The following is a 144,179-nucleotide window of genomic DNA, read 5'->3' on the forward strand; positions in this document are numbered from 1 at the left end:
GTTGTGGCAGGATGCTAGATCATGGCTTTCAATGTCATTTTGAGCACTAAAGGCTCTTCCTAGGGCAGCTGCTACTTTCACTTCACTGTCTGCCTTTAACTGATAGTGTTTCGTTTTCTCCTCCTCCAACCTTGCTTTTGTTTCCAATTCCTTTAATTTCCACTCAATTTCCATTTGTCTGATCTTGGTTTCTTGTGCCAGTATTTCTTCTGTGGCTTTTGGCTGCAAGTTCAGCTTCTGCTTCCACCTCATGACTGCCAGTAGAATCTGCCTTTGAGTATGCAACCGAACCATCTGGGAATGATGTTTCAGTTTCGGTATTACCAAACACAGAACCATATTCCCCTTTGTTTAACATCACTTGTACTCTTTCCCTTTCAATATTTTCCTGTCGTTTAGCAATAACTTCACAAATGTTAGTTGTAAGCACTGCACAAGCATCTGTTCGTTTAACAATGTCTGGAATCATGGATTGGCTGCTAGAATGGGTTCATAATGCCGTTGTACTACAGCGTGCTTATGTCTTATGTCATGACTGCCATTATTTAGCTCTTCAGGTGAGCCAAAATTTTTAACTTTGTTCTGATTTCTTTAGCTGCCTTCTTCCAAGTGTCATAAGTCATAATAATGCCTTCTCATTTTTCTTTGCCTCATATTCCTGCATGCTTTTACCCTTTTCAGTTAAATGCATTTCACGATTGCTGGATCTCACTCCTTGTTGCTCTGAGTTGTCGGCTTCTTCAGCAGGGTTCAACATTTCGTTACTGTAATGAGTATGTTGCTCTATGCAATAACATCTGGACTTAAATTTAAGTGAGTGTTACTTTAACTTTTGGAAACAATGCTCACATCAAATTCAAATTCAAATTCAAATCAAATTCAAATTTGAATTTGAAAACAATGCTCACATCAAGTGTTTACACCATGCAAATAAACAGATTAGCACTCACATATTTGACAAAATGTAACTGTAAATACTGCTGATACCACAACGTTATTTTAAAGAAGAATAACCCATATAATTTAAGGATTCTAATGACTTAGTGCAATGCACTATACCTTTAAGGCTGTAAACCACAAAACATCTAAGGCAGGTAACTGAATTAATGTGCAGATATTTTGACCTTGATATCAGCAAAGTCCTTGCTGAGCAAAATACCTGCACCTTAGTAAAGTGACCATCAGAGTTCAAAGTAGAGGTACGACGAAATGATGATCTTGACTGGTGTAGAAATCTCTCACAGCTGACACACGGACCCAGCTCGACAGGCACGGGCTGCACTTACTTGACATTGGGGCTAGCAACTAGCCTTCACACTAAGCTACCAAGTTGTCACTGTAACAGTCCCCCGGACCAGGGACAAAATAGAGAGAGCTTCGACAGGTGCAGAGTTTTTACTTCAAGATTCATTCAGAATCTAACAGTGCTGAGGTGCGCCAATACACTTTAAAACTAGACAGAAACACAGAAATACATCTTCTTAGGTGGTTCTTATTGATATAAACTCAAATATAAATCAAATAAAGTAGCAATACAACAAAATATCAACTAAGCAGTCAAGTACAGTTTAAAACATGTACCTTAATTTTGTCTTGTATCACGCTGCTTCACGCTTCATTGAGAGCTGCATTGTGGCACATGTGAGCCACAAAATTGGGTCTGAGCTGGAAGTGCAGCTTGTGGCTAACTACGTGACAGGTCCCTCTGCTGCACACTACCCATAGCTATGCAGGCTTATATCAAGAAACAAAAACTGACCTTTACAAAAATTATGTTGCCGTTTAAATTCTCCTAAATATTACAAAAATACTTTGTTATAAATAAATAATACATAAGCTATAAATTATTAATTCAAAACATCATTTACAACTTTTTAAAATGTTTATTTATTTATTTTTTGTGTAGATGCCTCACTCTGTAAACCTGATCTTCCTCTCGCATTATAGTTTTTTTTAGCACAAGTTTTAAAGTATCCATGAACACAGACTGACAGGCATTTTCAAAAGACCGGAAAATATAAAACAGCAGTGTTATCGCATATTCACTCCTGCAGCTTAAAGCCTAACAGTTGCAAACACACTTGCGGAATGAACTGGTTTCCTGTTCCAGACCCTGCTCAGACTCACCTGCAGAGACCAGCAAGACGCAGGCAGACAGCAAACCGCAGCAGAGTGACGCAGATGTACCAGCAGACATCTCTCCTCCTTCAGCCTTGAAAAACTTTTAACTTCCTTGATGACAGACGATTTAACCTTCGAGGGGGCGTGTCCACTGATAGAATCTAGAAACAGTGCATGAGGAGGAACAGATGTTTTACATTGATCGGTTGTTTAATGTCTTTAAGATGTTCAAACTATGTGCCCTTCACTGTTTCTCTGCGTGATTAAAAACCTCTGATATCTGTCACCCTCTATGTTGCTTTCTTGAGCCATATGTCATCTCTATATATTTTGCCTCCAAGCAGCCAGACTTTATTGTGATGTTTTAAAGTGGCCTTGAGGAATAGTTCTTCAATCATTCTTCCTCACCATTTTCAGCTGTTGTTTCTTGTTAAGCTACTTAAGACTGACCCTTCACTAGCACGCTGTCGCCAAAACACATTTTTTTTCGCAGCTGCTTAAAACAGATGCCATGATGTTTGCTTAATTGTCTAAGTACTGATGATAATGCAAGATTTTCTTGATTGGTGCTTGCGTTTCAGTAAAACCATGAAAAAAAAAACCTGAAATCAGCATGAAAACACTATTTAAAAAATAGCTTTGTCATTTCTGATTATTACAAAAAATAGTTTTGTTGTCCTGTTTTATTCATTTGGGCTGTTTGCACTTTCTTAGCAAACACTGCAGCTGGTACAGAGGAACCTGCATTCAGGTTTGATGTGCAGCAGCAGAGTGAAGTGCACAGGCCTGCAGGTAACATGTAAAAACATATTTGCAGTGTAGTGTAACACTGCGGTGTCACCAGACTTCTGTAGAAATAAAAAGTGGAATGTGTACATGTTATCAGTGGACTCATTGTTCTGCTCCTTGAGATGAAGTCGTGTCTGAACTTGAGCTGCATTTTTCCACTATGGTTTTAAAGTGACTTTTCACACAAAGTCACTTTAAAAGGAAGCTGGCCCGGGCTCATAAAGGACCAGTGGAAGCACGGTTGGCTCCATCCTGTTGGCTAGTTGATCCCCAAAGCCCAGCAGTAAAGCTCAGTCTGGTGTTCTGAGGGGACCATACAAAAGTATAGGCGAGGCTGCCGGACACTGGCGCCAGCGGGCCCTCTGACCACCACCAGTAGGCAACAGGTGAAGTGTCTTGCCCAAGGACACAATGAATGAGACTGTCCAAGCCGGGGCTCGAACCGGCAACCTTCCGATTACAAGATAGTGTACAGGATAAATGCAGTAACTGTGGGGGGCAGGACAGGGTGAGTTATGGGGGGTGTAAAGTAAGGAAGAAGGCCGTGGAGGTCGAGCAAGTCAAAGTGGCTCACAACTTAAGTTATGCTGAGGCTGTCAAAAGGGTACAGAAGGCAAAGAACGAGACAGGAAAGGTTCAACCATCAACGTCAGAAGTAATACATTCACAGGGAGCTCATTCAGGACCGACAGTGGAGAAGATGATTTTGTTTATTGCCTATGTCATAAATTGCACCAATCAGGTGAAACACAAAACAGAGAAAATTAAAATAGTTGTGAAAGGAGCAGAGAGGTTTTTTGGCATTAAAGATATATCTTGGGAACATGTCAATAAAAGACTTAGAGGGGAGGGGAAAGCAGGAGGACTAGGGGATAGTATAATATGATTATTTCGCAGTGGAACGCCAGAAGTTCGATTGCAAATTGACAAGAATTTAAAGGATTCATCAAACAATGCAAAAAGACACCAGAAGTACTCTGTATTCAGGAGACCTGGCTCAAACCTACTTTAGATTTTGTTATTAAAGGTTATGGTAGTGTCCGCAGAGATAGAAAGGAGGGTAATGGAGGAGGGTGTGCAATATTTGTGAAACAAGGGATTCAGTATAGAGTTGTACCTTTAGCAACACAGTTAGAATATATTATAGTTGAAGTCTGGGGAGGGAATGGAAGTATCAGAGTTATTGATTTTTACAATCCAGCTAATAAACTGATATCAGTGGATGAACTTAACACATATTTAAGGGGGAAAGTAATTTGCTGTGGGGATTTTAATGCACACAGCACATTATGGGGTAATGATAATGATCAGAATGGTGCAGTGATTGAGGAATTGATGGAGATGAAAAATTATGTGTATTTGAATGATGGAAGCGGCACAAGAGTGGATGTTAGAACAGGTGCAGAATCAGCAATTGACCTTACATTAGTGTCAGACTCATTGGCAGGTATTTGTTCATGGCAGGTACTGAAAGAGAGAACTGTAGGCAGTGACCGTCATCCTATAATGACAGAGATTGAGTTGAGTATAGAGAAACAGGAAATAAGGGGGGTGGGGGGGGGGGGGTGAAGAAGTGGTGTTTTAGGGATGCTGATTGGGATACATTTAGAATAGTTAGTGATCAAGAAATGCAAAAGATTGACATGAATGTGGGGGTGGATGAGTTAAATTATTTTATTTGTAAGGCAGTATTAGAGGCAGCCAGCAGGGTGATGAAGAGGACAGAAGGTAGAGGGGAAAATAAGATTGTACCTTGGTGGACAAAGGAGTGTGATAAAGTGATTAAACATAGAAATAAGGCTTTCAAGACATTACAGTTTTTTACAGTCGCTAACAAGCGCCTACCCATACTTCAGATACTTTTTCTAAACTCTTAACACAGACCCACACCTACAAAACACAATTGGCCAAATGGATAATATCCTTCCCAAAAATACACTTTGTTAAATATATACTAACTCCTCATTTCAAAATTAGAACACATCTTTCTCTGCACACACTAACTGTACAAAAACACTATAAATCTGACTCAAAATGAAATTAGTCTGTCAAAGAATAACACTTGTTTTCACTTCACAAGGTACATGCAGTCAATCAAAGTACACCAGGTTTCAAAATACTGGCTATTATTGACATTACAAAAACTGCATAGACTTTTATGTTTCAGTTTCACAGGTATTTGCATGCGAAACATGCAATCCACCATATTGACACCAGAAATGTCTTGGTTGGTAACTGTATGTCCACATGTACAGTAATGTTCACATTCAAAAGCATTCCAGTAAAAAGCAAACAAGTTTTTGTTTCTTTACTGTTTACCACAGGAGGTACAGTAGAAACACGGTATGATAGGACAGAGAAAGTTTTACAGTATTGCTTACAGTGAACAAAATATCCATGAAACACACAAGAGCATTCTGAACAAAAAAACAACAGCAAAAAGCCAAGATAAAAAGGGGGGGAGGGGGGCTAAAAAAAGGCAAAAAAGTTGCATCTAATCTCTGCGATCTTCAGGGTTAGGCCACATGTTTTCATCAACATCACATCTGATGTCAGCCAAGTCGATGCACCTGGGATAAAACCGCCTGGTATGTCGGATCCACCCTTGGCAATCGTCAACTGTGATGTCCCTGGAGCCAGCATCCATGGCTTCAAGGAGGGACATCTGGTCATGTGGCTGATGGTCATAAACCTTCCACCGCCATGCAGAAAAGAACTCCTCTATGGGGTTGAGGAAAGGTGAATAGGGTGGAAGGAAGAGACTCACCAGTCTTGGGTGGACTTCAAACCATGTTGTTATTGCTTGCGAGTGATGGAAAGCCACATTGTCCCAGGTAATTACAAAGGTCCTCATGTTTTCACCCTCCTGACCCTGCTCTGGAACCAGGCGCTGGTGGAGATCATTGAGAAAGGCAAGCAAGCGCTCTGTATTATAGGGTCCAACCTGACATTTGTGAAGGAGTAATCCTGCATTTGCAATTGCTGCACACATGGTAATGTTTGCCCCTCTCTGTCCTGGCACATCAACTGTGGCCCTTTTTCCAATTACATTCCGTCCACGTCGACGCCTTTTGGCCAGATTGAATCCTGCCTCATCGATGTATATGAATTCATGAGGGGCCTGGTTGGCCTCCAATTCCATAACTCTCTGAAACAAAGTTTATGTAAGTCATGTTAGTACTGTATACCATACTGTACTGTAACCTAGTATTGTGTAGGTTACCTACCTGCAAAGTGCAAAGCTTATAGAACTGGACATTGGATTGAATATACACTGTACCTGGACATATTGTCGTCGTAGCTCCTTGACCCTCTCACTGTTCCTCTCAAAGGGAACAGTGTAGAGCTGCTTCATCCGCACTCTATGTTTGGACAATGTCCGCGAAATGGTTGTGAGGCTGATTCTATCGATATTGTCGAATATCTCATGGTCCGCCACAATTCTGGTTTGTATTTCACGCAGTTTTATTGCATTATTTGCAGTAACCATTTCCACAATGGCAAGCTCCTGATCATTACTGAGGAGCTTTCCTCTTCCCCCAGAGGGTGGAAGACGTTGCATTCTTTAGAAAGACAGACAATTCAACATATGCATTACTGTATGACCATATTGACATGTCAAGTGAGAATAGGAACAATCCATGTAAAATGCAATACTTACCTGTTGGTTTGTTGAAAGGTGCGTATAATGGAGGCAACCGTTGACCGCCTCAAATTGGGCTGCACTCTTTCACCAGCCTCTCTTAGTGAAAGACCATGGTTGATTACATGGTCAATGATAGTGGCACGGATTTCATCACTGACTACTGTTCTTGCAGCCCTTGGAATGCCACCACCACGCATTCTTACACCTATACCTTGCCCTCTCCTTGGGCCTGCTCTTCTCTCTGGGCCCCTTGCTCTTACTCCTCCTCGACCAGACATTACAGTGTTTGTCTTTTTTTTGTTTCCAAAAACATCACTCCTCAAGGTCTTGCCTTATGAACCCCACTGAGTCTAAGCCAGAATGGAAGAAGGTGTGGTTGGCCCAATTTACCCAACATAAATCAGCTGTGTGTCAATTATTCAATTGTTTGTTTGTTTACAGCTGAGATATATTTTTGATATTGATATTGTTTTTGTACTGATATCATTGCAGGGGCAGAGGTTTTTATACTGTATCTACGGTTTGGAATATTGTTTTTGCTGTTGTGGGATGTTGTGTGTTAACATTCGTAGATACTACAAGAACAGTCCATAGTTTTGTTGGGAGGTATAACTTGTCTGTTAAGAAAATGTAAGCATTGTGGAAATGTGTTCACTGACTGCATATTGGGTGAACACGACATGAAATGTGTGAATGGTATGGCCACAACAGACCGATCCTGTGCTAATTGTGTTTAGAGTTTTGCAAATGTGACAACTGTTTGGACAAACGCTTGTTAGCGACTGTAAAAAACTGTAAAGAACAATCACAGTTTTCAGAATTTCATTGAATACAAAAGATTGCAAGCTAAGGTAAAAAGAGCCCTTAAAAGTGCAAAGAGGGACTTCTGGAGGGGTTTTTGTAATTCAGTGTGTGTGTGTGTGTGGGGGGGGGAGACAAGAATACAGAACATTTGGTCAATAATTAGAAGGATGAATGGTATAAAAAGGAAGTATGGTTATCCAATCTTGAGGGATGGAGAGGTCACAGCAGTAACAGATGAGGATAAAGCAAATATGTTGGCAAAAACTTTTGGTAAAGTCCACAGATCAGGCAATGTTAGTGAGGAAGGGTAACGAGGAAGAGAAATGACAATTACAGAAAATAGAAACTTGTTGGGACTGGTAGAGAATACAGATGATTCATTAAATATCCTTTTTACAAAGACAGAACTACATCGAGTACTCCAGAAATCTAAATTATCTGCACCAGGAAAAGATCAGGTCTGCTATATCATGTTAAACCAACTCAGTGAGCTAAAGATCTTTTGTTAGAGTTGTATAACAGAGTTTGGGAGGGTGGGAAACTGCCGCAAAGCTGAAAGGAAGCTGTGGTGGTACCCATACGGAAACCAGGAAAGGATGACACAAATCCAGGAAATTTTAGACCTATAGCATTAATATCGCATGTTTGTAAAGTGATGGAGCGTATGATAAATGAAAGATTAACGAACTGTTTAGAAACTAGAGGATTTATCTCTAAATATCAAAGTAGGTTTAGAAGAGGGAGGAATACAATGGATCCAGTATTGTGTTTGGAACATAAAGTTAGAAAAGCACAAATAAACAAAGAGAGAAGGCCTACTAATTAAAATCTGTGAATTGGGTATTAGGGGGAGGATGTACTGGTGGATAATGGATTTTTTAAAGGGACAACAAATTCAAGTGAGGATTGGGAAGGTTTATTCTGAAAGGTTTTTGGTAGAAAACGGCACACCTCAAGGGAGCATAGTGAGCCCTTTGTTATTTTCTGTGATGATAAATTATGTGTTTAATGATATAGAGGCAGGGGTGGGATGTTCACTTTTTGCTGATGATGGAGTAATATGGAAGAGAGGGAAAAATATAGAGCATATTGTGAAGAAACTGCACTCTTAGAAAGGATGTGTTAAAAAATGACACAAAAAATGTGTTGTTACACTATTAACACATTTTGTGTGAATTTTAACATAACATGTGTAAGAAAATGTGTAAACATTGAAAAAATGTGTAGAACGCTTAACACACTTGATGTGTTGCACAGTTTAACACATTTTGTGTGTTATTTTCAGAATCTAACAACAGGACCTAAAATTAGCAACTCAGTAATTTGATGCTAGCCCTGTGTTTAGTGAAATAAATTGTAGATTAACTTATTATAACGTATTATAACTATATTAACTGAATAAATAAAATGTTTAGTTATTGTTTGTTTTCCTTAATCCTTTCCTCATTACTTTCAACAAATAAAACATTTTATAATGTAATGTGGACCAAGGTGTGTATGTATGGTGTACTAAAATTCTGAAAGAGGATTAATTTTTTATTTCTCAATATGTATGGCATACCAATTAATGGCCATGGCTATACTATAAGCATAAGTATCCACAAAGAACAGGCTTAATTTTGACCGTAACATGTGAATACAATTGAAGCAAAAGTAGGAAATTAAGAATACACATGCTGAAAATTGAAACAAAATCTGCCCAGCAACATGACATACCAGCGGCGGGAAGGGGGCGCTATCTTTCGCGCCACTGTGACAAAGGAGACAAGGAGACCTTACAGTAAGTATCATTTACCAGTTTATCTTAATGTAATAAAAATATGCCGGGTTTCTGGAAGAATGTGAATTTATATAAAATATTGGAGTAATGTAGGAGTTTTGAGTTTAAGTTCAGAATCAGAATCAGAATACTTTATTGATCCCTGGGGGAAATTATTTTTTGTTACAGTGCTCCATTATAAACCAACATTAAGACAAGACAGACAATACACTAACTAAGAATAGTACAATATATACATATATATACATACATACATACATAAGTCACTCATAAATAAATAGCTGAAAAAGAAACATGTGTAGTTATAGCAGCAACCAGTGTGTTAAGTGGATGCGTTGTACAGGGAGATGGCCGCAGGCAGGAAAGATTTCCTGTGTCGTTCAGTGGTGCTTTTCGGTAATCTCAGTCTCTCACTGAACGAGCTCCTGTGACTGACCAGCATGTCATGGAGTGGGTGGGAGGTGTTATCCAACATTGTCTTTATTTTGGACAGCATCCGCCTCTCCGACACCACCTTGAGGGAGTCCAGCTCCATCCCCACAACATTGCTGGCCTTACGGATCAGTTTATTGAGTCTGTTGGCATCTGCGACCCTCAGCCTGCTCCCCCAGCATGCAACAGCATAGAGGATCGCACTGGCCACAACAGACTCATAGAAAATCCTCAGCATTTTCTGGCATATGTTGAAGGACCTCAGTCGCCTCAAAAAATAGAGACGACTCTGGCCCTTCCTGTAAAGTGCTGTGGTATTTTTAGCCCAGTCCAGTTTATTGTCAATGTGTACTCCAAGGTATTTATAGTCCTCCACAATGTCAACACTGACCCCCTGGATTGAAACAGGGGTCAAGTGTTTCCTGGTCTTCCTGAAGTCCACGATCAGTTCCTTGGTCTTTGCCACGTTGAGCTGCAGATGATTCTGCTCACACCACGTGACAAAGGAGTCGACCACAGCCCGGTACTCTGTCTCATCATCCCTGCTGATGCATCCAACCACCGCAGAGTCATCAGAAAACTTCTGAAGATGGAGGTCTCTGTGCAGTGGCTGAAGTCTGTGGAGGGTGAAGAGGAAGGGGGACAGTTCTTTGTGGTGCTCCTGTGTTGCTGATTAACTTGTCAGACACACACTGTGTTAATTACTAAGTTAATTACTGCTTAACTATACCTAGCTAACCTTAATGTAACAGTCTTGCTAACATATCCTACTCTTAATTTTATTATTAGTTCTTGGCTTTCGTGCCATACTCCATTAGAGTTAATGTGTTTTGGTAGTATTTTTATGTATTACTTTATTCATGTATTTTTCTATTTACTTTATTTATGTATTAGAGTATTCAGAAATTGCTCTTAGAACCAGTTGGCTAGCGGCTCCGACAGGCATTATGTTGTCTATGAGCAACGCCAGAGTCAGCACCTAACTTTAGCAGTGTTGAGTAAAATGACAATATTGTCATTAGCTCTGAATATAGCAAATGTAGTTATCACTGCGACTACTAGCACAGAATAGGAATAAAGACTGAGTAACTTTAACATAAAATATACCTCATATTGACAGAGATAATTATTTTTTCAAGCAGTTAAAGCAGTTTTTGCATTTAGTATGATTAACTAAAGTATGTGCACATTCTTTTTTAAGGCTTATTGCTGGAAACATGCTCTGATATAGTTTCTTTTTATGCAGAACTTCTGAGGAAGTAATAGTCAGTGTTATTAAAAAACCAAACAACAGCAACTTGATCATGCAAATTATCTTACTTATTTAGCCATGTTTCATTTTTTCAGCACACATATGACAACTTAGAATCTGTCAAAGTCCTTGTCCACTTTTATAGATGAGAAAGAAATTTGTAAAAAAAAAAATTCTTATTGTCAGCAGTGCCACAGACATCATGTCAAAGCCAAGCTCAGCACATGGGTTGTGTGCTTGATAGGTTGCTAAAGTATAACACTGATTTCATGGAATATATTGATGTTGACAGTGAGGTAGATGTGAGGCTATCGTCCTGTCAGCCGGAGGGCCACCGATGGAAACCTCTCTTGGGGAGATTAGACAAAATCAGGTACACTTTGCATTTCTCCAGTTTCCTAAGTCATGAATTGTGTTTTAACAGTTATTAACTATTAGTCAGGATCAGATTTATTCACCAAGTAGCAATTAGAAGATAAAATCAATTTATTTATTATTCAGAATTTCTGTTATTCATTGCGTTATAATCACGGTAGTTAAGAAACCGCCTTCTTCTGCTGCAGCTTTTTGAGTAAACTCGTGCTTTTATGCTCTGTGGAAATTTGCTGTCATGACTTTGAAGATTATTGCAGAGAGGTAAAGTCTCTGGTGTTGCCTTTACACAGTCTACCATTACCACAGAAGAACAAAGTCAACCCCTGAAGTCACTCGGGAAAGCCCCACAGATTCTTAAGGAGTATGAAACCTGTCGGTGCCATTGAGGAAGCTCCTTGTGAAGACTTGCATTGGGGATTTGGTGGAGAGGTGTGGTTAGTAAGTATAGCACTTTACTGTACTTTTTTAAAATTTTGCAATGAATGTTTTCCTTTAAAATTATTGAAGTAAAAAAGTTTACCTTTGTTTTCCAGTTACCCTCTTAGTGCAGAAAAGCTAACTGTAGCAAAAAGCATCATCACCACTTTTCCATCCCTGAGTGGCAGGACAGGGGGAAGGATTTGTAAGTAAATTTAGCATTTTAGTAATTTAAATTCCACTACATACTGTAAATTGCACTTGTTCCCACTTACTGTGTATCGTTTAACCTTTATCTAATTATTTATTAGAGCTTTTTTTCTCAGTTAAAATTGCTCAGCTGTTACACATATACCTCTGTCCTTTATAACTAAGGAGCATTATTATGATCCAGTCTCTCATTGTGGATTCCTAGAGACTAAACTGTGCAACCTTAGACGGAAACTCGACCAGGGGCAGAGACGTTATAAGAAGTGAGAAATGACAGATGACTGTGGTGAAGACAAGAAGCTCATGCGAGAGGATGGGAATACCAGCAGCACAGATGAGTGGGTCACCCAAGTTATTGCGGCCCTCAGCTGAGAACCTTCCAATTATCATGTCAGGCATGGAGGAAACATACACCAGTCTCAGAGCCTGGAATATTCGGAGAGTACCCACGGTTTTTGGACATGCCAAGTCTGGTAAGTTGCTTGGTTCCCTGGTAATGGTTTATGTACTCCTTCTCCACTCAGTTGTGTTTTGCATACAAAGTATGTAACAGGAGTCGATACATTTGGAGGTATGTTTATGAGCTTCTAGTGAATATTTTGAAAGTTTTATAACTTCAGAGTTTGATCATTACTCACTGCGCACTGATTACAATGAGCATCACTTTTCACGTGGTCCAAAATCTTAGTCGTACCACCAAATGACTATCTAATAGTAGGGACATCAAATGACAATGCAGAAAGTGCTGCTCGTGGAAGTGAAAACCCTACAAAAAATCACCTAAATCTGTATGAAACTCTGCTTTCAGCAGCACTATTTTCAGCAAAAAAGCTCTACAGGACAAACCGCAGACAGACAAAATAAGAAACTGTCTGCTAGAAATAGAGCTGGGCAATAGAACGATAACGATATGTATCGCGATATAACTTTTTCTCGATAGAAAAATTAAACTATCGCGATAGACCTCGCCGCTCTTGTCCTCTTAAAAAAAAAAAAAAAAAAAGAGCAGCCAATCCAAATTAAGTAGCGCAGAGCCGAACCAATCACAGCTGCAGCGTCACGTCACGTGACTTGTTACGTACAGCACAAGTGCCAAGCCACACATGTGTATTTGTTTGGGAAGCAGCCAGCCACCGTACCGCCCGGGTAATGGAGGAAATGAGTGTGCCGACTAGAAAAATCAACCGAGCGTGACCGAAGGTTACCGAAGAGAAAACAGATGATGGTTCCAATGCCGGAGAGATTGTCGAACGGAAGAGCCATAGAAGTTCCGTAGTGTGAAGGTATTTCGGCTATTTCAAGTCTGAGAAAAAACAGAGTAGCGTGCACTGTAAATTGTGCCGAAAGCAAGTCTGGAAATACAATAAACTGGTGCATGCGCTACGTCCACACGTACCAGGGTATTTTTGAAAACGCAGATTTTTCTATGCGTTTGCACCTTTCGTCCACACGTAAACGGCGTTTTTGGTCACTGAAAACGAAGATTTGTAAAAACTCCGGCCAGGGTGGATATTTTCTAAAACTCCGTTTTTAAATAAAAACAAGCTGCTGATTATTTCACATTTTACTTGTGAGCAACGGCACATTTAAATCTTACAAATATAGTTATTTGGCTTATATCGTGATAGATATCGTTATCGCCTGAAATGAAAAAAACATCGTGATATGAAAAAATCTTATATCGCCCAGCTCTAGCTAGAAAGTTGAACATCAGCTAAAAAGTCCTAATTTTTTCTCAGGGTCTGATGGGACCCAAATCATAGCTAAAATTAAGGAATAATGGACTTGTATTCAAATACCACTCCAAGTAAATTGTTATGTTTCACTGTGTAGGTAAGCTTGATGTGGAAGTGGGTAACAGAAATGTAATACTGTAAAGTTTGATTTTAGCCATACAGCTACCAAATGGACAGAATGTAGCCTACTTTTGATTTAATGTATTTAATGCTTCATTTTAAACTTAAACACTTCTTTTATTTCCATAAGCTGGACTTGGAGTTTGGCAATCTTACAGGAGGAAAGGTGGACCTCTTTTTGCGAAAATGGGAAGCCAGTATCATTCCGAAGCTCAAATCAGTGGCTGCCCTGGAAACAAGAACCCCCCCGCTGTGTGTTAACACACCTACTCCCACCAGTTGGTGCCAGTCGTTGCAGCCTTTTTTGCACTGGTATGTATTCAGTAAAGTTCTCACGGTATTTACCTGAGGAAAGCATTTGTCTACACCTCACTGAATACTTCTCTAAAAATCTATCTTTATCCTCCCCATCTCCAAGTCTGGAACAAGTATTGCATCACTTTGCAGTGATCCTGAAGCATCATCCACAACACACCAACCCCAGCTGATATGCATCAGTGATCTAAAGACCAGGCAGTACATCATTGTTGCTAAGAATGACAGATTAACCATTTCTCTGAATGATGGCCTGACGTGTGCTGTGGATAAGCTTTTCAAACTGTACTGGGTATGTAACTTGTCCTATCCAGCACCACTTGGCTCCCTCTTCACCTTCTTTGAGTTTGTCTATGACCTGCCGCTGTCCACCCAAAGGAAAACCAAAGTACTGGAGCTGATTGCACAGATTAAAGGATGCAAGTAAAATGTTCACCTGTCCAAAATGTAGAGAGTCTCTGTTCACAGAGGTGAGAAACCTCATTTGGCATCTTTGTCAAATACACCAGGGGCGGAGCGTGGGGGTGGCTTACTGGGCTTAAGCCCGGGTTGTTTTGTCAGAAGCCCAGGGTCTTTTGGAGTGTAATTTTTTCATAGTTAGATGCCTGGCTGACAACTGTATAAAACAAAAAGTACACACAATATTCTAAGCACATAGTGCACACTGTGGGAATTTACGACTGTGCGTGAATCCCCCCTGATATTGGTATGATACAACAAATACAAGAATGGACATTCAAAGAAAAAACTCAGGTAAATGTTATTTTATATATTATGCTTTGTATGTTGTTCAGTATATTTCTATGCAAAACAAGAGGGATTTCAGTACACAGCAGGATATTCACATTTGTAACCAGATATTTACATACACTTTAGGAAGAAAACATAAAAATTTTTACTGTACAACATCAATTTAGAGTAAACTTTTGTTTTAGATAAATATTGAAATATATTTTGAATTAGTTAAATGTCAGAATAAAGAGAGACAGAGCTGTCTATTTACTATCACTTTCATCAAATTTAGGAGTACATATACACTAAGTTTATTGTTAATTAATAAGAAACTCCAGACGATTCCATTCTGAGCTGAAGAAGCTTCTGATAGGTTAGTAGAGTCCATGTGAGTAAACCCGTGGCACACCTGTGGATGCATATAAGGCAAAACACAGAGCCTGTTTCTGTGACATGGGAAAATCAAGAGATATCAACCAAAACACCAGAAAAAGAACTGTGGAGCTCCATAAGTGTGGCTCAAGTTTGAATACAATTTGGTGCCATTTGCTATTAAGAAATACAGACAGTTTCTATCTTTACTCTTAAAGTTAACAAATATGTTTTTATATTTATCAATCTAAAAAAAATAAACATTTTGTCTGATTTGATGTTACAATTAAAAAAGTGTTTTTATCTGAAGAGTAAATATCTGGTTTCAACTGTATATTTGATGATTGTCAGCACAAAGAGGAACAGAGAGGGAGATGGAGAACGAGGACAGAACAGAGATGAACAAGAGCAGGTGAGACACACATGTTAGTGAAATGGTTGTTTACCAAAAGTATCACCGTATCAAAGATATATATATATATATATATATATATATGTATATATATATATATATATATATATATATATATATATATATATATATATATATGTATATATATATATATATATATATATATATATATATGGTTGCCCTTTTTTCAATTTTTTTGACATTTTAATGATCTAGAGAGATAGAAAGCTAATCAGATATGAATTTTGTTTGATTTTGTCAAGTAGAAATTGTGATATAGCTTTGGCTAAAATTGAATTTAAAACATTTTAATTGATAAGTTTCTGACAGCTGTTGTTCATTCAGTTTGTAAAGATTTATAATATGCCAAATAAAAAAATGGAATTCAATAAATGTATAATATATACCCATCTTTTTTCTCCTTTTTTAAAAAAAAAATTGAAATGTACACATTTTAACACATCTTTGTGTCAAAATAACACATCCTTGTGTTTACATTTTTTAACACAGAAGATGTGTTGAAGGAACAGCCACATTAATTGTGTTAAAACTGACACATCATGTGTTGTCCCTAATCTGATGCAGCACATGTGTTAAAATGTAACACATGATCTGTCAATTTTAACACATCCCTTCTAAGAGTGTGCAGGGAACAATTGCAAGAGTTGAAGAGTGGTGTTATAAGTAGGGTCTTAAATTTTCAGTTGATAACACCAAGATAATGTTTTTTATGAGGAAAAGAGTTGGTAAGGATGTCGAGCTTAAGTTGTACGGTCAAGAATTAGAAAGGGTGAGTAAATTTATGTTTCTTGGATTGTGGTTTGATGAAAGGGTAACATGGGCTGCACATATTCAGAAAGGGGTGGACAAATGTAAAAAAAAGTATTGAATATAATGAGGTGTTTAGTTGGGAGGGACTGGGGAGCGGATAGGAAGTCTTTGAGGGCCATATACACTGGGTTGATCAATATTGGATTATGGGTGTGTAGCAGCAGACACAACTCTGGTAAAGTTAGACAATATTCAGTATCAGGCACTACGAATTTGCACAGGTGCATTTAAAACAACTCCAGCTTTACAGGTTGAGATGGGAAAGATGCCATTAGGAATGAGAAGAGATCAGCTCATACTTAATTATTGGGCTAATTCACAGTGCCACGGGCAGGATCACACAACACGTGAAGTATTTAAACCTTGCTTGGAGAAAGAAAGGAGGGAAACGAAGAGCTTTGGATGGATTGAGGGAAGACAAGCAACAGAATTTAAACTGGATCAGTTTAACATTAGTCAAAGAGTGCCGTTACCAGCAATACCTAAATGTTACAGGGTGACTTTTTCAGCAGTAGGTGGCGCTGTTGGTGGCGTAGATGTCCCATTTAGCGGGATTTAACTTCAACTCTATTTAACTATGTTACACTTCTCTTCAGCAGGGACAGGGAAGCTGGTCAGAGTTGATGGGAAGATGGATGGAGCCAAATACAGGGCAATCTTGGAAGAAAACCTCTTGGAGTCTGCAAAAGACGTGAGACTGGGGCGGAGGTTCACCTTCCAGCAGGACAACGACCCTAAACATAAAGCCAGGGCAACAATGGAATGGATTAAAACAAAACATATCCATGTGTTAGAATGGCCCAGTCAAAGTTCAGATCTAAATCCAATTGAGAATCTGTGGCAAGATCTGAAAACTGCTGCTCACAAACGCTGTCCATCTAATCTGACTGAGCTGGAGCTGTTTTGCAAAGAAGAATTGGCAAGAATTTCAGTCTCTAGATGTGCAAAGCTGGTACAGACATACCCTGAAAGACTGGCAGCTGTAATTGCAGCAAAAGGTGCAGAGAGCAGGAAAAAAAAAGTCTGTATTCAGAGGGTCTGCAGATGGAAATTAGCCCAAGGCTATAATCTAGCATATTTACATTTGTTAAAATGTTCATTAATATGTATTGCCCCTCTTTCTAAAAAAAAATAAATAAATAAATAAATAAATAAGTATTTCTCTCTACTGTGATTGAATGCATATCTTAGTGTCACATAACCACATGTATTTTTCCTTTTTGACTGAAAATAAATGACTTAAATGTTTGATAACAAGGGAAAAAAATGAGTTCATAAGTGAACACAAATGTTGTACTGCTGTTTTTTCACATCCTTTGTCTTAAGTCATAAACTCAATTCTGCTTTAAAGACCTGAAACCTGAGTTTAAAGAACTTTTTTGTCTTTATTTGTAAGCAGATTGAACTGGTTTCAAATATTTTCATATACTCTGTGGAAAGAACAATAAAGTCATGAAAGTCACTGTGTTTCACAATCATGTTCAAAATGTTTAATATGGAGATTTGTTGGCTTGTGTTTGTTTAACAAACCAGTGTAATGTCTGTAAATACAGACGAGGGCGTAATCCTCAGCTGTAGAAAAATATAATTATTATTATTGTATAAAACTAGCATAAATTTAAAACCAAATCAAACTTTTTAACCTTAAAAAATGTAAACAATTAATATAGTTGTGCTTAATATAATCATCAAACACTCAATCATTTCTAATAGAGATACTTTAAATTTACACATTGGTCTTATTATTACATATATTAGAATATACATCAACACAGTCTGCTCTAAAATTGTGCCTTTAATAAGGAAGTCCTAAAAAGTGTTTCAGAAGATACAACCTACAACCCTGACAGTAGTGGTGTAAGGTTAATTTTGTTTTTAAACAGTGCTCACTTATGCTCTTTTTATTTAAGACTGCATAGCTCGACTGGCCATCGGCCGATGGTGATTTTTCGTTTTCATGGGCCGATGGGTTTTTTTTTTTTGGTTTGTTTGTTTTTTGTAAAGGTATAAACAGTGAAAGGTGGTATATTGGCCAGATGCTGACAGATGTGTAAAAATAACTCAATTGTTTGGTGGTGGCTATGGCGGAGCTTCCACAGATTCAGTAACATTAGTAAGTGGTGGAGGCCAGCAGGTGGATGAGGGAAAGGTGAGGCAGGAGGAGGAGAGACCCGAGGCAGCTGCCAGTACGAGTATCAGGTGAACTGAACTTCAGGTGAGAAGTTATGAACTGCAGTCTATCTCGGTAAGCTATAAACCAAGTTTAGGTGGAGTTTATTTTCATTGTGCTACATTTTTACAGTCAGTTACAATAACTTGTACAGTGTACTAGCTAGAATGACGGAGTTTCTATACTGCTGGGCGGGTGCTATGATGCTATCGATAATGAACATTATTTTATTCATAAGGTTAGTTATTCAGAGAAAATATTACGCGTTTTGTATTGAGCTGAACACAGTTTGTCCCGTACTGTCAGGGGGGGGTGCGCCGGTCTGAAAACGAGGTAGACCCAGATGCAGACACGGTGGAGACGAAACGAAGCTTCAAAAATAAAGCAAGCCTTATTGTGGCTAATTGCACAAGAAAAATATCAAACTAGGGAAACACTGTGAACACTGTGTTAACAAAAGGCTGTGACACTCAGTGAAAAAAAATATGAAAAACTATGAACACTGAGTAAATATAGGAAACACAGTGAAACAATGAGGCAAACCTATGAAATCTGTGGTGAGGATAACAGACAATCTGACACTGAGCGGAAACACACAGATTAAATGCACATAAGGAATGATCAAGGGAAGTAGAATCACATATGGATAACGACTGACAACAATTAACCTAATGACAGGACAGGAGACGTGAAACTAAATACAATAAACAAATAAAACACAAAGCTCTTTCAAAATAAAATGGGAAACATAACAAGACACACACATGACTCGAAATTGACAAACAAAGAAAACTTGGACATGAAACTGTCATGTTTCGGCTGTGTGGCAGGCAGGATGAGGACCCAAAATGCAAACTCACGGACTCAGGGGATAAACTCAAAAACACAGCTTTAATGCTGGCAAAAGGTGAAACACAAAAACAGTACTAAACTAAACTGGGAGAGCTAAACATAAAGTAAACTAACACTCGCAGAGACACAGGGAAATCCACGCAGCATGAGGGAGACTACGACACTGACAAAGAGAAACACAGAGCTTAAATACACAGAGGGATAACGAGGGAATGAGACACAGAAGGGGAGCACAGCTGGGAGTAATCAGGCTGGACGAGACAGAGACGCAAAACTAGAAACACTCACATGAGGCATGGACCTACAAAGTAAAACAGGAAACACACTGACTGAATTCTAAACATGCAAACTTAACAGCAACAGGGGAGCCATAACATGGAACACAGGGAAGCCATATGACAAAGCCAAAAGAAAAAAACCTAAGATAACAATAACTGAGATCTAGGGAAACACGAAACAGTACCACAAAGGACTCAAAACATAATCCATAATATAAAAACACGAGATCTCTCCAAAATGAAACAGGAAACATGAGAGGCAGACATGACAACATAAGACAACAGACATGAAACACACGAAGGGCAAGGGAGACTTCACAGGGGTTGAAAACACAAGGGGGAACTAATAAGCAAATGAACATAACACTGACGGGAGACGGGCAGAGTCAAACAGGAAGTACACAGAGGTTCAGACAGGAGGAGAGAGCACGGGGAGAACACAGACATAACAGGCTGGGGAAAACATGGAATAAAACACGAAAGGGGACAAGGGCTCATGAATACATAGAGGGGCACACAGGGGGTGAGAGTCACAAAGGGAAAGCACACAGGGTACAACATAACAGGGCAACTCAGGAAACAGAACCTAAACAGGGAACTGAATACAAAAATACAAGAGAACTAAGAATACTGGGCCAACACGGCCCAGGACCATGACAGAAACATGACAGATGGTAAAATGGTAAATGGCCTGTATTTGTATAGCACTTTACTTGGTCCTTAAGGACCCCAAGGCTACGGTGTACATTTTAGGACATCGTCAGGTCTCAGGAAAAAAGTTGTCAGGTCTCAGTCTCACACAAAAAATGTCAGGTCTCAGACTCACATGAAAAAATGTCAGGTCTCAGTCTCACACGAAAAAATGTCAGGTCTCAGACTCACATGAAAAAATGTCAGGTCTCAGACTCACACGAAAAAATGTCAGGTCTCAGTCTCACACGAAAAAATGTCAGGTCTCAGACTCAGATGAAAAAATGTCAGGTCTCAGACTCACACGAAAAAATGTCAGGTCTCAGACTCACACGAAAAAATGTCAGGTCTCAGACTCAGATGAAAAAATGTCAGGTCTCAGTCTCACATGAAAAAATGTCAGGTCTCAGACTCACACGAAAAAATGTCAGGTCTCAGACTCAGATGAAAAAATGTCAGGTCTCAGTCTCACACGAAAAAATGTCAGGTCTCAGACTCACACGAAAAAATGTCAGGTCTCAGACTCACATGAAAAAATGTCAGGTCTCAGACTCAGATAAAAAAATGTCAGGTCTCAGTCTCACACGAAAAAATGTCAGGTCTCAGACTCACATGAAAAAATGTCAGGTCTCAGTCTCACACGAAAAAATGTCAGGTCTCAGACTCACACGAAAAAATGTCAGGTCTCAGACCAGTGTTGGGACTAACGCGTTATTAAGTAACGCGTTACAGTAACTACGTTATCATTGTGGTAACGAGCACGGTAACTAGTTATTATGCCAAAATCAGGAACGCGTTAGTCGTTACTTCATGTGGTGGCTATCGCGGAGCTTCCACAGATTCAGTAACATTAGCAAGTGGTGGAAGCCAGCAGGTGGATGAAGGAAAGGGGACGCAGAAGGAAAAGAGACCCGAGGCGGCCGCCGGTCCAAGTGTGGACTGAACTTCAGGTAAGAAGTTATGACCTGCAGTCTCTCTGGGTCAGATATAAACCAAGTTTAGGTGGAGTTTATTTTCGTTATTCTGACTTTTTCCGTACTGCGTGCTAGCTAGCATGACGGAGTTTCTATACAGCTGGGTGGTGCTATGTTACTGATGTTGAACTTTATTTTGTTCATAAGTTATTAGAGTTGCCAGCCGTCCCGTCTGGTATTCAGAGAAAATATTACGCGTTTCTTATTGAGGTCAAAAGGAACAGTTTGTCCCGTAATTCAGCTACAATGAAAAAGGCACAAAGCTGGAGTTATTCTGTGTCTTTGCTGCACAGCTGCCTCTTCTCCTCTCATCCTCTCCCCCCTCCCTCTCTTGTTTCTACTTCAATCATGAAAACTGATCAGTGATCAGCTGATCGGCCTTTCTCTCTTGTTTGTTTATCGCTCACTTTGCGCCGAAAGAGGAAACCAGCGGATGTCGCGCTAAACAACAGCAGCACGTTTAAGCTTGATCAGCTGATGTTAGAATTTATTTAATATTAATTTCTAGTATCAGCTCATGTTTGCTGGAGCCACAGCTGCAAAAAAGCTGCTGGTCATGATATGGTTTGGTTATCTGGTGAGAGGGAAACATGAAGATGAAACCAGGAGATGTCCTTACTGGATCATCAGAGCTGAACAGGTGATGGAGAAACAGGTTTACCTTTTAGGTGACATGAATGAGTTGTAGGGAAGTTATGAACTGTTTCTGAGAGACAAATAACACCAGGATCCTTTTTTAGGTAGCTGACAGCTGGTAACTGTGCAGGTGCGGATCGAGCAAAGTGTTGCCAGGGGGGCATGTAGGGCATTAAAAGGGAAAGGGGGGCACAAAGAAATACTTTTCTTTCTTATTCTCATTTAAAATGTCTAGCTTTTAAAAAAATAATTATCTGAATCTTACAACAAACGATTGATAGATTGATGCATATATACCATCAAAACAGTGTACATCACTGTCACAACAGCGTTTGTTTTCATTCAAAGGCTTTATGATTTTTCCTATAATGGTGGGCCAGTCTCTAGTCAAAATGCCCGGGCCAATTTTCTGTCCCAGTCTAGCCCTGTATGCAGCTCATCTGCAGTCTGGTGTTGACTACATCTTCCTATTCAGAAGGCAGAATTTCCGAGTTCTGAGTACAATCGAAAGCACCACGACTGCAGTTTTTGTGTTGGATGTAAAAGGCGCACATGACGCTGTGACGTAGGCTAGAATCATGGCAGTAGTCAATGACGGTCCAAGCGTGGGATTTCTCTCGTGGAAATATGCACATTATCTTTTCCTTTCTATTGCTAGGTGGCACAGTGCACTTGTGGCAAGTAAGCAAGCTAGAAGACTGGCAAAGTTATGGAAGCAACACATTAACAAGAGAATTCTGAGTAAAACCAAAGTTACTTTCCCTAGTAACTAGTTACTTTGAAAGTAACGAGTAACTTGAAGTAACTGAGTTACTTTTGAGAGAAGCAACTAGTAATGTAACTAAGTTACTATTTTAAAGTAACTTACCCAACACTGTCTCAGACTCACATGAAAAAGTGTATAAAAAAAAAAAAAATGGTGTATTGGCTGCATTTTCAGATAAATAGTTGTATATGTTTACAAAATGTGTGCATACGTTTTCAAAATGTAGAATTTATGTTTGTTTTCAACATGTCTTTTTTTTCCTTTACAGTAAAAAAATACTTCTAGGATTCTAAGATTTTTGTGTGACTTCAGATCAGTAATATTAATACAGTATGTCAATGAAAAATAACTAAATTTAGACACGTGAAGTTGAGCTGAAAAGAATGATACCAAGCAAGGCAAGGGGAAAAAACAAAATGAAACAATTTCAAGGTCAAATACAAATGTAAAATCAAAAGGAGTCAAAAATGTTATATTTTGGACCTCAGAGTCCAAAATATAACATAATCCAACAAATCATGAAAAATTAGGTTTAAAGTTTTTTTTTTTTTTCGTGATGGTGCAGATTTCTGACATTTTGTGTAAATTAAGCATGTAACAATTTTATTTTTTTCTAACAAAAAAAGTGTGATATTTAAGTTTGATTTGTTTTTGAAGATGAACCACCTCATGTTGTGTAGCTTTCTGGATTTTATACTTATTGGGCTACATATCTACAGTGTTGGGGAGTAACGGAATACATGTACCGCCATTACGTATTTAAAATACAAAATATGAGTAACTGTATTCCGTTACAGTTACCGTTTAAAAAGGTGGTATTCAGAATACAGTTACTTTGTTGAAATAAATGGATTACACTGTGGTACCTTCCTGTTTCATATTGTCGCAGGTCAGGACTGTTTGGGTTTTGTTTGACAGCTACGCTCTGTTGTTCCAGGCGGCAGCGTTACAGTTGCCATGGTTACAGGGCAACGCTCTCTCTCTCTCTCTGCGACTGTGTGTTTCCTGGGTGAGAGAGCGCCTTTTCGTTGTTGTTGTTGTTGTGCTAAGCTAACAGGCAGAATGCTACAAGCATAGCTCTAAAGAATGTAGCATCATGGGCAGTGTAGTCCGTGTTGCAGGGAGAATGGACTGCCATACCCGTTATGGGTCTGTGAGGAGGGAGAAAAAGGGGAGTGGAAAGGTACGAGTTGTCGTCGAGGAAAAATGGGAGCTGGAAGCATGTAAATATAATAATAACCACTTCAGCCAAGAAGAGTGCCTGACGAGCCCAGTTGTAAGTAAGCTATTGAGACTCGACTGTACACCGTGTTCGTGTTTTCCTCCGAAAACAATAATTTCCGTTGGAGCAGTCTTTCAACGCCTCTCTCTGTCTCTCGCAAGAAAAGTTGACCCAGACAACAAAGTAAAGCTATTTTTCGGCTACGAGCCGACAGGGACCCCGCCGTATTAGTCAGAGGTCCCTTTACTACAGTTCGGAGTCGCGGACCTTCAGTAATAGTAATAAATCACACAGCAATAGTACATTCACGTTGTTGTAAAAAGCATGATAATATATTATGTAATCCAAAGTATTCAGAATACGCTACTGTCATTGAGTAACGTAACGGAATACGTTACAGAATACATTTTGGGGCATGTATTCTGTATTCTGTAATGGAATACATTTTAAAAGTAACCTTCCCAACACTGCATATCTATTTATTATAAAGGCTACACAGTACGTGTCACGGCAAGTGAGAAGAGCCGTGTGGAGAAATAAAGGAGGACCCAAGTGCACTCACTGAGATGTGGAGGTGGTTTATTGAAAATAAAGCACACGGTGAAATATGGCAAAACCGTACAAATGCTAAACTAAACTGGGACAATACTAAAACTACAAAACAACAACCAGAACATGAAGGAGTGTAGACAAAGGTACAGGATGGTGACAGCAGGGAAAACACACGGTAGATACGCAGCCAGACCAGCGACTACAACATAAGAAGACATAACTTAAACACACACAGAGGAACACAGAGAGATTACAAGCCTTATTATTAAAAAAGGCTTTGCCACCCCATTTGATTTCTTTGCCACCCTCATGCTGGTAGCTAGAAAATACAAAGCTAAACTGGAAATATACATCAAACTAAACAAGATAACTAAGCAGGTGAAAACACACAAAGAGGGATGAAGGACAATGTGATAACGAGGAGAGGAAGACGCAGACACTAAATACACGAGTGCAACTGGAGAGAGAGGAAACAACTGGGAAACACGGCAAAACAGAAAATGACGTACACTGGCGGGAGACTATCAAAGTTAAGCAGGAAGTACATAGACTGACTAGGGGGGACAAGACAGGTGCACAAGACGAGACTAACCTATATTGGAGGAAACACTGAGGCAAGATCATGGCTAGAAATACAGAATAAACTCAAGAGTATGAGCATTCTGGTTGCATGAGCTTTGAGTAGAGACTATTAGACCTTTTCCATTATTACCTATTTGGGTCACCTCGGCATGGCTCAATATAGTTTCTAGGATTTTCCATCAGATTTAAATACCTGGTACCAGGTACTTTTTAGTACCTACTCGGGCAGGGTTCCAAGCATTCTGAGGTGATCCAGAAATTTGACATCAACAGACAGCCAAAACCACAATTTTTGAAACACATCGATGAGGGAAATGGCTACGCACACAAAATAAAATAAAAACAAAAAAGCACCAAAGCCACAGAACAACTGTGTATTTTGACTTAACATAGCTTTTTTAACTGTAGCCTTAAAGAAATATTTAGATGTAATGTCTTTTACTCTGAGGTTGAGTCTACTGCTTCATTCAGAAATGAGATGGCAAAAAGAGCCATACTATAATGAACTGTAAAAAAATCTACAGACAAAGGTTCATGAAGTTGTAAAAAGTAAACATTTAAACAAAAGCAAAATAGAAACAGTTGAGAGAAACCACACTGTGTTCATCCAGTTTGTGTTTGTTCAAGTGAAGCTTTTGGTTACATTATTGACCTCCTCATCCTGTCTTTACTCAGCCTCTGTGGGTAGGGTTAACTCCTTGAGGATGGGTAAGTCATTTCCTGGAGTAAAAGCAAGTCAGGAAGGAGAGGTAGATCATGAGATTGGTTCAAGACATCATCAGCTGTCATGATTGAGTCAAAGATGGATTAGTGAATATTACCTATAGTGGCTCACTATAAAAACACCATGAGAGAAGGGTGTAGATGAAATATGGACTACACACCACCAGGTGGCACATTAATGTTAAGTCAGGATATGAAGCTCCAGAAATCAGGCGAGATGTGGTTGTAGGTCTGGCTGTGGATGTAGGCTTTCCTGCAGAGACAATCCCACCTGTTCAGGTGACTATATTGAACAAATAAGAGGTGTAATCAGAGTGAAGTTCCTCACCTGTGACAGTGATCCAGCTGGATGGGGACACTCCATAACTGCTAATGTCACACTTGTAGAGGCCTTCATCAGACCTGGAAACATGCAGGATGGTCATATGGCCTTTAGAGTTATTCCTCCCAATGAAGACGCCATCTTTGAAAAAAGCCGCTGGGAGGTTGGAGGGAGTGGTCTTTGTTTTACAGAGCAGAGTGACGTCATCTCCCTCCATCACAGGGAGGACAGGACTCTGCAGGATCACTGATCCACCTCAACACAGAGACAAACTACAGCATTTCATCCATTTACACACAGCTTCATCAACACTAACTCCACACACTCAGCTTACCAGTGACTGTCAGGTTAACCATGTTACTGATGGTACCCTCTCTGGACTCACACCAGTAAACTCCACTGTCCAGTGGATTAATGTAGCTCATTTTACAGGAAGAACCGGCTGGTTTTCCCCACCCATCTCCACATTGAGTCCTCTGTCGTTTGCTTGTGTTTCTCCTCAGAGTCCATCCAGCAGAGCTGTCGTCCTCCTCACAGCTCAGAGACATAAAGTCGTCTTTAAAGAACTGAGAGCTGTTGGGACTCACAGTCAGACGAGCTGTGAAGGAGAGGGGATGATATGAATCCATTTTTAACAAAACAAAATAGTGGTTCTACACTCAGAAAAATTATGGTTCTTAAATGGTTCTTCAGATGTCTTCATGGTTCTTTAAAGAACCATCAAACGTCAAAGAACCTTTTTATTTTGTGGATGGTTCTTCAGCTATTACAAATGGTTCTTTTAAAGAACAAAAGGTTCTTCATCCTTAGCAATCTAAGTTTGATGGTGTAAATGGCATAAATATTTATTCACTATAACGAGGCTGTGAATTATACTGTGTGTTTTCTTTGTGTGCATGTGTGTGCGAAGGTGGAGGGCGGGTTACCTGGCAATTACCCTTTAAGAGAAGATGGTAGGAAACTGAATATTGAAATAAAAGTTAGAAATATTTGCTTAAAAATATACTGGTGGGGGGGAAAGCCTAAAGACCCTAACCCCCCCACACACACACACACCCCTAACCCCGCAAACCCATTATGAATATGGTGAGTTAACAAACAGTAGACACAATACATACATTCAAATACTGTACTTTAGTATTAAATTTTAATAAAGCATTACTATTTTCTACTCCAAGGCATTACTTTTGAGATTATTATATATTTTTGAAAATATAGCATAATGATAATACTAGTTATTGTAAACTTTACAAACCACCCAGCAGTATGTAAAGTCAAATTATAAAATACAAGTAAATAACAATTGCAGAACAGAATGTCAGTGTAAAACACACTTTGTTTTGACAAAGCGCACAGCTTAGGTAAATGATCTGAGTAGTTGTTCATCACTGAGCAATTTGTTAATGTGTTTCGAGCCAAATAAATGACAGGGAGAGTGACGTCAGAACACGTCATACTATAACCTCCCAGGAGCGGACGGATGGGGTCAGTCGTTGGGATGCGCATGCGCAGACAGAGTGCGCGAGCGGCGGGCCTTGACCTTTCGGGAAAAAAAAACACTTTCTCATGGACGGTGACAGCGAAACGGATAACAGTCTTCAGTACCTGCTGGACTTTGAAGCTGTGGATTCTGGGACTGTTGGAAAAGGTAAAACATTTTCATTAAAACCTTATTACTGTTTTGTTTTTGTTACTAGTCATTGTAGCTTGCTGTTAATGTTGTGCTAACAGTAGCGATTAGCTAGATACGTTAGCCGTTGAGGTCAGCGCAATTTAGTATCCAACTGTTTTCTTAACAAAACCACTGTTATAATTAAGTGAAGGTGCTCCCAGCTAATTTGAACCCTTGGCTTCTAAAATATGTGGTTCAATTGCGTGCTGCGTACATAACCTAATGTCAGCTAGACCGAAATTAAAATTTAATATATTGTTAAAGTCACTAAAATGGCGCCTGAAGCCTGTTGTGACGTGAGCTCTGTGTCTGCTCTAGAAACTCTGTAGATCTGAGCCGTACATTAAATACTCACATGAACCTGTACTTTGAATTCTGTATGAGCTGTATAAAATACAGCTATGCATAAGTGCTTTGAATGAATAATTAGATTAGATAACTCTTTATTGTCTAATCGAATTATATAGAAATGAATAGAAATGTGACATGAGAAGGTGTGTCTTTGACTGTTCCTGCATAACTTAGTTTCGGACCAGTTGACAAGTTATGCTCCGGTCATTTGATGTTTCCAAGATAGATGTTCTTTTGTAATATAGTTAATTTTTTTGTATATTTCATTTATCCACCATCATACATACAAGCTAAGAAGAGGTCGTTATACTAACAAGAGGTATCAGCGCTGGGCCAAAGTTCAGCACTTGGTTAAAGTTTGTAATCCAGCCAGGGTGTAAATATCACTCAGCAGCCAGAGCTGAAGCAGGCAGCATCAACACATAAATCTACTCTTCCCGGCTTAAATCACAAGAGTACCTCTGACCAAAAAGCTGTAGATTTTTCTTGTTTGCACAAATTAATCCAGAGTCACATTAATTGTGTTCACAGCTCCAACAAAATGAGGAAGAGGAGGGGGAGAAACACAATTAGGTTGAATTACAATTGGATGGAAGGCGAGGACAAGGAGAAGGAAGCTTAGGATGAGGAGGAAGAGAAGCAGCAGGAGCATCTTTAGGGATCCCTATGATGTCATTGAGGTTTGTTTCATTAATATGGTCTTCTCACAAAGAAAGATGACTTGTTTTAGTTCACCTACTTCCTGTATTAAATAGTGATGTGCAAAATGTTGTGAAAAACCATGGAGCAGGTACGTATAGTGCATCTGCAGGTAAATGAACATCAAATCTCTAAGACAGACTGAAATCTGTATATTTATCACCCTTATGATAAAACCCACGTCAGCCATTGGTTTATGGACTTTGTATTTTGAAGCCTCAACATTTGCTTTATTGCTGTTGCTATGTTGGGACCATATTAGGATGAGGGATCAGAATCTGGAGTCATGCACACTATTGTTTCATTCAGTGTGTATCCATAAGATTCGTACAGCAGATCCAAGTTGTGCCTTGAAAACAGGAAAGTCGTCTGCATAGAGGAGAACTGTAATAGTAGGCTTGTACAAAGTGAGGCTTTGTGCACTCATTTTACTTCTGTCACCCTGTTTTGATGCAGATTTCACTTGAAATCAGGAAAGAACTGGACTTGTTTTTTATAATGTGTTCTTGTGAATTGATTGTGTATCGCATATGTTTGATTTGACTTTCTGCAAGACAACAGTCGTCAGTCGTTTTCCAAATACCTCCATGTGATCTAGCCTGCATTTAGAAAAGAATAGCAAAAAAAATCTGCACCTCCTGCTTCAGATGCAATTTGTGTTTCTGTGTTCAGAGGCAGCGGCGAGAGGGAGACCTCGGCTCATCCAGCTGGAGAGCCTGACCAGGGGGAGTCGAACATTAACTCAGCTCTTCCAGGGCACCCTGCAGACTCGGCTACTGGCAACAGCAAGGGATGACGTGAACGCCAAACTGGAGTCCATCACAGGTCAACTGCAGGTATGCAAGTCAGACCTTCTGAGGAGGGTTTCACTTTTCTCTCTTCTTTATAATTGACTCTTTTCTCTCTCTCTCTCAGCTCCTTGTCTCAGAGTGGGAGGGATTTGAAGCACAAAGGGAGGAACTTGTCGTTTGGTTGGCTGATATGGATGTCCGCCTGAGTGAGGTTGACCAGCTGACAGGAAACACCAGTGAAAAACTGAAACAACTGCAGGTGTGGGCTTGTTTTGATATGACATATATTTGATATGATACATACGTCAGAGACATTATCCTAAACTGGACTAACCAAGGACCATGAGTACAACATGAAACGTACATTACATAGTGTAAGGCTGAAGTTCATTGATCATTTTAATCATAAACTTGTTGAAATATTTTTACTGAACATGCAAACATCTGCTGATGAAAATGTGTTGATTTATTGGTCTGTTATGAAGCTATTGCTATTTCTATTGTGTTTTATCACTTTCTGATGTTTTATTAATTAAACAATACATGTATTATTTGTTGTGTTATCTGTAGCTATAGTATTTATATATATATTTATTTATAGTATAGCAAATATATTTAATTATTACTGTTTAAAACACTAATATGTGACATGTATTAGTAGTGATGTTGTGCTGAGGGTTAAAATGCCTTTTTGTCTTTTGGTAACTACAAAATGACAATAAACCATTAGTATATGTCTATGCTGTGCTCGTATTTATTTTACCCTATTCAAATTCAATTTATGATGCATTTTATTTTGAAAGATTTAAAATGTTTTTTTAAAGAACCACTGAAAAAAGGTTCTTTAAAATGGTTCTTTTAAAGAACCATTTGAAGGACCTTTTTAAAAATGGTTCTTTAAAGAACCATTTTTAAAAAGGTTCTTTGAAAAACCTTTAAAGGTGCCCCAAAGAACCATTTCTTGATGGTTCTTTGGGGCACCTTTAAAGGTTCTTCAATGAACCACTGAAAGAAATGGTTCTTCAAAGAACCATTGTTTGAAAGGTTCTTTGTGGCACCAAAAAAGGTTCTTCTATGGCATCAGTCTAAAGAACCACTTTTGGTTCCAGTTGGCACCTTTATTTTTCTGAGTGTAGAATAATACCATCAGTAGTCAACATTTGAAAACTAGCCTTATTACTTTGACCACCCCTTTAACATATATCCTTTTGTGCATGTTTTAAATTATTTCACCTGTTCCACAATCTTAGTTTTGTGTAATTACATCGTAGAGGTGGGGGGATCAGTCCAAATATCATTAGTACCATGCTGGTGCTAGGTGACTTGTTGTTCCTAGGATATTTAAAAGCAATATCATAAAGTTGCTCAGAGGCACACAAAGTTGCCTTTAAAGAACTGAGAGCTGATGGGATTTACGTTCAGGCAAGCTGTGGGGGAGAGATAGGATCCATTTCAATGACATAGTTCTAATATTATTGTAAGTTTTCTACCTTACAGACTGTTGTTGTGGCACCCTAATCCCTAATAATCCCTAATATTTTGAGGACCCATACAGCTCAGTTTCTCATACTCTGAAATGAAAGCACAGAACAAATAAACAATTGAAGATAAACAAGAAATCATGAAATAAATTTATAGACCAAACTTTAGACTCATCAAAGTAGCCACCTTTGGCAGTGATAACAGCTGATGATGACTCTAACCAATCTCACAATCTACCTTTCTTTCCTGACTTGCTGTTATTCCAGGAAATAACATACCTATCCTGAACACTAAACACAGCATTCTTTCTACAATAGAAATCAAATATTCTTCAAAAAGTTCTTCCCATATCTGCTCCAGAGGTTCCCATGAATGTGGCACCTGCAGGTTGCTTTGCCTTCTCTCTTCTGTCCAGTTCATCCCAAACCATCTCAATGGGGTTTAAGTCTGGAGACTTTACTAGCCACTCCTTGTTTTCAAGCTTACCATCTTGTACCTTTTCCCTGAGGTAGTTCTGGCATAGATTGGAATTATTTTTTGGGTCATCTTCTTGATGTAGGATGAACCCCTGACAAATTATAAATTATTATAAGATTTGGGGAAACCTGCATTCAGCTGAGACTGAAGAAGTAACTTGATGAGTGATGAAACGTTTCTTCCACTGAAAACCTTATGTCGAGATGAACAGAACTTTTTGGGATTTTAGAAGTATACAAATACTGCAGACAGACCCATGTCATGTTGGTAACAACACCAATAAATCTTGACTGATTGATACCCAGCTTGATGCCATTAATTAGCCTGACTTAATATCAGGGTAAGTGAAAAAAGGAAAGATACCCTAGGTATGGTGAACTTTCTTTGTAATACAGGGCAGAGAAAATGATAGGTAAGGTTTGGTTTTTTTTGAGTTGCATGCTAGAGTGAATCCGAAAAGGCTGATTCTGTTCATCTGGACATAGCATTTTCAGTGGGAGAAATGTTTCACCACTAATCCAAGTGACTTCTTCAGTCTCAGCTGACTGTAGGTTTCCCCAACCTCATAAACAGTGCATTTGCACAATGACTGAAATTAGCACTACTGAATGAACAATGGGCTGGGAGGTCAGTTCCTTGATCATTAGTATGCAAATTCTCATCAACATTCATCAACACCTACCTACACCTACCTATTAAGGCTGTTGATCAACAACCACTGATCAATGGCCATGAGTACCATTCACAGAGAGTTGATTGAGCATGCATCAAGACATCCTAGAGTGAATGAACTCTAGTTCAATCCAAGGACAAACATGTAGATGAAAAAAAATCACTTAAACTGTGATAGAAGAAATGTACTAACCTTCTTTTGTTGTGCAGCTCTCAAGTGAGATCAGAACTGCAAAAAGAGAGAGAGAGGGGTTACTTTAAAAAAAAAAATACTCTGCTTTGATACCTCAGAGCAGGGCTCGCTAGCGATTGCAATTATTGCTCAGTCTGCAGTATCTTTCCCAGAACAAACACCAATTGCAAAAAAACATACTAAAAATAAACCAAGCACAACAAGAAGTCCTGAGAAAGCTGTACTATGTTGCAAAGAGTAAACTACCATTGGCAAAATTTAGCAGTCTTAGCAAACTTCAAAGAGCAAATGTCCTAGATCTTGGTTCCACTTGCCTCTTACCCATGATTTCAGTGGTAATTTCAAATTCAGGATCTGACATGTTCAGACTGATTCATGTTCTACACAGTTCTTACAATTTCATAGAAAATTCTGTTCAATTAGAACCAAATATTTGAGTTGATGATTATAATTTTTATACAGTTGTTGTAATATGTATTTTACCTATTTTTTGATTGTTGTTTTGTTTCCTTTACAATATTATACTTTAATGTATAATATTGTAAAGGAAACAAAACAACAATCAAAAAATTGTTCTCTTTTTTTAATTCGGGCTATTTAAATTTATTTTGGGCTACGAAAAACTGAAGAGTGCCTGCCCAAAGGGCTACCAGGGATGTTGAAATTTTGCGAGCACTGCAGAGTGTATGAAACATAGACTGGTGTTAGTTTGCACCATAGGTGCTTCAGACTGGAAGGAAGCAGCAAACCATGCTCTAATGTACTAATGGCTCTAATGGTTTTAAGCACAGGTAAAACTGTTTTAAAGACTTTACTTTCTTTTGTGTTTATAGTTATATAAAACATACACATTCCAATATATTTTTTGTTTGTTTGAGCTTCTTTTCCTTCTTCCCTGCTAATTGTCACATCATCAGTTACTCTTTCCATCAAAGAAAGTGTCACGGTCCTGGGTCTCCTGACCCAGCGTTTTTAGTTCTTTGTGATTTTCGTATTATTGTACTTGTGTGATTTATTCTATGGCTTCTAGTTTTGATCCCTTGCCCTTCATGTCTCCCTGTGTGCCCCTCTGTGTATCTGTGAGCCCTCGTCTCTCCTTATGTTTTATTCCATGCTTCCCCTGCCCATTATGTCTAAGTTCTCCCCGTGCTCTCTCTTCCCCCTGTGTGCCCTCTATGTATTTATGAGCCCTCGTCCCCTTTCGTGTTTATTCCATGTCTCCCCTGCCTGTTACGTTGGTGTTCTACTCGTGCTCTCTCTCCTCCTGTCTGAACCTCTGTGCTCCCTGTTTCACCTCTCCCGTCAGTGTTCAGTTCACCCCGCCCTGTCTCGTTATGGCTATCAGTGTCACCTGTGTTCCCCGTGTGTTCCCACTCCCCTCGTTAACCCTCTGTGTATTTCTGTCTGCGTCTCCCTCTGTTCAGCGTGACGTCGTCCCTCATGTTGTGTGGATCTCCCTGTGTCTCTCTGCGTATGTTAGTTTACTTTTCCCAGTTTAGTTTTGTATTTCCTATGTTCTGCCATTCCAGCATTAAAGCTGTGATTTTGAGTTCATCCCCGTGTCTGTGAGTTTTGCGTTTGGGTCCTCCTCCTGCCTGCCACACAGCGATCCTTGACAGTACGACGTCACCAGTTATGGACCCAGCAACTCACAACCCCTCCGCTGAGCTCCGGGAGGATTTGATCTATACGGTGGAGTACCACTGTCAGGAGTGGGAGGCGCTGCCAGGAGACGAACACCGGGAGGTCGTAGCCGCCCGTCTACAGCGGATGGTGTCCGGACTCCCGTGGCTGTTCGGCGCGCTGCACCCACACATCCGGGACTTCCTTGTTTCCACCGTAGGCGTCCGCCCGGAGCTGCCTCTCCAGTGTGAGGGGTCGGAGGACGTTCAGCCCGGTCCGCTGGAGGATTCGCGGCCCGGCTCATCTCCTCCCCCCTCTCGGCGAAAACGGCGCTCACGCCGCCGCCGCCCTAACGTTTCTGAGCAAACTCCGGTGGTGAGTGACACTAACTGTTTCTTCCATGCCACTTCCAAGTCGGACCAACTCGGACAATATTCTGCTCTCCAACCTATATATTTAGAAACCGTTTGTGTGGATGCTCCTTCGGACCCAGGAGTTAAGACTGTTTCATCTGGAACTGTTTATTCTGGAGCTATGTTTATTCAGTCAGCTGCCCGTCCGCTTTCAGCTCAGTCCCCTGCTCAGCAGCCGTCTGTAGCTCAGTCTCCAGTGTCACCTGCTCAGCAGCCACCTGTAGCTCAGTGTCCTGTGTTTCCTGCTCAGAAGCCGCCTGTAGCCCAGACACCAACTCCACCACCACCATTTTCGCCCCAAGCTCTGTTAGCCGCCCGGCCCGAAGCTCTGTTAGCCGCCCGGCCCGAAGCTCTGTTAGCCGCCCGGCCCGAAGCTCTGTTAGCCGCCCGGCCCGAAGCTCTGTTAGCCGCCCGGCCCGAAGCTCAGTCGCCACCTCCACCACATTCAGCCTCGCTTCCCATAGCACAGTCACATCCACAGCCTGACTTACTACAAACCTTATTTCAATCCTTAGCCCAGTCAATAGCTCAGTTGGTAGAGGAATCATCAGCCTTATCGACAGCTCAGTTAGCTCCCTCGCAGCCACCCTCAGTGCAGTCCCCAGTGCAGTCCCCAGTGCAGTCCCCAGTGCAGTCCCCTTTAGCACAGTCACCCACTCAACCACCAGCACCACAACCATCACTACCTCTAGTTCATTCCCCTGTGAAGTCATTAACTCCACCACCTACTCCACTCTCACCACCACCGTTACTACAGACATCAGTTCAGTCCCCTGTGCAGTCATTTACTTCTCCACCGTTAGCAGCTCAGGTCCCCGTGTGTCCAGCAGCTCAGGTCCCCGTGTGTCCAGCAGCTCAGGTCCCCGTGTGTCCAGCAGCTCAGGTCCCCGTGTGTCCAGCAGTTCAGCTCGCACCTGAACCTTTGGCCCAGTTCCCCGTAGCAGTGCGGTTTTCTAGCCAGCTTAACATTGAGCCCGGGGTCCTAATCCTCTCTGGCTCTACATCAGCTCCTGCTGGAAGCTCGGATGAGCTCATCCAGGACTCCGCGGCTCCCACGCCGCCATCTACCTCGTCCGCTGGGGGTTCCAGTGAGCCCGGCCAGCACCTCCCTGTCTCCGCTGGAGGGTCCGAGAGGCCCGTTCAGCCTCCTGTCTCCGCTGGAGGGTCCGAGAGGCCCGTTCAGCCTCCTGTCTCCGCTGGAGGGTCCGAGAGGCCCGTTCAGCCTCCTGTCTCCGCTGGAGGGTCCGAGAGGCCCGTTCAGCCTCCTGTCTCCGCTGGAGGGTCCGAGAGGCCCGTTCAGCCTCCTGTCTCCGCTGGAGGGTCCGAGGGGCCCGTTCAGCCTCCTGTCTCCGCTGGAGGGTCCGAGGGGCCCGTTCAGCCTCCTGTCTCCGCTGGAGGGTCCGAGGGGCCCGTTCAGCCTCCTGTCTCCGCTGGAGGGTCCGAGGGGCCCGTTCAGCCTCCTGTCTCCGCTGGAGGGTCCGAGGGGCCCGTTCAGCCTCACGCCGCATCAGCTGGAGGGCCCGAGGAGCCTGTCCAGCCGCCATCTGCGACCGCCTCGTCATCACCTGGCCCGGCTACATCCGCCTGTGCTTCTGCTACGCCTGGCCCGGCCTCAGCCTCTGCAACCTCGCCTGGCCCGGCCTCAGCCTCTGCAACCTCGCCTGGCCCGGCCTCAGCCTCTGCAACCTCGCCTGGCCCGGCCTCAGCCTCTGCAACCTCGCCTGGCCCGGCCTCAGCCTCTGCAACCTCGCCTGGCCCGGCCGCAGCCTCTGCAACCTCGCCTGGCCCGGCCTCCGAGTCTTCGTCTGCTGCAGCCTCTTCAGAGCCTTCGTCTGCTGCAGCCTCTTCAGAGCCTTCGTCTGCCGCAGCCTCCTCTTCAGAGCCTTCGTCTGCCGCAGCCTCCTCTTCAGAGCCTTCGTCTGCCGCAGCCTCCTCTTCAGAGCCTTCGTCTGCCGCAGCCTCCTCTTCAGAGCCTTCGTCTGCCGCAGCCTCCTCTTCAGAGCCTTCGTCTGCCGCAGCCTCCTCATCAGCTGCTTCGTCTGGTCCAGCATCCTCATCAGCTGCCTCGTCTGGTCCAGCATCCTCATCAGCTGCCTCGTCTGGTCCAGCATCCTCATCAGCTGCCTCGTCTGGTCCAGCATCCTCATCAGCTGCCTCGTCTGGTCCAGCATCCTCATCAGCTGCCTCGTCTGGTCCAGCATCCTCATCAGCTGCCTCGTCTGGCCCTGCGCCCACCGGGCCATGGCCGGCACGCCTGGGACTGGAGGGCCGCCGCTGCCTTCCGCGCGGTCGGCCTCCTGAACTGCTCCGTCGTCTCCTTCGCCGCCGCCGCTGCCTTCCGCGCGGTCGGCCTCCTGAACTGCTCCGTCGTCTCCTTCGCCGCCGCCGTTGCCTTGCGCGCGGCCGGCCTCCTGAACTGTTTCCGCGTCGCCGCCGTTGCCTTGCGCGCGGCCGGCCTCCTGAACTGTTTCCGCGTCGCCGCCGTTGCCTTGCGCGCGGCCGGCCTCCTGAACTGTTTCCGCGTCGCCGCCGTTGCCTTGCGCACGGTCGGCCTCCTGAACTGTTTCCGCGTCTCCGCCGTTGCCTTCCGCACGGTCGGCCCCCTGAACTGCTCTGTGTTTTGGGTTGTTTTCTTGGGCTCCGGTGTTTTCTGTGCTCTTTGTTTTCTGTTCCGAGCCCTCCGTCCTGGTCCCCCGCCGCCCGCCCTGGGTTGTTTTCTGTTTGGTTTTGTTTTTCTGTGTTTGGGCTGTCTGGAGCCAGCCCTTGAGGGGGGGGTACTGTCACGGTCCTGGGTCTCCTGACCCAGCGTTTTTAGTTCTTTGTGATTTTCGTATTATTGTACTTGTGTGATTTATTCTATGGCTTCTAGTTTTGATCCCTTGCCCTTCATGTCTCCCTGTGTGCCCCTCTGTGTATCTGTGAGCCCTCGTCTCTCCTTATGTTTTATTCCATGCTTCCCCTGCCCATTATGTCTAAGTTCTCCCCGTGCTCTCTCTTCCCCCTGTGTGCCCTCTATGTATTTATGAGCCCTCGTCCCCTTTCGTGTTTATTCCATGTCTCCCCTGCCTGTTACGTTGGTGTTCTACTCGTGCTCTCTCTCCTCCTGTCTGAACCTCTGTGCTCCCTGTTTCACCTCTCCCGTCAGTGTTCAGTTCACCCCGCCCTGTCTCGTTATGGCTATCAGTGTCACCTGTGTTCCCCGTGTGTTCCCACTCCCCTCGTTAACCCTCTGTGTATTTCTGTCTGCGTCTCCCTCTGTTCAGCGTGACGTCGTCCCTCATGTTGTGTGGATCTCCCTGTGTCTCTCTGCGTATGTTAGTTTACTTTTCCCAGTTTAGTTTTGTATTTCCTATGTTCTGCCATTCCAGCATTAAAGCTGTGATTTTGAGTTCATCCCCGTGTCTGTGAGTTTTGCGTTTGGGTCCTCCTCCTGCCTGCCACACAGCGATCCTTGACAGAAAGAGTGTAAGTGCCCCTGAATATGCCCATTAATCTGACTCCATCTTAATTCCCCAATGTAGTTATATAACAATCTACTGTCATTTAAACAGCTGTCTTCAAATCATAGCCCAGACATAAAGAGAGACTCAACTTACAGAGCAGCCACAGCAGAGATGTTCCATCCATCATGCTGACTAACATTATTAATGTTAAGTCTTTGCTGAGTTGACATCTGAGGACAACCCCACTCCACCCCCCTTCTTCCTGTCTAGCTGCTTCTTTTCAGTGTTTAGTGGTTTCCTGTTTACAGTACAGAGTTTCTCAGAAGTAAATATGAACAGAGATGCAACAATGTGTTACAAAAAACACAACTGCATAAAAAACTGCATGCCAAATTATATTAATTTAAGGGTAAAATTCCTCAACATATTATTGTAAATACTTCTCAGCATCTCACTGTAGCACACATTTTTATTAAAATATACCTAGGATCTGGAAAATTCCCTTTGCACAACTTTGCACAAGGCATAAAGTATATCATGCCTTTCTAGTATAAATGGAATGCAATGTAAAAATTTATAAGAAAGTCCTACCGCTATATCAAATAAATAGGCAGATATTCCCCATTTTGTCTGCAGGCAGTCTTTATCCTTCAAGCTCAGGTCTTCTACCAGAGGCCTGGGAGCTTGAGGACCCTGCGTTCCTAGGACTGTGCTCTTCTGTTCTTCCTGGGATCTGCTGCAGCCACTCACCCAGCTTAGGGATCATTGCCCCGAGTGTTCCGATTACCACTGGAACCACTGTTACCATCACCTTCCACATCTTCTTAAACTGTTCTCCCAGCCCTTGGTACTTCTCCAGCTTCTTTTGTTCCTTTTTCCTGTTGTCATTCGGTATCGCTGCATCCTATCATGTATTTGGATGCCCCACTGGATCCTAGCTCACAACCATGGTCAATGGTAAATTGACTGCTTTTCTACTCTGAGCACTCAAAGCACTTTACACAACTTGCCTCATTCCACAAGAACTTCTTTCTATGCTCTTTCTAAGCACTTTCTATTTAACATTAATCTATTGGATAGCAAATCGGGGCTAGTATCTTGCCCATGGGGCGTGTCCCATTTTGACCTTGGGACTTCCAGGCCATGCTCGGTACAGATGTTCCTGTATATTGTATTTTTCGGACCATAAGGCGCACTGTCGATGAATGGGTCTAAGGTTATAAGGCGCATTAAATGAAACAAAACAGTCAGAAAAGTCAAACTTTACTCAACTCATTCTTCTTGCTTCCTCCACTTCCGTACCATTGATTCATTAATGTTGAATTCTCTCACAGCTGCTCTATTCCCATGCTGTTGCAGTATATTAATGACTAACCTGGCATTGTTGATGGATTATCTCAGTTGGCTCTTGTACTTGGTGCTTGTTCCTTTGCTTCCAGGATTAGTGCCTCTGTGCTGTTTTTGAGTCCAACTTTGTTGAAACCTTGGCTGATTGTGACCACACTTGTTTCACACCTTAGCTTGTGTGATTAGGCAGAGGATCAATAGGGGGCCCATGACCCTCTTAGGGACACTCCCATAGGGCTTAAAATCTGGGACTCTCCACCATTTGCTCTTAGAACTGAAGAAGCTTCCCAGATGAGAGGTGAAAAGTCTTCAAGAAACTTAGAGAAGTCCAGATGCTTTTCTTTACAAGCTCTTTAGACTATGATGACCTGGATGATGGAGAACCTTCACAGAAAACCAAAAATAAACAGTCCCATTTCTCTGAAATGACATGACTGCCCCATTATGTGATCCAAGCTGTTGAAAAAGATGTGGGAATTAGCTTTTTGCATGATCTGGACCTGAGATGATTCTAAGGATCATCAATAGCTTGTTGAAGATTGAAAGCATATAAAGCCACCAAAAAAGGCAAAACATATCCAAAGATTGGGAGTATTTTGACATCTTCCAATAATAACATAAAACTTCTCAAATCTTAAGATGGCGCGGCCACATCCAGACGCTTTCCTGACCGCTCCGCTCAGACTATGCACCTTTTTAGTTGTTCACTAATTTTTCGCTCTGTTTTACATCCCAAAATCTTCTAGTTTTATGGTCTATGACAGCAGATCACTTCTAAACATCAGTGACAAGGTTGCACATGTAATCTTGGACACTTTTACACCTGACCCACCCTGGCCTCCCGAGAAAGGCACAGCCAACAACAATGGTCAGGCTGCTCACCCGAGGCAAAGAACAAAGAAGCGCCGGGGTAAACGTGCCGGCGTTCGGTACAGACTGAGACAGCGGACGCATCGGGCACCACCGCCCAGCCTCCTACTGGCCAACGTACAATCGCTGGAGTACAAGCTCGATGACCTAAGAGCAAGAGTCAACTTCTAATGTGACATGAGAGACTGCAACATTCTGTGCTTCACGGCGACATGGCTGACCCCCACCATGCCAGACCAGGCCTTAACTCCGTCGGATTCATTCTTTGTGCTCCATGCGGACAGAACGGCAGAGTAAAAAAACCCCCAAAGGTCGAGAAGTGTGTCTCATGGTTAACAGAAAGTGGTGTGACGCCAGGAGCATTTTTGCTCTCTCTAGTGGCTGCTCGCCACATCTGAAATTCCTGAGCATTAAGTGAGCCCTTTGTATCTGCCCCGTGAGTTCACCTCAGTCACCCAAAGCGGACACATGTCCGAACTACATGATGTGCTGAGTTCGTTTCAAAACAAGGACCTGGGCGCAGCTCTCATTGAGAGGAGTCTTTAATAAAGCATACCTTGGACAGGTCATGCTGAACTCCTAACAACATGTCTCATGTCCGACGAGGGGGGATGAAAGTTTTGGACCATTGCTACACGCCATACAAGCAGGGCTACAAAAGTGTTTCACACCCAGCTTTTGGGAAGTCTGACCACAACACCATCTTCCTCATTCCTCAGCATAAACAAAACATATGGAAGGAAGAAGTAACCACGAGGGAGGTGAAACGCTGGTCTGCCCAATCAGAAGCTACGCTACAGGATGCACTCAACGACGTAGAGTGGGACATGTTAAGAGCATGTGCAGTCGACAACAACGAGTTTATGGAAGCAGTAAGCTTCGTCAACATGGTAGCAGAGGAGATTATCCACACGGCGAGAGTCACCACATTCCCTGGGTGGACAGATCGATCCGCGCTGCAGTGAACGCCAGGACTGCCAGCTACAATGTGGGTTTCGCCACTGGCTACGAAGCGGCCTCATACAGCGTACAGCACACGGTAATGGGAGTGCGTGGAGTCTCGTTTCCACCAGGGCGATACATGAAGCATGTGGCACGGACTACGCACCATTACGGTTTACAAAGCCAGGGATACTGCGCCAACCAACGCCGACTCTTCATTCACCAACGCTGATCAAATTCTATACCCGTTTTGAGGTTAATGTCACAAAGCTGAGGGATCTAGGACTCAACAGCCATCTGTGTGCATGGGTGTTTGACTTCCTCACTGGCAGCACTCAGGTGGTGAGGGTGGGTAGGTGCGTTTCCGACAGCATCACCATCAACACGGGAGCACCACAGGGATGTGTCCTCTTGCCACTGCTCTACTCCCTCTATATTTCAGACTGTGTGGCCACCCATGGCTCCAACACCATTGTGAAGTTTGCTGATGACCCAGTGGTGATGGGCGCCATCTCCAACAACGATGAGGCGGCTTACATTGATGAAGTGAAGAATCTGGCATCGTGGTGCCAGGATAACCACCTCCAGCTGATCGTCGGCAAGACCAGCGAGCTAGTGGTGGACTTCAGAAGGAGTCAGCACAGGGACTACAAGCCCATTATCATCAACGGAGCTCCAGTGGAGAGGGTGCAGTCCTTCAAATATCTCGGTATCTACATCTCCTCAGACCTCACATGGTCTGCCCACATTCAGATACAGTCCAAAAAGGCTAGGCAGCGCCTGTACCACCTCCGACAATTGAGGAAGTTTAGGTTCTCTCCAATGATCCTCAGGACTTTCTATGCAGGGGCTGTGGAGAACATCCTCACACAGAACATCACATCCTGGTTTGGGAACAGCTGTGTTAAGGACCAAAAAGCTCAGCAGAAGGCTGCTGCAGGATTGCTTTCCCCCCCTCCAGGACACCTATACCAGGAGATGCTGGACTAGAGCAGCTCAGATACTGAAGGACCCAATCCATCCAGGCCATAAACCATAACAACTCCAGGAGAGTAGAAAAGCGCTATGAGTCCATTTACCATTTATGTGGATTGATGGGACGTATGTGGTTTCCCTCCTTCTTCTGGGTGCAACACACAGCAATGCACCTGCTGCTGATGGCTGGTGGGCTGCTTTATAAGGAATCAACAGAGAGAAACAGAGAGAGAGAGAGAGGCAGGGATTTCTTTTTTTTTATTTCTAAAAAAATATGTTTATTTCTCATTAGGTAATCGATATATTACCACACTCGTAATATTGAAATGTAACACAAAATCAATCAAAAAAAGCACAATATATCGAAAAATTACATCAACACCTGCCTAAGAACCTCAACATTCAGCCCTTCTCTCACCTTCCTCTTCCTGCTCATATACACTGCCATTTTTGCCTGTCCTAACAAAAGATTACGCAGCTGGCATTTGTTCTTCCTAAGACAAGTAAATGTAAAACCACAAATAAAAAGTAATCAGTGTACAACCTTCCCCACATCTACTAAAGATAGCTTTTAGAAGCACAAACAGAGCCGAGAGGCGAACACATTCAGAAAACAATGAAACAGGGTCTCCCTCTGCTCACAGAATTGACATTTATCTTCCACAGCAGCGTTAGTAACAAAAACAAAAGAGTTTACACCAACAATGCCATGAAGAATTCTCCACTGCAAGTCTGCATGTTTTTTTAAATTTAAAATTCAAATTCAAATTTTAAAATTCAAATTTTTATTTGTCACGTACACAGTCATACACAGTATGTGCAGTGAAATGCTTAGACAACTGCTCGTGACCTAAAGAAAAAAAAGGAAAAAGCTATGAATAAGATAGGAAATAAATATGAAAAATTAAAAAGTGTAAATTTAACTAGGAAGGAATAAAATATAAAAAATTAAGGTTAAAAATGAAATAACTGTACAACACAAATTAGAATGAAGGGTAAATTTAACTGGGAAAGAATAAGATAAAATATATAAATTAAAGTTGAAAATAAAATAACTGTACAACAAAATACACAATACACAGTATAGAACTATATAAGAATGTATGAAGAAATATAAATAAATAAATATATATATATATATATATATATATATATATATATATATATATATTTTATTTATATATATATATATATATATATATATATACACAATAACAGCAGCTGTACAAGTATTAACTGGAAATGAAGAATATAGTGACCAGTGTTGTGCAATCCACATTATGTCTTGTGCAGTGCAAATATGCTTAAAGTGATTTAAGTGATGAAGTGATAACAATGTCCAGAATGTCCAGTGTGTGTGTAAGAACTATATGTGTGGGTCAGTACTGTGTGGTGGTGTGATTGAGAGACCGTATCGCTTGCGGGAAGAAGCTCCTCCTCAGTCTCTCTGTGTTGGTCTTCAGGGAGCGGGATCGCTTTCCTGACCTCAACAGAGAGAACAGTCTGTTGTTGGGATGGCTGAGGTCCTTCACGATCTTCCTGGCCTTGGTCCAGCACCGCCTGCTGTAGATTGAGTGCAGGTCAGGGAGCTCGGAGCGGATGGTGCGCTCAGCTGACCGCACAACCCTCTGTAGAGCTCGTCTGTCCTGCATGGTGCTGTTCCCGAACCAGGTTAAGATGTTTCCCGTCAGGATGCTCTCTATGGTGCACGAGTAAAAGTTCCTGAGCACCTTGGAGGGCAGTTAGAAGTCTCTCAAGCGTCTGAGGTGGTAGAGACGCTGACGGGCCCTTTTCACCACAGTGTTGATGTGACAGGACCATGACAGGTCCTGCGTGATGTGAACTCCGAGGTATTTGAAGCTGTCCACTCTCTCCACTGGGCACCTTGTTGATGACAGGGGTCTGGTAGTTCCTCTCCTGCTTAGTGCTGAAGTCCACTATCAGCTCCTTTGTCTTACTGACGTTTAGAAGGAGGTTGTTCCTCTGGCACCACTTCTCCAGATTCCTAATCTCCTTCAGGTAGGCCGTCTCGTTGTTATCAGAGATCAGGCCCACCACGACGGTGTCGTCAGCAAACTTGATGATGGTGGTGGAGCTGGTAGTGGCCACACAGTCATATGTGTACAAAGAGTACAGCAGGGGCCTCAGAACACACCCCTGGGGGGCTCCAGTGCTGAGAGTGGTGGAGGCTGAGACATGTCCGCCCATCCTTACTGCCTGTGGTCTGCCAGTTAGGAAGTTGGAGATCCACTGACACATAGATGAGCTGAGTCCCAGATGCTTCAGCTTGGTGGTGAGTGTGGAGGGAATTATGGTGTTAAATGCAGAGCTGTAGTCTATGAAGAGCATTTTAACATAATTCCCCCTTCTAGTGTCCAAGTGAGTGAGTGATGTGTGGAGGAGATGAGAGATGGCATCGTCTGTGGAACGATTTGGACGGTAAGCGAACTGTAGTGGGTCCAGTGTGTCTGGTAGTCAGTGTTGGGGAGTAACGGAATACATGTACCGCCGTTACGTATTTAAAATACAAAATATGAGTAACTGTATTCCGTTACAGTTACCGTTTAAAAAGGTGGTATTCAGAATACAGTTACTTTGTTGAAATAAATGGATTACACGGCGGTACTTTCCTGTTTCATATTGTCGCGGGTCAGGACTGTTTGGGTTTTGTTTGACAGCTACGTTCTGTCGTTCCAGGCGGCAGCGTTACGGTTGCCATGGTTACAGGGCGACGCTCTCTCTCTCTCTCTCTGCGATTGTGTGTTTCCTGGGTGAGAGAGCGCCTTTTCGTTGTTGTTGTGCTAAGCTAACGGGCAGAATGCTACAAGCATAGCTCTAAAGAATGTAGCATCATGGGCAGTATAGTCCGTGCTGCAGGGAGAATGGACTGCCATACACGTTATGTGTCTGTGAGCGCGAGGAGGGAGAAAAAGGGGAGTGGAAAGGTACAAGTTGTCATCGAGGAAAAACGGGAGCTGGAAGCATGTAAATATAATAATAACCACTTCAGCCAAGAAGAGTGCCTGACGAGCCCAGTTGCAAGTAAGCTATTAAGACTCGACTGTACACTGTGTTCGTGTTTTCCTCCGAAAACAATAAGTTCCGTTGGAGCAGTCTTTCAACGCCTCTCTCTGTCTCTGGCAAGCAGAGTTGACCCACACAACAAAGTAAAGCTATTTTTCGGCTACGAGCCGACAGGGACCCCGCCGTATTAGTCAGAGGTCCCTTTACTACAGTTCGGAGTCGCGGACCTTCAGTAATAGTAATAAATCACACAGCAATAGTACATTCATGTTGTTGTAAAAAGCATGATAATATATTAAGTAATCCAAAGTATTCAGAATACGTTACTGTCATTGAGTAACGTAACGGAATACGTTACAAAATACATTTTGGGGCATGTATTCTGTATTCTGTAATGGAATACATTTTAAAAGTAACCTTCCCAACACTGCTGGTAGTGAAGAAATGATGAAGTCTCTGACCAGGCGTTCAAAGCACTTCATCAGTACTGAGGTGAGGGCTACAGGGCGATAGTCATTGAGAGAAGTAGGGTGGGGTTTCTTTGGGACAGGAACAATGATGGACTCTTTGAAGCATGTGGGGATCACCGACTGAGATAAAGAGATGTTGAATATCTCAGTAAACACAGGAGCTAGCTGGTATGTGCAGTCTCTGAGGATACGACCTGGGATGCCGTCTGGTCCTGCTGCTTTCCTGGTGTTCACTCTCTTGAAGGCTCTCCTTACTTCATGCTCGGAGATGACGAGAACGTTTCCGGTGCTGGCAGTATCTTCCTGTCTGCAGCCGTTAGCGCCGCTAGCACTAGCATTGTTGCAGTCCTTAGCTGCAGCCTCGAAGCGAGCATAGAAAGTGTTCAGCTTGTCTGCCAGAGTCACGGCTGCGTTTGTCATACCGGTTGTTGGTGCTTTATAGTCCGTTATTGTCCTTAGTCCCTGCCACAGGCTCCAAGAGTCACTCTGTTGGAGTTGTGACTCTAGTTTCCTCCCGTAGCGCTGCTTCGCCTCTTTCACCGCCCTCGGCACGTTATATGATGCGGCTTTGTACGGGTCCATGTCCCCCGTCGTGAGTCCCGTGTTGTAGGCAGCGGTGCGGGATCTCAGAGCGTCGCGGATGGTTTTATCCACCCACGGCTTCTGGTTGGGAAACGTTGTGATAGTCTTTGTCTCCACGGTATCATCCGCTAGTTTCCCGATGAATCCCACAACCGCTTCCGTAAACACGTTGACATCATCATTGGAGCTGTTTCTGAACATGCCCCAGTCTGCGTCATCGAGTGCGTCCTTTAACGCGGCCACCGATTGATCAGTCCAGCGCGCGACCTTCCTCTGAACCGGAACTTCCTGTTTCAGCCTTTATTTGTATTTTGGCATGAGGAAGATGGCGGCGTGATTGGATTTGCCAAACGGAGGGCGGGATTGTGTCTTGTAGCCGTCCGTGATCGTAGTGTAGCAGTGGTCCAGTGTCCTTTCACCTCTGGTGGGGCAGGTGATGTGTTGATAAAAGTTCGGCGCTGCGCGTTTGAGGTTGGCACTATTAAAGTCCCCCGTCACAATAAGCGCAGCGTCCCGGTGTTGTGTATGGTGCTGTGTGAGTGCCTCATGCAGCTCGCATAAGGCGGTGACCGTGTCCGCTTGTGGTGGAATATAAACGGCACTTACAATGACCGATGTAAATTCCCGAGGTAGATAAAAAGGACGACACATGATGGACAGTAGTTCCAGATTTGGTGTGCAGGAGCGTGTGAGAGTAACAACGTTCGCACTGTTGCACCAGTTGTTGTTCACCATTAAACACACGCCGCCTCCCCTTGACTTCCCCAAGTCCCATGTCCTGTCCATGCGGTGAACCGAGAAAAACTCGGTGGGCTGGATGGCGTGGTCCGGCACCGCTGGGTTCAGCCATGTCTCGGTGAAGCAGAGGAGATTGCAGTCCCGAATGTCTCTCTGGAACTTTATCCTGGCCCTGAGGTCATCAAGCTTGTTCTCCAGTGACTGGACGTTGGTGAGCAGGATGCTAGGCAGAGGTGTGCGGTGTGCACGAGCTCTCAGCCTGTTCCTGACGCCGGCTCACTTCCCTCTAGGCCGCCGCCGCTTCCCTTTGTTCTCCCTCAAGATCTCACTTGGCCAGCTCAGATCCGGAGTTAAAAACTTCGAATTGTGAGTACATTGTATACCAATAGAAACAAGAGTGTCACTGTCATACCTAATGTACCCAATGGTGATGATTTTGCCGATTTAGAAACGCTGAAAACTAACTTAAAAAAATAAAGACAAAGAAAAAGTGGTCGGAGCAGTCCTGACGGCAGCCGACCTCACCGGCGCCATTTCCCCTAATTTTCATGAGGGGAGGTTTGTAAAAGGATCTCCATGCTGTTTTGAGGTCAGGTGCTAAGGAGAGATGGGTCCTCCACACCGTCTCATTGCGGCCATTCAGCTTCCCTTGATTGAGAGTTTTTACCAGCAGCCTATACAAAGTTTTTCCAGAGGCCCCCTCCAGGGACACTCCCGCAACATCCACATTATCCAGTAAAGGACCAAAGCAGTTCTTAAAACCAGGAAACAGTCTGATGGAAGGATAAGGATCTAAATGATTTGGAAACAGAGTGCCGTCACAATAACTTGCCAAATGTGAACACTCAACTCCACCTAACTTGCGTTTCCAATGATCCAAAAGCTGACCAACAACTCGAGTAGACCTTATCCCAAGCTGTCCAGCGAGTCCATCCGGATTATCCAGCCGAGGTCCAGCCAGCTCTACCACCCTCTTCAGAGGAAAGACTTGTGCAGCGTGGAGCCGTCTGGATAAAGTAGTCGTACCCCAGACAGGGCAATCCAGCAAACTGCCAAACAGTACAGGTTCTTCCAGCAACCAGTGCAGAGATTCCACTTGCTGTTGCCTCCCTTTCCTCAGCAGAACCCATATAGAAAAAAACCCTCTTGTAAAACGGTGGAAGAAGTGAAGAGTTCAGCTTGCTTGAGTCCATCAGAAACAGAGATAAATCCAAACCCATATGACCAACCTGCTGAAGAATACAGCACGATACCCTCCTCCATACTAGATCTGGGGGTCCTGTAAGCAGCCTCTGAATAAAATGAAAGTGAAAAGCAGCCCCTCTACTGGCCAAATGGACAAGACCTTGTCCACCTTCCTCTCTAGGGAGAAAAAGGACACTTTGAGGAATCCAGTGCAACGTATCCCAAAAAAAGTCCACCAGGATCCTTTGAATGTTAGACAAGAGGGTAACTGGGGGATCAAAACAAGTCAGCCGGTGCCGCAGAGCAGAAGAAAGCAGATTATTGATAAAAAGAACCCAACCTCTGCATGACATGTTAGGTTAAAGCCACCTCCATTTTGAAAGCTGACCGTTGACTTTATCCACCACATTTTCCCAATTCTTCTGCAAAAAAAGTGTCCTTGCCTAAAAACACCCCTAAATACTTAAGCCCACCCCTTCTCCAGATTAAACCTCCAGGCAGACTGAGCTGATCCCCCAGCTGACCTATCACAGTTACAGCCTCACTCTTTTCCCAGTTTATTTTTGCAGAAGAAATACAACCAAAAAAGAGAAACTGTCACGGTTTGCCGGGGCAAGCCGTGTGGAGTTGGAGAAAGGACCCAAAAGGCGGCAGCTCTGGTGCAGGTGAGTATTTATTTACAGGAGTGGGTACAAACAGCAATGGTGGGTGAACATGAAACCGGAAACCTAAACTGGGTAAACTAACAACACAAACCAGAAATGAAGATGCAGGGAGATCCGGGGAAATACACATGGAGAGATGCAGGGAGACCGAGGGGAAACAACACAGACAAACCAGCAACTACCATGACAGAAGACACAACTTAAATACACTCAGAGAACACAGGGAGATTACACACAGGTGGGGAACACAGCTGGGAGTGATTACATGACAAGACTAGGGAGGCAAACTGAAAACACTCACATAAGACGCAGACCTTCACAATAAAACAGGAAACACATACACGCAATGACATAACCCACCAACTTAACACAGACTGGGGGACACAGAACATAGGAACATGAACCATGAAACAGAGGAGTACAAACACCCAAGGCAACCAAAACCACAGAATACTAATAAACTAAACATAAACACGGAGTCGCAGACTCCGGACCATGACAGAAACTGTGTTCTCTGAAACCTAAATATCTTTCTGTGAGTTGATCAGGACAATTAAATCATCGGCATAAGCTGACAACTTCAAAGATACATTGTATCCAGGGATATAAACACCACACAAGTCCTGTCTTAATTTGTGAAGCAAAGGTTCAATTGCCAGGGAATACAGCATCCCTGACAAAGAACAGCCCTGCCTCACCCCCCTCAGAACACTGAACGGACCACTCAAGACCCAATTTATTTTCAGTACACTCGTAATGTCACGGTACAGAACCTGAATCATTGCTTCAAAACCTGGGCTGTGTTTCCAAAAGCAGTTAAAGTGTGCCACAAATATTGGTGTTCAACCTGGTCAAAAGCTTTTCTTGGTCAAGAGAAATGAGACCAACATCTATGCCCAAAGAGCTAGAGAGGTCCAAAACATATCTAATCAAAGTGACATTATCACTTATCAGCCTGCCTGCCATGCAATACGTTTGGTCTCCATGAACGACAGAAGCCATCACGTCTCGAAGTCTGGTGGCCAGGACTTTGGAAAACTCTTATAGTCTGTACAGAGTAACGAGACTGGTCTCCAGTTCTTCAAATTGCGTAGATCTCCCTTCTTTTGCAGCAGAGTGATGACCATCCTTCTAGAGCTCAGAGGCAGCAAGCCTCTCTGCAGACTATTCGTGACAACCTCAAGAAAATCCTCACCCATCACAGAACAAAGGCTTTTGTAGAACACAACAGGAAGACCATGCCAGGAGTTCTACCAATCTGAAAACTCATCAGAGCAGTATGAAGTTCATGCGAAGTTGGCTGAACCTCCAGTTTTTGATTGGCTTCAGCCGCCACCCGAGGGAGTCCCTTGAAGAAGCTATTGCACAAACTGGTATTTTCTGAGAAATCACTCTTAAAAAGGTCATTTTAAAAGCTGACAGCAAACTTCCTGATCTCAGAAGGATCTGAGATTATTGAGCCACTGTCAGAAATTAGAGAGTGAACAATTTTTCTTTGCCCATTCTTCTTTTCCAGTCCACAGAAAAAGTGAGATGGGGCATCCATCTCTGTGACACTGAGGAAACGTGACCTGACCAAAGCCCCTTTGGCTGTCGTGTCCAACAGGTCAGCTAAAAAAGCCTTTTTGGATTTGGGGGAATCTAAAATCCCCCTGCCAAACGCTGCAGTTCTACCACCTGAGTCTATAGGTCTCTCATAGATCTGGTTATGTCCCTAGTATTGAGGACACCCTCTGGACCTACTTATTAGCAAAGATTTAAATATCTCTAACATTGCTGATGTGATATAATGATATTGCATTATCTGATCATTTCTGCATTTTATTTGAAAGTACCATCTTAGCCAAAATATCTAATCAGAATAAGGCCACTCAAATAAAATTCAGCTGAAAACTTTAAACTGATCTACACTTCTACCTCATTCAAATCACCAACATCCACCAAGACACATTCAGTAAACAAACTGACAGATGATTTTTTTTTGTCCAAAATCTCAGACATGATGTACAAGATTGTGCCATTTAAGGTTAAAACTGTCTCTAGTAAAAAGAAAACTCGTCTCCAGGTTCATTGCGAGATATACAGTGGGGCAAAAAAGTATTTAGTCAGCCACCGATTGTGCAAGTTCCCCCACCTAAAATGATGACAGAGGTCAGTAATTTGCACCAGAGGTACACTTCAACTGTGAGAGACAGAATGTGAAAAAAAAATCCATGAATTCACATGGTAGGATTTGTAAAGAATTTATTCGTAAATCAGGGTGGAAAATAAGTATTTGGTCAATAACAAGAATACAACTCAATACTTTGTAACATAACCTTTGTTGGCAATAACAGAGGTCAAACGTTTACTATAGGTCTTTACCAGGTTTGCACACACAGTAGCTGGTATTTTGGCCCATTCCTCCATGCAGATCTTCTCGAGAGCAGTGATGTTTTGGGGCTGTCGCCGAGCAACACGGACTTTCAACTCCCGCCACAGATTTTCTATGGGGTTGAGGTCTGGAGACTGGCTAGGCCACTCCAGGACTTTCAAATGCTTCTTACGGAGCCACTCCTTTGTTGCCCGGGCGGTGTGTTTTGGATCATTGTCATGTTGGAAGACCCAGCCTCGTTTCATCTTCAAAGTTCTCACTGATGGAAGGAGGTTTTGGCTCAAAATCTCACGATACATGGCCCCATTCATGCTGTCCTTAACACGGATCAGTCGTCCTGTCCCCTTGGCAGAAAAACAGCCCCATAGCATGATGTTTCCACCCCCATGCTTCACAGTAGGTATGGTGTTCTTGGGATGCAACTCAGTATTCTTCGTCCTCCAAACACGACGAGTTGAGTTTATACCAAAAAGTTCTACTTTGGTTTCATCTGACCACATGACATTCTCCCAATCCTCTGCTGTAACATCCATGTGCTCTCTGGCAAACTTCAGACGGGCCTGGACATGCACTGGCTTCAGCAGCGGAACACGTCTGGCACTGCGGGATTTGATTCCCTGCCGTTGTAGTGTGTTACTGATGGTGACCTTTGTTACTTTGGTCCCAGCTCTCTGCAGGTCATTCACCAGGTCCCCCCGTGTGGTTCTGGGATCTTTGCTCACCGTTCTCATGATCATTTTGACCCCACGGGATGAGATCTTGCGTGGAGCCCCAGATTGAGGGAGATTATCAGTGGTCTTGTATGTCTTCCATTTTCTGATGATTGCTCCCACAGTTGATTTTTTCACACCAAGCTGCTTGCCTATTGTAGATTCACTCTTCCCAGTCTGGTGCAGGTCTACAATACTTTTCCTGGTGTCCTTCGAAAGCTCTTTGGTCTTGGCCATGGCGGAGTTTGGAGTCTGACTGTTTGAGGCTGTGGACAGGTGTCTTTTATACAGATGATGAGTTCAAACAGGTGCCATTCATACAGGTAACGAGTGGGGGACAGAAAAGCTTCTTACAGAAGACGTTACAGGTCTGTGAGAGCCAGAGATTTCCCATGTTTGAGGTGACCAAATACTTATTTTCCACCCTAATTTACGAATAAATTCTTTACAAATCCTACCATGTGAATTCATGGATTTTTTTTTCACATTCTGTCTCTCACAGTTGCACCTCTGGTGCAAATTACTGACCTCTGTCATCATTTTAAGTGGGGGAACTTGCACAATCGGTGGCTGACTAAATACTTTTTTGCCCCACTGTATAAAGAGAGGCTGAATATCAATTAGCTCTCAAGGATGCAAGGGAATCATTCTTCTCTGAAATTATTCACAGAAACAACAATAATGCTAGGACATTATTTGCTACAGTGGAGAGATTATATTAACTACCACAATTATGCAGATGATACTCAACTTTATATCTCATTGCCACCAGGTGATGTTGAACTAATCTAAACCCTTAACCCTTTACAACCGGTCAGAGCGGGCACGTTCCGTTTTGTGCAACTACTTTTAAAGCCTTGTTGAACTGCAACCACGTAAGCTAGCGCAATAATTTTTTTTGCATGTGAAACCGGAGGAGTTGTACTTACATCTTATGCCATCAGTTTGTCCTAGGTCACGGTTTCCTTTCACATATAGCTTTGCAAAAACTGCATAAAAAGCGCTCGCAGCAAAAAAAACCCCATAATATTCCAGAAACACCCTTTGCCGATCCGATCAGCTGTTTGTCACACTTCCTACGTCCATCAGCGTGAACTATCGCATGTCCGCCATTACCTGCCCGAAACCAGAAGTGACGTCATTTTCGCGGAAATGTAGTTTTTTACCATCAGGGCCTCATGAGCCTATACTGGTGTTTTTAAAAGTTATGTTTGACTTTATGACTTTCTGTGTCGTTTCTGGGATGCTTAGGACTAATATTGCACTGCTGGAAATAGTTTATTTTGATGCATATGCTGCTTTTTTGCAAATTTGCACTATAATATTTATTTTTGTTTTTCCTGCAATGTATAGAAATTGGTGTATTTCAAAAACAAAACTATAAAGACACGCAAAATAAATTTCTTGTGGTGGGAAACTATTTTGTGCAACTTTTTTGTATTTACAGTTTTGAGGGATAAGCCTCTTAAATTTCTCTAACTAGAAATATATGTTAAAAAACAAAAACGATTTTCAATTTTTTTGTAGTTTATTGCACTTTTTTGCAATTTATGTAATTACTATGCATGTGTAGCCGGATGGGCTACTCGCCCTTCTTTTTCTCTCTCTCTCGCTCGCTCTACCACCCTCGCTCTCTTTCCGCTGCACTCACTCCTTGTATCATGTGATTGGGTTAATTAGGAACCCACCTGCATATTGATTACAGGGTGGTGTTTACCTGTATAAAGGGAAGCCGGTTTTTTTGTTGGATCATTCCTCCCGAGCTTCTGGTGCGATACAGCAGTAAATGCTGGCCTATTGGTTAATTTGTATCGGTTAATTTACCGATACAATCGGATTGTGACTGCTACAGCGCGGCTGTTTCTCTTTCTTTACTCCAGCTGTGGTGAAGAGACGCGTGAGTTGCGTTCACCGTACAGTACAGCGCCTCCAGTCTTGGGGTAAGCACGCTTATATTATAGCTGCTAGTATTTGTAAATTAGAGACGATTAAGGTTATCTTTGCCTTTTTTGTTTGTAGGGTTTGATTGCTGCCGCACCTTCTCAGGGACCAACTGCCTGATTTTTAAGCAAAGAGTCGAGACGCCTGCCTAGCTGCTGTCTTGTCTTATCTTGTTTTTATTAAGTAGGCTTACCTTTTTTTTTGGTTCGCCTGGTGTTCTTCTATTTTATTTTGGACTGTTGCTCGTACCCACGCTTCTGTGATCGGGCTGAAGTGACTCTCTGCCCGAGTGTCGTGGTGGGACTCTAAATCGCCTGGGTTGCCGGTCTCAGCCGGTGGGGAGCCAGACCAGCCTACGTCCGAGAATAATTATTACCAGCACGAGTGGTAGTTTGACCCGTGGGGTATAAGCCTTTCCTGTGTGTGTGTGTGTGTGTGTGTGTGTGTGTGTGTGTGTGTGTGATTTCTTTTATTAAAGTGTGTTTTAGTTTTTTTATGATCTGTAGCGAGCCTGACGCTCAGTGTCCTTTTATTCTTTTAATATATTTTTCTGTGTTTTATTTCAGTGAACGGAGGACGAGCCAGTGGCCCTGGGACCTCAGGTGGTGGGTCGTTTTCACACTTTCTTTTGTACAGCACTGGGTGAGCTGCAGTGATTCTTTTTGTGTGATTTTCTTTTGGTTCCACGGCTGCTGGTAAGTCCAAGTTCCACGATTGTTTTATTTTTACTGTAGGACACTGTCAACAATGACGCTACATCTTGACTGTTAATATTTCCTTTATATTTTTCTATGAATAAAACTGTTTTAATATTGGAAGCCAAACTGCCTCAGTGTGCATCCTTGAATCTGTGTGGACTCCTTTTATTCCTTTTATCTATTTTTCTTAAATATATTTCCTGGGGGTGCAATTCCCCTAGGTGGCGTTGTCAAGTTTATTATTTTGTTCATAACCCCGCCGACCACTTGGTCACACATGCATATTATTAAAATTTAGGCTGTAATGGTTGTATTGATGTATAGCAACTTGAAATGCTCCCAAAAATGGCTCTACAACATGTAAAAATATAATATAAGCTCTGGCGGACTTGGTTCTATGGTAGGTCTTAAAGGGTTAAAAAGCCATCTCGCAACCCAGCAGACTTAGCTAATTATCGGCCAATCTCCAACCTTCCTTTCATATCAAAAATCCTTGAAAGAGTATTTGTCAAACAGCTAACAGATCATCTGCAGAGGAATGATTTATTTGAAGAGTTTCAGTCAGTTTTCAGAGCTCATCACAGCACAGAATCAGTTTAAGTTAAGGTTACAAATGATCTTCTTATGGCCTCTGACAGTGGACTCATGCTGCTCTGTGCTTGACCTTAGTGACCTTAGCACAGCGTTCGATACTGTTGACCGTAATATCCTATTAGAGCGATTAGAACATGCTGTAGGTATTACAGGCACTGTACTGCAGTGGTTTGTATCATATCTAATAGACTCCAATTTGTTCATGTAAATGGAGAGTCCTCTTCACACACTAAGGTCAATTATGGAGTTCCACAGGGTTCAGTTCTAGGACCTATTCTGTTTACATTATACATGCTTCCCTTAGGCAGCATCATTAGAAGACATAGTATACATTTTCACTGCTATGCTGATGACACCCAGCTCTATCTATCCATGAAACCAGATAACATACACCATTTAGTTAAATCAGAATCAGAATACTTTATTGATCCCTGGGGGAAATTTTTTTTTGGTTACTTTTGTTTTTTTGTTAAACTACAGGAATGTCTTAAAGACATAAAGAGCAGGGTGGCTGCTAACTTTCTGCTTCTTAATTCAGATAAAACTGAGGTTACTTTACTCGGCTCTGAAAATCTTAGAAATATGGTATCTAACCAGATTCTTACTCTGGATGACATTACCTTGGCCTCCAGTAACACTGTGAGGAACCTTGGAGTCATTCTTGACCAGGACATGTCCTTCAACGCACACATTAAACAAATATGTAAGACTGCTTTCTTCCATTTGCGCAACATCTCTAAAGTTAGAAATACCCCGTCTCAGAGTGACGCTGAAAAACTAGTTCGTGCATTTATTACTTCCAGGCTGGACTACTGTAATTCATTATTATCATGATGTCCTAAAAACTCCCTGAAAAGCCTTCAGTTAATCCTGCAGCAAGAGTACTGACAGGGACTAGAAAGAGAGAGCATATTTCTCCTGTTTTGGCTTCCCTTCATTGGCTTCCTGTTAAATCTGGAATTGAATTCAAAGTCCTGCTCCTCACCTACTAGCTCTTAAATAATCAGGCCCCATCTTATCTTAATGACCTTGTAGTACCATATCACCCTATTAGAGCACTTCGCTCTCGCACTGCAGGCCTACTTGTTGTTCCTAGAGTATTTAAAAGTAGGATGGGCGGGAGAGCCTTCAGTTTTCAGGCCCCTCTTCTGTGGAACCAGCTTCCAGTTTGGATTCGGGAGACAGACACTATCTCTACTTTCAAGATTAGGCTTAAAACTTTCCTTTTTGCTAAAGCATATAGTTAGGGCTGGACCAGGTGACCACGAATCCTCCCTTAGTTATGCTGCAATATGCTGGGGATTCCCATGATGCATTGAGTTTTTCCTTTCCAGTCACCTTTCTTACTCAGTATGTGTTAATAGACCTCTGTGTTAGGGTCCCTGGGGGTGCTGGAAGGTGCTCCACCTGGAGACTCTGTTGTCCTGCTGGGAGACTTCAATGCTCACGTGGGTAACGACAGCGAGACCTGGAGGGGCGTGATTGGGAGGAACGGCCTCCCTGATCTGAACCCGAGTGGTGCTTTGTTATTGGACTTCTGTGCTAATCACAGTTTGTCCATAACAAACACCCTGTTCGAACATAAGAGTGTCCATAAGTGCACGTGGCACCAGGACGCTCTAGGCCGTAGGTCGATGATCGATTTTGTAATCGTATCACCAGACCTGCGACCATATGTTCTGGACACTCGGGTAAAGAGAGGGGCTGAGCTGTCAACTGATCACCACCTGGTGGTGAGTTGGATCAGGTGGCGGGGGAGGACACTGGACAGACCTGGTACACCTAAACGCGTAGTGAGGGTGTGCTGGGAACGTCTAGCAGAGGCCCCAGTCCGCGAGATCTTCAACGCACACCTCCAGCAGAGCTTCAACAGCATTCCGAGGGAGACTGGGGACATTGAGTCCGAATGGACCATGTTCAGCGTCTCCATTGCCGAAGCTGCTGCATTGAGCTGCGGCCGCAGGGTGGTTGGTGCCTGCTGTGGTGGTAATCCCCGAACCAAATGGTGGACACCAGAGGTGAAGGGAGCCACCAGGCTGAAGAAGGAGTCCTATCTGGCTTGGTTAGCCTGTGGGACTCCGGAGGCAGCTGACAGGTATCGACAGGCCAAGCGGAATGCGGCTCGGGCAGTGGCTGAAGCAAAAACTCGGGTGTGGGAGGAGTTCGGAGAGGCCATGGAAAAAGACTTTTGGACTGCCTCGAAGAGATTCTGGCAAACCGTCAGGCGTCTCAGGAGGGGAAAGCGGTGCTCTACCTGCACTGTGTATAGTGCTGGTGGAGCGCTGTTGACGTCGACTGAGAAAATTGTCAGGCGGTGGAAGGAATACTTCGAGGACCTCCTTAATCCCACTGACACGTCTTCCGAGGAGGACGCAGAGTCTGGGGATGAGGGGAATGACCCGCCAATTTCCGGGGGCGAGGTCACTGAGGCAGTTAAACAACTCCTTGGTGGCAGAGCCCCTGGAGTTGACGAGGTCCGCCCCGAGTTCCTGAAGGCTCTGGACGTTGTAGGGCTGTCCTGGTTGACACGCCTTTGCAATGTTTCGTGGAGATCAGGGGCAGTACCTGTGGACTGGCAGACCGGGGTGGTGGTCCCCATCTTTAAGAAGGGGGACCGGAGGGTGTGTTCCAACTACAGGGGGATCACACTCCTCAGCCTCCCTGGGAAAGTCTATGCCAGGGTGCTGGAAAGGAGAGTTCGTCCGCTAGTTGAACCTCGGATACAGGAGGAACAATGCGGTTTTCGTCCTTGTCGCGGAACACTGGACCAGCTCTTTATCCTCTCGAGGGTACTTGAGGGCGCATGGGAGTTTGCCCAACCAGTCTACATGTGTTTTGTGGACTTGGAGAAGGCATTCGACCGTGTCCCTCGGGGTGTCCTGTGGGAGGTGTTGCGGGAGTATGGGGTGTCTGGCCCATTGCTACGGGCCATTCGATCCCTATACAACCGTTGCAGGAGCTTGGTTCGCATTGCCGGCAATAAGTCGGACTCGTTCCCCGTGGGTGATGGGCTCCGCCAGGGCTGCCCTTTGTCTCCGGTTCTGTTCATAATTTTTATGGACAGGATTTCTAGGCGCAGCCAAGTGGCGGAGGGCTTTCGCCTTGGTGGCCTCAGAATCTCATCTCTGATTTTTGCGGATGATGTGGTTCTGTTGGCTTCATCAGGTGAGGGCCTCCAGCTCGCACTGGAACGGTTCGCAGCCGAGTGTGAAGCAGCGGGAATGAGGATCAGCACCTCCAAATCTGAGGCCATGGTTCTCAGCCGGAAAAGGGTGGAGTGCCCTCTCCGGGTCGGGGATGAGTTCCTGCCCCAAGTGGAGGAGTTCAAGTATCTCGGGGTCTTGTTCGCGAGTGATGGGAGAAGGGAGCCGGAGATTGACAGACGGATTGGGGCTGCAGCTGCTTTAATGCGGACACTGCACTGGTCCGTCGTGGTGAAGAGGGAGCTGAGTGTAAAAGCGAAGCTCTCAATTTACCGGTCGATCTACGTCCCTACCCTCACCTATGGCCACGAGCTGTGGGTAGTGACCGAAAGAACGAGATCGCGGATACAAGCGGCGGAAATGAGCTTCCTCCGAAGGGTGGCTGGCCTCTCCCTTAGAGATAGGGTGAGAAGTTCGGCCATCCGGGAGGGGCTCAGAGTAGAGCAGCTGCTGCTCCACATCGAAAGGAGTCAGCTGAGGTGATTCGGGAATCTGACAAGAATGCCCCCTGGGCGCCTCCTGGGTGAGGTGTTCCAGGCATGTCCCACTGGGAGGAGGCCCCGGGGAAGACCCAGGACACGCTGGAGAGATTATATCTCTTGGCTGGCCTGGGAACGCCTTGGTATTCCCCCGGATAAGCTGGAGGAGGTGGCTGGGGAGAGGGAGGTCTGGGCCTCTTTGCTTAGGCTGCTGCCCCCGCGACCCGGCCTCGGATAAGCGGTTGAAGATGGATGGATGGATGGATGGATGGATGGTTTTTCCTTCCCACTGTCGCCAAACTCATAGGGGGTCATATGATTGTTGGGTTTTTCTCTGTCTGTTATTATAGAGTATACTGTACAATATAAAGCGCCTTGAGGCGGCTTTTGTTGTGATTTGGCGCTATATAAATAAAATTGAATTGAATTAGTGTTCAGCTGACTCCTCAGGACTTGCATGACCCTCTGTAGGTACTTGGTGGTTGCAGCTTTCCTAGCGGCCTCTTCGTGGTTTCAATTTCCCTGTTTGATCCCCCAGTACTTGTAACTGTCTGCAATGTTGCCCTCTGGTAGTTCGATCCCCTCAGTTCTGACTACCTTCTCTCTCTTCGTTACCATCTGACTACACTTCTCCAGTCCGGATGACATTCTGATGTCATTACTGTATATCCTGGTAGTGTGGATCAGTGAATCCATTGGGAACCCTCATTGGTTACAGACTTAACTGGCATGACCGCTCAGGTGTACTGAATTAGTGATCAGCAGTGTTGGGTAAGTTACTTTAAATTAGTAACTTAGTTACATTACTAGTTCTATCAAAAGTAACTCAGTTACTTCAAGTTACTCGTTACTTTCAGAGTAACTAGTTACTGGGGAAAGTAACTTTGGTTTTACTCAGAATTCTCTTGTTAATGTGTTGCTTCCGTAACTGGATACCCAGCAAGTTTGCCAGTCTTCTAGCTTGCTTACTTGCCACAAGTGCATTGTGCCACCTATCAATAGAAAGGAAAAAAATAATGTGCACATTTCCTTGAGAGAAATCCCACACCTTGACCGTCGTTGACCACCACATGATTCTAGCCTGCTTTTTACATCCAACACAAACTGCAGTCGTGGTGCTTTCGATTGTACTCAGAACTCGGAAATTCTGCCTTCTGAATAGGAAGATGTAGGTAACACCAGACTGCAGATGAGCTGCTTACAGAGCTGGACTGGGACAAAAAAAATCGTCCCGGGGAATATGACTAGAGACCGGCCCACCATTATAGGAAAAATCATAAAGCCTTTGAATGAAAACAAACGCTGTTGTGACAGTGATGTACACTGTTTTGATGGTATATATGTATCAATCTATCAATTGTTTGTTGTAAGACTCAGATAATTATTTTTTTAAAAGTGAGACATTTTAAATGAGAATAAGAAAGAAAAGTATTTCTTTGTGCCCCCCTCTCCCTGTTAATGCCCTACATGGACCCCTGGCAACACTTTGCTAGATCCGCCCCTGCACAGTTACCAGCTGTCAGCTACTTAGAAAAGGATCCTGGTGTTATTTGTCTCTCAGAAACAGTTCATAACTTCCCTTCAACTCATTCATGTCACCTAAAAGGTAAACCTGTTTCTCCATCACCTCTTCAGCTCTGATGATTCAGTAAGGACATCTCCTGGTTTCATCTTCATGTTTCCCTCTCATCACATAACCAAACCGACATCATGACCAGCAGGTTTACAGCTGTGGCTCCAGCAAACATCAGCTGTACTAGAAATTAATATTAAATAAATTCTAACATCAGCTGATCAAGCTTAAACGTGCTGCTGTTGTTTATCCGCTGGTTTCCTCTTTCTAGCGCAAAGTGGGCGATAAACAAACAAGAGAGGAAAGCCGATCAGCTGATCATTGATCAGTTTCATGATTGAAGTAGAAACAGGAGAGGGAGGGTGAGAGGATGAGAGAAGAAATGGTAAAAAATGGCCTGCATTTGTATAGCGCTTTTCTAGTCCATAGGACCCCAAAGCGCTTTACACTACATTCAGTCATTCACCCATTCACACACACATTCACACACTGGCGATAGCAAGCTACATTGTAGCCACAGCTGCCCTGTGGCGCACTGACCGAGGCGAGGCTGCCGGACACTGGCGCCACCGGGCCCTCTGACCACCACCAGTAGGCAAACATGGGGTTAGTATCTTGCCCAAGGATATTTGGCATGCAGCCAGGATGCAGCCTGGGATCGAACCACCGACCTTCTGTGTAAACACAGAATAACTCCAGCTTTGTGTCTTTTTCATTGTAGCTGAAGAAACACAAGCTGTGTTTCTTTTCACCTCAATACGAAACGCGTAATATTTTCTCCGAATACGAGACGATTCTGTTTTTTACGGGACGGTTGGCAACTCTAATAATTAACCTTATGAACAAAATAAAGTTCAACATCAGTAACATAGCACCATCCAGCTCTATAGAAACTCCATCATGCTAGCTAGCACGCAGTACGAAAAAGTCAGCATAACAAAAATAAACTCCACCTAAACTTGGTTCATATCTGACCCAGATAGACTGCAGGTCATAACTTCTTACCTGAAGTTCAGTTCACCACTCTCGGACCGGCGGCCGCCTCGGGTCTCTCCTCTTGCCTCCCTTTTCCTTCATCCACCTGCTGGCTTCCACCACTTGCTAATGTTATTGAATCTGTGGAAGCTCCGCGATAGCCACCACACGAAGTAACGAATAACGAGCCTATCTAAATCCCAGTAACGAGTAACGCGTTCCTGGTTTTGGCATAATAACTAGTTACCGTGCTCGTTACCACAATAATAACGTAGTTACTGTAACGCGTTACTTAATAACGCGTTAGTTCCAACACTGGTGATCAGTAGGGGGAAGGAGGGGTCTCAGCGGAACAAGTCAAATATACACAGAGGAGTAATCAGGGAACGGGAGACAGGAGGAAAGGGAGGGAAACAAAGCTAGGACAGACCTTAAAGGGCATTACCAACTGGACGAGCGCACACTCTTCATTCCATAATTTTGAGCTGGCTTAGAATCTTATTCTAACTACACAACCACTAAATGTATATCCTGGAGGTGTTGTGGTTCAAAAAATCTGTTGCAATGAAAACATTATTCGTCACATTGAGTGTGGTGTTACAATAACCCTTGGCCAGTAAGTCCAGTCTTGGTACGAGCCCAGAACATATACTTCCGTGTCACCCAGGTTAGATCTCAACAAGGTCAAATACAAGGAACTGCATTTATTTCTAACACAGTTAATGTCCGGATTTGCTTTTACTATTTTTAGCCTGTTCCCCAATGGATTATCCCCAGACCAAGGTCTCTGTGGCCGGTAATCTCTCCAACTTCCCTTGTGCCTGCCACCACAGTGCAGGAATTACTGTGATCAGAGCCAATATCAGGAATTGATCTTAGTAATGTGCAGTTTAACAGGCCTTCCGTGACTTCCCCAGTGGTTCAGGCATTTTTTCTTTTCTCTGCTTTTTGAGTCAGATCACTCTATATGTTTGTCACCTTCACCGGCTTATGCCATTTGAGTCCTATCCTGGTCCAAAGTTTGAGGGTGGGTGGGCAGGCACACAATGTGTCAGGTAGTGCCAATTAGCTCCAGCTTTACTTTTTACCTAGACTGCATGGGATGTGCATTCAATCACCTCATAGGGTCCAGTCCACCTGGGTTCAAGCCACTTTCTCTTGTGAACTTTCACCCGCACCCAGTCACCAAACTTTATTGTTGAATTCTCAGTTGGAGTTTCCTCGGGCATAGACAACTGCACCTGCTTAGACAAAACATTGGGTCAGACTGGTCAAATATTCATCACAGCTCACCTGCCAAACATCCAGAGAGGGAATATGTATGACCTCCCTCTCGGGGTGGGCCAAGCATTGGTCTTCCTGTTAGCAACTCATGCGTTGTCAGGTGTGTGTGCGTGCACACCTGACGATGCATGAATGGGAGATCTGTCAGCCCCAATGACCCATGTTATCATAGGACTAATGTCCTTTCACCCTGAAGCTTCTACACTGTCCCCATTTCTAACTAAACATTTTTACACATCTAAATTATAAGCTGTTATTCACTATAATACCTAACAGTAACCCTGGCTCTAAAACCACATTTTGAATCTCAAAAATATCTTCAAAATCGTAGGGACAGGCATTTTGTCCCTATAAGGGAATGTTGGTCCCAACAAGTGTAGTAACATTCAAGTTTTTGGTCCTCACAAATACATCCAAACATTGTACACACACAAACGATTTGCTCTCTCACTCTCACACGTACAAACACAGAGAGATTTAACCCCCCCAGTAGTCAAAGCAGAGAAGTATGAGACCCACATAAAAAACACCTCACTGGTACAGCTGAACCAGTGTGTGTTTAGTGCTGATACAAGTTAATTTATTCTGAAAGAAAGAAATAACTGTTTGCTGGTTTTAACAATTATTTTTAGTTTCTTTGAAGAGGAAACCACAGCACTGAAACCCACAGTCAGTAAGGAAGAAGGAGGGTTTTGTTACTTGATGAGACTGTGCATTGTTGGTAGACTTTATTGATATCATCAAGCAGCATGATGAAGGGATTGACTCCACTCTGGCTGATCTGTAAGTACACCTTTTCATTTCATCTCTAGGCAAAGATTTGACATTAATCTTTTAGATTATATTGAATTTTCAAGTATTGCATTTGGATGAAGCTGCAGCCAAAATTTTGGCAATGCAGCTCTACAGCATGATAGAATCTAAATGGTCTTGTGACTTTTAGCTGTGAATAAAAGAAGGTTAAAAAAGCATAAACGTTTTCTGCAATGCTTATTACAAGGTAATACCTTCTTTAGGTTAAGGTGCTGTAAGTTTTTTTTTTTTTTTTGACTCAGGCATATTCAGTGAAGGTGACTAAAAGGAGTCAACACTATTATGGATCATGAGCCATAAGAGTTCGTGAAAACAGAAAAACGGAATTTTTCACCGTTCCTGAATTCTTTTTTAAGTATTCAAAAGTATAAACGCATATCTACAGGACACAGAAACAAATATTACTACTGGCCACTCACTACATATTTCACGAATAAAGGAAGTGTCCAGTCGTTTTATCCTTATATGGTCGTCTCTCAGTTTAGAAAGTCCATAAAAGACAACAGGTAGATGTAAAACAAGGGACACCGTCTGCTTTTTGTTTTTCTATTGCATGCCTGATGTATAGATATATTAGTGCATGGTTTGCTACTTCCTGTGCTTATTTGACCAACCAACCATCAGTGCATGTTTCCCACACTCTATTAAACCATAAACTAACCGAACCCTCTTTATTTGCAGTGTCGATCTCAATGCTGGGCTGCACAACAAAGCAAGGTCTGTAAAGGTTTTCTATTACAGTTTAAAGTTTTAATTTCCATAATGATTAATTATCTTTTTCCTGGGTTTTGGTAGAGCACTTCAGTTCATCCTCTGACTTATTTTTTTTTCATCTTCTTTTAACCTTTTTAAGTTCCTTTTCTTTAAAATTTCAGCACTATCATATTTAAATTTTTGTTATTGTTTGGGGTTTCAATGAGTATTAAATCACTTTTAAGTACAATGGTATTTTTTTTTTTTGGGGGGGGGGGGGGTTTGGAGGGGGGGTATTAATAATAATAAAAAAACTCAACTCTTAGTTGAGAATTTTATTTAGGGTCAGCAGGGGACCTGGCTCCAGGAGTGGGTACTTTTGCCCCCCTGCCAATTCCTTTCCTCCCCATCCCCAATTGCCTTCCCACTCCTTCACATGACCCCACATGCACGGCCTTGATGTACGGTGCATCACTGAGGTACAGGGCAAGCATTCCTTCTCTGTACCCTCCTAGCTCATAACACATACATATAGGGTGCCTTGTGGGTGGGCACACTGAACAGCATCTAGAGGATTGTCTGTTTATTCAGCCTCACCTCTGATGCTGGTGCTTACCCCTCAAACTTTTATAAATGTAGACACTAAGTGTTGTCGGGATGGGCTGTGTTGACACCAGCTGTTATCTGGCGGAAGGTCATTGGCACCATGCCCCTCCCCTGTTTTCAATGCACTTTAGAACAGCACGCAGCAGCTCCACATATGAGCGGGTGGAGTTAGGTATGGGGTCTTCGAACACCCCCATTCTCTGTTTGTCATCTGGGGTGTTGGGCCGGGAAGAGGAGCTGGCCATCTGGTCAGTGTCTGGGCTGTTAGGCCTCCCGGCTTCTGCAGGATCGGCAAGGTCTGCTTGTCTCCAACCCAGAGTAACGGGAACCATCTCCTGGGTCCGGTGGTGGATTGCCCCTCTGGAGGTGATAGTGCCTGGTCGTGGGAGTATGTATGTATGTATATATGGGGAATGTGAGTGTGTGGTCTGCGCTCATTTCTGTGTGTCTCCATGTTGGGCGAGTGCTGAGTATTTGCATATGTGTGCACGAGGGTGGCAATGCATGTTTTTGTCTGTGTGTGCCTGTTTTTCTATGTCTATGTGCCAGGTCAGGTCTTAGACTCCACCTCTCTGGGAACATCTCAGAGCCCCACAATTTGGGGGTGGGGGGTGGGGGGGGTTCTGTCTGCCCCCACCACACTCCCTCCTAGTGACTGCTCCTCCTTGGGTTCTCATGCGCTGGGGGACCTCTACATATCTGGGGCCCGGGTCTCTTCCAAGCCTGCTTCATGTCCTAGGGGCAGGGCTTCCGTGGAAGGATCCAAAGAGCGAGAACGAGGAGAAGAATGACGTCTTGGGCAATCACAAACATTGGGCATTGGGATGACAGGAGGACAGGCAGACGGAGCGAATGATTGATGATTAAAAAATGGAGGAAATGTGGGGAAAGCCAGCACCAGAGGACATTAGCTGCAAGCAGAGACAGCCCGTTCTCACTCCCGAGGCGTAACATGCCGACGTTTTGTCACATCCCGCGGCGTTCCTGAGGAACGCAAAAGGAGACCTTTTGGTATTCTTATGGTACGCCGCGGGTTATGGCTGAAATCCAGTGCAATGACGCTCCCGCGGTAATAGATATTCCAGCCCTAAACCTAACCTTATCCCTAGCCCTAACCATAACCTTATTCCTGACCCTAACCCTTGGATGCACAACCTACCAATACCTACACTCTTCCACGAGTGGGGTCAAAAATGACCCCAAATAGAAACAATGCATTTTGCCATAAACTCAGTTGTTATTCTTCAAAATCTTTAAAGCAAAGAGTTGTAACATTCTCATATTTGAGGTATTCCTCATAAAACATGTTTGTGACATGAGGCCCTTTGCATTTTTATTTATTTTTTCATTAATTTTAAGAAATTGCAGTTTTTGTATCACTTGTATCACTTTTGTATGCTTGCTCTGCATATACTGCAGAAGCTGGGTCTTCCCTCTGAAAGGCACAAGTTGTTCATCCACTGTAACACAATCACTGAGGATGAATTTCTGCCTGCAGTTGACCAGGAACAGGCCCCATATGTAGCAGAAAGCTGCTATGTGGTTTGTTTTCAGTCGGTAGGCTCTGGTCCTCTTGTCCTCAAAGTGCAAGAAACGGCGAATATCTTTGAATTGACATAGTGGCCTTGTACAATGGATTATGCAGAGGACTCCCAAAAACTCACCAACTGGTATATCCCCGTTCTTCTCACTTCCTGCAAGAATGGTCAATCAAATGAAGGCCAGGAACTTATGTTTGATTACATTTTTCCACTCTTTTCCCCTGTCTGTGGCTACTCTTCGTGCCTCCATGTTTGTGTATGACAGCACCTCTTCTATTATATTATCAGACATGAACATCTTCCATGCATCTATTGGGGAGACAGTACTAAACCCAGGTGCAAGCCCTGGCCGTCTAATTAAGAATATTGTGCCTAGAGCAGTAAGAGGGGCTCATTCTGTTAGACTCAATATCCATTTCCTCTTCAGAGGACTCATCAGATCTTAGATGTCAGATTCTGAGTCAGTGCCTCCGATGGGCTCTTCATCCCATCCGTCCTGGATCATTTGTAGGGCCACAGGGATCCTTGCTGGCCTCATAGCAGCCATGTTACTTTAAATATTAAAAACAAAAAAAACATCAGAAAGGACAATGTTTGAAATGCACAGGAAACTATCAACAGGGCTGCACATAAATGGTCCTCAGGTGCGCATTTGCTGTCAAAATAAAAGACGCGTACCATATAAGAAGTTGGAACGCTCGTTTGCGTACATTAGATGTTCTGGAGGAGGACAGACATTTGTTCAGAACTCTTAAAGATGTTGAAGAAGCAAGCTCCGTAAGCAATTACTTTTGTGTTCCTCCACTGCAAAAGAAGCGTGTATTCTCTGAATTTCCGGGAATAGTTTTCTTTTGACAGCGAATGCACACCTGCGGACCACTTATGTGCAGCCCTGACTATAAATCATGTATGTTACTGTGTAAAAAATTAATTCTTGATCCATCAGAAGTGTAAGTGGGACGGTCGGAGTTGCTAAGAATGAAAGTTTCATAGAAGATTCCAGAGGAACTGCTTGGGGTCAAAAACTGCATTTTTTTTTTTAATTAATGAAAACATAAATAAAAATGCAAATGGCCTCATGTTACAAACATATTTTATGAGGAATACCTGGAATATGAATATATTACAACTTTGCATTTTAAAGATTTTGAAGAAAAACTTTAATGACATTAAATAGCATGTTTGTAAGCGATTTGAAGAAAAAGAGCGAACATGTGTAGATTCAGTCCAGACATATCTCATATTTCCTCATTTTTCCGAGGTCATCATTTAGGAACGTGGTGGGTGGCCGAAAACGTAATATGTTGACGATTTGTCACCTAGTGTAAAATGTTACGCTGTGGGAGTGAGAACGTGTTGGCAGAGAATACAGAGTGGGGTGTTGTGGAGACCTGAGCACAAAGAAACAGGGTTAGATAGAGGACGTGAATTGCAGGAACAAACGCAGTGCAGACGGGGCCTAGTTACCACAATGGATGACTGAACAAACTGGCGAGGAGTGGTAGGTCTCGCTGGCTTAAATCGTCCATTAATTGACCCTGGATGATGCTGGTAATCAATCTGATGACGAAACACTCCTCACAAATGCTCCCATGGATCATGACAAGCAGACTATTGCAGCATAACTAAGGGAGGATTTAGGGTCACCTGATCCAACCCTAACTATATGGTTTTTTAAAAAGGAAAGTCTTAAATCTGATTTTAACCGTAAAGATAGTGTCTGTCTCCCAAATGGGAACTGGTTACACTTAAGATCATGTATGTAAGGATCTGAAGGCTGAAGGATATGAAGCGCCTTGAGGCGACTTTTGTTGTGATTTGGCGCCATATAAATAAAATTGAATTGAAGGCTTTGCCTCAAATTTTACTTTTAAATATCCTAGGAACCACAAGTAAGTCAGCATTGGTGTCAGTACTATCGTACAATATTTGGATCAACCCCCCCCCCCCCCCCCACACCTCTGCTAAATGCTATCTATTTACTTTAGATAGATCACAAACGCAAGACAGAATAAATAATTCAAAACATCCACAAGAGGATGTATGATAAATGGGTACTCAAAATAATAAGGATACTTTCCAAATATAATTGACTACTGAGGGTATTTTTGCTAGGACTGCTATTTTGCTTTGTTAAAAATTGATTCATATCCTCTCCTCTTCCTCACAGCTCGTCTGACTGTGAGTCCCAGCAGCTCTCAGGTCTTTAAAGATGACTTTGTGTCTCTGAGCTGTGAGGAGGACGACAGCTCTGCTGGATGGACTCTGAGGAGAAACACAAGCAAAAGACAGAGGACTCAGTGTGGAGATGGGTGGGGGAAACCAGCTGGTTCTTCATGTAGCATCAACTACATTAACCCACTGGAAAGTGGAGTTTACTGGTGTGAGTCCAGAGAGGGTGCCATCAGTAACATGGTTAACCTGACAGTCATTGGTAAGCTGAGTGTGTAGAGTAAGTGTTCAATTCAATTCAATTTTATTTATATAGCGCTTAATCACAACAAAAGTCGCCTCAAGATGCTTCATAGATACAGAGAAAAACCCAACAATCATATGACCCCTTATGAGAAAGCACTTTGATATGGTACTACAAGGTCCTTAAGATAAGATGGGGCCTGATTATTTAAGACATTGTATGTGAGGAGCAGGATTTTGAATTCAATTCTGGATTTAACAGGAAGCCAATGAAGGGAAGCCAAAACAGGAGAAATATGCTCTCTCTTTCTAGTCCCTGTCAGTACTCTTGCTGCAGCATTTTGGATTAGCTGAAGGCTTTTCAGCGAGTTTTTAGGACATGCTGATAATAATGAATTACAGTAGTCTAGCCTAGAAGTAATAAATGCATGAACTAGTTTTTCAGCGTCACTCTGAGACGGGGTATTTCTAACTTTAGAGATGTTGCGCAAATGAAAGAAAGCAGTCTCACACATTTGTTTAATATATGCATTCCTGCAGTTTAACTAATTGGTGTGTGTGTTATCTCGCTTCATGCATAGATAGAGCTGCGTGTCATCTGCATAGCAGTGAAAATGTATGCTATGTCTTCTAATGATGCTGCCTAGGGGAAGCATGTATAATGTAAACAGAATTGGTCCTAGAACCAAACCCTGTGGAACTCCATAATTGACCTTAGTGTGTGAAGAGCAGAGATGGGGAGATGGGTAATCTGATTACTTTTTTCAAGTAACGAGTAAAGTAAGGGATTGCTATTGCAAAAACGGTAATTAGATTACCGTTACTTTCCCGTAGGAACGCTGCGTTACTGCATTACTAAAACCGTGATTTTTTTTTTTTTTGCGAGAATGTCTCATGACAATGATGTAAGCGAGTGCGACGTTCGTTACAACAGCTGTGTGCAGATCAACAATGGATCATACATCGATTGTGGGAGAGAGTATGAGCGTGCAGCGTTTAAAGCGTGGAAGTACTGACCTTACTTTGAGTTTGATTCCATAAAAAGTGACAAAAACATTAGCGTCCGTTGTGCGTGGGAAGAAAACTTCTTTTTACAGCAAAAAAAACCCCCTAAACAAGCACCGAGTGCGCAACGACGTAATGGGAAACTCACAGAGAAACTCGCGGATTCTTCCACTGACCGCTGCGGCACACCTGCATCAGGGCAAACCTCCGCCTGCTTTACAGGTGAAAACAGAGCAACAGGACCGCTGAGTCTTTGATTTTATTTATTTTCTGCTGTGTTTTACTTGCATCTATTTGAAAGACTGAGTGTAAATTTTATGTGCTGGAATGTGCAGAAAATAGGTTTAAATGTTAAACAAATTTCTTCCAGTCAGAGAATGTTGCATATAATTTAATTCTTGCTTGATGCATAAAGTTAAAAGATTAAAACTGATAAAACAAGTTTTAAAAAAGGATACTTTTCCATTTGATTACATTTGGTATGATGGATTATGTAGAAAAAGTAGACTGGGCTGAAAGATCTATCACTTTATCACCTATTCAGGTTGTAAATCGTGTTTTTAAAAAGTAACTAAGTAATTAATTACTTTTGAAAATAAGTAACGGGTAAAGTAACGGGATTACTTTTTGGGGAAGTAATTAGTTACTGATTACTTTTTTCAAGTAACTTCACCAACACTGGTGAAGAAGACTCTCCATTTACATGTACAAATTGGAGTCTATTAGATAGATATGATACAAACCACTGCAGTGCAGTGCCTGTAATACCTACAGCATGTTCTAATCGCTCTAATAGGATATTATGGTCGACAGTATCGAATGCTGCACTAAGGTCTAGCAGGACAAGCACAGAGATGAGTCCACTGTCAGAGGCCATAAGAAGATCATTTGTAACCTTCACTAAAGCTGTTTCTGTGCTGTGATGAGCTCTGAAACCTGACTGAAACTCTTCAAATAAACCATTCCTCTGCAGATGATCTGTTAGCTGTTTGACAACTACTCTTTCAAGGATTTTTGATATGAAAGGAAGGTTGGAGATTGGCCTATAATCAGCTAAGTCTGCTGGGTCTAGAGATGGCTTTTTGAGTAAAGGTTTAACTACAGCTACCTTGAAGGCCTGTGGTACATAGCCGATTATTAGAGATAGGTTAATCATATTTAAGATCGAATAATTAATTAATGGCAGGACTTCTTTGAGCAGTTTTGTAGGAATGGGGTCTAAAAGACACGTTGATGGTTTGGAGGAAGCAATTATTGAAGTTAACTCAGAAAGATCAATTGGAGAAAAAGAGTCTAAATGATAGTACCATTGATATTCATTTAGAATATCAATGGTACTATCAATGGTACTAAGAGTAGCTGTAGACGATATTACATCTGTGGGATGATTATTGGTGATTTTTGATGAAGCTGTGTGTAAATGGATGAAATGCTGTAGTTTGTCTCTGTGTTGAGGTGGATCAGTGATCCTGCAGAGTCCTGTCCTCCCTGTGATGGAGGGAGATGACGTCACTCTGCTCTGTAAAACAAAGACCACTCCCTCCAACCTCCCAGCTGCTTTCTATAAAGATGGCTCCCTCATCAGGAAGCAGCCTAAAGGTCACATGACCATCCAGCATGTTTCCAGGTCTGATGAAGGCCTCTACAAGTGTGACATCAGCGGTCATGGAGAGTCTCCATCCAGCTGGATCACTGTCACAGGTGAGGAGCTTCACTATATCACATCACTTTTTACTTCGTGGAGATATTTCCCTCACAGGTGGGATTCTCTCTGCAGGTGGATCTGCAACCAAAAAAACACCCACTTCTGGAGGTTTGCCCTCTGTAACACCCCTCCAGCATTTTGACTTCATACTGATACGCTACCTGGTAGTTTTCCTTCCATACTTCATCTCCACTCTTCTCATGGTGTCTTTATTTCGACACAAAATCCCAGGTAACACTCTGAATAAATATGATTAACTCCTCTCTATTTAAACTTTTTCACTGATGCAGGAACTCCAGCAACACTTGAAGGAAAGAGGAACAACATTATTGACTGACCAACGTGTTTCGGAAACGCGTTGGTCAGTCAATAAAGTTCTTCCTCTTTCCTTCAAGTGTTACTGGAGTTCCTGCATTGTGATTTTTTTTTCCAGCCTCTTCATGCACCTTGGAAGTAGGTGAAGTTGTGACAGAAATTTTTGCTGTAAGTTTTTCACTGATACAATTTTGTAATATTTATAGGAAATGACCTGTATGTCTCTATGGTAAGGATCCCATCGACACCGGCTGGAGATGGCTTGGTTAATGACTACGATGATGCCACTACAGTGCATCATTTCTGAATCAGGGCCCATGTTCAGCATTTATGTTGATGTAAAGTTCTTTAAATTCCTCATTAATGCTTGTGTGCACTTTGTCCCCACCACCTCTGTTGTCGAGATAATTTGAATTAATGGACTCTAATGTTCACCGTGTTTTTTCTTAATGTAAATCTCCTGCAAAGAGATGTGTATATATATCACAGTGTGTAACAAACACAAAGCACTCAGCTTTTCCAACTGAAGCCTGAAGGTGTTTTGAGATTAGATGGCAAAAGCTAATACGTCTTTAAGTATTTTAAAATATTTTCTGAGCATGTGCACATCAGTCTTTTTACTGTAGATTTATTTGTGTCTTATTTTCTTTATTTTGCTGTTTTAAGGCTCATTTCTAAATAATTAGTTTACTGGAATATTATTCCAGTAGACTAAGTTTCAGAGTCAACCAAGCTTTTTTACAAGATATTAACTTTAAAGACTCCCCATATGGAAAATATATATATAAATCTTATAAAGTTTGTATCTGTCTTTTGTGAAACTTGTATGAAAAGCATATAAGAGTGAAACAGATATAAGATCCCTTGAAAAATTATATAATGAAACTTGTATGTTTTGGATACTTACTAAAACAATGTATGAAAGTAATGAGAAAGTGGCCACTTTCATGAGTAATCATAAGTTTTTACTATTTCTTTTCCATATGGGTCCTTTTAGATGATATTGGTCTTCAGCATATAGAGTCATAATTAAACAGTAATGTTATATCAGCTGCATAGGGAATAATATTGCTACATCAGTGCAATATAACTCTTTTATTTTATTTCAAACCCATTTTTAAAAAATCTATTCTTTAACAACACATACAAGTTACTAAGATAATTTGTAGAAGCACAGTGGAAGTCTCAAAATACCAAAACATGGAAAGATTCACAGTTGTTTTGAGTTAATATGAGGTTTGGTGATAATTAGAAAAAAAAGTCCAATAAAAGTAAACTTATTTTCAATTAACTCATTCTGCTTTGCACTTTACTGCTAGTCTTGCACTAGTTCTGCTTATCTAAAAGTCATTGTAAATGCTGCAAGCAGAAGAATTATTCCCTGTACAGACCAATTTCTTCTGTTCAATTTTGTTTCTGTCGCCAATGAAAGCGCAACAGTGGGAAGGAAAAACTCCCTTTTATCAGAAAGAAACCTCCAGCAGAACCAGGGAGGGGCGGCCATCTGTGCTGACCGGTTGAGGTCATGAGGGGAGGAAGAAACGAAAAGGCATGCAGAATGCAGAGTGGTGTATAAACACATAGTGAGAGAAAAAGCTGACTCAAGAAGAAACACTCAGCTTACCCTAGACCTATTGCAACATAATTGCAACATAATTAATGGAGGATTCAGGTCACCTGATACAGCCCTAACTATATGGTTGGGCCACCCTTAACAGCAATCAAGCCAGGACCCAAATTCAGGACTTTCTGAATGAAGACAGTGTGTTTATTTACAGCAAAAAATTACAACAAGAGTCCCAATATTTCACAGTGTGAATGTTCTCTAGGTGTCAGTTCCCAATTTCCGTGCAGTGGTTTTTCTCAGTGGTCCGTTGTGAATGTTCCACCCTCCTCGGTGTTAATGTACATTAGTTCTCAGCTCCTTCTGGAGGAAACCTGGTCTTGTTAGGAGAGACGGCATCCATCCCACTTTGGATGGAGCAGCTCTCATTTCTAGAAATATGGACAAATTTATTAACACCCCCCCCCCCCCCAAAAAAAAAATATGACTGTCCAGAGTTGGGTAGCAGGGGAAGCAGAGTTGCAGTCTTACATGCCTCTCTGCAGCTTCCCCTGCTACCCCCCCCCCCCCCCCCCCCCCCAAAAAAAAAAAAACATCTCCACAGAGACTGTGTCAGCTCCCAAAAACACAAAAAACAAACTAAAAACCAACAATAATAAACCTAAACATAAAAAGATCACAAAGAAAGAACAATACAGTATCCACATCTGAACCAAAGAGTAAAACAGTGAAATGTGGATTATTAAATATTAGGTCTCTCTCCTCCAAGTCTCTGTTAGTACATGACTTAATAATTGATCAACAAATCGTTTACTCTGCCTTACAGAAACCTGGTTGCAGCAGGATGATTATGTTAGTTTAAATGAATCAACACCCCCCAGCCATTCTAACTACCAGAAACCTCGAAGCACAGGCAGAGGGGGCGGTGTGGCAGCAATTTTTCACACCAGACTATTAGTCAACCAAAGCCCAAGACAGACTTTTAATTCATTTGAAAGCCTGATGCTTAGCCTCGTCCACCCCAGCTGTAAAACTCAGAAACCCGTCTTACTTGTTATCATCTATCGTCCACCTCGGCCTTACACAGAGTTTCTGTCTGATTTCTCAGACTTTTTATCTGATTTAGTTCTGAGCTCAGATAAAATAATTATTGTGGGTGATTTTAACATCCATGTAGATGCTAAAAATGACAGATCAGTGCTGACCGGACTGTAGGCTGTTGCACAAAAACCATAAAAATAAAAGTGACATTTGTGGACATAAATCTGTGTGTGCGGATTTCAGATCCTCCCACCTGACTATATCCTTAATTGATGTCAACAGCACCCCTACTCAGTGTTGGGAAGGTTACTTTTAAAATGTATTCCACTACAGATTACAGAATACATGCCCCAAAATGTATTTTGTAACATATTCCGTTACATTACTCAATGAGAGTAACGTATTCTGAATACTTTGGATTACTTAATATATTATCATGCTTCTTACAACTACATGAATGTACTATTGCTGTGTGATTTATTACTTTTACTGGAGGTTACTCAACATACCAGTACCAACTAGATTTTTAAATCATAATATAAAATGAGTAACAGTAGGGTGGACATTAGGTAAGGCTGCACTTTTTGCAGCGATCTCATATAGAAAACTATTCCGCACCGGCTCCAAGCCGTAAAGGTGTAAAACCATAAAAGGACATCTGGCTAATATGTTGGGTTCCGTGTCGGGCTCGTAGCTGAAAACTAGCTTTACTTTGTTGTCTGGGTCAGCTTTGCTAGCGAAAGACAGAGAGAGTTGTTGAAAGGCTGCTCCAACTGAACTTATTTGTTTCGGTGGAAAACACAAACACAGTGTATAGTCGAGTCTTAACAGCTTACTTACAACTGGACTCATCGGGCTCTCTTTTTGGCTGCAGTGGTTATTATTATATTTACATGCTTCTATTTCCCGTTTCTGCTCGGTGACAACTCGTACTTTTCGACTCTTTTTCTCCCTCCCTGGCGCTCACAGACACATACCAGGTATGGCAGTCCATTCTTCCTGCAGCACGGACTACACTTACCATGAGGCTACATTCTTTAAGGCAATGCCTGTAACACTCTGCTTTTTGCCTTCATATTAAATAATTTTTGTGAATAATTTATAAAAATATTTCTTCACGTCATTATGCGGGCTGCAAGTAGAGGTGACAAGGGCCGCAAGATTGAGACACAGGCATTAGAGCCTTTTAATGCATGTTTTGTTTGGGTTTCCACTGGCATGGAAACTAAAAATAGAGCGGGCATAACCTCACATATGAAACAGGAAAATACCGCCGTGTAATCAATTCATTTCGAAAAAGTAACTGTATTCTGAATACCACCTTTTTAAATGGTAACTGTAACGGAATACAGTTACTCACATTTTGTATTTTAAATACGTAACAGCAGTACATGTATTCCCTTACTCCCCTACTGTACTATACTACAACAGTTTCCCCGTTGAGTTGCCAGACAGTTTCAGAGCTAACCAAAGGTCTTGTTCCATGGCTTGACCAAACTCCTCCTAAACCCAAGTAATTTTCACAAGCTACTGTCAGAGCCACACACTGCTTGGCATTGTTGGTAATGTGAGCTGCCTCCAGAGTACCAAAGGTTAACAATGTCCCATTAGACTCCTCCCCCCTTCCCCTCTGGTGTCCACCATCCAGGGAATACCACCAAGACAGGCATCAACTACCTTGTAGCCACAGATCTGTACAGTATGTTCTGTACACCTGAATATATGAGGAGCCCTCCACCACAATAAGGTGGCAGTTCATTGAGGGAGTCAGTAGAGCCCCTACTTCTCCATATGAAAAGGACCCAGTTAAGATGGTTTGGGCATTTTATTGGGATTTCTCCTGGGCAAGGTGTTCTGAGCCTCTCTTACCGAGAGGAGACACTAGGGTGGATTCAGGACATGCCTAAGAGATTATGTCTCTTAGGCATAACCTATTCCTATATGGGTATATGTCAGGTACTTCAGCTTTCTCCAGCAGGCTGACAATATGCATTGGTATGTTATGTGTTGGGAGTAAGAATGGTCTCTGTCACTGTGTGGTGCTTTCCTCTGAGATACCATGTGGATTTTTTGTTGTGTTTGGTTTAGGTTAGCACTAACCTAACAAGACAATGTTGTGTGCGCGATTATTCCACCCAGGACTGCACCACTGCTTGTACTGACCACAACATCCATGGTTTGTGTAAGGCTTCTGTTTTATTTCTTAAAATAAATAGTTTTTTTGAATGATACCATGCGGCCTGGTTTGGCAGAAAGGGGATGCTTAATGTGGGCCAGCTGAGCAAAAAAACAAAAACAAAAAAAAAAAAAAAAACAGTTGAAACCAGTTTGAACCAGACGAGCTGTGCAGGGTTTTTTCTTTTCTTTTCTTTTTTTTTTGTCTCACCACATTTTTGTGGTTGAAGTAGAGAGAAGCTCAGAGATTTAGGTTAAAAACAACTCCATCTCACGAAGTCCCACCGGGGAGGGCAGACCGACTCCATCTCATTTCCTCTTAGCTGAACTGATGTCATGTAGTTTACTTGTTTTTAGTTCAAATTTTAGGATAAATATATTTTTATTTATTTTTGTTTTTGTCTGTCCCGTTTGGTTCTTTAGCAATCAGAATTATTGCTAAAGAGCAGTTTCTCATTGCCTCATTTCATAGACGTATGAGAAAGAAGCATTTCTCATAAAGTTATAGAGGGGCAAAGCCAAACCACAGTGTTTAACAGAATCAGGAAGGAGGAGTGTCTAACCAGATGTGACTATGACATTTGACCATGATCAAAATGTCAATCACCAAGAGAAAGAATGGATCAATAACACTGCTGTGGCTGCTCTGTATGTACAGCATATTGGATTAATACTACACTACATGACAACTGCACTGCAATTCTGTTGTCTCATTTAGGGTACCAGTTGTGCTTATAGAGTTTGGCTCTGTGATGGACCGAGATGAAAAACAGGAGGAGCCCAAGAATTATTAGAAAAATATAGTTTCCATTTATTTAACCCCCAAAAATTATATTTACAAGACTAATAAATGTTGAGCTCATAAAAGAGGTCAAAGAAACAAAACTGAACTCAGGCCAAGACTGCAAACTTAACCAAATGACTGCTCAAACATAAATAATTGACCTAAACATGAAATGACATACAAGGGTATATATAATGGCTGATCAGACCATTGTGACACATGAGGGGTAACAAACAAAACACAATCATAAATCACAAACGATGCAGTACAATCTAGTTTGTTAATAAACTAAACATTAAAGGAGAAAATCAAAAACCCCATTAAACCCTAAACTCAAATATTTAATTAAATACAAATACTTTGTTTTTAAAGTAAAGAAAACACACATTCCCCCCCTTCAGCAGGAAGTGGTGGTGTGGTCCAATTATCTTCCCTTGTATTTAATGGTTTCAAACAATGGCTACCATCTTTTGTCCAGCAACTCCCAGGGATGATAGCAGGTAAGAAATAAAAAGACAAAGGTTAGTCAGAAAGCAAAGAAATGAAGTAGTATGAATACATAAGTAAACTAAATGTGCGCGCTTACAAATAGAACAAATGTATCCAAACCAATCAATAAAGTTATTGGATACTAAAATGTATTACTATGTTCAAATGAAGAATGAAAATACAAAAGTTACCAGCTTTAGAGTGTGGCCACAGGTTTGGCCATCACAGGCTCCAATAACATTTCATGTCAATTAAGATGTTTTGGTTTTGGTTTTCAGTTGCCAGGATATTCTTTAAAAAAGTCTGAAAACATTGAATTTAAGAAACAACAGTCTGAAAAAAAATCTATTAATGTCCCCACAAACTCTAACCAGGCTACATTTTAGCTTCATTTCATGTTTTTAATGTAAAATGAAATTTTTAAAGTGATATTTTTTTAAATGAATGTTATTTAAAAAAAAATTCCTGTTCGCTAAGCTTGCCTTTAAACTACTGTGTTTCCAGTTTTAAAAGATGACTTTTAATAGCACATTTGCTGTGAAATAGAAAAGGTTCGTGACGTGCTGTCAAAGGCCGAACAAACAACTCTTCACTATCTGCAATAGTTTGGAGTTAAAATAGTTAAAAGTGGAATTAGGTGACTTTGAACATGCTTTCTATGCTTCATGCATGCCTTCCTGAGTCTAAACCCTGAAACAAACCCTAATATCATTTCTCTTTAGTTGTGACCTTATTACTGATCTACACAACAAACCAAGGTCAGTAAACTAATGTCTAAGTTGGAAACTCCCCAGCTCTGACAAAAGAAAAGTCTGTAAAGTGCTGTAGGAGAGCTCATAGAAGCTTTTCATTGGTGGGATAGATCAGAATTTTATCTTGCCTGCAGTTAACACCATATGAAAATGCATTATTTTTAGATCTTTGTCACCTTTTCATTTTTCAAAGTAATGGGATCCAGAAAAGAGAAGTAGTGACATGAATGGAAGAATTTGTGGTCATATTTCAATTGCAATATGCTGCAGGCCAACAAATACACGTTACTGTTGCATGTTGTGGTGAAACTCACAGACATCACATCCTGTTCCACTTTCATGTCACTCTCAGACAGTACATCGTTAACCCCTTAACATCAAGAGCCTTTGTTGCAAAAAAAAGAGGATATTCTTGGGAGCACTGTGTTTGTTTTGTTTTGATGCATCCAGATTTGCATATTAACAATTGTGTAACTGAGCTCTTTCTTGTGCAGTGGTTGCTAGTTTCAGCTATTAAACACTGTGTCCCAATGAGCAGAATCCAGTCCCTGGCATCTTGATTGTTGTATACATAGTTACTACATATAAACACGTGCATGATACAATATAACATAATAACATGACAACATGTACCATTGGCGTATAATTTGAAATTTAGTCACTATTTTTTTAATAATAGTGCCTGTTAGAAGCATCAAGAAAGTGAAAAGTGATGGTCTCAGTATAGAACCCTGTGGAACTCCATGATTAACTTTGTGTGTGTGTGTGTGTGTGTGTGCGCGTGTGTGTGTGTGTGTGTGTGTGTGTGTGAGAAAGAGAGAAAAATGCCTTGTTTACATGGGCAAACTTATTTATCAGATTAATATAACTATTGCAGCAGAAGTGGCCTTTTGAGGTTGGCTCCAGAAGTGAGGCAATCTCCATACACTCCCATGTTAAAAGGGGCAGTTTTATAACAGTTTCATAACAAGTAATATAAATGACTAATGTCATGGTGTGAATGTGATTGTCTCAGACACTCTCTTGGCTGAAGTTTGGATAATTTTCTGCATCTTCTTCCAGCAGCTAGATAGTAAAGAAGGAGAAATGTACTTGTATTGATTTGATAGGCAGAGAGATTCAGCTGGAAAGTTGGAAATTGTGCAGCAGAGTAGAAAGGCAGCTCTCCCTCACAGCTCATCTGACTGTGAGTCCCAGCCGATCTCAGTTCTTCGATGGAGACTTTGTATCACTGAGCTGTGAGGAGGATGACAGCTCTACGAGATGGAATCTGACAAGAAACACAAGAAAACAACAGAGGACTCAGTGTGGAGATGGGTGGGGAATACCAGCTCGTTCCTCCTGTAACATCAGTTATGTCTTTCCACTGGACAGTGGAGTTTACTGCTGTGAGCCGAGTCCAGAGACGGTCCCATCAGTAACATGGTTAACCTGACAGTCACTGGTAAGCTGAGTGTGTGGAGTTAGTGTTGATGAAGCTGTGTGTAAATGGATGAAATGCTGTAGTTGCTGTCTGTGTTGAGGTGGATCAGTGATCCTGCAGAGTCCTGTCCTCCCTGTGATGGAGGGAGATGACGTCTGTAAAACAAAGACCACTCCCTCCAACCTCACAGCTGCTTTCACCAAAGATGGTGTCTTCATCATATGACCATCCAGGATGTAGGCCTCTACAAGTGTGTCGTCAGTGATCAAGGAGAGTCTCCATCCAGCTGGATCACTGTCACAGGTGAAGATATTCACTCTGATTTCACCTTTTATTTTATTTATGGATTCACCTGAACAGATGGGATTCTCTCTGCAGGTAGACCTCCAATCAAAGCTCCACTTCCTGCCTTAAAACCACCCATCTCTTCCTTGAGCACAGTTTCAGTCCAGCCCACATCTGGAGCTCCGCCCTCTGCCTCAACACACTCACAGCTCACGCTGACCCTGGTCCACTACCTAGTGGTTTTCTGTCCATACTTTATCTCCACTCTCCTCATGGTGTCTTTATATTTATCCAGAGCCAATAATCAATTCCCAGACGCCTTAACGCCCACTCACATCCTGGGCCATCTGACCTCAGGAATTCGCATGATAAGGTGTGGCCAGGTTTCACAATGAACACACCCGAAACTCTGGCTGATTGGGACCCACGCCCAGTTTCACACCTTGGCTCAGGCGATTAGAGGATCATCAGGGGGTCCTTTTGTCCCTCTGTGGGGGGTACTCCCACTAGGTTTATATCTGGGACTCTCCACCATTTGACCTTAGAACTGAAGAAGCTTCTCGGATGAGAGGTGAAACGTCTTCAAGCAACTTAAAGAAGTCCAGACGCTTTTCTTTGCAAGCTCTTTTGACTACGATGACCTGGATGACTGAGAACCTTCACAGACAATAATCAATGACCTAATAACCTATTGATTGGCAGCTGTTAATTCTTTAATTCTTTAAATAGAATAATCAAACTTTCCTTTCTGACCTTTCTGGACTCCATGAAATGCCTCCTGTGACAGTGATGATCCCGCCTACACAGGCTTAACAGGGACTGGACCAGGAGATTGATGATGTCACAAGGACAGAGGGAGTGTCATGCCTCATTTTTTACTCTATATTGCTTTTGTTGAAATACTTCCAGAGCAGGTTCACAAAAGTTTGACTGTAGATTTATTTATTCTCACTGGTCTGCTCATCTCTGATTAACACAGCAGAAGCATGAAAGTCACAAAGTACTATATGACCCATTAACACACTCTTAGTATCAAACTTACCCTGAATAATGATGCAGATACTCTTTAAGGTTTGATTTAATGTTTTAGTGCTGTGCTCTCTGATTGGTCTTCTGATCTGGAAAGACTCATGCATAGCTTTGTTTGATTTCAAATGGACTATTGTTACCATTTACATTGACTGAATCAGAATCAGAATACTTTATTGATCCCTGGGGGAAATTATTTTTTTGTTACAGTGCTCCATTATAAACCAACGTTAACAAGACAAACAATACGCTAACTAAGAATAGTACAATATGTATGTATATATGTATGTATATATATATATAAAAAAAAAAAAAGACACCCAGCATGCCCCTGCGGGCAGTTTATCCTTCAAGCTCGGGTCCTCTACCAGAGGCCTGGGAGCTTGAGGGTCCTGCGCAGTATCTTAGCTGTTCCCAGGACTGCACTCTTCTGGACAGAGATCTCCGATGTTATTCCCGGGATCTGCTGGAGCCATTCGCCGAGCTTGGGAGTCACCGCACCTAGTGCTCCGATTACCACGGGGACCACCGTTACCTTCACCCTCCACATCCTCTCGAGCTCTTCTCTGAGCCCTTGGTATTTCTCCAGCTTCTCGTGTTCCTTCTTTCGAATGTTGGAACACTGAGCTACTAGTTGTTTCGCCGTCAGTGTGGATGTGGGGTATCGAACACACACACACACACACACACACACACATACATATATATATATATATATATATATATATATATATATATATATATATATATATATATATATATATATATATATATATATATATATATATATATATATATATATATATATGTGTATATATATATGTTTTGGCCTTGGGTTCACCCTGAAGTTATGATATGGTCCCTTCCTTTGTTTAACTGCACTTATTGTAAATAAATCACTGTCACAAAATATTAAGTGTGTGATGTGCTGCTTGGGGTTGGACGGGGATGGATCACCCTTTATGTTGTGGTCTGGCCGCGCCTAGACGGGCCATAACATAATTGGGGGCTCGTTCCGTCTCTTTTCTCGCTTGTTGGTGAGTAGGGTTGGCGTGTCTTGTTCTGGTTAGTGGTTTTATTTTTTTGTGTGGGGGGTGTGTGAGAATGGATTTTTCACTTGAAGATTTTGTGGAGGCACCTTCATGGGAAAAAATTGACAAATGTAAGAAAGCGGACCTGCTCATTGTAGACTTGTAGTCAAGACCGCCTAATCCGAGACCAAGACAAGACCAAGACCAGAGGGTATCGAGACCAAGACAAGACCAAGACCAAGTTCAGACGAGACCGAGACCGAGTCGAGACGAGACCAAGAGCAAGACAAAAAAAGTCTTTAAACCACAGCCAGATGCTATTCTATATACATATGCAGGACACCTTAAACTAGTTTTTTAATTAAGCAGCAAGGCAGAAGAAAGTCGGGGCTGTATCGAGACACGAGGACTAAACCCCTATTCAACCAGACCCAGAACTGATCCGGAATTAAAACAGAACTACAACAGTAACCAAGATAGATCCAGAATCAGAACTAGATGATAGTAGCACTAAAAATCATCATAGACCTGCACTACACTTATTTTTTAATTCTACCAAAGTAGATTGAGAAAAGTTTATATAATTATTTAGCCTTGTTGTGCAAACAAGCCTGCATAACTTAATAAATATAGAATTTGAAAAGTAACAAATGGTATCTAAAAAGAAACACTAGGTACTAGATACATGTTCTGATGAGTTTTGGCAAACAACCATTTGACTAACATGTGTGTCTCACCTGCTCTTGTTCATCTCTGTTCTGTCGTCATTCTCTCTCTCCCTCTCTGCTCCTCTCTCTCTCCCTCTTTGTGCTGACAATCAAGCCAAACACCAACATCATCAAATATACAGTTGAAACCAGATATTTACACACTCTTCAGATAAAAACACTTTTTTTAATTGTAACATCAAATCAGACAAAATGTTTATTTTTTTTAGATTGATAAATATAAAAACATATTTGTTAACTTTAAGAGTAAAGAGAGAAACTGTCTGTATTTCTTAATAGCAAATGGCACCAAATTGTATTCAAACTTGAGCCACACTTATGGAGCTCCACAGTTCTTTTCCTGGTGTTTTGGTTGACATCTCTTGATTTTTCCCATGTCAAAGAAACAGGCTCTGTGTTTTGCCTTATATACATCCACAGCTGTGCCACCAATTTACTCACATGGACTCTACTAACCTATCAGAAGCTTCTTCAGCTCAGAATGGAATCGTCTGGAGTTTCTTATTAATTAACAATAAACTTAGTGTATATGTACTCCTAAATTTGATGAAAGTGATTAAAATAGACAGCTCTGTCTCTCTTTATTCTGACATTTAACTAATTCAAAAGATATTTCAACATTTATTTATCTAAAACAAAAGTTTACTCTAAATTGATGTTTAACAGTAAAAAAAAGTTTTTATGTTTTCTCCATAAAGTGTATGTAAATATCTGGTTTCAACTGTGAATATACTGCTGTGTATTGAAATTCCTCTTGTTTTGCATAGATATACTGAACAACATCCAAAGCATAATATATAAAATAACATCTACCTGAGTTTTTTCTTTGAAAGAAGCTCCTTATGTCCATTGTTGTGTACATCAGTACACAATTGAAACCGATTTAGAGAGTTTGTTTAGCCGTGGAGGGAAACAACTGAAAATATGAAATGTAAGCTAAGACTCTCTAAAAAAAATCAGCATTGCTGTTCAGCTTTTTATTTATCCATTTGTTGATTCACTTGAAGAGCAAGTAACGCAACCAAGTGATCAGTTTGGAAGTGCTTCAGGAAGGTGAACGCACGCAAAGCTACTGGTCCGGACGGGATTCCCGGCCGCGTCCTCAGGTCATGCGCGGCTCAGCTGGCTGGAGTGTTCACGCACATCTTCAACCTTTCCCTCTCTCTGTCTGTAGTCCCAGCCTGCTTCAAAATGGCCACCATCGTCCCTGTACCCAAATCCTCCACCATCTCCTCATTGAACGACTGGCGACCTGTAGCCCTGACCCCCATCGTAAGCAAATGCTTCGAGAAGCTGGTCAGGGACTTCATCTGCTCTGCACTACCCGACTCACTGGACCCTCTACAGTTTGCATACCGCCACAACAGGTCCACTGATGATGCCATAGCCCTGACACTACACACTGCCCTGTCACACCTGGAGAAGAGAGACACGTATGTGAGGATGCTGTTTGTAGATTACAGCTCAGCATTCAATACCATCGTTCCCTCGAAGCTGGACAGGAAACTGCAGGATCTAGGACTGAGCAGCTCCCTCTGCAGCTGGATCCTTAGCTTCCTGTCTGACAGACGCCAGGTGGTCAGACTGGGCAGCATCACCTCATCCCCCATCACACTGAACACTGGTGCTCCACAGGGGTGTGTACTGAGCCCTCTCCTGTACTCACTCTACACCTACGACTGCACAGCCACTAACAGCTCCAACATCATTGTGAAGTTTGCGGACGACACTACAGTGGTGGGTCTTATCACCAACGGTGATGAGACGGCTTACAGGGAGGAGGTCAGCGCCCTGACCCACTGGTGTCAAGACAACCATCTCACCCTCAACGTCGCAAAGACAAAGGAGTTGATAGTGGACTTCCGGAGGTGCAGAGAAGTACACACCCCCATCACCATCAACGGCGCTGCTGTGGAGAGAGTGAGCAGCTTCCGGTTCCTTGGCGTACACCTGGCTGAGGATCTTACGTGGTCAGTACACACAAACAAAACAGTGAAGAAGGCCCAGCAGCGCCTCTTCTTTCTCAGGAGACTGAAAAGATTCGGCATGAGCCCCCGCATCCTCAGGACCTTCTATCACTGTGCCATTGAGAGCATCCTCACTGGATGCATCACCACCTGGTATGGCAACAGCACCGCCTACAACTGCAAAGCTCTCCAGCGAGTAGTGCGGTGCTCTGAACGGATAATTGGAGGTGAGCTTCCCTCCCTCCAAGACATCTACAGGAAGCGGTGCCTGAGGAAAGCGGGGAGGATCATCAAGGACTCCAGTCACCCCAGCCATAAACTGTTCAGACTACTTCCATCAGGAAGGAGGTTCTGCAGCATCCGGTCCCGTACCAGCAGACTGAGAGACAGCTTTTTCCATCAGGCCATCAGACTGCTGAACACGTCATAGACACCTCAGCTTCACTACTGGAACTTCAACATTATGCACTCCATACTGTATATAAATGCCACTTGTTTTGCACATATTCAACTCTGTATATTTTATATATTTTATTATTATTATTATTATTATTATTTTATTTTATTTTTTTACTATTTAATTTGTAAAAATGTGTATACACACACACACACACACACACGTAGGAAAATATTTAGTATACACATCCAGAAATGCATATACTATTATATATTGTACATATATTTATTAGTTTCAGGTTGGCCATTCTTGTATTTTGCTCATTTGTGTTGTTGTGTTTGCACATCTCTGTTGCTTGTGGGGCTCGCACACAAGAATTTCACTCGCATGTGCTGTGCCAGTGTGCCTGCACATGTGATGTGACAATAAAAAAGTGATTTGATTTGATTTGATTTGATTTGATATCAATCTTTTGTGATACACTGTCATATTTACATTATTATGATTTGCTTTGGTACCTGGTCAAACTTAAGCTCTCCTCTGTCTGCAGCAAACTCGCAGGCAGTAGCTTCTCCCCCCTCGCTCACATGGGTGCTGCGCTCAGTCGCTCAGTGCCTGAGCTCGGATCATACCAAAATTAGGGGGAATTTACGACGGTGTGCTCTGTGCTTTGTGTGTTGTTTTTGTTTTATACAGTTGTCAGTCAGGAATCTAACTAACAAATTACACTCCAAAAGACCCCATGCTTCTGAAAAAATGACCCGGGCTTAGGCCCAGTGATAGGTTTGTAGCTTGTACCTATCCGCTGGAACGTTGAAGACAATATAATTACACTGCAAAGCAAGACACAAGTAGGCAAAAGTTCTTCATGTTACTCGTGCACGGGAGAGACCGGACAAAGCGCCGTTCCTTCGCTTGACCCCAGTTGCTCTCGTCCGTTCTCCCGTACCACTGTTCTTTTATTGAGGTTACATGAATATGCATAGGTTCATTAACATATGACGTCTACATACACACAAAGAGTACCTTGCCTGTGTATGTGGGTGTGTGTGTATGTGTGTGTGTGTGTGTGTGTGTGTGTGTGTGTGAGGTCCAGATGTGACCCTGTGAAGACTCCCCAAAGCTGGTGCCAGGACGTCTGGGTCCATCTAACAAAAGGCTCTTATACTTAAACAGATATACGTGTGCTTGCTATACCATAAATCAAAGATAAACTCTCTTAGGGAGAATGTGATTTATGCCAGGACACTCTAGAGGAATGAATGCACTCCCTTCTACACAGAGTTGTTACAGACCTCCTTTAGGATGAAACATTCTTTCAATCTACAACTGATTATACACTTCTAAGCATATATGAGTAAATATTTCTAAGCATAAATGACAATCAACAATACAAATCTAACATTTCCCCCCTTTTTGACCTTTATGCTTGAAAAGTTCCCAGTTACGAATACCTCATGTCTGTCAGTTTCAATGCAAACATTTTTATACTCAGCATATGTCAAATCACCCTAAATTACTGAAAAAATACACAGTTTAACAAATGTATTAGCAGTTATCCCGTTCATTGATCTCATCTCATGGCAAATTGCATCCTACAAGCAAACAAAGAAATTGTTAATTTAATAGTGAAAATAAGAAAGTAACATTTTCAAAACCATCTCAGCTTGGTGATGCTTCCTCCGGGTGTGCAAATCACATTTAAGCTCTGCAGGGCGTCATGAATGTCTCTTCCAGTTGTTTCCATCATTGTCCATAGGACCAGAGTCCAAATGTATGTAGGATAAACATTCAAACACCAGTTGGTTTTGTTGTTTGTCAACATGGGTCTCAGCTATTTCCAAAGCTGCAGACCTCATAGGAAACTGCTGTTATCACCACCATAGCTTCTGGTTCCTGTGCTTGTCACAGAATCATGATGTCATCCTTAGACTCCCTCTGCGCTGTCGATGGAGCTTGGCACGCTCCCCTCATCCCTCGAGTTTTCCTGTCCCAACGCTGCTTGCTGTGTTAAGTCTCCTCTTGATCTCCTGGAAGCTCAGTAGCACAGCTCTCTGTGTGATGTCTGCTGTGCTGAAGATGATCTCTGATCCTCCTGAAGTCTCTCTCCTGGCCTCAGCTCCCATCTTGTGGACGATCCTCTCAGGCACTCCTTCTCATCACGCATAGTCCTGATTTTGGGCCTGCTGGATCTGTCTCTCTTAGGTGAGAGTTGTCATGTGTCCATCTCCTCTGCCTTCCTCCTGGTTCAGCTGTTAACCCTAACCCCATTCACATATAAACCCAGAAATCCTGTAGTAGGAAAACATTAACTAATCCTCTTATAAACCACATGATCAAACACATGATTAATCATCTGCTGTAAAAAGAAATGTAAATGTTAGCGCTGCGCAGGTGTGTACACTTTCTCACAGTAATGTCTGTGAGCAACACTAGTTAGTGAATGACACACACATAGTAAATTCACAGACAGAGAAAATGGCATTTAAAAGATTAAATCGTCATGCAACCTCGAATGTTGCTGTCATCTTTCTGCTCCTGTAACAAAAAACACATAAATTCATCCACCCTTGTGTCCTGTCTAGGTGGAGGTTAACCTTGAGTCGTGGTCAAGTCCTGTCAGCTTTTACCAGTCAGTCAGTTTGTTTTTTATTTCCATTCATTCATTCATTCATTCTTTGCTGATAGTGGAACCCATCGTCGCATTTAGTTTCCACTTCCAGCAAAATGACGTCATTTCAAAAAGAAAAAGAACTTTAGTTTGGATTACATCGCTGAATTCTTTTTAGGCCGGGACTTTCATTTAATATTGTCCCAAATAAGTAGCTTTCTCCTGAGCCCATTTCAATGTGGAGAAAACTCACTTGTAACAGCTTTCTCGACAGGTCGTATAGCACTTTTAATTTCTGACATGCAGATCTGCTTAAAGAAAAGAAATAGACAAACAAAATCAGTGCTGTTCAAAAATGAAAAATGAAAAATAACAGAGATTATCAAACCAAACTCTCAGTGCACTGTGAAAGTATCAAAATAAAAAGGCCTTGTTAAGTCATGACACAAGCTCCTCATCAACTTCACAACAGGAGAAGAATCATCAGCTAGATTCACTCCAAACCAACCATCAGCTGCACAACACACAACACAACCCTAATGTCTTATTAGCTATGAGTTTAATCGCCAGGTCTGTGCTCTTCACTCATTTAGGCCACAGATCTATTCAGTTTTCCTTTTTCCCTTCATCATAAAACATGTGACATGCTGTCGTGCACTTCACAAAAGAAGTTTGTTCTGACGTATTCAGAGTTGTGTATCTAAATACAGGATTCACTCGCACATCAAAACAGGAAACTCAGTGTTTTAGAGTCTCCACTCAACACACAACAAACTCCAACACATCTCATTCACTCGTGCTAGAATTCAATCACCTTTCATTAATCTAAGAACGATCAACTAATTTGCATATCAGCTATTAACCCACTAAGTTGACAGGACGACAGGAAAGCATGTTCAAAATAGTATCACAAAAGACAATTTCCCTCATACAGTAAATTACATGTGCTGCCTCAATCAAGCAGCAAGCTTCTCCCAATTTACTATATCAACAACTAAATTTATTGTCTGATCACTGGTTGGTCAAACCAGAATCTTTTTTCCCACAAAAGTTTAAATTGTTGTCCTGCAACCTAGAGAGTCAATTTTTTTGCATTGGATAAATTCAGTATTTAATAACAAGTGTCTGCTAAATTGACACTATTTTAACACTGATGAAAGATAACAAGCTAATTTTCATTGCTTGGGTGTTTGTGGTCTTAGGCAGGTCTAATGCATGTCTGTGGAGCTGCATATCCAGCAGAGCATGTTCTTAAAAGCTGCATTTTCTACACACTTCTCTGCTATTATTTAATCATTTCTTAACTAATGTGCTATGATTCTTCATGAGTCATTTTGTGTTTGAAATTGTTAGTAGGGTTAATTCATGTTCTGCTTGTTTGTGTGATTTTGTATGTTTCTATTTTCGCAGTGTTTCAGACTCCTTCACAATTTTCCAACTTAAGCAGTCAGTTTTCTTTTCCCCAGGTTTGCTAACCCAAATTTTGATTTCCCACATTAAATAATTCCTATGTGTTCTCACCTAGTCTTCTCACTCTGTTGTCCTCTCACTCTTTTGTCCTCTCCCACTTCAACAGTCCCGGCAGTTCTCCTTCAGCTTTGTCCTGTGTTCCACTGTCTCTTCTTGCCATTTTACTCCACAGGTGGCAAATGTCAAACTCCAACTGTTCAGTTCTCCTCAAACGTTTTCTTCACATGCATAGTGAAGTTGCAGCTTGTTGGAAACACAGTGCCATTCATCCGATCAGTCAGGATGATGGGTTTGCTCTTCTTCTCTGGTGCTGTTTGTCCACATTGCTGCTGCTCGCTGAGACTTTTGCTCAGGACTTGCTGCTGTCTCTTTATCTGCCATGTTATTGCTGTGGAGCTGCATTCTTCAGGGAGGAGTGAGCTTGCTTGTGAGGTTGAGACACATACACATTGCGCTGTAAATAAGTCAGCCAGAAACTTGGCTTGCATGTTTCCAATGATGTTTAACTATAAATTTCTTCCGTCCGACCGCTGCATGTGGAAAATTGATACAGGTCTGCTTTTCACCTGAAAGTGACAAACTAAGACATGTTCATTATCATCATCACTGCTTAATCAACACACATCTCTCTCTCTCTCTCTCTCTCTGTCTGTGTGAACAATCCTTTCTTAAAAGCAGAAAACCTTTCTGCTATGATTATTTTTCTTCGTCTACAATGTAACTTGTCTCTTTTTCACTCTTTTATTTTTTTTATTTTATTTCTTTACAACAGCTTGTGATCCGCAAAATCACCGCTCTCACTCACAATCAAAGGCAATTACTTTTGCACAGTGCACGAAAACACTGTGATGTCAGACACATTCACACTCACGTTTTCATCTGCATAAATAAATCATATGGCTGGAGATATGTGCCATGGTGATCCATAGGCATGATCACACGTTTATTTAATTATTTTCAACCCAACAAAACAAATAAACGAAAACATGACGCTGATGCTATGAACACTCCACACACATGAGTCAAGATGCAGGAAAACTGCAACGCAACATCACACAGTAGGTGCATTCTTTGCCCACAGCGGCAAAGTCTTACACTTTCATATTCAATACAGCTTCTCCATCATGTACTTCAGCATATTAGTTGTTTTCACAGATGTGCTGCATATCTCAAAAATGGCTCATAATAAGACGACAGTCTTTCACACAGGTCAAGTTTCTCTATGCACTTCATTAGTTTAAATATTTACCCATATCACTTCACCTCATATGTCATTGTACTGAATTTGAGCAACCACAAGCTTAATGTACATTACTTTTAGCAACTATCCACCTCAATTACGTCTATGGTCTGGCACACAGGCTGCTGTCGATCAGGGCAAGCTAAAGAGTTAACATTTTGTGTCAGCAAGGGGTGGGGGGAAAGCCATCCACCAGAGCATATCTCAAGTGCTGCTGATGTGGGCTGGCCCTCTCCACACACTCCTGGCTGCTTAGGAAACCATGATAACAACAGCAGTCGGTGTCACAGACCACGTGTTCTACTCCGCACACACTCACACAACAACAACAACAACAAATATCCTCACTCACAACCAACAAAAATGAGGCCTATTGTCTCAACGCAGTCTCACACAGTGACCGCGTGCTCCGCCGCACACAGTGGCAAAGACTTAAACTTACTTGGCGTTGCTTAGCGTGTAATATCAGCCTCGAATCCCGCCGATCACCATTCATCGAGGAGAAAAGACAGACAGCGAATCCACAGGAACTTCCTGGCTGACGTCAGTCTTTCAGCGTGCCTCTCCTCCCCTCGGTGAATGCGATTCCAGGGCTCCGGCATCGAAGGACCAATTAATGATAGGTTTGTAGCTTGTACCTATCCGCTGGAACACTGAAGACAATATAATTACACTGCAAAGCAAGACACAAGTAGGCAAAGTTCTTCATGTTACTCGTGCACGGGAGAAACCGGACAAAGCGCCGTTCCTTCGCTTGACCCCAGTTGCTCTCGTCCGTTCTCCCGTACCACTGTTCTTTTATTGAGGTTACATGAATATGCATAGGTTCATTAACATATGACGTCTACATACACACAAAGAGTACCTTGCCTGTGTATGTGTGTGTGTGTGTGTGTGTATGTGTGTATGTGTGTGTGTATGTGTGTGTGTGTGTGTGTATGTGTGTGTGTGTGTGTGTGTGTGTGTGTGTGTGTGTGTGAGGTCAAGATGTGACCCTGTGAAGACTCTGGTGCTAGCTGGTGCCAGGACGTCTGGGTCCATCTAACAAAAGGCTCTTATACTTAAACAGATATACGTGTGCTTGCTATACCATAAATCAACAATTTAAACTACAATTGATTATACACTTCTAAGCATATATGAGTAAATATTTCTAAGCATAAATGACAATCAACAATACAAATCTAACACCCAGTAAGCCACCCCCCCGCTCCGCTGATGGTTGACTCCAAATCGCCCGAACACTATGTCAATTTGAGAACGCAGGACCGAAACAGCGAGACCAAGACCGAGACCAAGACAAAAGTCCGTCGAGACCAAGACAAGACCAAGACAAAAGTCCGTCGAGACCAAGACGAGACCAAGACCACGTAAAAGTGGTCTCGAGACCGGTCTCGAGACATCCAACTCTAGCTCATTGTGGCAAACTCTTACGATGTGGAAGTGTCTTACAGTGCTCACAAGGTAGAGTTAAAGGAAACCCTGGCTGAAAAGCTAGTGGAGAAAGGTGTGCTTCCACCACGGGGAGATGATGCGGAAAGCAAGCCAGTGAAAGGCGCAGATGGCACTGCATCTGAAGCGGATGCTAACGCAGTTGATGCGTCTGCTACTGGCACGGAGGCTGATCGGATTTCTGAATCCAGTGAAGGTACGTCCACTGAGGATCTGCGCCTCACGCTCCGCATAAAAGAGGTGGAGACCCGCAACAGGCAGCTGGAAGTGCAAGCTATGCATCTCCGTATTAGGGCTCTTGAGCTTGAAAAGGGCTCAGCTGGTGTTTCCCCAACGTCATCAAGCACAAGTGCTTCTTCCACTGCTGGTTTTGACATAAGTAAGCACATCAAGTTGGTTCCCCCATTTCGCGAGTCTGAGGTAGACTCCTATTTTAGTGCATTTGAGCGCATAGCCACTGCTTTGAAGTGGCCGAAAGAGTTTTGGTCCCTCTTACTCCAATGTAAGCTTGTGGGAAAAGCCCAAGAAGTGTGTTCAAGCCTGTCTATTGAGCAGAGTTTAGATTATGAAACGCTTAAGAAAACTGTGCTGCAGGCGTATGAACTTGTCCCTGAAGCATATCGGCAGAAATTTAGGATTCTTAATAAAACTGCTAACCAGACTTTTGTTGAGTTTGGGCGAGAAAAGAATGTGTTGTTTGAGAAATGGTGTTGTTCATGTAAAGTTAAAACCGTGGAAGAGTTGAAAACTCTTATTTTGCTGGAGGAGTTTAAAAAGTGTTTGCCGGAACGCATCGTGACTTATTTAAATGAACAAAAGGTGTCGTCTCTCACTAACGTGGCTCTCCTGGCTGACAAGTTTGTTTTAACGCACAAAAGTGTGTTCTGTGCACAGAATTCGTTTCAGGAAAATTTATCTGAACGAAAAAAGTCACCAAGAGCAGTGCTTAAAAACGTATCACCGTTTATTGCTAAATCAAACGGTCGAGAATGTTTTTATTGTCACGACTCAGGACATTTGATTGCTGCGTGTCCAGTATTAAAAAGAAAAGAAGCGAGGGGCACTAAATTCCCCGCAAGCGTGGGTTTGATTAAAACCGCTTGCTCGCCAAAGGTGCATGTGGAGGCCGAACAAAACCCGAAAACTGACGTTGATCCGCAGTTTCTACCATTTGTGTCATGCGGCTTTGTTTCGTTGACGGGTGAAGAAAATGATAAAGTGCCAGTCACGATTCTTAGAGATACGGGTGCGTACCACTCGTTTCTACTAGAGTCTGTGCTGCCTTTGTCTGAAAAAACATCCTGTGGTTCCGACATACTAGTGTGGGGAATAAAAATGAGTGTCACCAAAGCCCCTCTGCATATGGTACACCTGCACTCGCCGTTAGTGTTGGGCTACGTTAAAGTCGCTGTGCGCCAGCGATTACCAATCGAAGGAGTGTCCTTCATTCTTGGTAATGATCTAGCTGGTGGGCATGTTTTTCCCCCGCCAGAAGTTGTTGATGTTCCTGCCCTTGATGCTGACTCAGACTCCACTGCTTCCGAGGTGTTTCCTGCGTGCGCAATTACTCATGCTCAGGCTAGTAAAATGGGTGAGATTGTGGATTTGTCTGGGTCGTTTATGGCTACGCTTGATGAAGACGACTCTTTCGTGTCACCCAATGATTCTGTAAAAATCTCCACATGTGACGTCCCTGAAATGATTCCTGAGGACATTAATCAGAGCTTGAATACGACCAGAGAAATCTTGATCGAAGCACAGCAGGGTGATCCTTCACTGGTTCCTTGTTTTTCCTCTGTTGTGGACAGAGAGGGATCTAAAGCTCCAGTAAAATATTTCATTGAGAACGGTGTGCTGTTGCGATCTTGGTCTCCTGACTCAACTGATTTACATAGGGTAAATCAGGTTCTGGTGCCAAAGGAATATAGACTCCAGATTCTCAGTCTCGCGCATGATGCCTGCTTTGCTGGACATCTTGGGGTCAAAAAGACGTATCACCGTGTATTACGTAACTTATTTTGGCCTGGAGTAAAATCAGATGTGGTGAAATATTGTCGCTCATGTCATACTTGCCAGGTAGTGGGAAAGCCAAATAAACCAATTCCGCCAGCGCCTCTTCACCCGATTCCAGCACTGGGTGAGCCTTTTGAGAGAGTTCTGTTGGATTGTGTGGGCCCGTTGGTAATGTGCGCTGCCACTCATTTTCCAGAGGCAATTCCATTACGTACATTAGAGGCAAAGAACATTGTGAAAGCCCTCACAAAATTCTTTTCAACTTTTGGGTTACCCAGAGTTGTTCAAACTGATCAGGGAACAAACTTTATGTCAAAGGTGTTTGCCCAGGTTTTGAAGGAGTTAAAAATTAAACATCAAACGTCCAGCCCTTATCACCCAGAGAGTCAGGGTGCACTGGAACGATTTCCTCAAACCTTAAAAACCATGTTGCGCAAATACTGCCTTGTATCAGGTAAAAACTGGGATGAGGGACTTCCGCTTTTGCTTTTTGCTGTTAGAGAAACCACTCAGGAATCCCTTGGATTTAGTCCGGCTGACCTAGTTTTTGGACACACTGTGCGCGGTCCCCTGCGACTGCTTAAAGAAAAGTGGTTATCCGAGTCACAGCGAGCCGAACATAACGTGTTAGATTATGTTTGCAGTTTTAGAGAACGTCTTTTCCGTGCATGTCAGTTGGCCCATGACAATTTGGAACAAACTCAAGGCAACATGAAAGCCCGGTATGACAAAAAGACAGTGGTCCGACATTTTGCTCCTGGTGAAAAAGTTCTGGTGTTGCTTCCTTTAGTTGGGTCTAGCCTCCATGCTCAGTTTTCTGGTCCCTATGAGGTGGACAAAAGGATAAGTGACACTAGCTATGCAGTAAAAACTCCTGATCGAAAGAGAAAACTGAGGGTTTGCCACGTTAACATGCTTAAACGCTATGTTTCCAGAGAGGACGCGGCAGCCGAAAAAACCTCTCCCATAGCGCCTGTCTCTGTGAGTTCGGCACCACCATTGTATGTTTTGCAAGATGATGACTTGATTGACAAAAGCAGTTGTATGCCGTTGGCCCGTTTGCGAAACTCAGAAGTGTTAGAGAACTTTTCTGTCGCAAAGATATCCTTGATCTGATTGAAGTTAATTTGCTGCTTTTCTCTGACCATCCGCGGCAGACGCCTGTGCTGTTTCATGATATCGTTGTGGATGTTGATAAGCCAATAAAACAACATGCTTATCGCGTAAATGCAACCAAGCGGATTTTAATGCAACAGGAAGTCGAATACCTGGTTAAACATGGGTTAGCTGAGCCCAGTAACAGTGCATGGAGTTCACCCTGTATTTTGGTGCCTAAACCAGATAACACCCCACGTTTCTGTACCGATTTCAGAAAGGTTAATGCAGTCACAAAACCGGATTCTTTCCCTCTCCCCAGACTGGAGGACTGCATTGATCGTGTCGGCTCAGCTACATACGTCACTAAATTAGACCTGTTAAAAGGGTATTGGCAAGTCACGTTAACCCCCAGAGCTTCTGAAGTCTCCGCGTTTGTAACTCCAGATCATTTCCTCCAATACACTGTTATGCCCTTCGGGTTGCGAAACGCATCTGCAACATTTCAACGTCTGATGCAGAAGGTATTGTTTGGAGTGAGAAACTGTGAGGCATACTTGGATGTCATTGTCATTTATTCTCCAACATGGTCAGAACATCTGGAAACCCTCTTTGAGGTGTTCAGACGTTTTTGTGAATCTTCTCTCACATTAAACCTCTCAAAGTGTGAGTTTGGAAAAGCCACCATTACTTATTTAGGGAAACAGGTCAGACAGGGGCAAGTGCGCCCTGTTGCTGCGAAAGTACAGGCCATTGTTGATTTTCCTGTTCCGCAGATAAAAAGAGCTCTGTGTCGTTTTTTAGGAATGGCCGGTTTTTATCGAGGGTTTTGCAGAAATTTTTCTGATGTGGTTAGTCCCCTAACTGATCTTGTTAGCCCCTTAAAGCCTTTTATTTGGTCTCCAGCGTGTCAGGTGGCATTCGAATCTGCCAAAGCATTGTTGTGCAGTGCACCAGTGCTAGCTGCGCCGAATTTTGAGTGCCCTTTTAAACTAGAAGTTGATGCCAGCTCGTGTGGCGCAGGCGCTGTTCTGTTACAGGAAGATGGTCACGGCGTAGATCATCCCGTCTGCTACTTTTCAAAAAAGTTTAACAGACACCAGACCCATTATAGCACCATTGAAAAAGAGGCTCTTGCCTTACTCCTTGCGTTACAGCATTTTGAGGTCTATGTCGGGTCAAGTGTGCTGCCTGTGCAGGTGTTTACCGATCACAACCCACTGGTGTTTCTTTCCCAAATGCGCAACTCCAATCAAAGACTTATGCGCTGGTCCTTGTTATTGCAAGATTTTAACTTGGAGATTAATTACAAGAAAGGGAAATAGAACGTGTTGGCTGATACCCTGTATAGAGCACTTTCTCCTTGAATTAAACATTTTGGGGGTAATGTTAATACTTGGGAAAGGGGGTGTTACGACTGTGATCGTAATCATATGTGAATTTGAGTGTCCAGGTGCTCCTCCGGGATTGGTGCATCCAGGGTGGATGGCTCGCACCGATTGGCTGAGGACTGGGAGGCAGCGGATAAGAAGAGACCGCCAGGGACTGCCAATTCATTCATCCTCGGCCCAACCCAACCGGCAGACCGTTCACTGTGTCAAAATATTATGTTAATGTAAGAGCATGTAGGGGTGGACCGCCTTTTTGTTTGATCAGTTTTCTCCTGATTTTGTTAGGCAGGGAGGAAAGTGATTGTCGTTTGGTTTAGTTCTTTTGAGTAGGTAAGTTGTGTTTATTCCTGAGATAGGCTACTTTTTGTTTGTTGTTTTGGCCTTGGGTTCACCCTGAAGTTATGATATGGTCCCTTCCTTTGTTTAACTGCACTTATTGTAAATAAATCACTGTCACAAAATATTAAGTGTGTGATGTGCTGCTTGGGGTTGGACGGGGATGGATCACCCTTTATGTTGTGGTCTGGCCGCGCCTAGACGGGCCATAACACTAGATAAATAACGGGTTTTAATTAGGTTGGTACAGTTGTAGTTAGGTTAGAACATCTTAGCAGCACTGCATGGCAGCATGTGACAATTTTAATTGATTATATGGTAAACTTTAAATATTAGTGGTGGCTGATGATCAAAGTAGCCAATTATTTTACTTGAATTCTTGAATCTCCATCCATCTTCATCCGCTTTATCCGAAGCCGGGTCGCGGGGGCAGCAGCCTAAACAAAGAGGCCCAGACCTCCCTCTCCCCAGCCACCTCCTCCAGCTTATCCGGGGGAATACCAAGGCGTTCCCAGGCCAGCCGAGAGATATAATCTCTCCAGCGTGTCCTGGGTCTGCCCCGGGGCCTCCTCCCGGTGGGACATGCCTGGAACACCTCACCCAGGAGGCGCCCAGGGGGCATCCTTGTCAGATGCCCGAACCACCTCAGCTGGCTCCTTTCGATGTGGAGCAGCAGCGGCTCTACTCTGAGCCCCTCCCGGATGGCTGAACTTCTCACCCTATCTCTAAGGGAGAGGCCAGCCACCCTTCGGAGGAAGCTCATTTCTGCCGCTTGTATCCGCGATCTTGTTCTTTCGGTCACTACCCACAGCTCGTGGCCATAGGTGAGGGTAGGGACGTAGATCGACCGGTAAATTGAGAGCTTCGCTTTTACACTCAGCTCCCTCTTCACCACGACGGACCAGTGCAGCGTCTGCATTACTGCAGCTGCAGCCCCAATCCGTCTGTCGATCTCCAGCTCCCTTCTCCCATCACTCACGAACAAGACCCCGAGATACTTGAACTCCTCCACTTGGGGCAGGAACTCATCCCCGACCCGGAGTGGGCACTCCACCCTTTTCCGGCTGAGAACCATGGACTCAGATTTGGAGGTGCTGATCCTCATTCCCGCTGCTTCACACTCGGCTGCGAACCGTTCCAGTGCGAGCTGGAGGCCCTCACCCGATGAAGCCAACAGAACCACATCATCTGCAAAAATCAGAGATGAGATTCTGATGCCACCAAAGCGAAAGCCCTCCGCCACTTGGCTGCGCTTAAAAATCCTGTCCATAAAAATTATGAACAGAACCGGAGACAAAGGGCAGCCCTGGCGGAGCCCATCACCCACCGGGAACGAGTCCGACTTATTGCCGGCAATGCGAACCAAGCTCTTGCAACGGTTGTATAGGGATCGAATGGCCCGTAGCAATGGGCCAGACACCCCATACTCCCGCAACACCTCCCACAGGACACCCCGAGGGACACGGTCGAATGCCTTCTCCAAGTCCGCAAAACACATGTAGACTGGTTGGGCAAACTCCCATGCACCCTCAAGTATCCTCGAGAGGATAAAGAGCTGGTCCAGTGTTCCGCGACCAGGACGAAAACCGCATTGTTCCTCCTATATCCGAGGTTCGACTAGCGGACGAACTCTCCTTTCCAGCACCCTGGCATAGACTTTCCCAGGTAGGCTGAGAAGTGTGATCCCTCTGTAGTTGGAACACACCCTCCGGTCCCCCTTCTTAAAGATGGGGACCACCACCCGGTCTGCCAGTCCACAGGTACTGCCCCTGATCTCCACGCAACATTGCAGAGGCGTGTCAACCAGGACAGCCTTACAACGTCCAGAGCCTTCAGGAACTCGGGGCGGACCTCGTCAACTCCAGGGGCTCTGCCACCAAGGAGTTGTTTAACTGCCTCAGTGACCTCGCCCCCGGAAATTGGCGGGTCATTCCCCTCATCCCCAGACTCTGCTTCCTCCTCGGAAGACGTGTCAGTGGGATTAAGGAGGTCCTCGAAGTATTCCTTCCACCGCCTGACAATTTTCTCAGTCGAAGTCAGCAGCGCTCCGCCAGCACTATACACAGTGCAGGTAGAGCACTGCTTTCCCCTCCTGAGACGCCTGACGGTTTGCCAGAATCTCTTCGAGGCAGTCCGAAAGTCTTTTTCCATGGCCTCTCCGAACTCCTCCCACATCCGAGTTTTTGCTTCAGCCACTGCCCGAGCCGCATTCCGCTTGGCCTGTCGATATCTGTCGGCTGCCTCCGGAGTCCCACAGGCTAACCAAGCCTGATAGGACTCCTTCTTCAGCCTGGTGGCTCCCTTCACCTCTGGTGTCCACCATTTGGTTCGGGGATTACCACCACGGCAGGCACCAACCACCTTGCAGCCGCAGCTCAATGCAGCAGCTTCGGCAATGGAGACGCTGAACATGGTCCATTCAGACTCAATGTCCCCAGTCTCCCTCGGAATGCTGTTGAAGCTCTGCCGGAGGTGTGCGTTGAAGATCTCGCGGACTGGGGCCTCTGCTAGACGTTCCCAGCACACCCTCACTACGCGTTTAGGTGCACCAGGTCTGTCCAGCGTCCTCCCCCGCCACCTGATCCAACTCACCACCAGGTGGTGATCAGTTGACAGCTCAGCCCCTCTCTTTACCCGAGTGTCCAGAACATATGGTCGCAGGTCTGGTGATACGATTACAAAATCGATCATCGACCTACAGCCTAGAGCGTCCTTGTCCATAAGTGCACGTGGCACCCTCTTATGTTCGAACAGGGTGTTCGTTATGGCCAAACTGTGATTAGCAAAGAAGTCCAATTGTCACGGACCCGGTGCCGGGGACTCGGGGTTCGTGAACAGTGTGGACCTTTATTGTTATTAGTGTATTGGATGTAAGTTTGCTGCACTGTGCTCTTGTGTTCCATGCTGGTGTGTGTGTGTGTGTGTGTGTGTGTGTGTGTGTGTGTGTGTGAGAGAGGCTGGAGGATGAAGGACAGCCACCTGCAGGCCTGATGGGTGTGGCCCTGCCAGCTGCTGGTCACGCCTAGCTTACCACACACCTGCTTCTGATCAGGATCGTCGGGGGAGCTACTTAACAGAGCGATGGAGCTTCCTCCGGCGCAGGATCGTTGAGTTAGACTCCATGTCAGTGTTTCTAGTGTTGTTAAAGTGTATGCCTGCCGGAGTTGGTGCCATAACGGCTGTGTCTGTGTTTTTCCCCAGGAGGACAGCGGAACACAGGACTGCAAGACACACGGGGTGTGTGAAGGCACAGGGGCAGAGAGCACGGGATACCAGCACTTGGGAGAAGACACGTCACGGGAGTCGAGGGAGCACTTTTGGAGATTTAATGTGTGGTGTACAATTACCTCACTGTAAATAAACCCACTGTTCATTCCATTAAGTCTGCGTTTTGGGTCCTTTCTCCTACATCCCCCACGGTCTGCCCTCCAGACCGTGACACCAATAACAAAGCACCGCTCGGGTTCAGATCAGGGAGGCCGTTCCTCCCAATCACGCCCCTCCAGGTCTCGCTGTCGTTACTCACGCGTGAGCATTGAAGTCTCCCAGCAGGACAACAGAGTCTCCAGGTGGAGCACCTTCCAGCACCCTCCCCCAGGGACTCTAAGAAGGCTGGGTATTCTGAACTGCCACTCGGCGCATAAGCGCAGATGACAGTCAGGACCCGTTCCCCGACCCTAAGGCGCAGGGAACAAACCCTCTTGTCCACCGGGAAAAACCCCAACGTACCGGCAGCAAGCCGAGGGGATATTAGAATACCCACCCCAGCCCACCGCCTCTCACCAGGGGCAACTCCAGACTGAGACAGAGTCCAGCCCCTCTCCAGGAGACTGGTCCCAGAGCCCAAGCCATGCGTAGAGGTGAGCCCGACTATATCTAGCCGGTACCTCTCAACCTCACGCACTAACTCAGGCTCCTTCCCCACCAGAGAGGTGACATTCCATGTCCCTATTGCCAGTCTTGGCAGCCGGGGGTCAGTCCGCCAGGGCCTCCGCTCCTGGCCGCCACCCGGCACACAATGCACCCGACCCCTATGGCGCCTCCTGCGGGAGGATGGGCCCATGTCTCCTCTTCGGGCTGTGCCCGGCCGGGCCCCATGGACTAAGGCCCGGCCACCAGACGCTCGCCCTCGGGCACCCTCCCAGGGCCTGGCTCCAGGGCGGGGCCCCGGTAACCCTATCCCGGGCAGGGTAAACTGTTCCCTCGATATCCTTTTAATAAGGGTCTTCTGAATCGCTCTTTTTCTGGTCCCTCACCCAGGACCATTTTGCCATGGGAGACCCTACCAGGGGGCAAAAGCCCCCAGACAACATAGCCCCTGGGATCACTGGGACACACAAACCCCTCCACCACGATAAGGTAGCGATTCAAGGAGGAGTTCTTGAATCTCTCCCTTCCTAATTATGTCTCACCATTATTTTCTTACCATGTTATTTTCACCTTCCTTTGTGTCTTCACTTCTGTATTTCTCCACAGCTGGTGCTAACAGCTGAAAGGTGGTTATTGGGTGTTGCTGGTTACTTGACGGTGGTGGAGCTGCAGCAACAGCAAATTATCATGTCATTAATTTGACACATTTTGCTGCATTTATTTTTTTTTTGTGTGTATCAGCTTGTCACCTCCATAGTTTCACTATTTCTTCTACATTAAACTCTGTAGGTGAGGATGGAGCGTTCAGAGATTTCACTACAATACAATGTCATTATTGAAAATGAACAAATGGGCTGCTTTACAGGCGATTTGCAGCGGCCCTTTAATTGACCCATCGGCCCAAAAATAGGTCGTCCCACCAGGAAGATGTCCGTTATGCCAGATTACCAATACAGCTCTCCGTTGTAAGCTTTAATATTTAAATTGATCCTGTTTAAATATTCAGAGTTTCAATTTGCAGCTGTCACCTTAGAAATAAACGGAGCACTGAGAGTGTACTCAGGGTAACTTGATTAATTTTTACCGTTATATTTTTTGTTTTTTAATCACCATTTGATCATCGCTTGTAGAATATCTCTTTATGTGCACACAGAGCCTAAAGCAGTGAACCTAGTTTAACAGAAAGTTAATTACCACCTTACTTATTCATGTGATAAGTAAGGTAAGTGTTAGGTAAGCTGACACAACAAAAGCCTGCCTGTGTTTAGCACCCTTCATAGTATAGCCCTGTAGTCAGTAAAAACGTGCTCATATTTAACCTGTTTGAAGCTTTAGTTATATTAAATCATGTTGTAATTTCATAATATTTTTTTGGGTTTTAATAATTTCACAAAAAGCTCTTCAAAGAAAGAGACTGGGTTTGAACCACCTGCTGGCTGTAGGTACAGATAAATGAGAATGGGTGCCGTACAAATTTTAGGGTATTACATAAATAAATGGGTAACTACCTTAAACCCATCTGGACTGTATGGTTCACTAAAACAGTGATGTTAGTTTAAAACGAAGTGCTGTTCTTTTTTAACATGAACACAACCTTTTCCACCAAACATATATTATTTAAGTTGCTTATTTATATTTTTGTACAAAAAAAACAAAACAAATCTGAAAATCTAAAAGCCGAGGTAGAAAAAAAAAAAGCCTCCCTCCCTAATATTCAAACATCCACACGCACACTCACTCATGAGCACTCACATAGACACTAGGGAATGCGCACATGTAGGCATTCATGTGCTCGTGCACATAGACACAGACACAGAGTTTGCAGCACACTGTAGGGGGTTTTATGATAGGGTCGCCCCTATAAAATTGTGTTTCACAGACAAAGGGGTGAAGATTTGGAGAGGGACACTGGCCTCGTCTTCCCTTCTAGAAGTGCATGCTTAAATGAAGATAAATAAAGATGAATAAAGATTTTGTGAAAATGACTACTGAGTCCGGTGCCATCTCTGGATGCTCGAGGAATAAAAAGAACCGGGGTAAAACTGATTTCTTAACAAGAGAAACATTGTACATTGTACTCATGATAATTTGCATAATAATGGTTCATGGCAAACTGAACAATCAAACTCCAAATAAACACACTGATGACATACAACACAAAAACAAGGAGTTATCAGAAACTCAACATCCCTATAATCAAAATGATCTGAATAATCATAGTTTCAGTTTCTTCTTAAGGATTTTTGTTCTGAGTATGTGAAGTGTGTATCAAGGAGGGATGTCGAGCTCATTTTAATTAAATATCCACAAATGGAGAGCAAAAATCAAAAGGAATAAATTTAATTAATCTAATAATAATGATAATATCAATAACACCACCACCGCTATGCCATTATTATTATTATTAATAATTATTAATTATTATTATTATTGCCATTTTGATAATAAATTAATAATAAGCCTGTCAAGCCTCTCCTAAAAAAAAAAAAAAACTGTAAAACTGTATTTTATTCAAATATGTAAAAATCACAGTTAAAAAAAAAAATCAGCTTACAAATAAAAAAAATAAAAACAATAAAAAAAAAAAAAAAACACCAAATATTTTAAAGTCATTGGCTTCTTTACATATGCATTGATATTGTATGTGTGCAGATCAGACTGTGTGGTATAAATAAGCGCGAGAGGTAAAAATTCATCAAACGTTCAGCAAAATGCAAACACATACACATGAATGTAAAGTATTGATGCGTATTCAGAAGTAATTCAGGTCAGTAAGATCTGTTTAGTCTCAGCTCACAACACCTAATAATAAAAACACTAAACTAAGGGCTCCAAAGATCAGATCAGCCCCTTCGAGCAGCACTTGGTTGAAGTGGAGAGAAACCTCCATCACACCCAAGCTAAAAAAGACGCCTCAAACAGTCAGACTCCAAACTCCGCCATGGCCAAGACCAAAGAGCTTTCGAAGGACACCAGGAAAAGTATTGTAGACCTGCACCAGACTGGGAAGAGTGAATCTACAATAGGCAAGCAGCTTGGTGTGAAAAAATCAACTGTGGGAGCAATCATCAGAAAATGGAAGACATACAAGACCACTGATAATCTCCCACGATCTGGGGCTCCACGCAAGATCTCATCCCGTGGGGTCAAAATGATCATGAGAACGGTGAGCAAAGATCCCAGAACCACACGGGGGGACCTGGTGAATGACCTGCAGAGAGCTGGGACCAAAGTAACAAAGGTCACCATCAGTAACACACTACAACGGCAGGGAATCAAATCCCGCAGTGCCAGACGTGTTCCGCTGCTGCGTCGTGTTTGGAGGACGAAGAATACCGAGTTGCATCCCAAGAACACCATACCTACTGTGAAGCATGGGGGTGGAAACATCATGCTATGGGGCTGTTTTTCTGCCAAGGGGACAGGACGACTGATCCGTGTTAAGGACAGAATGAATGGGGCCATGTATCGTGAAATTTTGAGCCAAAACCTCCTTCCATCAGTGAGAACTTTGAAGATGAAACGAGGCCGGGTCTTCCAACATGACAATGATCCAAAACACACCGCCCGGGCAACAAAGGAGTGGCTCCGTAAGAAGCATTTGAAAGTCCTGGAGTGGCCTAGCCAGTCTCCAGACCTCAACCCCATAGAAAAGTCCGGGAGTTGAAAGTCCATGTTGCTCGGCGACAGCCCCAAAACATCACTGCTCTCGAGAAGATCTGCATGGAGGAATGGGCCAAAATACCAGCTACTGTGTGTGCAAACCTGGTAAAGACCTATAGTAAACGTTTGAGCTCTGTTATTGCCAACAAAGGTTATGTTACAAAGTATTGAGTTGTATTTTTGTTATTGACCAAATACTTATTTTCCACCCTGATTTACGAATAAATTCTTTACAAATCCTACCATGTGAATTCATGGATTTTTTTTTCACATTCTGTCTCTCACAGTTGAAGTGTACCTCTGGTGCAAATTACTGACCTCTGTCATCATTTTAAGTCGGGGAACTTGCACAATCAGTGGCTGACTAAATACTTTTTTGCCTCACTATATGACCCTTTGATCAACAGGATCACTCACACACACACACACACACACACACACACACACACACACACACACTGCCTTGTCTTTGTAACCAAGGGGGGTTACGTGGGGAAGGTATGCGTTGTAAACTATTGTTTATTGTGTGAACGTTGTCAATAAAAGGGAGCAAGAGGGGGCCGTCGTCGAGGTCATTTGTGATGAGCTGAGATACCGACAAGGCCTCCCTTGCAAGTGAAACGATCGATCGCTGTTGCCTTGTTTTTCTTTCACGGGAATAAGTTCTAGGATCAGTGGGGTCTGACTTTAGAACCAACAATTTTTTAAAGCCAAGCTTGATTTGAACTATAGGCAGAGTCAAATAAAACGTTTAGTGAGTCTCTGAAAGTAGTTCAAAAATGAATCAACCCATTATTTTCATTACTTAAGAGTTTTAATTTAATATGCTCTAAGCCCTTTATTTCTCTTTAGTTTTGTGTGTTGTTAATCTTAAATTTTACAGATAAGTATACCTGTTCAGTCAGCTTTTTACTGTCACAGTCTGGCAAAAGCAGGCTGTGTGAAGTAGTTACTAGAGAACCCAATTGCTGACAAAACACGCACTGACTCCCTGTCTTGTCTCTCCCTCCAGACATTCAGGGCCTTGGCCTCTCATGTAGTGGCAGCTCTGCAGTTCCTCCATTTTCAGCCATGACATTTGAGATCTAAACTCCAGCATCACAGAGCTTATCAGACTCTTCCGAGGAGCGCTAATAAACAGTCTTGCTGCACATGCCTTGTCCACATATTGGACCTCTTGGAACATGTTCTGTTTGTTCAATAGTCACTTCAATCTTCCTTTCCCCTCATTCCACATGGGAACCAATTCTAATATCGGATCTTTTGCTTTCCGATTATTGGGCATTAAAAATTCCCACAATAAAGACGTACCTCACTGGTTCACCTTGCTCGACCACTATGTTGTCTGAGATATCATTACTCATATAAGGCTCTCTCTGCAGCCCCACGACGTTTCCCCCTAACTTCGGATCTTCTACATTGTTTCATCTCTACACTCCGGCTAAAGTACAATGACTACTTTCTGGAACGCACGCTCGAAGCAATATTCCTGCTCGCATTCTTCAGGTTGTTACGCTGTTCAGAATTTACGTCCTCATCAACGAAATTTCATCCGGACGTTGTCCCCTGCTCAAGTGACTTCCACCCAGTCTCCGAAGACTGCCTTGTCTTCTTCCTCAAAAGGAGCAAAGCTAATCAACTGGGTAGCCCCCTTCCTATATACTACTTCAAAATAAACTCACATTTAAGTGCTTTTAAATCACTAACCTATTACCTCTACCTCAGAAAATCCTAGCACACCTTACCTTCAGAACCACTGTTCATCATCTGGTCTGCAGTACGGGGGCTCCACAGGGAACTGTGCTGGCACCGTTCCTCTTCACCCTCTACACTGTAGACTTCTTCATCAACTCCCCACGCTGCCACCTACAGAAGTTCTCTGACAACTCTGCCATAGTCGGCCTCATCACAGGTGAGGATGTGCCAGAGTACAGACAGTGGACTCTGGACTTTGTGGACTGGTGTCAGCAGAACCACCTGCTGATCAACACCAGGAAAACCAAGGAGTCGGTGATGGACTTCCGGAGATGCAGACCCACCACACTGACACCGGTGAACATCCAAGGAGTAGAGATTGAGACAGTGGACTCTTATGTGTACCTGGGTGTTCACCTGAGTAATAAACTGGACTGTAGCCACAACACTGATGCTCTTTACAGGAAGGGTCAGAGCAGACTCTACCTGCTGAAGCAGCTGAGGTCATTTGGAATCCAGGGAGCGCTTTTAAAGACCTTCTATGACTCTGTGGTGGCATCTGTCATTTTTTTACAGTGTTGTATGTTGGAGCAGCGGTTTATCGACAGCTGAGAGGAAGAGGTTGGATAAACTCATCATGATGGCCAGCTCTGTTCTGGGATGCACCCTGGATCCAGTGCAGGTGGTGGGAGACAGAAAGACTCTGGCCAAAATAACATCTCTGATGGACAGAGTCTCCCACCCCATGCATATAAATGTTGCTGAACTGCAGAGCTCCTTCAGTGACAGACTGCTGCATGAAGGAGCATTTCCGCAGGTCCTTCCTCCCTGCAGCTGTCAGACTGTACAATCAAAACTGCTCCCAACAAACATAGATGTTTACATCAGTGCTGTAACAACTTCTGTTATAACTTGCAAATTACTTTTCACAGTTTATATATACACTAACTTAATGGAAGTTACATGTCCCCTTTTTAATGCACAGGTACAATACACAATCTGCACTTTTCTAATTATTCTAAATATTCTTAACTATTTAAACATCTTTCAGTATCCTGCTCTGTATGCACACTTACAACCTAAGTCTGCCACTTATCTGTACTTTAATTTTATTAACAACAGCCACAAGGAGCTGTACCCTCCATAGAGATTGAGACCACAGCCTAAGGTCAAGGCAGCATGGAGGGAAGTTAGCCAACTATCAGAACTACAGAAAGCTGTGATAAAGAAAGGGTTGGCTCAGAGAAGACCACAGTAACCTCTCCGAACAGGGTCCAGTATCCATCACAGTGGCAGACATTGAAGAAAGAGTCTAAAGCATGAAGGCTGGACAGCCCCAAGCGTCTGACTTGACTAATGCCTACTGGCTAAAGAAGCTAATTGCACTAAATGAGCGCCTCACAGTGTGACACCTACAAATGTATGGTCACAATTGTAATTTCTTTTGAGAATTTATTGTTATAAAATGACTTATTTACAGAATTATTGCACTGATTCTTAGTTAGGGTTATACAGATGTAATTGTATGGCTTTGCCACAAAAGGGACGCAACTGAATGCAGTAGCTTGCTCCAAGGCCCCCATCTGTTTGATGAGGAAGTTACTCTAGACTAAAGGCAACAAATGTCTCCTGTCTCTACTTTTTCTGTTGGTACTCTGAGTTGTCAAATTGCATATTTAAAGGCATAAAACCTTGTTCATGTTAGTTCAATGAAAGTTGAATTTTGAAAGAAGTATATTTTCACAGATTCTCTGCTGGTTGAAATGAGAGTTGCTATTATCTAACAAAATGGGCCACACTGTATATGTGTTATTTATTCAAAAATGTAGCTTCTGGACAAGGTTCTATGATTGATAACATAACTTCACCCTGGTCCATTTCTCACTCATATTGTTTATGGACTGTATAGTAAATACTGATTTGGGGAGATGGGAGAATAAGACTTGTTTATGGTTTTCTGTTGTGAAGTGTTTTTGCACATGTTAAGATATAAAGAGAGTTTACTAAGATAACAATAAGTAGATTAATCACAGTGTTAATGCTATGAAATTGGACAGCAGAATTTAGTTATAGTGCATTAAAATACAGATAAAGGGTATTTATTATTTTGTATATTTATACCTCAAAAATGTAAACTTGATTTAATGTCATGGTTTGTGTTACAAGAGAACATATGGAGAAAAGATGGAGGAACATGTAAATGAACAAAAGATTGGTCTAAAATTCTGCTTAATGAACAGCTAAGGAAGAGCCTGTAAAAGGAATACCCCTCATGTCTAGTGTACCTACTTTTCCTGTATAACACAGCTAAAGGCCTGTAACATCGTTTTGGAGGAGATCAGCAAGCTGCACAGGCAGCTGATCCTGATCCTTCATTTAACAAACCTGAGGCAGACATCACCGTACAGGTATGTTGGAGCAGCAGACAACTAACTATGGAGGACTACCCTTGCAACTACACAGACACCTTAGCCTAGAGCTGGGAGTGAAACCAGTTAGCGACTTTACAGCAGACATGGGACACTGTAATCCTGATCATACAGTTTCCCTAAGAGGCATTTTTACATGGGGGTCAGTTTGAGAACATTAAAAATGACATAAGTTACCGTACTACTGTACGCAACCAAATTGATGAGTGGCTTCATGTGAACCACACAGAAGGAGAGATCATCCAAGGTGTGCTCAGTATTATTAAACTTGAGCAGTTCAGGGATATGTCGATTGGCAAAGATGACTGATGAAAGAGTGAGTGATTCATTTCTTTTTTTTTTTTTTTTATAAATTTTATTTTCAGTCACAGCAGCATGTTAACAACAAAACATTGAACATACAGTAGTTTGCTGTTCAGTATTTACAATACCCCAAAAGATAACAGAAATAGAGAAGGAAAAAACAAACAAACCAAAGAAACCCCTACAAAACAACAAAAAACAACAAACAAATAGAAAAATAAAATGTATAAGGGACATTCAGCGTACAGTTAGCTATGATAGCGATATGGTATCTGGTCATGATAAGGTGGTCATTTTAAATGTTTCCATGTACATCAAGAATGGCTGCCATGCCCTAAGAAATTTGGTGGTTGAACCTGCCAGTGTATATCTCATCTTTTCTAAATGTAAAAACCTCATGAGCTCCGCAAGCCACTGTTCATGTGTGGGAGGAGCTTCCTGCTTCCATCTTAAAAGTATAAGGCGCCTTGCGATAAGTGAAGCAAAGGCAATAGAATTCGAATAGCATTTTGGCAAAGTGATGTCTTGAGGTATCACCCCAAAGATAGCCGTTAGAGCAGAAGGATCATATTTAACGTTATACATCTCTGACAGAGTGTTAAATATAGACACCCAATAGGTATGAAGATTGGGGCATGTCCAAAAGGTATGAAGGAGCGAACCTGTTTCTGCTTTACATCTGTTACACAGAGGGTCAGCTCCTGGATAGAACTTGGCTAACTTTTCCTTGGAGATATGTAATCGGTGTAGGACCTTAAATTGAAGGAGCCCATGCCTGGCACATATCGAAGAAGAGTGTACCCTCTGGAGAAAAGATTGCCAGAGCTCATCTGTTATAGTCATCCCAAGGTCTTTCTCCCACTGTGCTTTAAGGATGAAGAGAGAAGGAGATTGAAGATCTAATAGTATAGCATAGATTTCTTTAATCGCCCCTCTCTTATGAACGTTTATATTAATAATTTTATCCAAAGAAGTTTCCTCAGGTAGTTCCGGAAATGAAGGAAATCGACTCTTTACAAAGTGATGAATTTGTAAATAGCGGAAAAAATGTTGCCAAGGAACATTAAACTGCTTCAGGAGCTGCGTGAATGAGGCAAAAATCCCATCTACAAAAAGGTCTTTGATATTTCTAAGGCCATTACTTTCCCATATTTTAAAGGCAGAGTCCATCATGAAGGGTGGGAACATATGGTTTGAGCAGATAGGTGCTTTAATTGACATTAAGTGTAACCCCAACCTTTTCCTACATTGCACCCAGATTCTAAGCGAGTCATACAACAAAGGGTTACGTTTATAGGTGTATAGTTCTAATGGGAGAGCTGAACTCAACAAAGCTGATAGGCAAATTTTGCCACAATTGGATGACTCAATTTGGAGCCAAGCTGGAGTCTCTGTAGTAACATTACTCATCCAGTACAGCATATTACGAATATTTGCTGCCCAATAATAAGACTGAAAGTTTGGCAAGGCTAATCCACCCATTGGCCTAGTCCTCTGCATGAAATCTTTACGAATTCGTGGACTTTTGCCATTCCAAATAAATGCAGAGATATGCTTATTCAGTGTTATAAAATACTTATTGGGTAAGTAGCATGGGATACATTGAAATAAGTAAAGGAACTTGGGAAGTATGTTCATTTTGATAGAATTGATGCGGCCAATTAATGACAGTGGTAAATTGTTCCACCTCTGAAGATCTGTCTCAGTATTTTTAAGCAGCGGGACAAAGTTTCTTTCATAAAGATCTTTGTATGAGTGGGTAACCTTAACCCCCAGATAGGTCACATACCCTGATTTAACGCTAAATTGAAAACCTGAAAATGAAATCTTTCTGGCTATAGAGTTGACACAGAGAAGTTCACTTTTATGCACATTTAACTTGTAACCTGAAATATTACCAAAACATTCAAAAATGGCAAGAGCACGGGGAAGAGAGCATAAAGGCTCTGACATATACAGCAGGAGGTCGTCAGCATATAAGGATATTTTGTGCTCCTGGTCACCTCTGAAGATGACCTTAATGCAACTGTCAGCTCGCAGTTTAATCGCCAGTGGTTCAATTGATAATGCAAAAAGAAGAGGGGATAAGGGACAACCTTGTCTCGTACCACGGAGAAGTGGGAAATAAGAAGAGAATAACGAATTTGTTCTAACACGTGCCATAGGTGAGGAGTAAAGTAACTGAATCCATGAAATGAAATTAGGGCCAAATCCAAATTTATGCAGAGTATAAAACAGATAATCCCACTCCACCCGGTCAAATGCCTTCTCAGCATCGAGTAATAAGGCAATTTCAGGGGTTGTAGTTGACTTGGTGTGTAATATGTTTAAAAACCTGCGCAGGTTGAAAAAACCATGCCTACCCTTCACGAAACCTGTCTGATCTGGAGAAATTAACAATGGTAGATATTGCTCTAGCCTGAGAGCAAGTGTTTTTGACAGTATTTTTAAATCTACATTTAAGAGTGATACAGGACGATATGATGAACACTCTAATGGATCCTTATTTGGCTTCAATAGGAGTGAGATGGTCGCTTGTCGAAGCGTTAGGGGAAGACATTTTGAAACCAATGACTCAATGAACATGTCTCGTAATAAAGGTGATAAACTGTCTTTAAAGGTCTTGTAAAATTCAACCGGATACCCATCCGGACCCGGGGATTTGCCATTCTGCATTGAGCTAATCGCCAATTTAATTTCTTCCACTGTAATTTGCTCCTCCAATTGGTCTCTGAATGCCGAGGTTAAAGTCGGAACTGTCATTCCATCAAAAAAAGCCTCAAACAGTCCAGGCGTGTTTAAAGATTCAGAATCATAGAGACTGGAATAGAATATTTTGAAACTCTCATTTATTTTTTGTGGTGTAGTGGTGACATGTCCAGATTCAGTCCTAATTTCAGGGATTATACGAGTTGCTTCTGATTTACGAAGCTGATGTGCTAAAATTTTAGATGTTTTTTTCTCCGTGCTCATACCATCTTCCTCTAGATTTAAGAATCATAGACTCTGACTGCTGGGTTGAGATTAAATTTAATTCAGTCTGTAACGTTAGTCTTTGTTTATACAAATCTGGAGAGGGGGTTGTAGAGTGTTGCTCATCCAATTGCGAAATAAGGTGTATCAATTCAGAAAGACGTTTCTGTTTCTCTTTTCTAGTATATGAACAGTATGATATAATATGGCCCCGTAAGAATGCTTTTAAGCTTTCCCAAACCGTACTATAGGCCATGCCAGGCGTAATGTTTGTTCTTATAAAGATAAGAATTTGTTTGGAAAGATATTCCACAAACTCCTTATCCGACAAAGAAAGAGGATTGAGTCTCCAGGAGTACACAAAGGGTTCATCCGGGAAGCTGAGTTCCAAAACAAGTGGACTGTGATCAGATATTACTATGCTATTGTATTTACAAGTCTTGATATTGGGAAGCAATTTTTTGTCAACAAAAAAGTAGTCTATACGAGAATACGTTTGATGCACTGCAGAAAAAAAGGAATATTGTTTAGTGGAGGGGTAGAGAAATCGCCACGCATCAACAGCCCCATAGGTTTGTAAATAAGACTGTAACACTAATGAGGATTTAGGGAGTGGAAGTCTTTTATCTGAGGAGCGATCTAGTACTGGATCCATAACAGTATTCATGTCACCTCCAAGGATCAATTGGTGTGTATTGATCTGTGGAAGGGAATTAAGAAAGTCATTGAAAAAAGTTGAGTCATTCCAATTCGGAGCATAGACGTTTGCTAAAATAAGTGAAGTATTAAACAGGGACCCTGTCACAACTACATAGCGACCATTTGGGTCAGCTATTGTGTGAGAGACTATAAACGGAGTATTCTTATTAATCAAAATTGCTGCACCTCTGGCTTTACCATTGAATTTGGAATGAAAAATTTGTCCAACCCAATTTCGTCTTAATCTGGCATGATCTGTATGCTTAAGGTGTGTTTCTTGAAGAAACGCTACATGTACTTTAAGATAAAGAAGATGAGAGAGTACCTTATTTCGTTTCACTGGGTGGTTCAATCCCTTCACATTCCAACTAATAAAGTTAACATGGCAACCATTACTCACAGCAGTTGAACTATCATCAACAGAAGTCATCACCATATAATCCTATCATGGGTGCACACTGAAATGTTGTTGTTAACAATAATCTGAGCAAATAATATACAACAAAAAAGAAAAAAAAAAAAAAGTAGATAAGTCCCTCCCACCCACCACCCCGTGTTCAGTGTTGTCCCCAAACGACACACACCAATTTCCCAAAGCTCCCCTGCTTCTATTAAGAGTCCCAATCACCTTATTCATAACCACAGCCCCACATGAGCAGAAGCATCTGAACTATGAATCACACATGTAGTCCAAAACATATTCAAATTAGAAAGTCACAAAGTCCAACACAATAGAGTAAATTAATTAAGAGAAGGAAAGAGAAAAACTCCCACGTCGCATTTACCCGTAACTGAAAAACGGACCTGTTTCACTTCTCATCAAAGCTGACCCCGGAGTCCCTTTTAAGTGACAAGTACTGGAATATAGTTAACCTCCCAGGAAACAAGGGCAAACTCACCAACATCTGAGATTTCTAAATGAACATTGAACATGAAACTAAGCTAAACCAAAGATCGTCCGTTTATTGATTGACAAAAATATAGTCACGATGGTATGAAAGTCCCCGGTGGTTCTTATGAAATGTCATTCGGGAGATGACTCAAACTTGGAGTCAATGAAATCTTTCACTGCTTTAGGAGAGTCGAATACCTGTGTTTCTCCATTAAACGAGATCCGAAGCCGGGCAGGATAAAGAAGACCGTAGCGAACTCCGTCTTTTTTCCGTAGTAGTCCCTTCACCTCGCTGAAAGCAGCCCGGCGTCTGGCCAGGTCGGCGCTGTAGTCAGGAAAGATGAAGATCTGCTTCCCTTGAAACTCCAGCCGGCCTTTCTGTCTGGCTAAGCGCTGTATCCGCTCCTTCTCCTGGTAGTAATGAATGCGAACAATGAACGGCCGCGGTCGCCCTCCCTCCGTGGGCAGCGCAACCGCCGCCCGGTGAGCTCTGTCCAGGATCGGAGCCTGCTCCAAACTGCCGGGACCACCCAGTACAACGTGCAACAGATCAGCAACAAATTTAGTGGGATTCCCTTGTTCGGCTCCCTCTGGCACTCCTAATATACGCAAGTTGCATCGTCTTCCCCGATTCTCCAAGTCGTCAGTTTTCAGCAGCAACTTCTTGTATTGGTTACTCAGATCTGCGAAACATGTCTCCATAACTTCTAGCCCCTTGTCCAGATTATTCAAGCCTTCTTCGTGTTCGCCCAACTTCTCAGTACATTCGTCAAGAGTGGTTTGGATGGGCGAAATGGCTCGTTTAATTTCGTCCCGTAGGTTGTCATTTTCCTCTTGAATCACTTCTTTGACAATGTTGCGGAAAGCTAGCAGTGTCGCTGGGTCAACGGTAGTTTTGCTAGCGGTCCCTGAGCAGCTAGCCTGCACTCCTTTAGCAGACTGCTTAGGAGGCATTTCACTTCGAGATAAGGCAAAAAGACGGAAAGAACAACAGCTAAAACAATGCTGACTTTCTTAATAGAGCTTAAGAAATCTCTGAATTGGGCCACAATAGGTGAACCATAAAGTAATTTAACAGATAAATGGGAACTCGTGGTTTGCGCGTCTACTCCATAACGCGCCCCCTAGCGGACCCCCGAGTGATTAATTTCTGTCATGGTCTCTGTGTCGCTCTGGCTGGCTCACTCTTGGCCACATGTTTGTTGTTTCCTCTCTCTCGCTTTCTCTCCACTGTCTCCTGACTGCTTGGGCTGAGCTCATTATTGGGCTCCCGCCACTTCCTAGTATTGCATGCATAACATTTCCCATTTTTACAAATTTGTTTCAGTGAATATATTGCACATTAGTCAGGGATTTTATCCCATTATGCATTCGGTGTTCAATATTTTTTGTTTTGCCATGAGTCTGACAGTGAAGGGGAAGAAGCTGTTGAAAAACCTTGTTCTGTTTGATGATGGTGTCTGCTCTGATGTGTGTCAGATTGTATGTACAGTTTGTGTATGAGCAGAGGGTGAACTGGATGGTGTGAGTCCCTGATAATTCTCTCTGCTCTTTTTCAACAGCATTGTGTGTACAGAGAGTCAATTGTTATGCAAATTGAGTTTGTGTAACCCCAGCAAATTCCTCGTCTTACTCTCCTGTGAATTCTCTAGCGTTTTTTCTAACTGATATTCTCTATACATAGATTCCCTGGACCCTCCCTGTTATCTTTTCTGGATTCCTGAGTTTACCTAAGTGGCGTGAAGTGAGAAGGAGCATGAGTGCCAGAAGGAGTGTGGCTTGTGAATAGAAGAGGAGCGTAGCGTGTGTGGACCCACTGGGGCTCTGTGGGTCTGCCCACATTGCCCCCACACATTTGTTAGGTAAGGCACAGAAGCAGCGCCTGCCTGTCTTTCAAGCTTGTGTTTGATAAGGACAGCTTATTTTAAAGTGAGTTGGTTTAAAGGGGAGGAGCTAAAAAACAACTAGTTTAGGACAGAGGATGAATTTAGAGAATGGACCAAGGCCCTGTATAAAATAAAGAATTATGAAAATGAAAACTTTAGAGTGTGACAGAAGAAGGTTACTGACCTTGCTTTGTTGTGCAGCACAGTAGGGAGATGACGGCTACAGAGGAAGACAGCTGGGTTAGCTTGAGGTTTTGCAGCAGTGTGTGCAACATTCAGAGGAAGTAAAACCATGCAAACCGCAATCATGTATGTACAAAGCAAAAAGCATGTATGCAATGGAAAAAGTGCAGACAAAGTATTTTTTTTAAACGTACACACAGTTTTCTTTCACAGACTTTCTAAACTGAGAGAGCCACTTGACAAAATAGAACAGTTTATTTATTCAATTTATTGATTCAAGGGTGCAATATATTATCATCAGTAGTGTTCCCTGGTTTTGTAAAAACACATTAACTCTGTTAATCTCCTTGATCTTTGAGCTACTCATTTTTTGAGGATCATCATAGCAGGTCAGCTTCCTCAATCTCTCCCTATCCCTAGTATAGTGGGGATATCAGGAATAGACACGGTTGGCACTGATTCAAACTGGTGTGTCGGCCAGAACACCACTTAACCCTTTAAGACCTACCATAGAACCAAGTCCACCAGAGCTTATATTATATTTTTACATGTTGTAGTGCCATTTTTGGGAGCATTTCAAGTTGCTATACATCAATACAACCATTATAGCCCAAATTTTAATAATATGTATGCATTAAGTGCATAGTAACTACAAAAAATGCAATAAACTACAAAAAAATTGAAAATCATTTTTGTATTTTTTAACATATATTTCTAGTTAGAGAAATTTAAGCAGCTTATCCCTCACAACTGTAAATACAAAAAAGTTTCACAAACTAGTTTCCCACCAAAGGAAATTTATTTTAAATGGTAAAAAAATGGTAAAATGGCCTGTATTTGTAAAACCCCTTACTAGTCCCTAAGGACCCCAAAGCGCTTTACACGTTCAGTCATCCACCCATTCACACACTGGTGCTACATTGTAGCCACAGCTGCCCTGAGGCGCACTGACAGAGGCGAGGCTGCTGGACACTGGCGCCACCGGGCCCTCTGACCACCATCAGTAGGCAACGGGTGAAGTCTCTTGCCCAAGGATACAACGACCGAGACTGTCAGGGCTCGAACCAGCAGCCTTCCGATTTCAAGTCGAACTGCCAACTCTTGAGCCACGATCGCCCATTTTAAGTGTCTTCATAGTTTTATTTTTGAAATACACCAATTTTTATATACTGCTGGAAAAACAAAAATAAATATAATAATGCAAATTTGCAAAAAAAAAAAAACCAGCATATGCATCAAAATAAACTATTTCCAGCAGTGCAATATGAGTCCTAAGCATCCCAGAAACGACACTGAAAGTCATAAAGTCAAACATAACTTTTAAAAACACCAGTATAGGCTCATAAGGCCCTGATGGTAAAAAAACTACATTTCCGCAAAATAGCGTCACTTCTGGTTTCGGGCAGGTCATGGCGGATATGCGATAGTTCGCGCTGATGGATGTAGGAAGTGTTATGAACAGCTGATCGGATCGGCAAAGCGTGTTACTGGAATATTATGTTTTTGTTGCTGCAAGTGCTTTTTATGCAGTTTTTGCAAAGCTGATGGCATAAGATGTAAGTACAACTCTTCCGGTTTCATATGCAAAAAAAAATATTGTGCTAGCTCACGTGGTTGCAGAGCTACCGGGATTTAAAAATAGGTACACAAAAAGGAGCGTGCCCGCTCCGACCGGCTTTAAAGGGTTAACTATAACCAGTGTCGGGTAAGTTACTTTAAATTAGTAACTTAGTTACATTACTAGTTACTTTAAAAGTAACTCACTTACCTCAAGTTACTCGTTACTTTCAAAGTAACTAGTTACTAGGGAAAGTAACTTTGGTTTTACTCAGAATTCTCTTGTTAATGTGTTGCTTCTGTAGCTGGATACCCAGCAAGAGTGCCAGTCTTCTAGCTTGCTTACTTGCCACAAGTGCACTGTGCCACCTACCAATGGGAAGGAAAAAATAATCTGCATATTTCCACGAGAGAAATCCCACGCCTGGACCGTCGTTGACCGCCGCCATGTCACAGTGCCATGTGCGCTTTTTACATCCAACACAAAAACTGCAGACGTGGTGCTTTCGATTGTACTCAGAACTGAGAAATTCTGCCTTCTGAATAGGAAGATGTAGGTAACACCAGACTGCAGATGAGCCGCATACAGGGCTGGACTGGGACAAAAAAATCCGCCCGGTCATTTTGACTAGAGACTGGCCCACCATTATAGGAAAAATCATTAAGCCTTTGAATGCAAACAAACGCTGTTGTGACAGTGATGTACACTGTTTTGATGGTATATATGTATCAATCAATCAATTGTTTATTGTAAGATTCAGCTATTTATTTTTTAAAAGCTTGATATTTTAAATGAGAATAAGAAAGAAAAGTATTTCTTTGCGCCCCCCTCTCCCTGTTAATGCCCTACATGGCCCCCCTGACAACACTTTGCTAGACCCGCCCCTTCACAGTTACCAGCTGTCAGCTACGTAAAGAAAAAAACGATCGTGCTGTTATTTGTCTCTCAGAAACAGTTCATAACTTCCCTTCAACTCATTCATGTCACCTAAAAGGTAAACCTGTTTCTCCATCACCTCTTCAGCTCTGATGATTGAGTAAGGACATCTCCTGGTTTCATCTCCATGTTTCCCTCTCACCAGATAACCAAACCGTATCATGACCAGCAGCTTTTACAGCTGTGGCTCCAGCAAACATCAGCTGATACTAGAAATTAGTATTAAATAAATTCTAACAACAGCTGATCAAGCTTAAACGTGCTGCTGTTGTTTAACTGACATCCGGTGGTTTCTTCTTTCTGGCGCAAAGTGGGCGATAAACAAACAAGAGAGAAAAGCCGATCAGCTGATCATTGATCTTTTTCATGATTGAAGTAGAAACAGGAGAGGGAGGGGAGAGAATGAGAGAAGAGGCACCTGTGCAGCAAAGACACAGAATAAATCCAGCTTTGTGTCTTTTTCATTGTAGCTGAAGTCCGGGACAAACTGTGCTCCTTTTCACCTCAATATGAAACGCGTAATATTTTCTCTGAATGCGAGACGATTCCGTTTTTTAGGGGACGTTTAGCAACTCTAATAACTAACCTTATGAATAAAGTTCAACATCAGTAATATCATAGCACCCACCCAGCTGTATAGACACTCCATCATGCTAGCTAGTACGCAGTAAGAAAAAGTCAGCATAATGAAAATAAACTCCACCTAAACTTGGTTTACATCTGACCCAGATAGACTGCAGGTCATAACTTCTTACCTGAAGTTCAGTTCACCTGACACTCGGACCGGAGGCCGCCTCTGTTAAGTGACGGCTGTGTGCAGACAGGAATAGGACCCAAGTTGCAGACTCCAGAGACAAACTTAAACCGAAACAGCTTTAATGTTGAACTCAAACATAACATAACTGGAAAAAATCAAAATAAACTAACACCGGCAGACTGACAAAACACACAGCAAAATAAACGGTAGATTGTGACACGGACACAGAGAAACACAGGGCTTAAATAAACAGAGGGAGCAATCAGGGAATGAGTAACAGGAGGGAAACACAGCTGGGGCAAATCAGGCTTAACGAGACAAGGGGAAGCAAAACCAGATGCATTAACCTCAGACAAGGACCTTCAAAATAAAACAGGAACACAGACTGAACTAAAGACACAGACTCGCACGCACTGCAACAGAGGGAACAGAGATGTGGGACCAGGGCAGAGACAGACACTGACTGGACACGGGGATATAGCAACTAAGGATACACAGAGACGCGAACTAGACAAGGGTATACAGCTGACAGGGGAGACAGAGCAACTAGAGAAGACAGAGACATAAACCATAAGACAGAACTCAAAGAAAGCAAAGACTAGAAATAATAAATAATATAATAAACTCAAAAACCCTGGGACAACGACCCAGGCATCCTAACAGCCTCAGGTCTCTCCTGCTCCTGTGTCCCCTTTCCCCCATCCACCTGCTGGCCTCCACCACTTGCTAATGTTGCTGAATCTGTGGAAGCTCCGCGATAGCCACCACACGAAGTAACGAATAACGACCCTATCTAAATCCCAGTAACGATTAACGCGTTCCTGATTTTGGCATAATAACTAGTTACCATGCTCGTTACCACAATAATAACGTAGTTACTGTAAAGCGTTACTTAATAACGCGTTAGTCCCAACACTGACTATAACTTGGTTAAGGTTAGGGATTAAAAACTACTGGATTAGGTGTATACAAAGATCCCAATTTGGGTTCAAATACAACAACTGCCACTTCTTTCAAAGCTCAGAGCTACTGGAACAAGATGGCATCAGTGGGCAAGAGTTGAACCCATCCAAGATTGGGTACCAAGTCCTAAATCCAATGAAAGAAGAATCATTGAGTGTGAAAGGAACTAACCTGAAAGACAGGATCATAGCGAAGCTTGAAACCTGGATCCTCTGGAGCTGGTTACCAAGACTACATGAAGTACCTTTTCTACTAGATGATGTGAATGCAGCACTACAGACAATTTCTACCCACTGCACTTCACGAGCATCTGGCAGCATAAATGAGCCAGCTGGTAGTCAATAAGAAACACAGTGGACAGTCCTGATCCACAAGGACCCCCAGAAAGGACCGGTCACATCCAACTACCAGCCAATAACCTCCCTCGGTACCACATGGAAACGCCTGTCAGGTATCATAGCGGTTAAGATGAACAGGCACATGGCTCTATACATGAGTTGGGCACAGAAAGGAATTGGCAAGAATACCAGAGGTGCAAATCACCAGCTTCTGGTAGACAGAGTAGCTACCCAAGACTGCAAGACCAGGCTGACCAACCTGTGCTCTGCCTAAATTGATTGCAAGAAGGCCTATGACTCGATACCCCACACCTGGATCCTGGAATGCCTAAACCTGTACAAGATCAACAGGACCCTGAGAGCCGTCATCAGGAACTCAATGTGGATGTAACGAACAACAGTAGAGGCCAACTTCAAGCCCATAGCACAGGTCACCATCAAGTGTTGAATATATCAAGAAGAGGTTCTGTCCCCACTGCTGTTCATGCATAGGCCTGATCCTCCTCAGTGAGATCATTAACAAGTGTTAATTAACAAGTCTGCTGGGGTTGCCATATCTATCACAACTGCAGTATTCTGCTCCTTGTCAACCACCACATAAAGCCTGATGTCATCTATGTACTGAACAGGAGATCCAATCCCAAGTCTACATTTTCATCTGCTCGTATTGATGAGCTGGTCCAGAGGGTTGAGGTCCATTCAGAACAGCAGTAGGGAGAGTGCATCACTTTGGTATATTCCAGACTTGACGTTGACTTGTGTGATTGCGCAACACAAGCTTTTAGCTTGATGAGTTTGTTGATGTCTTGAGATGTGTGTAAGGAGGAAAAGCTCTTTAATACAATGACTCATTTTCAAAGTTCTGCATGTAAAACCACAGCAGCTACTTCCTGTTTTTGACTCCAGCTTACTGTAGTTTTAAACTGATAAAAACTCTCACCATGGCCTGTCCTCGTTGTAGAACGTTTTTGCTTTGCACTCTGTGTGTCAGCCTGCATGGAAATATGATGGCATCTTTGTGGTCGTTCAATTATCTTTTTCACGGATATACCCTCGACTCTTTTTGGTTTCGGGGGTGGGGGAGATGCAGTGTCACCTCAGAGGTAAAAACTAATAAAAGAAATCTGAAACTGTTCATAAAAGCCATTAAACAACATTATCATTATGCTGCATAAAACAATATTTAATAACCATTAGCGTTAAAATATAAATTACTGTTATACAGTTGAGCTGGATCACTTTCTGCACAATAAAAATATTGCAATTGCTGTAGGCACAAGTCTACTCACAGATGAGGATAGTAGACATCAATTGTTATATCATCATCAATGGCAAGGAAAAATAACCTAAGTGGTACAGCAGCTTTAGTCTCCAACGAGAGGTTTTGTGCTTGATGGTTAAAGAAAGTGAATCCTCAAAATTATGATTATCAAGTGAATTATTTTGGGAAACCATGATAGAAACTAATTCCCACAAAATGTAGTGCACTATATTGCATTGCATGCACTATATTGCCAAAAGGATTCAGTCATCAATCCAAATCACTTGGGCCATGGGTCAGGCTCGAACCCAAGCCAGCTGCTCTCAGCCATGCACCATGTGGTGATCTGGAAAGCCTAGTGAGCTAAAACGAGCCTCACACTCATCTGTCTGTTAACTTCACACACAAGTGTGGGTTTGACAGTTGCTATGAGAACGGTACTTCCCTGACTGCATTGTGCCAAGTGTAAAGTTTGATAGAGGTGGGATTATGCAAACTGCTCCCAACGTCGTGGGAGCAGTTTGGGTATGGCCCCTTCCTGTTCCAACATGACTCCATACAATGTACAAAGTAAGGTCAACATAGATATGGATGAGTGAGATTGGTGTGGAAGAACTTGACTGGCCTGTGCTGAGTCCTGACTTCAACACAATGTTATACCTTTGATAATAACAGCGGAGACTGCGAGCCAGGCCTTCGCTTCCAACATCAGTGCCTGATGTCAGAAATGCACTTCTGGAAGAATGGTAAAATTTCCCATGAAAGCACTCCTAAGCCCTAAGCCGGAAACCTTCCTAGAGGATGTAAAGCTGTTATAACTTTAAAGGGTGACCAAACATCATATTAAATCCTATGGATTAAGAATGGGATGCAAGTTCACATATGTGTAAATGCAGTTAAGCGAATCAAAATTAGCCCCACATGTGTCTGCTGTCTGATTTTGGTACAAACACATGTTTTTAGCTGGATGAACAGAGAAAATCTGAACAGACCAAACATTCTTCACATACTTCACCTCAAACCTGTTCTTTAATACAGACTCATTTTCAAACATCGGCATGTAACCACAGCAGCTATTTCCTGTTGTTGACTCCAGTTTACTGTACTCTGAAACTGATGAGTTTTTACCACAGTATGGCCTAGTTTTGAAACATGTTTTCTTTGTGCTCTGTGCAGAGACATTTTGGAAGTCAGAGGGGCTTCAGAATTTTTGGTTACTGTGTGGTTCATGTAGAGTTGAAATACTTCAGAAGTTTTATAGCAGACAGCTAGAATATGTAAATACAAGGTAACAAACAGTAGCAGTTTTAGATACGGGCGACATGGGCGGTTGCCCGGGCGGCATCACGGGCATCGGCAAAAAAAAAATGCTCGTACTCATGCTGCCCCGACGTCAGCCAGCGCATATTGGGAATGGCGTAGGCACCGATCGGTTTTCTATCGCCCATTTGCTGGGAGTAAGCGCGCCTTTCGTTTGCGAGGTGCGCCTGCTGCTTGCGGCACAGGGAGGGGAGGGCAGGACGGCGGGAGATTCCCTGAATGGCTGGAGCAGCATCTAATAATCAGCTCGCAAAATAAAACAAAATAAAAACAAACTAACAAACACATAAACATCAGACATTATGATACACACTTATAATTTGCACCGATGCTTTTTCGAAATTCTATATATGAAAAGTGAGCGTGAGAGCCCTAGGTGCGCCTGCTCACTGCTGAAGTCAAAGTAAACTTTATTGTCATCTCCGCTACATACAGTCCAGTATATAGAGACACGAGACAACGAGGCTCCAGTTACAGCAGTGCAAGTGAACAAACAATAAATATAAGAAGAGTAAGAAAATAAATATACGCTTTAGGACTCGGGGTAAAGGGATCAATAACAATTTAAAATTTACAGTTTGATGATTTAAAGTCTCACACACAACCCGTCGAAAGGGGAGGGGGGCCGGCTGCTTCCAAATAGAGCACATTTCATTTATAATGTTGTAAATCCAAGCCCATTATGTATTCATGATTTGAATCCTGGGTTGTGTGAAATCAGACAAATACAGGGAGTGCAGAATTATTAGGCAAATTAGTATTTTGTCTACATCATCCTCTTCATGCATGTTGTCTTACTCCAAGCTGTATAGGCTCGAAAGCCTACTACCAATAGTTGGGTTGCGGTCACGTGGTTCTGATGACGTGCGGAGGCAGCGCGATTTTTGAGTGGAGGGCGGAAGTAAACATGGAGGACACTGTGGAGAGTCAGGAGAGCAGCTATTGTGCAACTTTAGACCCCGTTTCTCGGGAGAGATATAAACAGATAGTTAAAAAATATATCGGACGTGATCTGTATTCTTTGAAAATGTCCGAATACACCACAGAAGTAAAGGATTTGCCTACTATCGAGGCTGTGGATATCACCAACTACTTGGTCCTCCAGACTTCTTACTACACTAGGCAGCAAATGAAAGCTTTCAAGAGTCTGGAGGCGTACAATTTTTTTGTCAGCAGGTGGGTCCACAACCTTGGAACAAAACGTCTCCGTGATGGATACAGTTTGGTGTTTGCAAGGGTGAGTGTTTGTTCTTATATTGCTTTATCTTAAACACGCTAACAGTTAGCGGTAGCGGCTTTAACGTCAACAAACATGCCACATCCTTAGGACTTCGTTAGAGTGACAGTTGTTTGTTTCAAGGTAAACCATTCTCAGCGGTCTAACGAGGCACCTCTGAAGACTTGGGTAATTGCAAAGGAGGATGGAGAAGTGATTGCAGCTCATTGCAATTGTATGGCAGGGTTAGTAGCCTGTTCTCCACTGTCACTAGGCTCAAATCCGGGCTCTCAGCCGTCTGTTGCATATCCAAAATCGCCTCTGCACATTGATGCTGTTCTGCCTTAAGCTTCATTCTTTTCTCTCGTTTGAGAACTGATTCCGATCTGGGTTTTCGTTCGTAGCCGAGATTGACCGTTGGAGCCCAGTCCTCCGACTCTTCGTCATCCAAAGCACTTGGGCAGCCTATAGTCCCAATCAAGTCAATATTAGACTACTAACTTAAAAGCACTAAGTAAACGAGAATTTAACGACAACCTAATGCTAATAAGTTCGTTTGCAAACATAACATTACCTCTGACGAAGTGGTCGCTGCAGACACGGGCATTGGCAGACTCTGCTCCTCCCGACTGTAAACGTAAATTTAAAATCCATTTTTTCCTACGTTTTTCGGTTAGAATTTTCCACTTTTCTCCTCTTCGTTGGGCTATTTTTGGTACCCTAAAATACCGTTTATCAGTTTCTCTGGTCGACCTACTGGAGCATCCGTAAACACAACAGGACATAGGCATTTTGCGTACTGTCTGTCTGTGATTTTGCGCTTATCTTTTTCACTTCCGACCGCCAGTCAAATTTCGCGCTTTACGTCGACGTCACGTCTACGTCAAATGAAACCTAGCTATTAAGCATATTAGGTGATGTGCATCTCTGTAATGAGAAGGGGTGTGGTCTAATGACATCAACACCCTATATCAGGTGTGCATATTTATTAGGCAACGTCCTTTCGTTTGGCAAAATGGGTCAAAAGAAGGACTTGACAGGCTCAGAGAAGTCAAAAATAGTGAGATATCTTGCAGAGGGATGCAGCAGTCTCAAAATTGCAAAGCTTCTGAAGCGTGATCATCGAACAATCAAGCGTTTCATTCAAAATAGTCAACAGGGTCGCAAGAAGCGTGTGGAAAAACCAAGGCGCAAAATAACTGCCCATGAACTGAGAAAAGTCAAGCGTGCAGCTGCCAAGATGCCACTTGCCACCAGTTTGGCCATATTTCAGAGCTGCAACATCACTGGAGTGCCCAAAAGCACAAGGTGTGCAATACTCAGAGACATGGCCAAGGTAAGAAAGGCTGAAAGACGACCACCACTGAACAAGACACACAAGCTGAAACGTCAAGACTGGGCCAAGAAATATCTCAAGACTGGTTTTTGTAAGGTTTTATGGACTGATGAAATGAGAGTGAGTCTTGATGGGCCAGATGGATGGGCCCGTGGCTGGATTGGTAAAGGGCAGAGAGCTGCAGTCCTACTCAGACGCCAGCAAGGTGGAGGTGGAGTACTGGTTTGGGCTGGTATCATCAAATATGAGCTTGTGGGGCCTTTTCGGGTTGAGGATGGAGTCAAGCTCAACTCCCAGTCCTACTGCCAGTTTCTGGAAGACACCTTCTTCAAGCAGTGGTACAGGAAGAAGTCTGCATCCTTCAAGAAAAACATGATTTTCATGCAGGACAATGCTCCATCACACGCGTCCAAGTACTCCACAGCGTGGCTGGCAAGAAAGGGTATAAAAGAAGAAAAACTAATGACATGGCCACCTTGTTCACCTGATCTGAACCCCATTGAGAACCTGTGGTCCATCATCAAATGTGAGATTTACAAGGAGGGAAAACAGTACACCTCTCTGAACAGTGTCTGGGAGGCTGTGGTTGCTGCTGCACGCAATGTTGATGCTGAACAGATCAAAACACTGACAGAATCCATGGATGGCAGGCTTTTGAGTGTCCTTGCAAAGAAAGGTGGCTATATTGGTCGCTGATTTGTTTTTGTTTTGTTTTTGAATGTCAGAAATGTATATTTGTGAATGTGGAGATGTTATATTGGTTTCACTGGTAAAAATAAATAATTGAAATGGGTATATATTTGTTTTTTGTTAAGTTACCTAATAATTATGCACAGTAATAGTCACCTGCACACACAGATATCCCCCTAAAATAACTAAAACTAAAAACAAACTACTTCCAAAAACATTCAGCTTTGATATTAATGAGTTTTTTGGGTTCATTGAGAACATGGTAGTTGTTCAATAATAAAATTATTCCTCAAAAATACAATTTGCCTAATAATTCTGCACTCCCTGTACACCTTAGACAAAGTGAATCTGTGAACTATGGTGTAGGCCTATTAGGTTATGCTGTGGTGATCCTCGGGTTGAGGGATGGGTGTTCATACTGGAGTGCAAAATTAAAACCAGTGGAAGATGGACAAGAAAAGTTCAAAGCCATCAGGTCCTCAGTTTAGAAAAAAGAGAAAAGAAGAGGAAGTGAAACGAGCAAAAGATACAGGTAAGCAGATGTGTGATTGGATAATGGCAGGTCATCCTGAAACAATCATAATCAGAATACTTTATTAATCCCTAAGGAAATTATGTGGGGTTACAGTTGCTCCAAGAAGAAATGGTAAAAATAGTAACAGTAACAGACTAAACTCCAAACAATACAATATGTTACAGATTTTAATGTTAATTAGTCATTGTCAATTGTTGATTTATGCTGTTCTCGTTGTATGACGAATTATGATGGCTGTTTGGTAGCTGTTTGCATACAATGCATACTCTCCCTCTCTTCATATGTGTGTCTGTGTACAACAGTTTTATGTTAATGTACATTCCTTAATATTTTTTGTCCGTGTGTGTGTGTGTGTGTGTGTGTGTGTGGGGGGGGGGGGGGGGGGGGGGGGGGGGGGGCAGAGGGAGTGTCCACCCAGGGCGCCAAACAGGCTAGGACCGCCACTGATAACAAAAATAGCTTTTTTGGTCATTAGTGATCAAATAATAGATTTATGTAAATAGTTTGTATACCACAGAGAGGTACATGCACTTAGGTCAGGGTATTTTTATTTATAAGCCAAATGCAAACCTCATCTGCCTTCTCTAGGTATTTTAAAGTAGTCATTCATTTGTTTGAACATTAAATGCTAATAAATCAAGCCCGCTAATCAGTCAAACCCTTATATGTATTAACATACACTAGGATAATATTATGACAGCTGTTGAGTGAAATAACTCACTATGAAACATCATGGAAACAGTTATTAGATGGGATATATTAAGGACCAAGTGAACATTTTCTCGTCAAAGCTGATGTGTTAGAACAGAAAAAAAGTGGCCAAGTGTAAACATTTGAGGGAGTTGTACAAAGGCCACATTGTGATTGCTAAATGACTGGATCTCACAAAACTAAAGTTATTGCCAGGTGCTCAAGGTCTGCAGGGCTCTGTATCTATTACATCTGGTCCAAGGAAGGAAAATAGGGAACCAGTGACAGGGTCGTGGGCGGTCAAGGCTCACTGATGCATGTAGGGAGCAAAGTGTGGCTTCTGTTGTCCAATCCAAAACATAAGCTACTCTACCTCAAAGTGCCAAACAATTTAATGCTGGCTTTGTTCCGTTATTTGAGGTTATGGATGTTATTTGACTGGAGGCATAACTCAGAGACGCACGAGACACGCCATTACTCCAATGAGTGTCCTTTATTATTTTGCCTCCCCCCCACAACAACAACCCAGCAGAAACGTTCCTACCGTTTAACATTTACCTGATACTACATCCCCCCTACTAAATAGGATGTGATGCTGGGATATAACCAAGAAAACAGATTAGACCCGCACGCTTTAAAGTATACTTTTACTATGTCCTTGTGCTTTATCTGGTAACAGCTTGTTTACTGAACTCGTTTGGTTTCAACCCAGACTACTCTGAATGTCCAAAAAAAACCTCTCAAAGTATACAACTCTGAACATTAAGCATAAGTGCACATTTCTAGTGGGGACTGGATGTCTCATGGCTAAAACCCCATTCTTGTGCAAATCTTTTGAAGGAATCAGATGAAAACTGAGGTCCATTATCAGAGCGAACCCGCTCTGGTATGCCATGACGTGCAAAGATTGATTTACAGTGCTCGATCACTGCCTCTGATGTTGTAGATGTCAGTTTGGCAACTTCGAAGAATCTGGAAAAGTAATCCACAATGACCAGGTACTGTTTATTCTCTATCTGGAACAGATCAGTTCCAACCATGGCCCACGGTCTTTGTGGGAACTCGGTAGTAGCATGGTTTCTTTGTGGTTAGTCCGCTCACGGCAGCAAGTGTCACAGGTCCCGGTCACTTTTATCAGCTCACTGCTCAGGCCTGGCCAACAAACAGATTGTTTAGCTCTCTCTCTGCATTTCGTTATTCCCAGGTGTCCCTCATGTAGTTCAGACAGAATGTCTGCTCTGAGTGATGTGGGAATCACTATTCTGCTCCCATAAAGAAGCAAACCATTGTGGACTGTGAGGTCACCTGAAAATGGCAGATAAGGCTGGAAAACCCTTTCAATGGAGTACTTATCTGGCCATCCTTCCACACAGAACTTCTTCAGCTGGCTTAGAATGCTGTCATTGTCCTGATGTGTCTGGATTTCTCTGAGTCGTGGCTCTGTGGCTGGCAGGCTTGCTATGACGGACTCCACATACAAGTTGATTTCTTCCTCCAGCAAACCCTCAGTTGTGTCACACACAGGAGCTCTGGACAGTACATCTGCTGTCGCAATGTCTCTACCAGGAACATGAGATATGGTATAAGAGAACCTCATCAATCGCATGCGTAGACGTTGTATATGAGGTGGAAGCTCGTCCAGGCCCTTGGAGCCAAGCAACGAGACCAGAGGTTTGTGGTCTGTTTCAATGTGGAATGTTTTCCCAATTAGGAACTCTGCAAACCTCTCACAGGCCCATGTTGAAGCGAGGGCCTCTTTCTCAATTTGAGCATATCGCTGCTCTGTCGCGCTGAGAGCTTTTGAAGCGTATGCTACTGGTTTCCACCCTAGATCGGCGTGCCGCTGGAGAAGCACTACTCCCAGGCCATACGAAAATGAATCAGCTGATACCCACGTTTCAGCATTTGGATCATACAGAGCAAGCCCTGGGGGTGTTGTCAGTTCTTTTTTGATGCCGTCGAAAGCCTGCTGCTGCTGTGGCCCCCATGACCACAGGTTGGACTTCTTCAGCAGATCTCTTAGGGGGCGCGTTTTTTCCGCCAGGTGAGGAAGAAACTTTCCTAGGTGATTCACCATGCCCAGGAAGCGTCTCACCTCACTTATGTTGCTGGGCTCATCCATGGAACTCACGGCATGTACCTTGTCAGGATCTGCGCTAACCCCCGATGCCTCAATGACCTGCCCCAGGAACTTTATCCTGTTCTTGGAGAACTCACACTTGTCGTTCAATGTTACTCCAGCCTCCTGAAGTCGAACCGGTGCTTTTCGAAGTCTCTCATCATGCTCTGCTTGTGACGTCCCCCAGATGAGCACATCATCCATCTGGCAGAGGACTCCTTCTAAGCCCTCAAGAATGCGTGCCATCCGTTTCTGGAAGTGTTCTGGGGCTGATGAGATTCCAAAGCACAGACGATTATAATAATACCGACCAAAAGGTGTAATAAAGGTTGTGAGCAAAGAAGAGTCCCTGGATAAGGGAATCTGCCAAAATCCTGCATTGGCATCCAGCTTTGAAAACACTTTTGCTCCTGCAAGCTGTCCTAGTTTGTGTTCTACTGAAGGGAGTGGATGTTTCTCTCTCATGACATATTTGTTTAGTTCAGTGAGATCGCTGCATATTCTCACTTTGCCTGTGCACTTAGGAACCACCACCATAGGCGCACACCAATCAGTGGGCTCCTCCACCTTGGAAATGACACCCTGCTGCTCCATCCTGTTCAGCTCTTCTTTAACCTTTGGTAAAAGTGGAAGAGAGATTCACCTAGGGGTCGAGAGGGAAAACGGCTGTGCCTCTGGTTTCAGAACAATATTGTACTCCCCCTCCATTTTGCCTAAGCCGCTGAAAAGCTTGGGGAATTCTTGTTTGACAGCGTCAATAGAGTCTAAGCTAATATGATGCACTCTAGCAACCAGCTGTAGTGCCACTGCAGCATGCTCGCTCAGCAGTGGTGTGCATAAACCCTGTATGACATAAATGTCTTCTTTGGTTTTGTGGTTGTTCTTGCTGAGAGTGGCTGTGAACATGCCTTTTACCTTCAGACGTGTTCCTCCTGGGCCCTGCAGAACCCTTTTGGGCTTATCTAATCTCCCCAACTGATGCTGTGTGTAGAAAGTCTCTGGGACTGCTGTGACATCCGCTCCGGTGTCGATTTTAAAGAGTGTGTTGCATTTGTCCACATGTATCTCTGTTACCCGTGAACTCTCTTTGGTGTCCGCAGAGAGGGAACCCAAGAAAGCGACCTCATCATCTGTATCGCTGTTCTCTGAAACTGTTGCAGCATTGACTTCACACAGTTTTTTGTTTCTGCACATCCTGGCAAAATGTCCTTTTTTCTTACAGTAATTACATGCAGCTTCCCTTGCGGGGCATTGTTGAAGATTGTGACCTTTTATGTCTCCACATCTTCTGCATTGTGTCTTTTTTTCTTTCTGTGTTTTGGCGGTGGTTTGTTTATGTAGCGGTGTCAGTTGCTTGGGACGTGCCCCTTCTTGCCGTTCAGTTGTGAGTTGGTAATATCCATTTTAAAGTTAGTGCTTAGCATCTCTTGTTGCTTCTTTACAAGCTCACTTTGTCGGGCTCTGTTAAGCACTTTCTCTAGCGTTAGTTCTGGATCCATTTGTAGCTGTTCTGACAATCGTTTGTCTTTCAGACCCATGACAAATCTGTCTCGCACCATTTCATCATGCAAAGTCCCGTATCCACAATGTTCTGCCAGACAATGCAGTGCAGTATGGAAGTTGTCAACTGACTCACCCGTCTCTTGTTGGCGCTGGTTAAACTTCGCTCGCTCAAATATGATGTTTCTTCGGGCTACGAAGTGAGCATCCAACCTCCTTTTAACGGTCTCATAATCGCTCGCCTCTTCGGGAGTCAGGTGCAGGGATACCAATATGTCCTCTACCTCCTCGCCCATAGTGTAGATAAGGGCGTTCACTTGATTTTCGTCCGCTTGCGTCTCCAATCCAGACGCGATGCGAAATCTGTCAAAATGCTTTATCCATTTGGTCCAGTCGTCGGACCTAAAAGTGAACTTCTCTGGCGGGGTGACTTGAAACTGACTCATGACGCCACGTCTCTTTTCGCACAGCTCCTCTATGGCCGACCTTTAACCTGGCACCGACACCGAAACCTTCCACTTATGCCCAACTAACGTTTCCAGTTGTCTTCTGACACCATGTTCCGTTATTTGAGGTTATGGATGTTATTTGACTGGAGACATAACTCACAGACACACGAGACACGCCATTACTCCAATGAGTGTCATTTATTATTTTGCCTCCCCCCCACAACAACAACCCAGCAGAAACGTTCCTACCGTTTAACATTTACCTGATACCTTTGGTATAAAGGTATATGTTTGGTGTAAAGGTGTCAAAAATATAGAGAGCATCACAGTTTGTTTTGTACCCGGCAGTGCAATGGGCATATGAACCTCAGACGTGCCAATGGAAGAAGAAGGGCTGGTGCTACGTTCCCCTAAAGGGTCCAGGGGATGAAGGAAAGCAACAAAAGGTCTCCAGGTTGAAAATAATAATAATGGATTGGATTCATATAGCGCTTTTCAAGGCACCCAAAGCGCTTTACAATTCCACTATTCATTCACTCTCACACTCTGGTGGAGGCAAGCTACAGTGGTAGCCACAGCTGCCCTGGGGCAGACTGACCGAAGCGAGGCTGCCATATCACGCCAACACCAACACCAGTAGGGTAAAGTGTCTTGCCCAAGGACACAACGACCAGGACAGAGAGGCCAGGGATCGAACCAGCGACCTTCCGGTTACAGATGCGCTTCCGAACCCCCTGAGCCACGGTCGCCCCAAAAAAGGGAGACAGGGAGGCACAATGGTTAAATTAGAGGGTTTTGATAACGTTCCTGTTACTAAATAAACTAAAAGAGATGGACAAGCTGCTATCATCTTTTAAAGAAAGAAAACAACAAAACCCAGGTGTTGGTCAACAAACTGAAAAGTAATTCACAAAAAGCTGAGTCCCACCTTGCAAGTTACGGGGTTTAAAAAATCTGTTGTTAACATCTTGGTGCCAGATAAACCAGCACACTTTCAGGGGCCTAGTGGAGTCCATCACTCGACAGGTCAGGACTGTTTTGAAAAGAAAATGTTCAACACAGTGTCAGATTAACTATATGTTGTGCACAGACCCCTGTAATCTCTATGTGTTTTATTAAGCAGAGAGTGATCCAGCTTCAGTCTACTCAGCAGTGAGCATAGAAGACATCACTTGTGGATATCATCAGACTACAGGACAAGAGGTAAAGTTGCCCTTTACTTTAAACTTTGAACACAGCCAAGCTAGCCGCACAACCTGTTTTATGATGCTAAGCTGAGCTAACTATGTCCTGAGTCCTTATCAAACTTCTCTGCTATCTTTTAGAAAGACATCAGTTTATTTAGATCTACATGGGCAGCAGAATGTAGTTAATGATTGACTCAAAGCGATAGATACCAGACAACAAGCCCCAGTATTGAGATGATACTTAAGGGCACAACTCCGTATGATATTTTTTCTTATTACATAGCAACTGTGTAGTTTATGTCCTATATAATATAATTTTAGGAGTCGTTTTAATTTCATTCTTGCTGATGTCATGGAGATACTCATACTCCATACTCCACTACTCATTCAGCAAAAAACTATTACTTTCATAATAGTTAGACGCCCTTAAAGTACATCGGTGATTTCTAAATGTAATATTTTCCAATCAGTACCAATTTCTAATACATTGATACATACAGAAGATAAACAGATAAACATTTCAGAGCTCAAAAAACACAAATTTAATCTTTGTTAAAAATGCAACCAAGTCAATATTACACTCATTTGAAGTCTCAGAATTTAAAGGCAAAATGTTTTTGTTCAGCACAAATTAAGTTAGACTACTACTACTTGGACTCTTGATTATTTTAGGTTCTGTGATTTAGTGTTTGTATTGCTAGTTCCCTTAGTTATTCCTTAGTTATTTTCTAGTCCTTTGGTTTTGTCACTGTGCCTTCCTTGCGTTCCATGTGTTACGTCTAGCGTTCCAGGTTTCTATGTTCATGTATTTCCTGTTTTACTTTGACATTCCCGTGCCTTCAGTTTTGCTCTCCTTTCCATCTCATTATGTACGATTTGTCTCACCTGTGTTTCCATTTTCCTCATTACCCTCTGTGTGTATATATATTGTGTGTTTCCCGTTGTTTCTCATTGGGTCGTCTGTGTTTCGTCTGCCATTACTTCCGATGTAGTTTCAGGTTTCTTGTTTAGCTTTTCCGGATTAGGGTTTTCTTTGTTTATCTCAGTGCCCTATTGCCTTATTTTCGCCTTTTGTAAATACCCACTTCATCTCTGTGTGTCTGTATTTTGTTCCACATTCACCTCACTCCAAACTAGAGATGGACCGATCCGATATTACGTATCGGTATCGGTCCGATACTGACCTAAATTACTGGATCGGATATCGGAGAAAAATAAAAAATGTAATCCGATCCATTAAATATCACGAAAGCGCCTCACAAAACTTGCAACACGCCGTAACTCGCCTCAGAACGTTAGCAGTCGGAGCAGTGTGCATCACGTGATAGAGCGGCTGTGGCATGCGGGACCTGTCGGTGGTCTGGATAGCATTTGGAGCTTGGCTAGCAACCCGGCATTTCATCTACGACAAAGTTATCCCCGAGAAAAGTAAAGCAAGTGTGTAAGTCCATCTCTGAATGTTTGTAAAGCATTCCCACGTTAAGCTTAACGAGCGACTGCCTCTCGCTCTCCGGCTGCTACTTCAATCGTGAAACTGCTTAAATGATCAGCTGATCGGCTTTTCTGTCGCGACTCCGTCTCTCTTCTTTGTTTTTAGCCCACTTTGCACCAGAAAGAGGAAACCAGCGGCTGAACAACAGCAGCACGTTTAAGCTTGATAAGCTGTTGTTAGAATTTATTTAATATTACTTTCTACACCAGGATCTTTTTCTACGTAGCTGACGGCTGTAACTGTGCAGGGGCGGATCTAGCAAAGTTTAGCCAGGGGGGGCCGATAGGGCATTAACAGGGAAAAGGGGGCACAAAGATATACTTTTCTTTCTTATTCTCATTTAAAATGTCTAGCTTTTAATAAATAATTATCTGACACCCAAAGTTTTAATTTGATGTAAAATGAATAGAAGTCAATTACTGTATATAATGACTATTAAGTCTAATATATATACCCTAGTAAGCTATAGTACTTTTTCCTTTGGGAAGGTACCATCTGTGCAGTCTGCAATTTTGTTGAAGAAAGATGTTGAATCTATTTAATATTTCTTGAAAAATAATTGATTTCTGTGCATTTTTTTCACACTGCATCAAATTAAGGTTGATTACGTCGATTAAGCATCATGAGGTGGCGCATGAGGGGTGGTTCCCTATTTTTTATTTATTTATTTTTGTTGTTGCTGGGAGTTGGAACCCTATTAGTTAGGTTGCTTAATATTTACGCTAAGTACTCTTTAAAATACCAGAATAGGGAGGATGGTGTAGGTCTAAGTTTATTAGATTGATCAGTATTGCTGAACTATGAAATATTTTTTTTTTGTATACAGGTATAACAGAATAGCTTTAGTGTAGTTGTTGTTTTAAACTTGAGTATGAACTTGCAGACTTTCAAAATGCAGCAAGATATTTTAAAAAAACAGTTTTGTTGATTAAAAAACACTATATCGGATTCATATCGGTATCGGCAGATATCCAAATTTATGATATCGGTATCGGTATCGGACATAAAAAAGTGGTATCGTGCCATCTCTACTCCAAACCATCGTCTTTGGCATATATGACAGTTAAAATAATAATCTTCAAATGTAGTCTTAATCTAAGACTCTACAAATTTTGAATTGGAAAATCACTCTTACTGCTAGCTAGTGTACCCCTAGTGCTGGTCCAGAGAACTGTGTGTAGTGACAAATCACTCCTTATAAAATAAGGGACTATTTGAAAGAAAGCAGGTGCATGAAATAAAACTGAGTTTTAACCCTAGACAGATGTTAAGAGGTTAACAAAGCTCCATTCAAACCTCAAATGATGCTGCTTGGCCTGCCTGTATGTCAGGGTGGAGAGAAGAGAGAGAAAGAAAAGCAGAAAGGAACAAATGTTTTGATGTAATTTAATGTAGTTCCAGGTTTAAAATTTGTGAATTTAGTGGACGTCTCAAGAAATAGTTAAACAGTGAAAAGTATGAAAGCTTAGTGATTTGTAGCTGAGTTGGTTCCCATAAAGTGTGAATCTACACTGTGTGTATCACAGACATATCAATGGAGATTGGAGGTCTTGATTGAACTACAAAGCTTGCAATCATGTTTCCTGTTGTTTGAACTGTGCGTGTTTGTGTTCAGACTTTAAACCAGAGCCAGACGTTGTCGAAGCTTCACTGAAGTAGTCCACCAGTCCAACCACTGACATCCCCTACTGGTCTCCCCATCACCTCAAAAAACAATCTTCTTTTTTAATGGAATTTTTAAAAGTCTGTAAATTCTCAGTTATGCATATCATGGTAGTCTAAGGAGCTTGAAAACATCCATCCATTCACTTCCGCTTATCCTTTTCGGGGTCGCAGGGGGAGCCTATCCCAGCTGTCATAGGGCGAGAGGCAGGGTACACCCTGGACAGGTCGCCAGTCTGTCGCAGGGCCAAACAACCATTCGCACTCACATTCACTCGCACATTCACACCTAGTGACAATTTGGATTATCCAATTAACCTATCCCCACAAGCTGCATGTCTTTGGACGGTGGGAGGAAGCCGGAGTACCCGGAGGGAACCCACGCAAACACGGGGAGAACATGCAAACTCCACACAGAAAGACCCCGGCCTGATGGTAGAATTGAACTCAGGACCTTCTTGCTGTGCGGCAACAGTGCTAACCACCGTGCCGCTGTGCTGCCCAGCTTGAAAACAGCTTTATTTAATTTTTTAGTTTTGTTTTTGTTTTTTATGATGTTTCACCTCGCATTCACGAGGATTCTTCAGTTCTAAAACCACAAGGTTGAGAGTTTCAGGAATTCCGGGAAGGCAATCTGTCACTGTAGGTCCGCAGTCATCCAGAATTAAAATTTATATTAATCATGTGATGACACAAGTTTAATAGCGGGTTAATGACCACCTCCTAAGGGAAAAGCCCCACCCTCCCACTCCAGTAGGGTAATAAGAACCTGGGATGCTCAATTTTTTTTTTTAAAGCTGAAACATCTTCAAAAAAAACTTAAACTTAAAGTCCACACACCTTTTATTCAAGCTCCTCTATTGTTGTTTATATGTATTCAGTAAATTTACTGTTACTTACTGTATATTTTATTCATATGTTATTTATTTCTATTGGATCCTGTTCTTGTTCCCACAGCAGCTATCTGGTAAATAAAACTTTGCTCTCGTTTGTATTTTTCATGTTGTTGTGTCAGTTTTAATGATTGTGTGTGATGGGAAATTGTCTGGTTGTAGCTAACTGATACATGCCTGACTTTGGTGGAGAAAACAAACAGTAAGCATTGAACCACAGACTAAAAACACCGGCAACATCACTAGAAGATCTTGCATCTGTAACCCGTTCATGTGTGACGCCTGTTGTTCTTGCGTTGTGTTCTGGCGTGAAAGTAAAAGGCAGGAGACAGTACTGGGTCTTTGGCTCTTTACTGCACATCTGCAACACAGAAATATGTGTCTGATCTGTGTGTGTCACGCAACTGCCAGTACACCTCTCCTCCGGCCATGCTGAAATGAGCTGTGCCTGCAGCTTCATTAACACTACAATAATATAATGAATCAAATACAACAAATTGTTTTAAAACATTAACTTAAGCTCTCAAAAACAAAAAGCACAAAATAAATAATATGTCACTGAAAAAACATCAAAAACAACTTATAAGAACAATAAACAAAATAATTCAAAAACAAATAAACAGTCAGATAAATACAATTCAATAACCAGGAGCCAATATTCTGGTACTTATAGTTCAAACATTATACTTCAGTACAATTATATCAATAACCGCCATCTAACAGGCAATACAACTTATAAAAACAATGAATGAAAGACTGCATCTCCAAAACATAAGAACCATACCTGCAACACAGAAATATGTGTCTCATCTGTGTGTGTCACGCGACTGCCAGTACACCTTCCTGACGAAGGAAAAAAAGAGTGCATGCTGTTAAAAAAAAAGACTGCCGCGAGTACGCTCTCAAGCCGCTAGCGATCAGGCTAACTTAGCATGCTAGCATTTTAGCTGCGTTCTCGGCTAAAACTCATTATAAGCGTATATTAGTGAACTCCGCCCTCCACAAAACTTATCCCGAATGAGTCTCTTAATGACAAACAAAAACGCGGCGGTTCGGCTGTATTCACATTGCAGTTTGGGATCTGAACAAACTTTAATTAGCTGAGAGCAACGTGGCAGTGATTTAACTCCGGCCATGCTGAAAGGAGCTGTGACCGGGGCACACTTGCACGCGCCTACGTCACCACGCAGCGCACACACACACATGAACGCACACAGACTCAGATCACACAGGTAGGAGAGTGAGATGCAAAAATGACATATTTAATCCAAAAAAAAAAGAAAGTGTTTTGGGTGAAATTCACAAGTATTTAACACATATGTTACACATCCATCCTATATCCTCACATTTATTCTTTTAGAATTTCTATTATATTATGTTAGATAAAAATATTAATTTAGTTTAAATTTAGATTTAAATGGGGACATCTAGTGGAGAGAGCAGCATGGTGGCCCAGTGGGTAGCACTCACACTAAGAAGGCTTCATGGATACATATAACTGAGCATCATCAGCATAAAAGTTAAACTGTTTGCAGTCATTCACTATAATATTGACTAGGAAGCATGTACAATATAAAAAGAAAGAAAAAGTACTGATTCAAATAACTAACTAGCTAATGCTAGGTTGGCCATGAAAGAACTTTCTGCAGCTAATAACAAACACCAGAATAACACCCCGAGGCTGCTTTTATTGTTGCTGGCGACTTCAACCACACCAACTTAAAGACAGTCCTCCCCAGATTCCACCAACATGTCTCCTGCCACACCAGAGGAGACAAGACTTTAGACCATGCTCTTCCAGCAGTTACTAGGCCCAGGATCCTCCTGCTCCACCAGGCCCAGGATCCTCCAGCAGCCACTGGGCCCAGGCTCCTCTAGCAAGGCACCAACAAGTAAATCAACAGTGACTTCAACGGGCCATCACAAGGAAATACATATCTCATCATTTTCAAAATGCCACCTAAAAAAGCAAACCCAGGAGTTGAAGAGGAGTTGGAGGAGATTAGGAAATCGCTTAATTTCATGTCTGATGAACTGAGCAAAATGGCTAAACAACAAGGTATGCTACATGACCTAATGGATGAAATAAAACAACTAAAAAACCTCATAAAGGACAAGGACAAGAAAATAGACGACTTGGAACGGCGAATCGAGGACCTTGAACAATACACAAGAATGGATGATTTAGTCATAAGTGGTCTGGAGACGCAACACCGAACCTACGCCAGAGTAACAGCTGGCGGAGGTAAAGACGGTGAAGATGCCCCGGTAGAGGAGCTGCAAACGCTTGAACAGCAAGTGATAAAATTCCTTCAAACGAAGAATGTAAGTATTCAGAGCCATCATATTGCAGCATGCCACACGCTCCCCAGAAAAGACAGTAAAACAAAGCCAGCAATCATTCTTCGGTTTGTGAGTCGCAAAACAAAGATTGAGTTACTGAAACAGGGTAAGAAGCTAAAAGGGACTGGTGTGTATTTAAATGAATATTTAACGAAAAAGACTGCTGAAATTGCAAGACAGGCACGCATCCTGAGAAAACAAAATAAGATACAAGCGACATGGACGAGGAACTGCAAAGTAATGATAAGACTAAATGGCAATCCCGAAGAAGCGAAAGTTGTGATGATAAGAGAACTCAAAGACTTAGAGCAATATAAATAATCAGGAATCTGCTATGGAATCTATTGGAAAAGTGACGATTGGATAATGAACAATGGGTATGGAAAGTGTTTCTGGCCTTATGGCTCAAAAACAATGGAAACAACAACAACAAAAACACATAAATGAAAATGAAAAGGACTGTCAAGGTGGTTATTTTGCCACACACGCTGAGAAAACGAACTTCAAAACGTTTAACTATGCAGAGCACAACATGAATGACCCTGAAAGTAACATTGACCCAGATACCCACTTCTACAATAACACCAATAATACTTGTGAGTACTATACAGATGACCAATTCAATGTGAATATTAAAATGGCAAATGCATTGTCGGTCATTGTTACAGGAAAAATGATTCTATGTTTCTTTACCTTCTTTTAAATGTACAAAGATGCCTTTTGTCTGCCCTCTGCCTATGGTTAGATTAGTTTAGAATTATCTTCTTAGACTTTCCCAGCAAACACATCTTGTTTCTGGGACATATTGTTTTAGATTGTTTTATCTTCCCTAGCTCTCTGCTGACGAGACTAGCACCATATATGGAGTTGTTTTATTTTAACTGTTTATTATTTGTTATCCTGTTCTCACTGTCTCTGTGCTCTGTGCCTATAAAAATTACCAAGCCACTGTGCATGGTGTGAGTTGTTCTTAGCAGCTCACCCGTGTACACGTTTGATAAAGAAAGTAACTTTGTCTCATTGTGTCTTTATTTCTCCTGGGTCTTTTACAGAGTTTTCCCCCAACAGTCATACATTTCAATAGTAGAAGCCTGCAGTGTTGGTCAAGTTACTTGAAAAAAGTAATCAGTAACTAATTACTGATTACTCCCCCAAAAAAGTAATCCCGTTACTTTACTGATTACTTATTTTCAAAAGTAATTAATTACTTAGTTACTTAGTTACTTAGTTACTTTTTAAAAACACGATTTACAACCTGAAGAGGTGATAAAGTGATAGATCTTTCAGCCCAATTCTACTATTTCTACATAATCCATCATACAAAATGTAATCAAATGGAAAAGTCTCTTTTTAAAACTTGTTTTATCAGTTTTAATCTTTTAACTTTATGCATCAAGCAAAACATTTAATTATATGCAACATTCTCTGACTTGAATAAATTAGTTTAACATTTAAACCTATTTTCTACACATTCCAGCACATAAAATAAAATATTTTTTGTGTTTTCACTCACTCTTTCAAACAGATGCAAGTAAAACACAGCAGAAAATAAATAAAGTCAAAGACTCAGCGGTCCTTTTGCTCTATTTTCACCTGTAAAGCAGGAGCAGGGTAGGCGGAGGGTTACCCTGGTGCAGGTGTGCTGCGGTCAGTTGAAGAATCCGCGCGAGTGTCTCTGTGAGTTTCCCATCACGTCGTAGCTACTCGGTGCTTGCTCGGAAGTTTAGGGGTTTTTTTCGCTGTAAAAAGAAGTTTTCTTCCCACGCACGATGGACGCTAATGTTTTTGTCACTTTTTATGGAATCAAACTTAAAGTAATTTCAGTACTTCCACACTTTAAACGCTGCACGCTCATACTCTCTCCCGCACTCGATATATTATCCATTGTTGATCTGCACACAGCTGCTGTCACCAACGTCGCACTTGCTTACGTCACTGTCATGAGACATTCTCGCAAAAAAAATCACGGTTTTAGTAACGCAGTAACGCAGCGTTCCTACGGGAAAGTAACGGTAATCTAATTACCGATTTTGCAATAGTAATCCCTTACTTTACTCGTTACTTGAAAAAAGTAATCAGATTACAGTAACGCGTTACAAGTAACGAGTTACTGTCCATCTCTGGAAGCCTGTATAAAAATGTTTCTAAAATTACAGAATGTTTAAGTAAGTTAAAAAAGTTTAATATAATTGCAATATCAGAAACATGGCTCGATAATGAGAAAGTTAGTGAAATGGGACTGGAAGGATACGAATTATTTACAATGAACAGGGTGAATAAAAAAGGAGGTGGTGTTGCTTTATATGTAGATAAAGTTTTGAAATGTAGTCTGATTGAATGCATGTCAAGCACCATAGATAACATATTGGAATGTGTCACTATTGAAATTCATGTTGAAAAAGCTAACAATATAATTATAAGTTGCAGCTATAGGACACCAGGTTCATGCCTTGAGATATTCAATGAAAAACTTGCTGCTATGTTTAGCAACCTAAATGATAAAAAAGTGCAAATAATTTGTGGTGATTTTAATATAGATTTGCTAAACCCAAATGGACATCAGATAACAACAGATTTCATAAATACAATGTATAGTAACTCCCTTTTTCCTGTAATTATAAAACCAAGTAGAATAACAATTGATACAGCTACATTGATAGATAATATATTCACAAATAAAATTGACCATGAAATAGTAGGTGGACTTCTTATAACTGATATAAGCGATCATCTTCCTGTTTTTGCAATTTTTCAAAATTATTTTAGGATTAAAACTAAACAAAAGAATCAAATATTTGATATGATACGACATAGAACAACAAGAGCCATTGCTGCCCTCCAGGTGGACTTAAAGGAACACAATTGGAATGAGGTTTTTGCAAATGAAGATTCAAATAGTGCATATGATGCATTCTTATCAACTGTAATTTCACTATATGAAAAACATTGTCCTTTAATGAAAATCACTAGAAAGCATCACAGATCAAATAAGCCATGGATCACAAAGGGGATAGAAGATGCATGTAAAAAGAAAAATAATCTATATAAGAGATTCATAAAACAGAGGACAAAAGATGCTGAAATAAAGTACAAGTTATATAAAAATAGATTAGTAAATATTATAAGAACAAGTAAGAAAGAATATTACCACAAATTATTGGAGCAAAGTAGAAGTAACACACAAGAAACATGGAGGATATTAAACAGTCTAATCAAAAAGGGCTCAAAAAATAAGAATTATCCAGATTATTTTAAAAAAGATAAAGATATTGTGCTTGATAAAACTAAAGACATTGCAAATGAATTTAATGATTTCTTTGTAAATGTTGGCTCATAGAGAAATAATTAACATTGTGAAGACATTTAAAAATAAAAAGTCCACTGACTGTTTTGGTATTGACATGATATTAGTTAAAAGTATTATAGAATATATAGTGCAACCTTTCGCATACATTTGTAATCTGTCCTTTCAAACTGGTGTGTTTCCCTCACAAATGAAAATAGCAGAAGTTATTCCAATCCATAAAAACGGAGAGAGATGTCAGTTTACCAATTATAGGCCAATATCACTACTCCCACAGTTCTCAAAAATTTTAGAAAAGTTATTTGTTAATAGACTTGATAAATATATTGAGAAGCATAATCTCCTAAGTGATAACCAATATGGCTTTAGAGTGAAAAGGTCCACTTCAATGGCAGTGATGGAACTTGTTGAAGGGATATCTAATGCAATAGATAATAAGGAATATACTGTTGGTGTTTTTATAGACTTAAAAAAGGCGTTTGATACAATTGATCATTCTATATTAATGAATAAACTAGAGAGATATGGCATAAGAGGGATAGCATACAAGTGGATGAAAAGTTACCTGGATGAAAGATATCAATATGTCGAATTCAATAATGTAAAATCTAAGCAGTTGAAGGTAACTTGTGGTGTTTCTCAGGGCTCTGTGCTGGGCCCTAAATTATTTTTATTATATATAAATGACATATGTAGTGTTTCCAAACTGTTAAAATGTGTATTGTTTGCTGATGATACTACTCTGTACTGCTGAGGTAAAAACTAGCTTCTGACTACAGCGGAAAAGGAGTTAAATATATTAAAAAACTGGTTTGATGTAAATAAGTTATCATTAAATATAAAGAAAACAAAATTGATTATTTTTGGCACTAGACAAGTGAAAAATGTATCTAAAATAAGGGTTAATGGAATTGAAATTGAAAGAGTGTACGAAAATAAATTTCTTGGAGTGATAATTGATGATAAGCTGAGTTGGAAGTCTCATATAAACCACGTGAAAACAAAAATGTCAAAAACCATTGCTATTCTCTATAAAACAAAGCATGTCCTGAGCAAAAAATCATTATACACATTTTATTGTTCTCTGTTGCTTCCATATATGACTTACTGTCTGGAGATATGGGGTAATGCATATAAAACGAACACTCTTCATATTTTCAAGTTACAAAAAAGAGCTATAAGAATTATAAACCAATCAAACTATATAGAACCAACTAACATTTTGTTTATTAATCTGAATACCCTGAAATTTTATGATTTAGTTGAATATAAAATGGCACAGATAATGTATAAAGCACAAAATAACTTGCTTTGCCCCAGTACTCAGAAGCTGTTCAAAGTCAGAGAGAGTCAATATGACTTAAGGGGAACAGATTTCTTTAAGAAAAACAAGATGAGGACAAATATAAAGGAGAGATGTGTTTCTGTTAGAGGAGTTAACCTGTGGAATAGTTATGACAATGATTTAAAAAGGTGTAGTTCATTTTCCTTGTTTAAAAACATGTTTAAAAATAGAGTATTAGAAAAATATATATATATCAAGAATGAAAAGAGCAAAAAGGAGAAAAAAAAACCCTCTTGATTCTTTTGCTTTGATGTAGTTACTTATCTAAGGTGGAAAGTTTTTTTTCTTTGTTTTTTTTTTTGTTTGTTTGTTTGTTTGTTTGTTTGGTTTTTGCTTTGTTTTATTATTTTCTTCAAGCCCTGTGTACAGGAGCTGCATACAAAAAGATATTTTGTGAAAAGGGTTGGCGTAATAAGCAAATGCTTCAGCCAATACCTTTTGATTAGCCTTGTCTCATGCTTTCTTTCTTTATGGTAGATTTTTGTTCTGTTTTCACTGTTTTTTTTTCTCACTGTTTTCACTGAGATTTGAATTTGAATGCTAATCAATAAAATCAAATCAAATCAAATGTGTATTCCAACCTGGCTGGAGCCTACAAAGCCACACCCCTCCCCCACATTGGACAATCGGACCATCTCTCCCTGTTCCTCACACCTAGGTATTCACCACTCATCTAACCTGTGAAACCTGCTGTGAGGACAATTAAAGTGTGGCCAGAGGGGACAGACGCAGTGCTCCAGGACAGATTTAAAAACACAGACTGGAATATG

General features: G+C 42.3%; 3 protein-coding genes, 1 long non-coding RNA gene and 2 pseudogenes across 4 annotated transcripts; 4 read left to right on the forward strand and 2 right to left on the reverse strand.

Moving 5' to 3' along the window:
• Nucleotides 1–4,750: 4,750 nt before the first annotated feature.
• Nucleotides 4,751–6,657, reverse strand: LOC146672403 (uncharacterized). Its single transcript, XM_085386668.1, has 3 exons — nucleotides 6,572–6,657; nucleotides 6,191–6,473; nucleotides 4,751–6,058 (listed from the first exon to the last, which is right to left on the reverse strand). Exons 2-3 carry the CDS (start codon nucleotides 6,470–6,472, stop codon nucleotides 5,405–5,407), a joined length of 936 nt encoding a protein of 311 aa, XP_085242794.1. The 5' UTR covers nucleotide 6,473; nucleotides 6,572–6,657; the 3' UTR covers nucleotides 4,751–5,404.
• A 4,504-nt stretch (nucleotides 6,658–11,161) lies between these two features.
• On the forward strand, nucleotides 11,162–14,490 carry LOC146672404 (uncharacterized; annotated as a pseudogene).
• Nucleotides 14,491–25,733: 11,243 nt separating this feature from the next.
• Nucleotides 25,734–32,809, reverse strand: LOC146672405 (low affinity immunoglobulin gamma Fc region receptor III-like). The gene is made up of 6 exons (XM_085400864.1): nucleotides 32,770–32,809; nucleotides 32,449–32,484; nucleotides 26,446–26,709; nucleotides 26,118–26,366; nucleotides 25,902–26,042; nucleotides 25,734–25,786 (listed from the first exon to the last, which is right to left on the reverse strand). Exons 1-6 carry the CDS (start codon nucleotides 32,807–32,809, stop codon nucleotides 25,734–25,736), a joined length of 783 nt encoding a protein of 260 aa, XP_085256990.1.
• LOC146672406 (uncharacterized) lies at nucleotides 27,639–29,521 on the forward strand. Its single transcript, XR_014908266.1, has 3 exons — nucleotides 27,639–27,759; nucleotides 28,666–28,814; nucleotides 29,506–29,521. It is a non-coding gene; the product is annotated as an uncharacterized LOC146672406 (long non-coding RNA).
• A 1,274-nt stretch (nucleotides 32,810–34,083) lies between the features above and the next one.
• LOC146672407 (uncharacterized) lies at nucleotides 34,084–71,995 on the forward strand. Its single transcript, XM_085400865.1, has 6 exons — nucleotides 34,084–34,446; nucleotides 36,326–36,521; nucleotides 68,380–68,643; nucleotides 71,085–71,330; nucleotides 71,407–71,565; nucleotides 71,856–71,995. Exons 1-6 carry the CDS (start codon nucleotides 34,084–34,086, stop codon nucleotides 71,954–71,956), a joined length of 1,329 nt encoding a protein of 442 aa, XP_085256991.1. The 3' UTR covers nucleotides 71,957–71,995.
• Nucleotides 71,996–77,703: 5,708 nt separating this feature from the next.
• Nucleotides 77,704–80,998, forward strand: LOC146672408 (Fc receptor-like protein 5; annotated as a pseudogene).
• The last annotated feature ends 63,181 nt before the right edge of the window (nucleotides 80,999–144,179 follow it).

Source organism: Rhamphochromis longiceps, linkage group LG3, assembly GCF_057381845.1.
Source record: "Rhamphochromis longiceps isolate RC_006_pf linkage group LG3, R_longiceps_female_GT1.1, whole genome shotgun sequence".
In the NCBI taxonomy this organism is placed as follows: Eukaryota; Metazoa; Chordata; class Actinopteri; order Cichliformes; family Cichlidae; genus Rhamphochromis; species Rhamphochromis longiceps.

Coding starts and splice junctions, on each gene's coding strand:
- LOC146672405 (XM_085400864.1), bottom strand. CDS start 32,809: ATGTCAGATCCTGAATTTGAAATTACCACTGAAATCATGG. Junction 26,367..26,445: donor GGTTAACCTGACAGTCACTG/GTAAGCTGAGTG, acceptor CTCTGTGTTGAG/GTGGATCAGTGATCCTGCAG. Junction 25,787..25,901: donor TCTCTCATGGTGTTTTTATA/GTGAGCCACTAT, acceptor CTTTTACTCCAG/GAAATGACTTACCCATCCTC.
- LOC146672403 (XM_085386668.1), bottom strand. CDS start 6,472: ATGCAACGTCTTCCACCCTCTGGGGGAAGAGGAAAGCTCCTCAGTAAT. Junction 6,059..6,190: donor TACGACGACAATATGTCCAG/GTACAGTGTATA, acceptor ACTTTGTTTCAG/AGAGTTATGGAATTGGAGGC.
- LOC146672407 (XM_085400865.1), top strand. CDS start 34,084: ATGGACCCAGCAACTCACAACCCCTCCGCTGAGCTCCGGGAGGATTTG. Junction 36,522..68,379: donor GCCTCCTCATCAGCTGCTTC/GTCTGGTCCAGC, acceptor TCTTCCTCACAG/CTCGTCTGACTGTGAGTCCC. Junction 71,566..71,855: donor ATTTCGACACAAAATCCCAG/GTAACACTCTGA, acceptor TAATATTTATAG/GAAATGACCTGTATGTCTCT.